General features: G+C 35.8%; 1 protein-coding gene across 4 annotated transcripts; it reads left to right on the top strand.

Moving 5' to 3' along the window:
- Nucleotides 1-1,703: 1,703 nt before the first annotated feature.
- Nucleotides 1,704-57,879, top strand: hace1 (HECT domain and ankyrin repeat containing E3 ubiquitin protein ligase 1). 4 transcript variants are annotated; one of them, XM_006625958.3, is made up of 24 exons: nucleotides 1,704-1,967; nucleotides 11,069-11,123; nucleotides 11,357-11,446; nucleotides 11,923-12,027; nucleotides 13,097-13,172; nucleotides 14,020-14,151; nucleotides 15,954-16,036; nucleotides 17,779-17,875; nucleotides 18,142-18,243; nucleotides 18,333-18,439; nucleotides 19,461-19,611; nucleotides 20,767-21,107; nucleotides 23,320-23,388; nucleotides 23,485-23,572; nucleotides 25,362-25,473; nucleotides 33,567-33,664; nucleotides 35,322-35,409; nucleotides 41,504-41,653; nucleotides 45,408-45,604; nucleotides 47,787-47,918; nucleotides 50,973-51,071; nucleotides 53,625-53,695; nucleotides 55,916-56,029; nucleotides 56,947-57,879. In XM_006625958.3, exons 1-24 carry the CDS (start codon nucleotides 1,877-1,879, stop codon nucleotides 57,047-57,049), a joined length of 2,751 nt encoding a protein of 916 aa, XP_006626021.1. In that variant the 5' UTR covers nucleotides 1,704-1,876; the 3' UTR covers nucleotides 57,050-57,879. The 4 variants fall into 4 exon arrangements, with proteins under 4 accessions (XP_006626021.1, XP_015206541.1, XP_015206549.1 ...); XM_015351055.2 differs by having other exon boundaries at nucleotides 19,461-19,713; XM_015351063.2 differs by lacking the exon at nucleotides 47,787-47,918 and having other exon boundaries at nucleotides 19,461-19,713.
- Nucleotides 57,880-104,318: the final 46,439 nt, after the last annotated feature.

Here is a 104,318-nt window from a genome sequence, read left to right as displayed (position 1 = left end):
TTATTGCTATAAGACTGCTCTTATCACAATTTCAGTGGTTAAATAAGGAAGGAAGAATATACTAATATGACAATGAATGTAGTTCAGGTGGGTAGCTGCGTCAGCATGCGTAGGCTGCAAAGGAACAAGTAATGGGTTTATTCCATGCTGGAAAAAAAAAACACAGAAGGCTCCACAGTTGAAACACTCACCTGAATAACACCTGAAGAAGGCTCCACAGCCCAAACTTTCTCTTTTTTACTTGTTCCAGAATAAATGAATGCCTTGTTGATAATTGTCTATTCACACTAATTCTCGATTACCTGTCAGGTCTGTTCTTCATCACTGTCAGTAAACCCTTTATCAAATTCATCACTTCAAATTGTATTAGCTTTGTCTCCTTTTTCCATGAAGTGTACTTGTGTAATGGTCTCAGTGCTGGAGTATAAGACAGCATGTAATTATTACAGGTGTAATGCAATGTGTTACACCTGCATCAATTAATATATCCTTGAATGTGATCTTTGTTGAAATTTATAGTAAAAAAATTGTTATGAGAAATAAAATATAGATTTTTTACATTTTATTCAGTTTGCATTAGACAAGTCTCAGAAAACCATTTGAGGAAGCATTATCTGTAACTCCCCTAGAAAATTCAGATTAAGAAAAGATCGCAAGTGTAAAGCCTAAAAACTGATAGAAGAATTATCTTTTTATTTTATAATTATTAAAATCAGAAAGATTTCTAAACGACCTGCCCCTCAAGCTGCATCTTCTTTTTATTATCATTATGAGCAATGTTTAATGTTGACAGGTATTATAATGGATTATGATGCAAACTCTGTACAAGATTCAGAATGTATAAAACATGATTTTTCAGCACAAACCTGTTTGTAAAACAAATACTTGTTTAAATGCAAATATATGTTATTTTATAAATGTTTTTGAGGATTGAAGTAGTTGTACAAAATCATACCCATTCACACAATGCATATCCTCAAACCACGTACTGTAGAACTATAATATTACAAAGTAACGTTTCTGGAGAGGATCTTTGTAGAAAGCTTTATGAAATTAATGTTTACAGTGGCAGTTATTGTGGTTACTATTGAGAATTGTTCTTAAATATAACATAAAAGGGCAAAATTAGGACACATTTCTAAATTTAAGGAATATATATAAAAGAAATGTAACTAATGAAAAGAGCTCAATTAAACACTTTAGCTAAATTTGTTCCTAGCAGCCAAATGAAACACCCTAAGAAACCTAATAATCATTTTGCAAGGCACTGTAAATCAGGTCCCCTCCTAGTCTTGTCAGTTCAAGTTTAAAAATAGTCCGTTCTCTTTGTCCTGGAAAGTACCTAGTCATTCTATTCTGGACTTCTATCTTGGATCAATTAGTTCTTAACCACCAAGCAGGCTAGATAATCGAACGGTCCCTTCTTCATGCTTTTAATTTCTAAAATGTTTCTACATTTTTTCTTATGGAAAGTAGCACAGCTAGGTTACATTTAGTTAGCGTAATACAGAATAAAAATGTTAAAAAAGTGCAGTTATTTCAGATAATTCTCTTCATCTATTCATTTGAATCCGTTTTATCCAATACAGGATAGCGGAGGAGTCGGAATCTATCCCGTCAAGCTTCAATAATTCCTCGTCTAAAAATCCCCATAAAACTACAAGACCCAGGTATCTTTGCGGTTCAAAGCAAACAGGAAGAAAGGAAAACAAATAGAAGGAAATAATGTGCAATGAATCACAGATGGGTGTCTCTGCAATTTGAATAGTTCTGGTTGTTTTTTTGTAATTTAGAATGATTGAATATGTCTAGTGATGTTACTTTGAAATAATAAGCTTATAAAGTGCTTATTTTTCACAACTCACATTTCATACCTATGATGGAACGAGCGATGGAGCAGTTAAATGTACAGCTGAATAGGTTGACACGATCACTGAGACGAGCCAGGACTGTGGAACTCCCTGAAGGTAACAGAATTGAAAAAAAAAGAGAGAAAAACATGAAAATCAAATTAAAGTTAGCATGTGTAAATGTGTAAAGAGAATATTGTAATACACTAATTGTCGTGTTTATAATAAATCGTGGCTGTGTGGTCTTTGATAGTTGTGCCATACCTAAGTTAGGCTACACGATGAGTAACGAATAAGGCTCTCTTTTTGATCCATTCTTTTTGACAACAGAGTAAATACTAATGGAAAAAATACTATCGTCGTAATATATACAACGTATCCCGATACTGATTAATTTTATAATACTCACTTGTTTTTGGCCTTGTGAGGTTTGTAATATGTTCACACTGATTACAAATCAACACATCCAACTACTGGTCTTGTAGAAGAATTGTTTCCATAGTAAACCTGCAGTAAGTATTGGCAATGATTTTGTTCGGTTTTTGTTCGGTCGATTCACACGCATCTCTCCTACTTGCCAGGGTGAATCAGTGTCCGATGGACAGGATACGGATTAATTTATGTTTTTAAATAAATGCGAAAGTGACATTAGTATTGTAAAACAATTGTAATTTAATAAGACAGATTTATCAGAGTAAATTAATAAATAAAACCGTTTCAATTAAAAAAGTGCGAATACAGTAATGAGTTGGGATTTGGTACTGCTCCTTTAATGATCTGCCACCTTTATATTGATATAATGTATTGTTACAATTGTTTTTATTCTGCTTCAGTGAACATTAAATCGGAAACGTAAAACACAATGGATAATTTTAAATACAACCCAAAGTAATAAAATACATCTCTAATAGTGTTGTACACTAAAAGATAAAAAAAAACTAAACCGGTGAAGGGTGCTCTCTGAAAATCAGCCTAAAATTTCCTTGAATAAAGTGTTTTTGCACTGTATGGTGCTGTACAGTGCTGTTTGAAGTTAATATCAATTTAAAGACTTGTATTGCCATTATTAAAGATATTAAATTTGTTGAGATTTGATTTATATCAAGCACATCACAACTTTAAAATAGAGTGCAGTAGCTCTGTGGCTAAGGATCTGCGCTTGTGGCCGGTTCGTATCCTACAGCCAGCAGAGGAATCCTACTCTGTTGGGCCCCTGAGCAAAGCCCTTAACCCCAGCTGCTCCATGGGTGCCAGGCTGACCCTGTGCTCTGACCCAAAGCTTCTCTCCTTGTCTGTGTTCATGGAGAGCAAGTTGGGGTGAAAGACAAATTCCTAATACAAGAAAATTGTATATGTATATTCATTCTTTCCTCAGTTTAAGTTTTGTTGATCCTCTAAGGACCAGTATTTTCTGATCTTTTAATTGACTTGAGCTTCCTGGTAATATTCTGTTACAGTGAAGAATACTCTACAGTATGGAATATTACAGAGTGTTTGTGATTAGGGAACTGTTCAAATAGCTAGGACAAAGCGATGGATATGAAAGCTAATGTACCGCAATGACAGTGTCTCATCCCCCTTTTTCATTGTGGTTGAAACTTACTATTCAGAGTTGTGAGCATCAGCTTAGACCTGACAGGTAGCACAAAGTCATGCCAGCTTTAAATTAATAATAATTCTAATTTTACTTTAAATTGTGGTTATTTATAACTTGTGTGTGTGACAGTCATGCTATGGGCTGATAAAGGAGATGTATATATTTCTAATTAGCTTTATGTACCCAATTTGATATCTGAGATCATTGCTTTTAAGCAGTATCCTTCAGCAAGGCAGTCAAGTAGACCTGTGTAGCAGGATAGACAAACTTTTTGAAGTTCAAGTAGGTAGCTGCATCGGCACACATAGGCTCCAAAGGAACAAGTTTAAGTTTATTACATGCTGAAAAGAAACACAGAAGGCTCCACAGCCGAAACACTCGCCTGAATAACACCTGAGGAAGGCTCCACAGCCCAGACTTTCTCTTTTTTCAGGATGGAATAAACCTTTACTTCTTCCTTTGTAGACAAAGTTATAACAGGTATTTATATAACAGTACCTGTTATTCAGCCACAGCTGTGTACACAAGTGTTCTTCAAACCAGATTGAAACACTTCTCTTTGTGGAATGCAGCTAATGCAGTTTATACACCTATATATGAGTGATGTTCTGCTGCTTATTTTGAATCTTTGTGCAACAGTAGTTTTTGTATCCAAACAAAACAAGTAGAAGAGGTTCTGGCTATGAAGCTGAAATAAATAATTAGGAAAAAAACAGCAAAATGTCTAGCATCTGGGTTGAAAGAAAGTGAAGGATTTAACTCGTGGATCAGCTGTCAGGACTGTAAATAGCATGGTTTTGTAAATGTGATTAGAACCCCCCCCCCCTTATCTAAAGTTGGGATAAGGGCATCCCAGAGATGTTTAATCAACAATTGGAATCAAGTCTTAGTAAGGAATCTTAAGGTGTGAGGTATAACATTGTCACATTCATATCTTTCATGAAAGCTGTTTTTACAGGAGAAGTATGATGATGTTCATTAAAAAAAACAGTTATCCATGACAGCTTTTTTGAAGGCACTGTGGAATTACTTCAGCATAAGTGTTTAATTCCCGCTTCCAAATTTGTCTATGTACAGTAGTTCTGGCTCTTGATATATCAGACATTTATACTATGGTAGTGACATTTCTGGCATGAATTTTCGTTGCATTTTAAAAGTGAACTTGGTCAAGAAGTACTGTAATACCTTTTATTGTACCCTCAGAATATACCATTCTGCTGGAATGCATAAAACTATGTATTTTTTTGCAAACATGGCATTTACCATCATTGTTTCATTTGTCTCTGTTAAATGCCTGAAATACAGAACCACATTTTATATGTCATGTCTTAGTATTTTTGTTATGTTGGCAACATGGAATAGTACCGTTGAAACAAGTGAAGTGACAAAAATACAGGATAAAGGACAAGGATATATCTTTTTCATGTTTTCAAACAAGCTAAATAAAAGTCAAATGTGTTCTTAACATGCACAATAGTAATTTATTTCTCATGTGGTATCAGTGTTTTCTAGTTTCCTGTGTGCATTACTTTTATGTTCAATTTTTCTTTTTTAATAACAATAATAATTCTTTGCATTTATATAATGCTTTATATATAGGCAGCCATTATGCTGCAGTATCCCTACTATGTAGGAAATTAGGTAAATAAGTGAGCAAAAAAAAAGAGAGGGTGAAGTTTAGATAGGCCAGACTGTGTAAACCCAGACTGAAATTTGGTCATCATACTGGTGACATAAGTTTGGAAATTTTGGTCAAAGAGGAAACTGGTATACCATCAAAATACAGCAGCTGCTAGGCTTGCTATCATAATACTGAACTGGCCCTGACCATCTGATACCTATGAAAGCCCGTTTCTCCCGGGGAGTAAAAACGTGCTATGGTATCTCGCAATTGTGACTTTGTATCTCAGAATTGCGATTTTATTTCTCGCAATTGCGACTTCATATTTCACAATTGCGACTTTTTATCTCACATTTTGAACTTCAAAATAGCCCACATTTCATTGTCTATTCTTTTGCTATTGTAACGGATTTGGGTTCTAGGGCTTCTGCCCTTGCCACTACCACCTTAGTTCATGGCTCACTGCATGGGTTCGAACTCAGGTCTTGCCAGCTGAGCTAAAGAAGACTTTCTTTTTAAGTAAAAAAAGGAATTGTACCAAAATTGTTTTGGATAGGTTTCCAAAATGTTATTGTTTAACATTTAAAGGTAAATGTTAAATTTAAAGATTTTGATATTTTATATTATTAATTTGTTAATTATGTTGGCGAAATACTTCACCCATAAAAGTAAATGGTCTCATACTGCTCCCTTTTTACTCTTAAAGTACAATTTTACTTAAATTCTATTAGACATTTAAAGAATCAAACGGCAAGACATACAATGGAAATATGTAAAAAGGACAAGTTTCAGCTTTTATAATAGGAATTCCTATGGATGTGAAGTGTCTATTTCTGTATATTTTTTCACGTTCTGTCTCCATTTTTGTATTTCTGGTGTTTAAATAAAACCTTTTAAAAAAGACCACTGTCCACTATTCCATCCGGTTGCTATGGAAGACTCACTGGTGGAAATGGGATTCCATAAAAGTTAGTGTTATTAATTTGATTTTTATCAGGGCACTGTACAAGACAAGGCTTCAGGCCTATAGATCCTATGATCCTGTACGATTTATGAGTATAGTGTGACGGAATGGCCGACATTCAGGTTGTACGATCTTGTTGCAGTGTGGTGACAGCACCATTCTCCCCTGTGCATAACAGGGATGCTGGCCACCAGTCTTCTTTAGCTCAGCTGTTAAGACCTGGGTTTGAGCCAATGCAGTGAGGCATGAAGTAGGGTGGCACAAGCCCTAGAACCCGAATCCATTACAATTACAAAAGGACAGAAAATGAAATGGGCATTTCGAAGTCGCAAATGAGAGATATAAAGTCATAATTCTGAGGTTTTAAGTTGCAATTCTGAGATATTGAGTTGCTATTGCGAGATACCATAGCGTGTTTTTTTTTTTTTACTCCCTGGTGGAAACGGGCTTCCATAGATTAGGCTACAAAGTCATTTACTACTGCAGACGCATGCCTATCCAGAAAATATACATCCATGTATTTTCTACCTGCTTCTTACAATTTAGGGTTGTGGGAGAGCTGAGGCCTATCCAGACAAGCAATGGACACAATGGTACACTCTCGACAGGGTGCCAGTCCATCTCGGGGCAAGAGACTCAGACACACTTAGGGTCAATTTTCCCAGAACCAGTTATGTTTTTGAACTGTGGGAAGAAACCAGAGTACCCAGACATGAAGGGGAGAATTGTGAAACTCCAGATAGAACCCCAGCTCGGGAATTGAATTCAAGGTCCCAGTGGTTTGAGGCAACAATGACAACCATTGTGCCACCATGCCACCCTAGAAAGCATACATGTAAATTGAAAACAGACGATGTTGTTGTAACATTCCTATTATTAATTTCTAATCTGGTTTAGTGAGACAAACAACTTATTTTACTGTCACATGTGAACAACTGTCACATACTCTGTTCCCTGTAAACTGCACAGGAGCACGGCCAAGCACAAAACATTCTAGGCCGCTCAGACCTTAGAAAATGAAAGGTTAATTTAACCAAAGATCATGCTGGTAAATTGTGTTGTGCAGTTTGCCAATGATTTGTTCTTTTTTAGAGAATTATTTCAACATTGATTCATAAGTCTATGGATGATTCATTCACTAAGTGTTTTGCAACAGAGAGACAAATTGCACTCTAGTAAGTCAGCCCAGGAAGTGGTTTCAAAACTCAAATTGTTAACAAAAAGTTTAAAGTTCAAAGAACCAAGGAATAAACTTGGAAACTCAAGTCAAAAATTATACAGTAAATATTAAGAAATTGAATATAAGAAACTCAATAAAATACCCATATTACAGACAGCTCTCACATTAATGAAGTTCATGGGTTTGAGGGCTGTGCATGAAGAATGTATTGTGCTATTTCAGCTGGCTGTATTGATTCAGCTTTCCAAACACTCACAAATCACATCAAGACTATCCATCCATTCCTTAACCACGTTATCCAGTACGAAGTCTCAGGCATGCTTTAGCCTAACCTGACAAACAGCTGGGGAAAAGCAGGAAGTGACCTTTATTGCCAAGTGTTGTTTTCCAAAAACAAGTCTGACCAGTCAACACCATTCTTCTAGTTCACTCACATTTTTAAGGCCTGGAATCCCATGGAGCTGTTTCCTGTTTTCTATTATTTTATTTCTATTCCAAACTATTTTAAAACCTCTAAATCTCACATATGTGCAAAGTATTTGGACAACAGTTAGTTAACTTGATGTGATTTACTTGCTTGTCACTGAGTGGCACACATTCAGTTTATTACTGAGGATAATGTATTGTATGAAGTGATCTTCGTGACCTATGAATGTATAGATGTATCTGCACATGTTCAGTGTTGTAATTGATTTTTCTTTTTATCTGTGAATTAAGAGTTTTAGACCAGTGCATTTGGGCCTTTTATATTGCAGAGTTCAAAATCAATACATTTTCCTGTTGTAGTTTCATTTCTGCAACTGCCACTGGCTCTTTATCTTACACTTTATCAAATGGAAGTTATTTTTAAACGGCACATGCTGATTTTTCAAAGGTCATCCAGCCTTGTTTTTCATCTTTTATTTGTTGTGTTCATTGTTGCAAGGGAGATAAGAAAAAACCTTGAGAGGGTCTCACAAAGAATCAGTTTGAAAGCTGCAATAAAGCAAAAACAAAATGGTGAAAAGCAAATAGAATTTACATATCATTTGTTAAGAGTAGATGGAGTGCAAACTGCAGTCATCTTAGTAACCTTGATATGTGGAAGAAAACTGTATTATTTGGATTGGTAGATAGTTTCTGATTTGTGCATTTAAAGAATTATTTTGTCCTTCAAGCCATTAGTTGCACAGCTAGAAGAGACCCTTGGATCAAATAGCTGTTAAAAATGAATGAGGTACATGAGCTGAAAGACTTCTTTAGTTTGTAACTGTTATTTTATTCTGTTTTTATTATTGTAAGGATTTTTAGGCTTTCAAGTAGTGGAAGCTTATATTTATTCAAAAACTATCCTCCCCTGTTCAGGGTTATTGTCTTTCATGAACCTGAAGGCACCTGACATGACAAATACAAGAACCACATGCTCTGGCAAACTGAGCACTCTATTGAATGTGGAGGTATCTCATCATGTATTGTGCAATCTGGTCATGTGAACTCTTTTTAATGCTCTTGCTCTGACGCCTTTGGGTCTCAGCTTGCTGGGGGTCCTTTCTAGATATTCTTCTTCAGCTAAGTCGATTAAATGTCATTGTCGATATTCTTGCAGGAGGTGATATAAATATTACTTTTAGGTATATTTGAAACACTTCTCTGTCTTCCCCTGGTATAATTGCTTTGGCAAATTTGGCGAAAGAACAGAACCTTTTTTGGGAGCCTGGAGACTGACATCAGGATGACGTGACCAACAACTGGATCTGATGGTGGATGTTTATAGCTCCCGTGCTTGTCGTCCCACTTGATGCGTAAAACCATGATTGGTGATACGACTCCAGTCCTTAAAAGCATCTGCTGTGTGTTTTCCATGTTTCAACCCTGTATGATAAGGTAGAACAGACGATTTCAGTGTCACAATCCTCAAACCACTGCAAGGCTAAAGGCTGCACATCTAATATTAAGGCACATACTGCAGCATCATCAGCATGCTAGAGTCAGGGTGGTTTCACTTATATTACGAAGTCTATAGTGATAGATAGGATGAATAACTATACAAGTACAATAAATTAAAATACAGTTCAATCCAGTAAAACAGTGAATGCATGCATAATTACATATTTTCCACTATTTTGTCTGGTCTTTTTGAACTTTGTAGTTAAATATTTTGTGACAATGCAATGTCAATATTGTGATGGACTTCCTCTGTAAACAAAGATAGCGTCTTACTGCCTTCATCTTGAGTACTGTTGCACTGAATAAAAACTGCACTAGACCTTGCTTCGGACTTTTACCTCATGCACTTTAGTAATATCTTTTATGTCCACAGTGGATCATCAACTGCTTGGTGAAACAGCTTATAATGCAAACTTGTATGACGGGTTCTGACACAAATTTTTTACACATTGGGTTTTTGCTCCAATGCATCAGAGTCTTGCTTAGAGGCTTGTAAAAGTGCAGTTTTCTAGGTTTTAATTATGCTGCATGATAAAGCACAAAGCTAGCTAGATAGCAGTCATGTGGTTGTTGGTTAAAATGTTGACAACTGAAATGGGAGCAAGAATGAAAATCCAGCAGGATAAATTGGTAATGACCTTCACTAGCCTGCAGCTATATTCAGTGGAAAATGTAGCGGGCATTTTCTGTTATTCACTGCTGTGTCAAATCAGTGAAGACATACTGTCACAGCAGACAAGGTTGTCCATAAGCTCAATCACCAGGTATCCCTGTCAATCACAAGTACAGTTTATTCGTGTAAAAATGAGTGGTAACATATCCACTGTTTCTTTGATGCATTGCATTGCTAATTTGAAAAGCAGGTTATGAATCAAAAAGTGGTTTAATCTCTATCAGAAGACGGAGAAAAGACAGGAGGTGAAGAGGCCTTGGGAGATTTCAGACGATACAAGCACACTGTTTACCGATTGAGACTGATTTAATTCTATGAACAGGGTGGAAGCCAGACTGATTTTGTTTATGTGTTCGTAATTGCCCAGAATTACCTAGCAAGTTTGGAATTGCTGGTTGTTAATCTTACAAGTTGGTAACCTATGGATTCACTCCTCTGACATGTCTGCATTTCAAAGCCATTGAAAGCCATTAGTCGTTGGATACCTTGTGAACTCTATACAGTGTCTTAGAGGAGAGTTGTCACTGATCAGTGGAGTGTTTCACATTTTGATTTAAGTTTGCAAATGTCCAACAGGTCCCAGGACACATTGTTTAATGGCAAGCCATGCAAAATCTGTTCCACTCAAGATAACTTAACTGTGGTGGCACTTTGCAAACTGTGCTCTGCTCCTTGGGGGATCCACAATCTTAGTTAATGACATAACCAAGGCTTGTACAAATTATGTCTGGGTTATAGGGCTCTGCCTGTGCTGCAGTCAAAGACCTTTCCTTGGTGGACTCTAACTGATTTATTTTTCATATGGTAGAATGTTTATTTTTCAACAGGTATCACTCCTTGTTTTTTAAACTGATAATGAGGTAGGGGGATTTAGCAATTAAGAAGCTGGTTTTATCAAAATAGAAGGGCCCGATAGTTGATAAACCCTGAACTAATCCATAACAATTATCATTCACATCTGATTGTTTGCCAAGTATTCCTCTTTATTAACATAATGTGTTCCTTTCTTCTCATTCTCAAAGCTACAGTTGTACTTTTTAGACTACAAAATTCAAATCTTAATAATAACCGTTATCTTAAAATAAAGGCGAAATGTTCAGTAGAAGATCACCAAAATATTGTGTTTCTGCATGAAGTTTGAAAAGTCTTGGGAAATAAGTAGATCCATTCAGACTATGTGACATTTTTTTCATAGCAGTGTGTACATGTAATATTAATTATTCAGTTATTTATTTGTAATATCTTTTCTCTGAACAGACAATGAAACAGCAGTGTACACTTTAATGCCAATGGTAATGGCAGACCAGCATAGGTGAGTATAGATTTATTATTGGTATTAGTAGGTGAAAAGACAGGTGGTTAATTACCCTCATCATGTCAAAATAATTTAAAAACACTAATATACTTAAGAAGCCTCAAGGTATAAAAGTTAAATTATACACTCATTTCAGGTTAGAATCCCTTTTCGGATATGTATGAAAGGGCTGAAATACATGTCTTTTGTGGAAAAGGTATTTCATAATTGCTCTTTTCTTTGTTTCCTAGGTCTGTTGCAGAACTACTTTTAAACTCCAAGTTTGATGTCAATTATGCTTTTGGACGTGTAAAGAGAAGCTTGCTACATATTGCAGCAAAGTAAGAAGTGATATTATTCACTACAGGAAAAAATAAGACTGCTTCACTTTTCAACATAATCCCAAAACCTATAGGTCTGACATAGTTACAGGACGTAAATTCAAATGTACAAATTTAAATTCAAATTTATAGATGTTTGACACAAAGGACTGCCTGTTCACATCTTGAGTAGCACATGGCTGTATTTGCACGTTTCAGTGAAATAGGGATGTGCGAATAGAATTAAATGTATTATAGGTCAATTTTCATGATGACAGTTTTGCATTAAAAAAATAGGTTGTGTTCTTCTTCTTTAAAATTATGGATCCATGCAATAAAATACAGGAAACATTTTAAGTCTTTATGTTGTTAGTGTGTGTTGTTTTCTATCGTTTCATACCATTTGTAATGAGAAGGGATTTTTTGAAGAGCATATTGAGCTGCACAAAGCTTATTCTTCTGTTTTAAATAAAACTATTTTATTTATCCCTTAATAGTTGTGGCTCCGTGGAATGCCTTATTTTACTCTTGAAGAAAGGAGCCAATCCCAACTACCAAGACATTTCAGGCTGTACACCACTTCATTTGGCAGCTAGAAATGGGTATGAACTGTAAAACCAGTTTTTTTCAAATTCTTCTGAAAATACTCAGATTTGTTCATTCAGCCTTAAGGTGCTTTGGGTCTTCCATTTGTTGTGTCCATTGTTTGTGTTGCCAAATTATTACTTCGAGAAAATATAATAAATCCACTCAGATGCTTCAAAATGGATTTTAAAAAGCAAAGTGCATTGTATAAAAAAAAATTAACGGCATCTTAAAGCAGTATGCTTGTGATCTCATATGGGAATTAGATGTGCTTGGGCTCAGTTTGGAGTTTCATAGCAAAGGCATTGCATACTTATAAAATCAAGACATTTCAGTGTTTTCTTTCAAATTACATGTAAATATTTCCAGAACATTTGTTCCACTTAAATGTAATCAAATGATTAGTTTAGGTCAGTGACAAAATATCCCATACGTATGGGATGTATTTCTAATTGAATTTGCAACATAACTGAAAAAATCCAAGTGTGTGAGTATACTCTATACTGAAGGTACTATATGTGGTTTCAAATAGCAGATGTCTGGAAGGCTATATTACTAATTTGATATTTCCCTGTGATGATAGCTGCTTTAGTATCAAGAAGGTAATGCTGTCTTAGCCATTTCTAGTCTGTTAGCGGGATATAAAGAGGAAACCTTTTTGAAAAATAAATAATAGGTGGGGAGAGAGTAAAAAAATAGGAACAGTACTTGATTTGATAGGAACCTGTAGTCAGAAGAGGGTCAGGTGTGTGCGATTTGTAACAAATCATTGAAATGTACATAAATATGAATAATACCGACACTGTATCTTTTATCTAAGGTACTGACAATGTATCTTAGAAAGCATAAGCCTTTTTTGTAGCAGAGTTTCTGGGCTGAGGGATCTTGCGAGTCTGTGGCATTGTTTTCCTTTTCCAATGGTGCTACAATTACATAAGTATTTTTAATGTTTACATTATTGATATTCTTCAATTAGTATATTACATGCTGCACTTGCATTGGAACTCATATAGTGATCAGCTAGTACGTTTGTGATGAATTAGTGCAACAAAGTCATTGCTTTGATTTTTTTGTCATTTTTTACAGGCAAAAGAAGTGCATGGGAAAGTTATTGGAATATAATGCAGATGTTAACATTTGCAATAATGAAGGATTAACTGCAGTAAGTTTATTTTTAACATTCAGTAAGAGAAGTTATGCCTACTGTATGTTTATGAGGTTGTTCGTTATTTTTTTAAAAGTACAAATATAAAGAGCTTATCATTTATACAAAGCAGTGTATACAGTTAATAAAATGCATCAGAACAAGCTGAGCACAAGAAAAGCTGGAGCAGCTGGAGCTGGTGCTGATCAGGCTGGCATTAGGAAATGGTGTTGTTCCTCTCCATACGTATGAACAGGAAAGAATGGATCCAGATATAAATTAAGGGTACATCCGTCTGAATGCATTCCTGTAGGATTGCTTGTCAGCTGTTGATAACTTATTGTATCTTGAAAAACCTTGTGATTGGAGAAAATCAAGCTGGGACAGGTCACAAAGTCATAGTTGTCATGGGTTTTGAGGAACATCAGTGATAATTGTACCTGGCAGAACATTTATTGAATGTTTCTAGATATATTTGGCTATTACACATTACACATTCCCAGAACATGTGGAAATATGTGCTAGTTGGTCCCAGAGAGCATCAGTGGTAAAGAGGATCATGTAAAATCATTACATCTTAAATGAAAAGAATACAAAAGAAATGAGACATTTCTGTGAGATAAGAAACACATTTTACAGTATTTGGGGTATTCTGTGTTCCCCAAAACTGGACCTATAAATGCCTATAATAATAATAATAAATGTTACGTTGTAATAGGAAGGTGTTAAATCTCTGTTTTCTATTTCAGATTTTGTTTTAAGCCTTGCAGTGACTGGGCTCTGTAATTTAAAATTTCTTATTGTCACAGATGTTGGAGGTGATTGTGTGTTCACAGTTTTGTGTCCTTATTCTGTCATTCTCCAGATCCATTGGTTGGCTGTCAATGGACGAACTGAACTTCTTCATGATCTGGTGCAGCATGTTTCTAATGTAGATGTGGAGGATGCAATGGGACAAACTGCGCTGCACGTGGCCTGTCAAAATGGGCATAAAACAGTACAGTTTCTGTTTTTTTATGACTGTAGAGCGTTTGCCCTAATTTTGCCTCTGTTCCTGAGAATTATTTAAATTCTTCAAAAGTACGGTTATTAAATTATGTATTATACAGTTTTATATGGGCCAGCAGCCATATCACCCTGCAGTTCTCAACTGGCAGCCCACTGAAGCTAAGCAGGGTTGAGCCTGGTCAGTACCTGGATTAGAGACCTCCTGGGAAGCTATGGTTGCTTCTGGAAGAGGTGTTAGTGGGACCAGCAGAGGACGCCCACCCTGTGGTCTTTGTGGGTCCTAAGGCCCTGGTCTAGTGGCGGGGACACTATACTGTAGTGGGCGCCATCTTTCGGATAAGACTTAAACTGAGGTCCTGACTCTCAGAAGTCAATAAAGATCCCCAGGCATTTCTCACTTTGAGTAGGGAGTTATCCCAGTGTCCAGGCCAAATTTCCCCCCCCAGCCTTTACTGTGGCCTCCAAATTGTCCCCATGTTTGATTGGCTTGCACTTGCCCTGCGATGGACTAACTCCCCGTCCAGGGTGTACTCTGCCTTGCACTTGTTGCTTGTCGGGTAGGCTCCGGCTTCCCACGACACCGTATGGTATAATGCAGTTTGGCAAATGACATGACATGATGACAATTTTATATATAATATAAAAAAACTATTAAAAATCATTATTCCAAAATAAAATCTGATTGTGATTAATATGTATTAGAATCATGAGTAGATGGGGAAGTTTATTCTTGGGCTGCATTCCACATTTTATATATCACTTTCATCTGCACATTTAAAGAATGGAACAAATTTCTATTGATATATGTATTTAAATAGTCTGAAGGCGTTTTGAGTGCAATATGTAGACAATGTTTCTATGTCTCTGTGATATTATGAAGTGACACAAAAGCACAATGCTGCATCATCTCCCTGTGTTGGGGTAGGTCAGCTTCTCAAGCTTAAATAAGTGTAGTTGTAACTTTAATTATGGCTATCAGTTTTTCTTTGTTTTGTTTTAAAACTGTTTAAAGACCTGCCTGGTTGTTAAAAAAAAAATCACATTTTTCAGGGTGTCTGCCTGAAAATGATCTCCTGAGTTAAATAGAAGTAATGAAAATAAAAATAAACACCCAGTGAATTCACAAATCATATTGGCAGAATTTCATAATTAAAATGCATTATTACCAAATGGAAATACCAAAACAAGCAATGATTTGTTAATTACCACTGGCTTTATCATTTTAAAAACCTTCCCAACTTTTCCTAGAGTCCTTGTTGAGAGTATTTTTAAAATAAAATACAATTAGTGCATCTTGTCTTTGATCAAAATTGTGGAGTCACTAATCATGTTTTCCTATAGAGTGTCAAGTAAATTCCTGTTCTTTCTTGGTTTCTGCACCAATGTTTTGGCTAGCTCCTTTAACAAGTTCTTTTAACAAGGTTTTGCAGACTGTTAGATGTAGCTGGTTTTAGATGCATGAAAACCAATTAGCAGTAATGAAATCAGTAGTGACTGTTTTTCATGGATAATGAGAAAAGTTTAAGGTAAGATTATTTCAGATGCTAGATTTACCACAAAATTTATTGAATGCTGTTGGATTTAGTTTCCTCTAATGAAACGATAGCTTGCAAAAAGATAGGAAGAATTCACCCATGGATCATTAGAGGCACCTCTTTAATCTTTCTGGACTAACCATATGCTTATCTTCTGTTTAGTTTTTCCTCAAGGAAGAATTAATTTGCATTTGTTAAAAGGAGAAAACAGGAATCTGTATTTGATTATTTTTTTGTCTTTTTGTTGTTGTTGCAGACAGTGCTTTGTCTATTGGACAGTGGTGCAGATATCAACAGACCCAATGTTTCAGGAGCCACCCCTCTGTACTTTGCATGCAGGTATAAAATAAAAAGATCCTGAATTTTAATATGTACGTGAGTAGATCCATGAACATATACAACATTGAATTTTGATTGCTAATTAGCACGGAAATCACTGACACAACTTGCACTCCTCTGACATGGAGTTTGTCGCTTTTTTAAGGGAAGGAAGTACGTGAAGTTATCTTTCCATGTACCATAATTTCCAGAATTTTTAATTTCCATTTCCAGAAATGCTTTATTTGCAATTTAATAACACTAGACCCTAAAATACATCTTCAATGAAGTTGGGAATTATTTCAAATGAGTCATGTTGTATCTTAAGATCAGACAATTGGCACTGGTCAGTTCATTATTATTGGATGTGGGAGAGTATTGGGCACTGTTATAATTTGACTTTAGTTGGCAACACCACTTCAGAAGTGGAAGAGGTTCAGTATTCATAATCGTTTTTCAGCTTTTACATTTTCTGTTACAGTGTGTTTTCTTTTAGCCAAATGGATGCTAGATGTTAGTACATTTAAACACTAGAGCTATTGTAGACTGCTCAGAATCATTATATTTCTGTTGAGTGCTTTAAAAAGATATACTGTACTAAATAACTTATTTTTTAAACTTATTTACTGTTGAAAATAAATAGTTCTGATCTTCTCAAAATCACTCAAATTAGTAACAGAACATTAAGTGTGCTTTTGGTTCCCCTGTAAAGTAGCTTAAAACATGTTGAATTGGCTTCCGTGTTTCATGGTAAGGGTTCAGATTTGACACTGTCTCTATGGAGTGTGCGTGCTCTAATTTGTTAAAAGGGGTTTGTCTGAGTTTTCTTTCATTGTTTCAAAAGGTCTCATTATTACGCCCCCATGCATGTGGGACTGATATATGTGGGTTCCGGGTGTCTCATCGAGGATATAGTCTTGCTTTGCATCTTGTGCCTGATGGGCATGCCAAAGTAGATCAGTTTTGAAATGGTTTCCGTCAGCTGAGTATAATTTTGCACCTATTAGCACAGGGGAAGTTGTTTTTATTTTAAAGACCCCTTTCATTACTTGTCAGGAATGTAGCCTCCCAGGTTGAAACGCAGATTCCAGGACAAACAAATTGGTGCTGTTGTTCACAGTGTCACTAGTCAAATCTGCCCGTCTTTACACTGCCATAGCCCTTGACAGATGGCATTGTTCTTTCAAGTATGATTCTGGTTTTTGGCCACAAATAACAATGCCATTATGCAAATCGTCTTTATTGTCTCTCAGGACTTACCCCTAAATCATAGGTACAGATGGATCATTTCATCAAAGTGGTGGCACTGAAATGCATTGCCACAGGGAGGCCTATTGTTTTTATTGTTTATACCAGCATAATTTCAGGTTTAAACAGTCCCTCTGGGAAGGTGGCACATGTTAGGTTGCCAGGGAAGAATATTTGTTTTCTGATTCCAGGACGAATTCTTTTAATGAAAGACTATGGATTCTGTGAACCACCTGATCAAAAAGCGAAGCTGAGAGGATGGGATACACTTCATTTGGGATTTTGAGATTATTACTTTTGTTTCATTCAAACTCGTAGACTCAGACTCCTCAATCCGTGGTAAAAAAAATTGTTGTCGAGATGCCACTGGTGTGACACTTGGGAATTTGTCAGTGGTGTTGAGTTAAGCAGACTTTTGGCTACGGAGACACAAGTTTACACTGTTCCACCATAGCATAGTAAAGTGAGCAAATATGAAGCTTTGTTTTCCTAAGGTTGCTTTCTGTTTTGTGCAGCCATGGCCAGAGAGACACGGCTCAGATTCTGCTGTCAAGGGGAGCCAAGTACCTGCCAGATAAAAATGGGATCACTCCACTGGACCTCTGTGTGCAGGTTTGAACGGGCTGCAGAGTTCAGAGTGTCTTTTTTGCTTCAGGATTCTGTACTGTTCAATAAATTTATTTAGTGTTGAAGACTCCAGTGAATGGCCTTTTCAAGGAAGGACAGTTATTCTTATTTAGTCTGAGTGTGCCAGTATTATTGATGTATATATGTAGAGTTAAACCTAAACAAGAGAATATTAATTTGCTGCAGGTTTGCATGCATGTGTTTACAGTGTATGTACAGTATGTTTTTGAGTGTTTTTGTGTTGTTTACAGGGTGGTTATGGGGAAACCTGTGAAATCTTAATACAGCATCATGGAAGATTATTCCAGACCCTCATCCAGATGACACAAAATGATGATATAAAGGAGAACATGGTATAGTGCTTTTATTGATGAATTCTGTTTATTTCCATCAGACAAATATTGAGCTTACTGTATACAGGGTATCTGTATTTTATTTCCAGCTTCGTCAAGTCCTAGAGCATGTTTCTCAACAGAGTGAAAGCCATTATCAGAAGATTCTCACAGGCCTCGCTGAAGTTGCCACAACAAATGGACATAAACTTTTAAGGTACAAAAACCCAGTAGTCACACCCTGGATGCATGAGAATTTATCTGTTGTAATTTTGATTTTGGTATTGAATATTAAAATCAAATGTGTCCTGCCATAGCAAAAGTAGCCCTCATCTAGAACAAATTCTTAGTTCTAGACGAGTTCGTCAGAAAGATCTTGACAAGTCATGATGCATAATAAATGTTTACTGATATTTATGTAGTGTCTTGTTAAAGTATTCACACCTTTCCTGTGGTGTCCCATTTTGTGAAATTATAAAATGATGCATACAATTTTTTAGCTTAATAGGTTTTTAAAAGCCTGGATACTCAAACTGAAGACTAAGAGTAAGATAACATGCAGTAAATGTCAGCAACAGCTAAAAAGAAAATCCTGAAATATAACTTTTTTCATATTTACAACTTTTCCATTTTTCTTTCAATTAAATTAGCTTTTTACTTTTTTTTTTGCTTTGAATGTGACTAGTAAGTTGTGTATATAATATTAATTACTACTTTAAAATTCAATGACTGCAAACTTTAAAGCAACAAAATGCGAAAACTGTGTGAGGATATGAATAATTTTGCAAGACACTGTACTTGCAATTGTAGCTTTATGAAGATTTTAGCTATTGGCACTACATAGATAGGTTTTTGGCCATTGCCTGTATCTCCTGATTATTTGTTATGGTTTTTATTGGTTTATTGATAATTCTTCAAAAAATCCAACAACCACTAGAAAGAAAGGCCTAATGACCCTTATGTATGTGTGGTCTGGAGGTTTGGTTATTAACATGAATTTAGATTCCATTTATTGCTAAACAACAGCACTTGAGAAATGAATTCATAGACTTTAAACAAACTTGTCACAATAAACTCAAGATAATGACTGCGTTCCACATTACATGCCCTGTACTTCTTTTCTAAATATAAAAGAACATTCTGTATGTCCTCTAGGAATTAATATTTTTTGTAAATGTCAGTAAGAAAAAGTACCAGTTATACTTTTCATTTGCTTTCTCATGTTGTCCTTTCTGTAGCTTATCAAGTAATTATGAAGCTCAGATGAAGAGTCTGTTGAGAATTGTGCGGATATTCTGCCACGTCTTCCGTCTTGGCCCTTCCTCGCCTAGTAATGGAAATGACATGGGTTACAATGGCAATAAAACACCACGAAGTCAAGTGTTCAAGGTCAGAAAAGTATATGACGTTAGGAAGAATGACGTTATTGGAGTTAAAGAGACGGGTTTCAAAGAGCATGCAAACATATATCAGACTTCTCCTGAACAGGAAGTAAGTTTTGGACCACGTCCCCATGACTATCTTAGTAATTGGCAATCATTTCAACTGGCGATCTTTAATCATTAGTTTTCCCTTCTGTCTTTCATATTTTCAAATTGCCTTTTCTGATTTTCTTAAATTTTAATATACTATGTTTGAAACACATGTAGTACTCCAGTTACTTGATTTATTTATCAGCTAGAATGCTGGAACTCATAGTGGATATTTAGTTGCAATTCCTAACATTTCTATATTGCCTTCTTGTAACATTTCTTCCAGTTCTGTATCATATAAATACTTATATACATGTTTAATTGTGATATTACAACTTTTATTTAATTGACTGTTGTTATTTCAGCCTTCCCCCTACTATTTTGTAGAATATTGCATAATCTATCATCTGTAAAAATAGTTTTCCTCAGCATATATGATTTTGTCTCCTAATTTAGAGGACATAAATGTGTGTGTGTGTGTAACACATTTCAAAGCTTGAAATATGCAAGGAATGAAATGATTACTGAATCACATATCCTGAATAGTTTTCATCCTATGATTTAGAACAGTAAAGATAATCTGAATTTTTAGAACTAGAAACCAACAGATCTTCAACTGTTTTTTTATAGTTTTCTGTTCCTGTTTTTTTCATTTATTTTCTAGACCATAGACCTAGTTTAAACGATTCTGTATTAAGTGCAGTGAGACATATCTTCCTGAAGAGGGCACCAATTCCTAAGCTTTAATTTTTCTATTCTGCAGGTCCTGTGCTTTTCATCTGATACTTCCCCTGTGTTATTCCTTGTGTATGAAAACCATGAAATTTTCATTTTTCACAATTAAAGTCTTAAAAGGATATTTTGAAATGCAAATGGGAGGCAAATACCCTAGTGTACAGCTAAACCTTATCTGTATAAATGGGCATTAAAGATTGAAAGCATACTCCCGTGTTTTTGTTTTGGGAATAGAAGAGCATATGTGGCAGTCAGATCAAAATTGTCTCAAAAAGCAAATTTTCTTATTATCTAGTTTTAAGGGGTTTGTGACATGTCTTTTCTTTTTCCCTTAAAGCCTTTGGAGTTACTCTGGCACTCCCTTGATGAGTGGCTGGTTTTAATTGCTACAGAGCTGGAGAAAAACAAAAGGGATCCAGCTTCAGGTGCCAACAACATCACTTCCATTTTACTAAAGCAAAGAGAAGTTGATTCTTCTGCTGCGTCAGTGGTGGGTGACAATACCGCACGTCCTCAAGCCATCACACCTGCAAGCCAGGCCCAGCTGGATGCAGAGGTGATCATTGAGGCTCCGGAGGCCTATGCTGACGGCGAGGATGTCATATCCATGACAGCCAATCGACTTAGTGCTGTCATCCAAGCCTTCTACTTGTGCTGCTCTTGTCAGATGCCTCAGGGGTAAGAGCCTTCGTGAACTGTGGAGGGAATCCACTTGCCTGTTGAATGTTCTTTGTTCCCTCTAGTACTTGTAGCAAAAAATCTTGCTGTTGTGGTGTCCGGACTTTGTGTCATATAACACTTCAGCCACAAGCTAGGATACAAAAACAAGTGTCCGACACCAAACCAAAAGCAAAATGCAGCAGAAAGTTTGGAATCTGGTGCGTCATGCAGGGACTGACACTGACGCTGGTGCAAAAAAAAAAATCAAGATATTTTAAAGATGTTGTAAAAGTGGATAGTTTCTCTGTTTTGGGGTTTTCATTTCAGCATGACAGGGCTTTGCAAGTGTGCATTCGTAGAAATTATAACACTAAAACCTGTGATGTTACAAATCTCTTAAAGTTTCAAACCCTCTGTCAAATGCATTGAAAAGTAGTAGAAACTTAGAAAACAGTGCCTGAAGGAGAGTCAAATATAATCGGACTTATATTCATTTACAATACAAGGAAAGCTCTTTCTGGGGATTAGTCCTTAAGATCTATCCCCTAGTTCCATGGAGCTCAAGCCGCTACACCATTCTTTCTTTAGGAAATCTCCCAGCCATCTGGTCAATAAGACAAGTAACTCCATACAAACCTGTCAATATCTTTCACTTACACCCTACGACACCATAGCATTTTAGAAACTGTGTCAAAAGAAATTCATTAAGGACTGTAGTTGAAATAAGGCAAGGTCGTAGTGTGCTTAGAGTAGCTATATAAATATATAAATATGCTTTTATAACAGACTCCACAATATTGTATTAGTTGTTTTGGTTTCACAAACCTGAACGTACAAGTTTGAAAAACAGTTAATTAAAATTTTATATAATAAACTTTTTTAGAAACATATTTTGTTCTTGCATTTAAAAAGAAGATTGTGCTAAAGTCTTTGCTGTTAACTTGAAACTTAAGATAACTGCCATATGGACTGTTTGACTGCCAGGTAATTAAGACTGAGATTCTGGCACCACATTTAGTACACAAGTGAATTCTCTAGTTCTCTAAGTTAAATTTGTATGTTTATTCACATTAAAATTCAAAATATTTGGTCCAACTGTTTGATAAACAATCTAAAGCTACATTGACAATACAGGGCATCTTGGAGGTGATTGAATGTAGACCAGACTTTTTTAATACACTTTCTTCAAAAAGGACTACCATTTTTTAATAGTCAAACATAAATTTTGAGATTTGTAAAAGCAATCTTCACATGCATATAAAAGATTACAAACAACAGGAAGCCGTTTGGCACCCGAGTTTTTCTCAATACCTAGCAGCATGCTGATTGAAGAATCCAATCAAGCCATTACCTGATGCATCCCAGAGAATGATCTTTAACAGCATGGTTGTACAGTTTTGCTCCATTCAATCTTGATTATCTGTGTAAAAAAGTATCTCACATTTATGATCTTAAATACATCTACTATCTCTGGTCTTTGGTCTTTGTTTCAATGATGAGTTTCAATAAGTAGTTGCAGGACTTTGAAATCTCTAAACTAATCTATTCATAATTTTACAGGTAAAAGACACAACATTTAATTTTATCCACTGTTATTTTTTTAACAAATTGAAATATCCTGTCTTATCCTATTGTTTGTTGGGTTCTGCTCGATCTTATATTGGACTTAGTGGTTATTGAATAATGTTTTTTTAATGCATCTTTCAGTGATTACACTGAATACTTTACATCTCTGAAAACAAGTTCTATTGTATTTGAATTCCAGGTGTGTAGTTGTACAATACTTTATTTCCAATCGGTCTCAATGCAATAAATAAAGTATTTAAGTGTGCTGAAATATATTTTGTAGAATGTGTTGCGAAGAGAATCAGACTTTGATGTATCAGGAAAATAATTTATTTAACCTTCTAAATGGTAGTATATTTCTTTTATTTTATAATATGAGCAAAAATTAATAGAATTTATTTTGCTTAATATTCAGGTATTGAAAACAATATTGCTGGTAATCAGGATGCTTTTTTATTTTGATATATTAAGAGTTACAGCATACAACTTTTCTTTAAGCATACTGCATCCTTCCTGAGCTTTGCATGGGTTGCATTTGTGAAAGCTCTAGATTTTTGCATACATGCATTATTGCTAAATTGCTTTTAGCATGATTTAGCACTGATTTTTTCCATGTAAGTGCAGTTTTTCCATGTTATTTCCATGTTTTTGCTTCCTTATACAGAATGACATCGCCCCGGTTCATAGAGTTTGTCTGCAAGCATGATGAAGTGCTGAAATGCTTTGTTACCAGGTGGGTGTGCAATGCCTCTCCAGCTAACAGTGTAGAAAAATAAAAAAATGTAACCGTTTCAGAAGTCACAAACATAATATGTGTTTTGTTTTTCAGAAACCCCAAAATAATTTTCAACCATTTTCACTTCCTCCTCGAGTGCCCTGAATTGATGTCGAGGTTCATGCATATCATAAAAGCCCAGGTAAAGCACCCTTATTTGAATTCAGTATCTGTTGTGCTGAATAAGTCATTTTTTCTCCAAGATTAAACTCCTGTAATCTAAAACATTCAATGCTTATCCTTTGAGGGTCAAAAGACAAATCTATAGACAATGTTTATCAAATTTAAAGCTTAATGTCGGCTTTTTTCCTGCAACTCAGCTCTATTTAAAGTCAGTTATAATTGGAAAAAAAAAATGTTTTATGGGCCAGCTAATGCTGAACAAACAGATCCCACTTTTCGCTGTAACACCTCACAGACTTGCAGGTGTAAAGTTATTAAGCTGTCATCTTGCCACAAAAAGGCTATCTATTTAAATCTCAAAAGGGCAGCTAATGCAGTTCACTTTCTGCAGGTGCTGCTGAGTTTCGCCACACATTATTCAGCCCTTTTACAAAGCTAGAGATAAAAGCAGATGTTTTAACAGTAGTGTGTGGGCTACCCCAGTTATTTCAATTACAGAAAAAAGGGGAGTTGTTTAATGATTTAGAAAGGCGAATGATATGAGATTATATAGTTGCAGCCAAAATGTCAGGTACTAACACTGTGTATGAGTTCATGATTGGCTCCCATGCCAGATTGTTTCAGTTTGTGCTACTGAAAAGGTAGCACATACCCTCTACAAAGTTATGAGGCTTTTCTCATAGAATTTAAACTGGAGTTATAGTATTTAAAAATGATATTGCCACATCCATAGACTTTGATTTAAAGATATAGGTGCTATATATTTTTTGTAGATGTCATGTCATCTTGACTGAGTAAATGTGTCTCATTCCAAACAAATTTAAGTGAACACAGCCTTAATAATAATAATTGCTTACACTTATTTAGTGCTTTTCTGGTCATACCGCTCAAAGCGCTTTACAGGTAATGGGGACCCCTCCACCACCACCAATGTGGAGCATCCACCTGGATGACATGACGGCAGCCATAGTGTGCCAGAATGCTCCCCACACATCAGCTATCAGTGGGGAGGAGAAACAGAGTGATTAACCCAATTCATAGATGGGTTGTATTAGGAGGCCATGATTGGTAAAGGTCAATGGGAAATTTAGCCAGGACACCAGGGTAACACCCCTACTCTTTTCGAGAAACACACTGGGATTTTTAATGACCACAGAGAGTCAGGACCTCGGTTTTATGTCTCATCCGAAGAACAGTGCCTATTTTCAGTATAGTGTCCCCATCACTATACTGGGGGATTAGGACCCACGCAGATCGCATCCTACTGGCCCTCCTAACCACGACTTCCAGCAGCAACCTTAGTTTGTCCCAGAAGGTCTCCCATCCTGGTAATGACCAGGCTCACACCTGCTTCAGTGGGCTGCCAGGGTGATATGGCTGCTGGCAAAATTCAGATCCTTTAAATAACAAATCTTAACCTGGTGTTGCAAATTTTTGCCTCTGGTTAAAATTATTTTGATTTTCCTAGAAGGAATGATAATCTTGTAACTGTATGTTTTTCGTTGTATTCTACTGAAGGGTAATATTTTCCCAATTTTCTTGTTCTCTCTAACCAAGTTAAAGAAATACCTTTGAAGAAACATTTTGAAGAATCACTCAACATGCAAGTTTTGTTTTGCATTATTATTCTGTACTTTTTAAATGTATTAATTACCACATTGAGTATCTCCAGAGCTCATTATTTAAAAGTGCCAGAACGGAGGCTAATTATTTGAAATTGAAATGGTTTGCTCCCTTCGTCGAAGTTGCGGATGGGTAATTAACATTTGCTAATGAGCTGTCATTTTTCATGTCCTTGTTTCCTACAGCCATTCAAAGACAGATGCGAGTGGTTCTATGAGCATCTCCACGCCGGTCAGCCTGACTCTGATATGGTGCACAGACCCGTCAATGAGAATGACATTCTCCTTGTTCACAGAGGTACTTTAATGATATGCATCTTTATTAGCATTTTTATTGTGCTGAACCCAGGATTCATCACAACTAGGATTTCAAATCCTGTGCAGGATCATTTAAGACATGGTTCATTAGCTTATTAATCAGGGTTCATTAGCTTTTAATTTTTGTCCCCTAAAATCTTCTTTGTCTTATTTAATTATAGAACACATATGTGTCTTGCAGATGCCCCCTTTAGCATGATGATATGCAATGCAAATGATTACAAGCATTTAAATATATATTTACATGAGGCATAAATGTGTTGCACACAATGTGTTCTGCAACTTCTTAATTTCAATACAGAAACTTTTCTTGTCACAATTCTAATGTCATTTTTTTCTTTAAAATTGCAAAACTCAAATTTTAAAAAATATTCCTATATTATTGAGCATTAATTATTTTTTTTAAAAGTTAATCATTTCATTTGAAGGAAGGCGTGTTTAATAATAGATTTTAATGTTTTGATATATTTGGTGTTTTTGTGGCCAAAACACCTTTTCCCAGCACTGGTTTCATAAGAATGTTCTGAGAGCCCCTGTTGAAGTGAACCAAATGCCAGTTATACCAGAAAACTGTCCTTTCATCGACGTACTGAACTGCCCTGAAAGCGCAGTAAAAGTGTTTTGTTTATTGCAGTCACATTTTTATTCCTTGATCACATGCCCCATCTATGTTTTGAACCAATTGCTTGAATTTTAATGAAATATAAAGGAGAGGACAAATTGTTTTGTTCTCTTATAGAAGAGACAACAGCACAATAAAAAAGAAACAATTCTAACAAGGATCTCAAAATTTACTCTGTATACATTGAATGCATAATGAAGATATTAAGTCTCCAAAATTTTTCAAGTAACAACAAGAATGAACTAGGGGGTGGGTGGTATAACTGGTATAGATGGTTTACTGGTAGAAATATGTACTACGATATGGACTTGGCTATACCATTTATACCGGTAGAGAATTGATTTTGATTTTTACTTAGATTGCTCTGCCAGCATCGTTGCAAAATGGGGTTCGGAAATTTTTGCTATTGACCTGTCATAGTTTTAAATTCTGCCATATTTTAGCTCCAATTATATCATTCTGGAAATGTTCATCTTGCTGATATTTGGAAATCTGATAGATTCAGAATTATTGATCTTCAGTGGTTCTGACGTCCGGTTTATGATGGATCTGAGGTCATTGCGGCCAATAAAAACACACGGTGTCCTCTTCCCTTTTCCGTGAAAACAAATGCACTTATTCGGTGTGCCCGTCTGCAAACACAAATACGCGGAGAAATGGAGAAAGGCAGCGTTAGCGTGATGGGAACAAGTGACAAAATTGTTGAAAAGAAGGGTGCTTCTTCGGTTGATTGGAAATAGTTCAGAATTTAAAAGTTGGACCACAATCAGAAAAAGAAGAGTCTGAGCAGCTGCTTCTCAAAATTAAATGTCCCAGTGTCAGTTCTGCAAAATAAAAATGTTCTTAAAATGTTCGACTTCTACTTCAGTTCAATGTGAAATTTAAATTTTAAAATTTTAAAAATTAAAGAAACAACACAGTAGCTAACCAAGAGTTAATAATAGCCTAATAGTTAACTCCAGGCAATAAAAATGTATTCTCCAAGTCTTGTACTATCGTTACTGTCCAAAATTAAAATTATACTGTGATAAAAATTTTAGGCCATATCGCCTAGCCCTAGAATGAACTATATGAGAAACTGTAGGAAGCTTTTAAAACTGTAGCAGGATAAATTTTCAATTAGCAGTTATACATAACTCCTTGTATATGAAACAGTTTTTATGCTCAAAATTGATTGAAGATATGTAGAATACCTATTTTAGCAAACATTCATTCAGTTGTTACTCTTTGACACTTGATTGATAAACCAACTGTTGTGTGATAACTTTACAGATCAGTAATTAAGTACTGGCTCGTAATTGCCTTGGATCCTTTATGTCATATGATACCATTTTGAATGTATTTTAAATGAAAGCATTTTATTTATTTTTTGCTTTATTAGAATTTGGTTCAAGGTATACATTTGGTATTCCAAGGTATTCAATGGCAGTAAATGTAGCTTAGTAGTGATGGTTCCAATACAGCTAGTCTCGTTTGTTGGGGAGAATTTCAGGAAGAGCTTTGTAATATTTTCCCTCTGCTTTCAGACCATTTACCAAATAGATAGCATTAGATTGGTAAAATAAATATAAGTTGTAGGTGAACACAATAGGCATCTTTCTTGCCTTATTTTGTGTATGCCTTTTAACATAGTTTAGAGTTCCAACGTCTGCTCCCTTACCTTGTGTGAAACCTGGACAATAAGTAACATAGACTGCGAGGTAGTGGTAGGGCTGTGGGGTCATAACTAGAAGGTTGGAGATTTACCTTTCAGGTGTAGCAGTGCTGTTGTACCCTTGAGCAAGATACTCCATTCACTTTGCTTCGGTAAATTGTCCAGTCTAAATGGTCACAATTCTTAGTGGCTTTGAACAATATCATCACCAATTAAATAATACAGCATAGTAAGCAAGTGTACCTCTGGTAACCCAGTACACAATGGTATAACAGGGAATAGAAGATATACCATCAGAAATATCTGAACAACAGTCCTGGCAGATTAAGACTGAAGCTGAATGAGACATCCTTGGTTTTCTTGCCATTGGATTGAGTCTGTACTCTGACAAGAAATGTCTTGGAAGCTGATATACAAAATATTGTCATATATCTTTTCTCAATATATTCACCAAGTGCTGTAGCAGCCATAAAATGGTGATGGGTGATGGGTAAGGGTAGTGAAGCTCCTAGTCATGAACTGGCACGGAGGCACACTTAGGTTGAAGAAGAAGTGCATATCAGCAGTTGTAACTGCGACTGGGATCTGCCCGGCTCACCCTTTTTGGGGAGGGGGATAGGAAACATTCCCTAAACATAGTCTCCCTCATCACTCCCTATTGGGTAGCCTTGTGGATATCACCTTTCTGCAAGATATGGTAAGAGAAAACATGAAGAAAGGCAACATAAGTATAATCTCCTGGAAAATTATGGTTCTTAATTGAACTAGATGCAGAAGAATATCTGGGATGGAGCCCAGCACTTTTAGACACCAAAATATCAACAGGTGGAAGTACAGTGAGAATGATACTGTTATGAAAGGCTCACCATGGCTATATTGTGCAGTACGTGACCAGATATCTTCCAAGACAACACCTCAGACACTACAGATAACATGCATAGGGTGCTGTGCCTATGATCAGGATATTCCCCCAACACAGTGATGGAGTTCTGAGGGGTTCCAAAGCTTCATGTCCTACTACTGTAGGTCCTTCCAGGGGTTTGCAGTCTGACTGCTGTCTGGCTGTCAGTCTGATGCACCACCTGATGGATAAGTGGGGTCAGTTTGCCTTGATAGAAGACTACAAGGAAGTTTTCTGTGCTCTCAAGGAGGTTCTCTCCCTGCCCCTAGTTCTGGCTGACCAACACCCTGACCAGACCCTGCTTGTGATGAGCCCCTACTTCTAGACACCAGTTTCAGTGTTTTGGGCACTGGGGCAGTGCTTGGTGCAAGGGCAGTCTGATGGACAACAGGTGATAGTCTACTTCAACCAGAGTACAAACTATCCCGAATGGAACTACTCCATCTCGCACCCAGGAAACTAGATGTATCTCCAACAACCTAAGGGTGCTGCTGTAGGCAGTGAGTGGAGGTTTCACAACAGAATTCCTCTGGACTAAATAATTCAAACCTGCACTTGGGCTCTCGTTTGTTGGGCTTAGTCCCCAATGCAAATAGTTAAGATCATTAAGTTGTGGTTGCCCATGTTTGTGGTTATGGTTGATCAATTCACTCTACAATACTTTTTGTTTGTCCTGCAGTGCCATGTGCTTGCCTATTGATGATGTCATGGCAAAGAAAAATGTTTTGATAGGATGCATACTCCCAGCAGAAAAAAACACAATATTTAGATTTATTAGTACAGATTGAGATGTTGTTTTAAAAAATACTTTATGATAGTCTTCCTCACAAGTATTAGAAAACACTAAAGAATCTAAAGAATATCAGTTTTGCACAAATATATATATTTTGAACTGCCATAGGGGACATTGTTCAAGTATTTTAATTGTGATTTAAGAAAATAATATCAAAGTCATTGCCATTCCAAATACAAATGGCCTTGGAGATCGTTTCGCAGAAGCATTATTCAGAATTTCCTAAATTCTTTTCAGCTGTGCTTGACTAACTGGATTATGGAAATGAAATATGTTTAATTGGCAACAGGAGGTTCTCTCAGTGATTCTTAGGGCATGACACACGCACTCTGTAGAACTATTTTATCTTTGTGGTTCACTAAGCTAAATTACCATAATGTCAGGTTGCCCTCTGTACCATAAACACACCTAGACAAGACATAAAGCCCCTTGGAAGTAAACAAGAATGTCCTTTTCTAGGTGAGTTATTGATACATATGCTTGTGAAGTGAGTCATTCTTTACTTACCTAAGGCACTCAATAATCTTAAAACATCACACTTACATTGTAAACCCCATGGTTGCTGTGCATGGCTGGTGCCATGGTTTTGTTTACATAGGCCTGAAGCCAAATTAGCAGAGTCGATAAACTTTTCTTAAACAATATTTCAAACCAAATCTTATATCTGACAGGGACTGAATTGGAGACAACAGCAATGTGCTGGTTAGGGCAAGGCTCTTAATTTTATCCAGCACTTTTCAAAAGAGTAAAATCAAACATTTTTCCCTAAATGTTTTTTTCTAACAAAATGCCTGCACCCCACAAACAGGCCCCCCAAAATTCTCAGACTTACACATTCTTACACCAGTACTTATAGGGGCATATCTAAATTCTTCCTGATACTTTATGATTTTCAGTGGGACAAGATCAGGGCTTGTGTTACAGGTACCAGCAATACAAGCATGGGATCACCATAACTATAAATATGGAGTATTGAGAGGGCATTAGCTTCAGTGTTTTCATTGTAACTCATTTATTCTAAACTAACAAAGTGATGTACGCAACAAAGAATAGTTATCAGCTCCACTGCTACGTAAAGACAAACTTTGCATATATTCAGGGATGACAAACTCGAACATCACATGTAACATATAAATATATTGTAACGCTTTGGGGTTCACGTGGGCACCCTCGCCGCTGCTGCATCACGTGGGCCCCCCACCGTCGGGGACTTGAACCCAGGCCTCCGGCGTCACTCAACAGGGACCCCGCCTCTTGAGCCAAAGTGAAATCTCCTGTCGGCCCAGCGGCTGTGGCAACTGCTATTCACAGGGGAGGGCATTGACGTCACGGCTCTGGTAAGCCAGCTCAGCTCTCGCAAGCAATGGAGGCCGTATGCGTTACAATATTATTACTAACCTGTGAATAAGAAGTATTGAGAGGAGACAGTTAGCTTCGGTGTTGTCGTCGCCCCTCATTTATTTAAACTAAGAACATGACTTAGTAACCCTTCCTATGTCTGCTCTTCTAAAGGAACGTTTCCAGTCTCAAGATGCACTATAGTGAATTGAAGGAAGGACTGAAGACATCCAGTATTACCATACCATGAATCAAATCTTATCTACCCCTTTCACTTGCATGCAATCTCTTGTTATATGTTCAAGCATAACTTTTGTTATCTGCTTCTTAGAAATGTTCTTTGTTCTGAATGTTTCAGTTCCTGCAGTTGGTACCCTCTATTTTACAGTCTGCCGCTGTGGATTTGCTTTGCAGCTCATTTTTTCTTTCACAAAATTGTAATGAGTGCATGCTGTTCTTGCAAGCTTTGAAAAGTCCAGTGTCACCAAAGTTTCAGTGCCACCAGAGAGAACAAACTGATATGAATTTGGTGTATATTAGCAGCTTTCAGTAGCATATATGAACCACAGTTGTTGCAAATTAAGTATGAATAGCAGATTGTTTCAGACACTTCTCAAGCAGTACTATATGTTATTAAGAGGATGTTTCTCAAAATTGAATGTCAAGTTGAGAATATGTTTTAATTGACTTGCTTCAGGCTGCTATTGCAGTACTAAATCCACTCTTCTTACTGCTTTCAGATTGTTGTTTTTCTTTAAAACATAATCACTGCACATGCAGCAGTCGGTGAAGTGGTCTCTCATCCACTTTGTTTCTTTCTGTGCTATGGCTAATTGCTGGCAAATTCATGGTTTTCTAAAGGGAGATATACGATTTCATGCTGACACTGTATGCATATTAAAAATAGAAAATTCATAATCTCTAATCTCTTCAATATAATATATTTTCTTCACATTTAATAATGTATGAAAATTATTGGAATACCTATTTTCTTCTGTGGTTTGGGATTTGAACGATACTATTTAATAAAATATTAGAGTTTTCCACAATGTGTTCTGATTGTACAATATTACTTGTGACTGTAATATGCAAACAATTTCAAATATCATAAGAAATTGTCTCACTGTAAACTGGGTGAGAATTTTTTGTTTGTTTTTGGTAGCTCTTTGCATGATTTATGGAGTTATGATTCATTTGTAAATATTTCAAAATTGTTATTGTGCTATTTAACATAGAAAGATGCTATCTTGGCAGATAATTCATATTCCAAGAAGGCAATCCAAAGACTAAAAACATTTCCAAGAACTGTTGAAATGTGGTTACATTTGACTTCAATTCATATACTGTGTATTTAGTTAAAACGGTAAATGCAGTGGGTTAATATATTTTGCATGGAAAGCTTCATAAATGACAAGTGGTTGTGTTCTAATATGTCTGAATATTGCCATAAGCAATACTGTGGTCCTGGCATATGTTATTACGGATGACTGAAATGTTATGGATGAGGGTAGGCGTGCAAAGTATTTACATACTGTTTAGCAGCAAAATTTGCTGTCTATGTTTCTGACCCTCAAGCTGAGATATAGAACCCTTGGTACTCAAGCAAGAAAAACCAGCAGACACAAATGCACAAAGAATAAAACAGAAAAAAATCTATTCATCCATTTTCTAGCAACTTCATCCAGTACAGGATCCCGGTTTTTGCCGGAGCCTATCCTGGCAAACAATAGTTGCAAGGCAGGATATACCTGGGTGAGACACCATTCCATCACAGGACATGCACAGACACAAACAGACACACACACTCACACCAGGTAAGTTTTCCCAGAAGCTTATTAACCTACCAGTATGTCTTTGGACTGCGGAAGGAAACCGGAGTACCCAGAGGAAATCCACACAGATCTCCACGCAGATAGTGCCCTAAGAATTGAACCCAGAACCCAAGTGCTGCGAGTTTGCAATGCTAACCACTTTGCCACCCCAAAGGGTTCTTTAATAAATTAGTACCTTATTTAAAGAATTGAAGATGAAATTATTGACTACATTTATTACATTATTACATTGTTCTTTAAGTGGATTTCTTCCTGGACAGACCTTTATAGAAAAGATTGAGATTTTTTTATTTAAAAGCACTGAATTTTGCTGGGCTAATTGCTTAGCAAAAAATGAAAAGTTCCTTTTTGTATTACTGCTGGAAATATTTTAGGACTTCTCTTGTGTGGGAGATGCATATTTGACTTCCAGGGTTTAGATCAAATATAATAGATTGTTAAAATATTTAAGTAAAGTAAACTTCCATGGTTACTACAACCACTTTTTATTTAATACTTTAAGAACATTGTGCTTGATTCCCAAATCAGATATTTGCATGAGTTTTTTTTTCTTAAATATCCTTCTGAAAAACAGTGTTACAGCAAAACCTAACATTTTAAGCATTCAACTAAATGTATCCCCAGGTGGTCCGGCAGCATGTAGAAAGACCCCTAATTGGGATGATTAAAATTAAACTTTAACAGGAGCAATTATTTTTTATTGACAGTGCACTGGGAATAGAGAAGCCTGTATTGTTTCATTTTATCTTCAAAGTGTATCAATGAACATTTCATATGTAAAAGATTAGCTTCTTATTGCTACATTGTTATAAACATTACAGCAATGTACTTAAATGGTATTGTTTCATTTGAATAGGTTTCGTTTTGATCACCAGAGAACCCTCATTTAAATAAAAACAAAGCAAAAAATCAGTTAGCTGTTTTATTTTGCAGAATCTATTTTCCGGAGCAGCTGTGAAGTTGTGTCTAAATCAAGTAATGAGAAGTTGAAGCAAGGGATTGCAGTGCGTTTCCATGGAGAAGAAGGGATGGTGGGTAAACACACAGAAAATATTCTGAGATAAAGGACAATTAAATGAGATGACATGCAGGGAGTTTGCAAGGCTGAGTCAAGCCGGCAGAAGCAAATTTAGGAAATGACAAAAAAAAATTCAAACAAATTAGCCCATTTTCTCTGCCCTATGATTCTATTTTTTTCCTGTCACAACACCTCAAGGTTTGTTTGGAAATAAAGGCACAACAGCTAAACCTTGACTTTTTAACACTTTAATCTCTAGTTTCAGGAACAATTGGCCATATTGCAGGTATTACAGGTGAGGCTCATATGTGACTTAAGCAAATGATATCCTATGCTGAGGGCCATCTATAAAAATATTGTTTGCATATGGAGAGTTTAATGAAATCTGGGGGGCATTTGGCATTTATTGACCAATACAGCTTAACAAAACACATACTGCAGGATTGTGATATCTGTACAAGGCACAAGGCGAAACAGGCAAGCAGCTGCAAATTAAGTAACTGCAATTTCAACATGGGGCTCAAGCAGCCAGTTTAATCAAAAACAGTCTGCTGAGAACACCATAGAGTGGGATACCTTAGTGGGGCTCATTTTCTGGAACAATGCCGGAGACTGCTATTTCCAGCTCCAACAGCCAGGTGTGTGTTTATTGACTTTTCAGTAAACAGAAGAATGCTGCTGCATCCCTTCTACTGAATTCCAGATGCTGGTAGCCTCTAATCCACAATGCATACAGGTTGTAGTGGATGTACATGGTGGCCCATCACCCTAATCATTGAGTTTACTTTGCTGATTCCATTTTGTGTCCACTGCCTGAATATGTGTGCATGTAAATTATGGATTTGTACAAAAATGTTAATGTAGTACAAAGCTGGTGAGCATAGGAACAGAAACTACATCAGAAAGTGCAAGTGACATACAGTTCACATTTAAATTTTAATGTTTGAATTCTTAGCTTTTGATGAATTTATTCAAATATGTAAAGATTCACAATGGCCTTCACCCAATTTACTTCAATTTAAATCATCAAAGCCCAAATTCAGAGAATCCTTCAACTTTGTAGTGTGTTATATTGTTGTTGAGATAAGTAATCTAGGTCACAAGCTAACTTGGAGGTCATCAAATGAAAGTACTTTCAAATCCATAATTGCAAAGCTAGTTCCTTTCATGACATAGCATTAATGGAGGTAATGTGGCCAATGTATGTAATAACTCACTAGTGTAGAAATAAGGAATGCTATGTACTGTGCAGAATCCAATCCCGAATGTAGGAGAATTACTTATAGAGGGGCTAAAAAACCCAGCTGGCTCAGGGATCCCAGATAATACCTTATGTTATCATGTAACTTTTCAGAAGGGTGTAGCCAAAAGAAGCAAAACACTTTCAACTGCAAAGCTCAACAGAAAAATACAAAGCAATCCAAACCCCCTCTGAAGTACATGGGATATGTAAGATTTCCTAAGCAGCAGTCGGCTGGAATGGATAACAAAGGAGAGTCTTTTTTCCTTATTGCTTTGGGGCTCTGTCTTCAGGATCCACATGCCTTTCAGATGTCTCTTACTTTCTGAGGGTCTGCAGGGGGTATGAATGGTGAATGATGGACACACTGTTTGCGCCCTGTCTTTGATGGTCTTTGTTCTTATAACATTTTGATATCCTCTGTTGCCAGGGCCAGGGTGTTGTACGTGAATGGTTTGATATCCTGTCCAATGAGATCATTAACCCAGATTATGCCTTGTTTACACAGTCTGCTGATGGTGAGTTTGACTAAACTGCTAAAGTTTTATTTTTAAAATATGTTTTTTTTACAAATACCACTGTAGCTGCTCAGGAACCATATTTTTTATTCAGTGCCTGGACTAATATCTGACCTTGAATTTGGTAGGTCTAATGCTAGGCTTCTGTTTATAATATAGTAACTTTAACATGTAACTTTTAGTGAGTACTGTCTCTTTGGGTGACTGCAGTAAAACATTAGAAATTCTTTCCCATCTCATTCGTTAATATGGAGGGAAAATGGCTGACAATGATTGAACACCACAGATGTTTGTATCCTGAACCATAATCTTTGGCAGAGAAATATGAAATGGTTCCCTGGTGGGATGTGTCAGTTTATGGTTATCTACCAAAGGATGTTACATAGTGCCCTTAGCAGTCTTTTATTCTTGTTTGAATAGAAATATAATTAAGACTTGTCTGCCATTTAGAAATTTACATCTAGAACTTCTTCCAATCTTTCACAGTGCCAGGATTGTTCTCTGTATTTTTCTCTAATTTTGGGTTTATGTGAGAGATTCCAGCAACATATACATAAGGTTTTACTAATTCAGTTTTTGTTCATTTTGTTTAAAATGTGCTAAATATAATTATTTATGGTAAGATATAAAAATCTTAATATAATATGAGATGCACATCTGCATCGTAACTAAGTGTCACAATTTCATCTCGGTATTCTTACATTGCTGCCTATCTTTAATTTTAGTCAACTTAGTTGACTAAAATTATCTTATTCTTAGTTATCTTATTTCTTTCCTTTCATGTAGTTTGTGTGTTTTCACTTTCTATTTAATATTTGTATGAATTGTGCTCAGTGATGTAATTTTCTCCCGAATATGAAAGTATTTTTCATTTGTATTTGAAATTAAAATGTTCTAAAATGCCTTAGGCATTGAAAAGTACAAAAATTAAGAAACATATATTAGAAATACAAGCTACTGCATGAGCATGAAATTATTTAATGGAAGTGCTTGAAACTTGGCTAAATGAAAATGATAGAAATGGTATTCTGTTAAATCAATAGGTGCTTGTATATTTAGAAAGATAGTCTCAACAGAAGAGGTAGCAGGAAAGTATTAAATGTCTGAAATATTCTGAAAGCATTGTAATGTAATGTAAAAGAAAGAAATGCCTAATTTATTTTTATGAGAATCATTAACATAAAACAAAAAAAAACTTTATTATACTGTACAATGAACCCCAAAATACATGTACATAGGGGAACACTAAATAATGAGGTATATCCCCTATCCTAAATAGTTTGGGAAAGCCTGCTAAATATACAAAAGGTTGGATTTAAAAGACAAGTGTAGTTAAATTATCAGGTATCGTCATTTTTGTTGTAGCCAATAACATGCTGTCATTTTGCTGCATAGAAATTGTGATGTGTAAACAGTGAGACAAGTGTGTACAGTATGTGCTGTAGCGTGCAGCTTCTGATTAATATCTACTGTACGTATCAATATCTTAACAAAAGAGTGGAGTTTATAATTACGGTGTCTGATAATGATAAAACTGCAAACAATACTGAGGATGAAAAAGCAAAAGAAGACAATTCTATGGCAATGCTACTGATATTTTATAATAATAATAATAATAATAAACTTTATTTTATATAGCGCCTTTAAAGGTGGCTTCTCAAAGCGCTTTACAGGATGACAATAATAAATAAGAAGACTACAACAATAAATAACCATTTTAAAGATATTAATCCATATATCTGTATTTTGCAGCACAAGCAGTAGGAATAAAATGTCATTTAAGTGAATTAGATTTTAATTAGTGATTGACATGGCTTAGCTACTACAGCTGTTCATATTGGCTGCTAACATCTAGTTTACTTTGAATTGCTGTGATCAGGTTTTTTTGAAGAGTTTAATAAATTAGAATAAAATATTCCCAAATAACAAGCTTGATACTAATAAAGAGTCCAAGTTGTTATAGTAGTAAAAATTAATAATGGAGGTTTTGAAATTGTTGGTGCTTATAACATTTATAAACGCTCTACAAAGTTTGCACAGCAATGCACTCCAATTATGCAGTGTGGAGGTAACACTGGTGACTATTTCAGTACAACAATTTTGATCAACATAATCATGGTACATTACTTATGACTCATGGTTTTCTAAAGATGTGAATGTCAAACACATGTCAAAGCAGTTATCTTTGCTTTAAACACTACAACATTCAGAGGACTTTCTTTGTGAAGACCCTGGGGAAATACAAATGAGCATGTATTATTTTAATGAAAATGAGAACTATTACTTAAATGAACCGCCACACTTTCTTTTTTAGGTTCTTTCTTGACTTGATGTGGAATGTTTGCCTGTGTAATTTGTATTTAGTTTTGAAGCTAGCTGAAAACCTATTCATAAATAGCAAAATTATTAGGCTAAGGTTAGAAAAAGAACTTACATTTTAAAAAGTAGACTATGCTGGTTTATGGTTAAGGTAGTTATAATGTTTGCATGTACAGTATATAGTGTCAGTTATCAGTTAGTAAGATGTGCCTCCTCACATTTGAGACTGTTCTTGCTAGTTGTATTGTTTCAATATTTTGAAATCAAATCCCTGTTTAGGAATTTAATGCACAGTTGCCAGAACAGAAAAACTATTGCTACTTTTGTATGCTATAGACTTTATTATTACAGGTATTTGCTTAGCATGTGGCTAGCATAAACTGAGACAACAATGCAAGTGTTATGCAAAAAAATTTGTAATAACTGTAATTGTGTAAAGGTAGTATAGATACAGAACATTAAAGGAAAACCACTGATTTGTCTTCCATATTTACTTTCTCACTGCCCTGCTCTTGCCACCACTTACCATGTCCTAGGGATAAAATGTGTTGTGCGTTTTTTGTGGAAAAACCATTCCACTCCAGCTTCCCCACACATCTTGAAGGAATGCAAACATGGTGACCAAGGATGTCTCATTGTGTTGCAGTCTTCATCTGCCAGAACAGCTGTTGAGATACTTCTTATGGTTAATCATTTTTGTTATTTTCTGCCGTTGAGCACTTGGTTACCGGAGCGCTGTTTGCTATGTATGTAGGATGCAGGAATCCTTGACAGTAACCAAAAAAGCCCCAGGGTTTCATCATATCAATAATAACTAACTGTGATTCTGTTAAATAACTTTGCCAGGGATTGCCAAAGATAAAGGGTTGGGCTTAGGATTCCTGTGTAGAATAGCCAGTAAGGAACGTTGCTCAAGAAGTAGCAACATGATAAAGAAGAGATGTATTGGTTGTAGGAGACACAGGAGTCTAGAGTGACATTGAGGTTGTTGATAGAGGAGGGTGATAGGGTGGCGATGGAAACTGCTGGACACAGTTTGTGAAGTTGAGTTTAAGATAATGATAGTGCTTCCAGGATGAGCTGCCTGCGAAACAGGCAGAAATACAGGACGATACATGATTAACAGTGGGTGGAAAAGAGAACAATTTGAGCATCACCAGATTAAAAATGCTATGAAAAGAGTGTGGGAGGAGATGATAGGACCTAGAGAGTTGTTGCAAAGAAAATGCAATTAATTTAAAATGCCGAGAGGAAAGGAGCTAATGGTAAAATATGTTTAAGCTTGTTGAGATTTTCTTTGGTAATCTTCACAAAACAGGTTAAATAATAGATCATTATGAGTACTATAATATTAGATTCCTTCAGATTGCTGCATCTGGGAGGAAGACGATTAAGCAGAGGTTAATATTCTAAGAAGATAACCCCAAATCACTCTTCTGGCTTGTTTGTTTTTGAGCTCTTTTGTGTGAGATTTTTAAAATAATAGATGGTAAAGTTAGTTATACTGAAAATCGAGTTATATCCCAGAAATAAAGGAATACAGAAAAATAGCTATGGCCTCACTACAAACTGGAGATTAATAAGAAAGAAATGGGCCTTGAAAACAGTTACATAGATGTGTACACTTTTGTTGGTATAACCCAGCAGCAAATTTGTTTAGACATTAGATATTCTGCTGCTGACTGTAAACAGGGTGATCATGAAGTTCAATAGGAGTGAATAGGCAAGTATTTATGTGTCCTAGACACCCAAATCCAGAAGACAAGACACTTTGTGCTGTGAAAAGGAGTGTGGAAAACAAAAATTGACAATTAACTGCTAAAGTGGTAGAACATATGCAAGGCAGTCTCCAGACATTAGTTCCACAGCATGAGGTAAAATGGGAGAGCAGCAAGACATAAACTATACTTCATGTCAACTATTTACTGTGGTTTGCAAAAAAGATGGCACATTCTTCCATGACTTTTTTGAAATCTTACATCTAGGTATATATAGCGCTCAAATAGCCTTTGTGTATTTGAGTAATACAATCATATAAACATATTTGAGCTGAACCATCTGCAAACAAAAAGTGGAATTAGTAAAACTGTTTTATAATTTGAGCTACTGGATGATCTTATAGATGGCAATAGTATTTTTGAAGAAGTGATACTGTCCAACCAATATATCAGTTCTCCAGAAGGGACTTATGAACATTCATTCCCCTAAATCACATTATTTTTTAATTCAGTCCAAAATCACATTATTTTAAGGAAGCCATTTACACTGCTTTTAGATTACTAAACTGGTAAGGAAGCCTGTGCATCGGAGTTCTGCCCTGACCTGGCCATTCACGAGATGTGATGAGTAAATCCACTCCCTGGTCTTCATGATAGTGAAAGTATTTCAGGAATTGACTACAGCCCTGCAGATCAGGTTTGTTAAGCTCATTCATATACGTGATGCATAACTGAGTAAGACATTGGAAGGCACCATGAAGTATTGATCACATTTGTACTTTTCAGTGCTATGAATGGTTCTTTTTTGAATCGTTCAACTGGTTTTTAATTATAAATTTGCATGCATATACAGTATACTGTATATTAAGCTAGCTTTAAAGGATCTTTAGGTTTTCTTTGGCCTTATAATACATTTTATAAACAGAGATTTTGTACCATTTATACCAAAAAAAATATTTGCACAGTCCCAAACCATTTTTCAAGCAACTGAATGAACATTGTTAATGATTTATCTATTAATTAACAGCTGTTCCCTTTTCTCTGTGCCTATACGCCATCCTACAGATAGTCACAGGGCATTCTAAAATCCACCTTCACATATGTGATGGCAATCTCCTTCTGTTTTCTCTGTTAAGACTATTTCTGTTTTTCCGATTCCCTGTATCAGCACAAATTCACTAACACCTCAAGTTACTTCACACTCTCCTAAATCGTGTTTCCCTCTTTATTACATGGTATGTTGCTCCTGTGTGAGGAAAAAGTGGTCTCGTATAACCAAGCACTTTTTTAAAAACAAAAAGCTACTAGCTGCTGGTGTTTTTCTTTTGCAAAAATTAATTAGTTTTTTTGAATGTACGGGTGACTGGCTTCTCTCTAGTAATCAAATTGTGTACTGGATATACACAGTTGTTAGCATGAATGCGAAATAACTTACATTACAGCAGTTTTTCTCTACACATCTGATTCCATCAGTTGTCAGTGTTACTCAATGTGGTGATGACATTGGCAGGGTATCAGGAATTTGATTTTTGTGACAATTTTGTAGGTTTAATCAATTTTTAATATCTTTATCTCCTAGCATTTATATTCAGAATTACTGGTTTGTTTTCATACCTATATTATTTATAAAACCAGGAAGAGTGGTGTATTATTCTTCAATATTATACTTATATGTTATGAGGCAGATGTTAGTGAATTATTTCAAATATGATAGATGCTAAGCAATGATTGTTGTTTAGATCAAAGCCTTACCTCCTAAACGTGATACAATTGATTTTAAATTGTTAACAAATGAAAAAAGGGTTATAACAAAGTGAAAATTCCAACCCTATCCACACATTGAATTTACTTTTCTGTTCATTCAGTACAAATGATCAGTGATTTACTTTTTTTTTAAATTGAGGATGATTGATTTGGCATTTAATCTCTGTAATTGTGATAGACTGCAGGATGCAGACCCAGAGCTGGAATATAATTGGTTTGTTTTTTATGTGTACAGAAAATGGAACTTAGGAGACAGATCAGTATTGATTTTTTTGCCTTTTTTTGCATTTCAGGAACTACATTTCAGCCAAACAGTAATTCATCTGTCAATCCTGACCACCTAAACTACTTCCGCTTTGCTGGACAGATTCTGGGATTAGCTTTGTACCACCGACAGCTGGTCAATATTTATTTCACCCGATCATTCTACAAACATATCCTTGGTAAGATATTTTTATATGATCTGTTAAACTGTGCTGGAGTGTCATATTATTGTTTAAAATGTATCTTAAAGGAATCAACTGTGGCAAAAGAAATTGCACCCTGCATATATGTACTGGTCTACTCTTCATTATAGAGGAATATTGTGACAACTGATAACTGTCAAAGAATCTCTGTCAGATTATAATACTGTGATTTGTATAGAAAAAAGAAGTACTGAAGCTGAGTGGAGAGAATTAAAAAAATGCATTAATATGGTGATTTAATTTTTGTTCTCTATTCAAAATAGAAGCAGTAATATAAAAAAAAACAAATAGAAGATATCAAACTGAAAAAGACCAAACAGACAGTGAAGTTCAAACACACTTCTAAATTGGATTTGTACACATTTTTTTCCCCTTTTATGTTTATATAGACTGCTATACATAGCACACTTAAATGGATAATACCAGAGTGACATTAAAAATTAGATAAGAGTAATGCAAGTGCATACTTTCAGTCATTTACTGATGCACTGCCAGCAGCTTGAGATAACATTACAAAATCCTTATCCAGTATCACCGGATTACCTTCAAAGACACCAAAATACTTTCTGATATTTCCCATCAGGTATTTTTAAGATTTTAAAAATTATTATTAATCATTTTAAAAAAGACACTATTAGAAGCAATATATACAAATTAAGATGTAATTCAATACGTAAAACTATGTACAGTGGAATATCCAGTAAAAAGCAATCAAATAAAGCAGTACACATTTGTTATGTACTTATATGTCATATTCTAATATGTTACCAAATGACAGATGTAAAGTAAATTAGGAAGCAATTTCCAGTTTCTTTAGAAAAACGATAATAAAAATATGGTCTGAATTTAATGTTGATTAAGTTCAGCACATAAGATGCATTATATATATCCGTAAATGAAGTAGAGTGTGAATGTGCACCGTAAGTGAACAGGAGAAATCTATTTATTTTGGTGATAAAGGGCTCACTAATTGAACCTTGGAAACAAACAGCAGTTTCAAGGGTATCTTAAGGCACCACAGCAGAAGCAATCATGATATGAGAAATGTGTTAAATCTGCATTCATGGCAGCCGTGTCCAAACCACACTCAGAGCACCACATTTAGGTGAGAGAAATGAAAATGTGTTTCATAGGTGTTGTTTGGGCCACTCAGTTTTCTTCACAGTATTGTTTGCAAAATGAACGGCCTTTCATACAGTAACTTAAGTATGTATGTTCTGTGTTTCCAGCAGAGGTCTCTCTTCCCTTTACTATAAAATACAATACTTGATTTAAGTCTCTTGGGGTGTGTACTTTATTAAAGTACAGATTTATTACATGTACCAGTGATACTGTATAATTCACTGTAAAATTAAATTATGACAATATTGATTGATACACAGCTCAATTGAACATATTCATATTATTATTGTCATTGTTTTCAGTCTTGTGTCCCACACGTCTAGTTGCATTGTCTTTTTGATTCACAGGCTTGCAGTAATATACAGACTGCTAGAGAAAGAATGGGAAAATATGCAGTAACATCACTAAGAATAGAAAGAACTGTTGCAAATTATTTGACAGAACAATCATTATCTTCAACTGCAATAATTGGTAGTGTGTTCCAGACACCACAAACCTCTGGGAAGAAGTACCTATATTTTCAGTTCTGAAAGCACCTGAACTTAATTTCTGCTTATGGCCTTTGGTTTCATTGTCAATATTTAATTTTTCCTTTAGATTGTCTTTGTCAGTATCTTTCAGTTGTCTTCTCTGTTAAAGCAGGACTTATCCCGGTCAGTACTTTCAATTTTGAGTCCATGGGATCTTTAGATCTCTAGAAATAGTCAGGATCTTGGTGTAATGCAATATCTAAAAGATGATCTCAAATCCTATTTCACTGAAGCATTTAATTCAGGTCCAGAGACACGTATATTGTGTTCTGATCCACTAATGACACCTCCATCAACAGAATAGGTTTCCTTAGATGTCTTCCTCCTAAATTGTCGTTTGGAGAGCCGTGATTAACATCTGAGAACAGACAAACATATTTTGCCTTATGTTAAACTTGGAAGACACATCCTGATGACAATATTGTATTGCATGAAAGCAAAGATTGAAATTGCATTTTAAAGTATTTCTGAGCATTGTATGAGTAGAAAGTGTACTTTAACTTGTATCCAAATTTTATTAAATTAGTTCCTCCAAAATGCATGTCATTCTGCTTATCTTTTTAATATACTGTGAAGCAGTTCCATGTGAATATATGAGCACATTCCATTATTCCTTCTAGTCAGCATGCTAAACAATGTTCACTGAATGCTGAATTCACTGCTGTTATTAGGAAGCAGATACCATTTTATTTTAGAAGGAAGATACTGTATGATGGATTGGGCTGTTCTCAGCATGCAAATAGAGGCAGTAGCATACTGAGAAAGAGCATGTTAACGGCAAAAGCAGATAACTACATTTTTCACTCCACTCAATTCATTTTTACATTACTGCATTTTCCATCCTCTATTTTATTTTTACATGGCTGTGTGTTGTAGTGCTCCATTTTCTTAGTACTGTTTTATTCATTATAGCAGTCCAACCCTGGATAGTTTATTTTTGCACCTTAATACCATTATTAGGTTTGCCCAATCTACACCCTTCTGCAACATTCTGTTCATCTTCTCTAAAGCTACATTTCCCATTGTCAGCCTGTTCATTTCTAGAGTTTCATATGTGAGAGCCAGTCTGTTCATTTGTTTGGTGTTGGAATGCCTTCAGCTGTCATGCTTTAAGACTTAACAGTTTTAATCAACCAGATGGCATGATCTTTTGTATCGACAGAAAGCCATCGCCATTTTCTGTAAAAGTATAGATGAGGTACAGTAAAGTAACACATTTCTCTTGACTGTATCTTAATGATTTTTAGTTTTATGCTAGCTATTCAAATGTGGATTTATGATATTCCGATTTTAATATCGTGATGAAGAGCAAATTAATGCTACTTTCTGAAATTTTTCATTTAATAACAAGGACTCATTAATTTTTTTGGATGGGGTATCTTGTATTGGTATTGCTAACGTATGTCACTTCACAGCCAGATAAATCACATTATTTCTCTTATAGTACAATAAAACAAAAGCACTACATAGCGAGTAATTGCATAGTGAAAATCTAGTAGTTACTGTGCTGTGCAGTAATACAGTACTGTTTAATACAAATACAGAAATATGAATACTTTTTGGTCTTGATTTTAGTCAAATGAAACTTTAATATTGTACAATAAGCTTCTTATATGTTTGTTGTAATCTGTATAAAAGATCGTTTTTTAACTTTAAAATCAAGATTTTACTAGCCTACGTTGTTAGGAGTTTTCTGTTTCTTATTTCTTGAAGTGAATATGAACAACGAATTCCAGTTTGCCATTCACATGGAGGAAAAATAGTAACTTATCAGGAGAAGATGACACCAAGAAGAATAAATCTAAACTGAATCTAAATTGATTCTGACTTCAAATATTATCGTTGAATTTCCAGAGTTTTGAGCAGATAATGTAGATTGCCAAGTGGGTGATCCCAGCCTTGCAGTCTTTTTACTATGGTGGCTTACATGCTATATGTCACATTTGAAAATATGGCACAAATGACAGTTAATGCAATAAATGGTAATAATGTATACGATTTAATAATGGAAAAGTAAAAGTAAAACATTCAAGGGAAAGGTAGTGTGATGTTTTCATTATTTTTGGCTGTGTACTTAGGAATTCCTGTGAACTACCAGGATGTGGCCTCCATTGACCCTGAATATGCTAAAAACCTGCAGTGGATTCTGGATAATGACATCAGTGATTTGGGCCTGGAGCTAACATTTTCAGTGGAAACCGATGTGTTTGGTGCCATGGAAGAAGTACCATTGAAGCCAGGTGGTGTCAGTATCCTGGTTACCCAGGACAATAAGGTGATCGTTTCAGTGGTTCTGTGATTTCTATATGTATTTAATCTGTCATGTCATTACAAAATATTTGAATCTGCAGTTTTTAAAGTTGTAACTTTACATTTACCCTGTGACTTATAAATATTTAATCTGGTTGCAGTATGCAGTTGTCTGATTCATTTTTTTTACTGTATTTTGTTTTGTTATTTTCTTCTTTTAGATAATTGATTTGTGGTATTTTTGTGGTGGGTACGTGGACAGAAATGCTCACAGTGCTCCTTTTCAAGAGATTCGGGTTTTGTTTCACACCTTAAGTGAGATAATCATAGAGATATAAAACCCTTTAAATAGTAAAGGAACAAGTAATAGGTTTATTCCATGCTGGAAAAAAAAGAAGAAAGAAAACACATTTAGGCCGTGGAGCCTTCTTCAGGTATGAGGTGTCAGCCCTCACACTTGAAGAAGGCTCCACGGACATAACTTTGTTTTCTTTCTTCTTTTTTTTTCAGCATGGAATAAACCTATTACTTGTTCCTTTGCAGCCTACGCATGCTGATGCAGCTTCCCACCTTTAAAAAGTATGTAGATTGCACTTATTTGCACTGTCTTTCAATTCTGCAATAACAAAACACTGTCCTGGCCCTCTTCTATATAAAACAACATTGACCAAACATCTGTTCTATATATGAAATGTTGAAAAAGGCCTGTAGAGGTCAGTGTTTGATAAGCAAGGGAGTACAGGTTTTTTTTAAATGTGTGTGTGTGTGATGATGATGGTTAGTTTGAGTGTTCCTGACTGTCTGACAGAGCTGGTAAAACTTTCCTAAATGATGTAAATATACATTCTGCATTCAACGGAATGCCTAAGTATGAAGCAACTCACATGTGAACCAAAAGGTCGCAGATCCAAAATCTGTCTGAAATCTCATACATTTAGCTCTTTCTCTTTCATCAGTGTTGCACAGAATGTATAAAGTGAGTTGTAAGGGGATAGACTTGGCTTCATCTATGACAAAGCTGCTAGTATTTTACCATGTGCCAAGGCCACTTTTGCTAGAAGACACATGTGTTCCCTCAAAAGAGTAGGGAGTACGTTTTTCAGATTGGTTCAGAAGTCTCTTGGTGTTCTGAACTTGTTACAAGTCAGGAAACCAAAAAGTTATCATTGTATCTCATAGAACAGGTGAGTTTGTAATGCCCTGACTACATGATTTTTATCTTTGTACATTGCACTATAAAGGGAAGCAGTGCCATCTAAGTACTGAGAAATATTTTGTTAGTTACCTTTTAAAATATAATTTGATCTATATTTTGTATGATTCATTATTTTTATATGATTGTTTTTACAGATTCATATAACTAACATATATACATTTACTGTACACCCAATGTGATTGTAATATACTGTAATTGAGATTATTTAAATGAGAATAGAAGAACCTTAAATTGGCTAGAACTATATGCAACAGGCATGTTTGAATGCTTTGAAATGTATCTTTATGTATTATATTGTCTGGTCTCCATGTATCCAAAGTCTTGGTTTAATATATGGCTGCAAAACATCCAGCTGGTAAACACAATTAAATCCATGACTTCCATTTACAAGTATTTATCATAATTGCCAAAACCAACCACACACACACAAAATTGAATACCTGATGTGTTTCTGAAGCCTTTCTTATGTTTGTCTCCCTTTTAAGCAAATAGGTGCTTTAATGTACCTCTACATTTTATTGTTCAGGGGAAAAATACATAAGGATAGGATCCATGTACAAGGAAGATTGTATTTTGTGAGTTCTATAATGATTTCACATACATGTGCAATTTATTATATTCAGCCTTTATACGGGGTAATACTCAAGGATGAAACCTATTCATCTGGTAGGATTTTGTATGCAGTTGTATTACTGCTGTTCAGATTTTTCTCTTGTAAAGGTATGCTTTTCACACTGTGGTAGAAATATTGAATTTCCATTGTGCTGCAGCACAGAGACTTGAGGCATGCATCGTGCAATTTCAATTCAGCCAAGGGGAGGCGGGGGCTGTGTGATTGCTGACTTGGTAGACTCGCTCCATGAAGCATATCTGCTCTCAGAAATGGGAAAAGGCTCTGTAATGTGAAGAATGTACAAAAAAAGCAGTTTCTTTTGATTTTTCTTAAAGAAACGCTTTCATTTGGTAAACTTTGCATGTTTCCTTTTATCAGGCCGAGTATGTCCAGCTTGTGACTGAACTGCGTATGACCCGAGCCATTCAGCCGCAGATTAATGCGTTTCTACAAGGCTTTCATACATTCATCCCCCCTTCTCTGATACAGCTGTTCGATGAATATGAATTGGTAAGTCAACGAGACATGCTGCAACAGCTCTCTCTGTTCTCTTTACAGCAATCCATTCAGCACAGTCCTGGGCAGTCCAGTACAAGATCTGGTATTAATGACTTTTAAAGGAATAAGTCCAGAATTCCTTAATATTGCTGGAAATGCTGTTGAAATTATGGACCCACATATGGGGTGGCACAGAACTCAATCTGAAGTTATAGCATAATGAAACTTCAAACCTTTCCCTCAGCAGGGGGTTTGAATTGTATGACAAGACTGTAGCAACTTATGGATTTTGATTGCGTTCACTAGGGGGTTGTATTCCTCCGTGATAGACGAGCTCACTTAGCTAGAACCTGTGATGTATCCACAGTTAGCTAGCGCAGCCTCCTGGTCCAGTCTTTGACAGGCATTGTAGGTCACCTTGTTTTCACTTCTAATTCAGACACCCCCTGTTCTGCACTGACAGGCAATATTAAGGCATCTGTCCTTAAGTAAGGAATCAATTATTTTGGAGCTGATGTTGAGCGTATGAAGAAGATATATATATAAAGATATGCTACATCATTTGCAAGTCATGTAACAGTACGTGTGAAGGTAGAGAATCGCATTACATCACATTACATTTGAAGGACTGATAATGCCATTAAAAATAAAAACTCACCATGAGACACTCGCATGAGAACAGAGTGAGTGTGTCTTTCACATAGTAACTCTAACATACAAGCATTATTACAGGAATGTTTTTTTCTTCACAGGAATAATTATAAATAGGTAAATAAGTTAAAAAAAATCAATGCCCTTTTCTGTATTTTTAGCACAGTACTGTTACCCTAACCCTTGTAAAGTGCATTCCATAGAACATCCAAGTAGAAATAAAGAAATATAGTATTGTATTAAAATGTATGTATGCAGTGTATGAATATGCAGCTAGGTTTGTGAATTCTGCCTGGTTTCAGCATTTTTCTTTTGGCTGCTGGTAGCTTCCTTATCTGTTCAAAGCTTTTGTACTATGTTTGATAAAACAGATTTTACACACACACATATATATATACATTCTATTGTTATGTACATGTATTGTTATCTGCAAAGGACCATCAAAATGATGTGGACATCTCAAAATATTTTTGACATGCACCTGAGAAAGGAATGATCAAACTATTGATTTATGTGAAAACATATGGACACAAAATGCAGCAGGTCATGTTTGATCATTTTAGTCTTTGAAGAAACTCCTTCCTGTTATTCTGCTAATATACTCTTTCCTCTTGGAGCTAAAAAAGTTAAACATTTTTCAGTACTTCTCTCCATTTGCAAGTGTGTCCAGTCTTTACAGATTTATGCCCATTACAGGTGTTTGTTGCGATTTCCTTATACAAATAAAGTTTTTCAGGATGCATCTCTCACCATCCAACTCTTGTCAGAAATGTCTGTTAATTGTTTAATTTGATGATGATACTGAAATAATCATGAGAGAACTGGCAATGAAGAATTGAACCATAGTCATTCAAGCAATCTCAATCTGTCATTTATCTCTTGTAGTTATTTTAGTCTTTGTGTCCTGGGATAGTTATATTTGCCACCAGTTATCAGTTACTGCCTCAGCTCCATTCTGCTTGATTATGATTTCTTGAAGTCTTCACTTTTGGAATAATAATGGAAATAACAGATCAATTGAATTTTATCTCCTTTCCTGGGGCCATGGTTGCTCATTTACCTTACATACATACTTAGAAAGGCTTAATGTTTGAAATAAATTGACAGTTTCTGAGGTTTTCATATGCTATTCTTTGTGTTAGTTTCTAAAAACTGCCTGCAGCCTACTGATTAAAAGAGGAATGTGCTCTCTCTTACAAGGGTAAAATGTCGATGGAAATAACTGAGGTCAAATAACAGCAAAACGTGTTCACTTAGCAGTTTATTTTCCTATACTTACCTTTAGTATTATATGAGAATATACTGTATGTATGCAGGCCTCCTCATAATGTTGCATACTTTGAATTTCATTTTACCTTTAAATTAGATGGCAGTGTTTTAGGGGAAGGAAGGTCATGTTGCTGTTTTGAATGTCACAAGTCGAAACGAGTTCTGTTTCAAGCTAGTTTTTGTACCATTTGTGAAATTGATTTTTTTACAGCTATTTTGGAAATTGAACAGGTTATTCATGTATTCATGTAAAGCTAGGATGAGATTGTTTTTCTTGGGGGGGGGAGTCATGCTTCACTTTTTGAAACATTTTTAACTCTATTAGCAATCTTTTTTTTTTCAATTTGAATTGAGTCTAATACCCTACTCTTCTTGACCTCCCTTTTACCTAATCTCTCAGCACACCTCTTCTCTGGTACACTTTGTTGTGTTTTACTAAATTTCTCCAGAATCTCCTTCTCACTCAAAAAACCTCCAGTGTGCTCCTGGTTCAAACCCTAGTTCTATGTACACTGGGTTAGCATGAAGTCATGTTTGTCTTTCTTTTGCCTACCTCACACTCTCATTCAACGATATTGCTTTCTATTGTCTGCTATTTTCCCATTCCTGTCTGTCTGTCCCTCACATTCCTTGTCCTTGCTTACCTACAACTCTTTTCATTTTCTGTTTTGGTACCTCACATTTCCTATCTTTCCCTATAATCCTTCTATTCTACTGTGAGTTTAGTCAACCCACACAACCCCCATTTTCAGTATACATTTCCATATCCTGTATCGTATCTTATCTTCATCCTTGGCTGTCCAGTGCCAGCTCCTGCCTTTTGGAATTCTTCAAAACTTACCAGTTCAAGCTGCACTTATAAATCCTACAACCTGCTGCTGTCTTGCACTAATTGACTGTTGTACTGCCCTGCTGTTCCCCAATATGTTCCACATATACATTTGTTGTTTTATTTTGCACTTCATTTACTGTATTTGAGTATTGTTTCTTCGAACCACTACCCTGTGATTAAATAAATTTTGTTTTTTAAATTGTTTTAAACAGGAAATGTGCTGTATATCACATATTGTGAAGCATGTAAGTTGCCTTGGCTACAAGCATCAGCTAAAAGAAGAAAATAATGGTCAGGCTCTCATTTTGCTACAGGAATTGCTGCTTTCAGGAATGCCAGAGATTGACGTAAATGACTGGAAGAAGAACACAGAGTACACAAGTGGATATGATTTGGAAGAGCCAGTTATTAAGGTATATTAATTGATTGTCCATTTACAAGAGAAAGCATTTTAAAATGACGGTGAATAATGTTTCCGTTTTGCAAATGGCAAAGTTCATTGCTTCAACCAGCAATGAAAATTCTCTGCTTTCTTCTGGTCTGTAAAATTAATGCTCTAGTATACATTTATTAAATTAACATTTTAGATTTAAAAAATGTTGGTATAGTACTACTTGAAATCACTTTCTGAAGTCTTTTAATTGGCTAGAATGAACTGCTATGACAAAACCCATTATTAAGAATTAGTTTGGAGCATGACTGTTAAATTGATATCTTATATGCACATTCAAAACAGTAAAATAAAGAAATAAATTATGCACCACAGAACATGGTCACTGGCATCCTTTAATCCTTCAAAGTTTTGCAAATGATCTTTCAGGTGTATAAGAGGAGAATGGGATTCTTAAAGTTGTTCTTATCAGGCTCTCCCACTAAGCAGTCATGGTTGCAAACATTTACTGTCCTAAGAGCTTAGCAGATTTACTATACTCCCATAATGTTGATGAATTGAAACCACTTTCTTTTGCTGCGTCAGTCAGTGCATCACAGTCTAATTTTAGTCAATCTGTATCAAAGTCTGGTTCTAGAATTCTGCAGAGGATTTGCTGCCTCAGCTTCCAGTAGCAAACATTTTAATGCTTTTCATGTGCTCCCAAACAGTTGAACTGAATTGTTGCTCATAACCATTGTGAAAGAGTCTTCAACGTTGTGGTAATTGTGCTGGTAGAGTTATTCAGGAGACATAATGAATTTGATACAGCACCTTCTCCCAACTGTTGTATCCTTTCTTGGTTGTGGAGGGGTTGGGCAATCCAAATGTAACTATTCTGCATCTTGGTTTTCTTTTAAACTTGATTGAAACTTGCTCTAGTAATATGATTAGCTGAATCAGTAGATATGATTTTCCTTGCTAAAGCTGCATGGTACTGCTCTTTTGCTCCATATTTGCCATTTTCAGAAACATACAGAACTAACTGGACGGTAATGATATAGCAAATCCACCCGCTTTAACTCCACCATCATTAGTCATTAACTGAAAGATTATTGGAGATAAGTGACTATTCTTGGTCAGAAAGCGCATTGTGTACCAAGCAATCCAAGCAAGTCACTTTGGTAAATTCTTCACAAAGCTCATCATTTTACAAGTAACTGCAATCAAATTCCTTATAGTACCTCCTGCTCCACTAGATTAAGACTATGTGAATATATAAGGTCACTTAATGCTATCCTTTTTTTAGTAGAAAATTGAAATGGGGTAGCATATCTTGGAGCATAATAAACAGAGCCTCAGTCAGATAAGATCTAAATAAAAATGCTTCCAAATCATGATTTTCCTTAATTATTATAAAGCAAAATGACACATGCTCTTTGACCAAAATGTCTGCCATGTCACCTACAATCACAGCCAAAATTCAGCTTTATTTACATTTGTTGTTAATTCTTTGCAACATGGAAAATCTGCATGTAATCAGATTGCCTAACCACGTTTTTGATGCAAGGCTCAAATAATTTAAATATTAAATCACATTTAACTGTCTGTTTTGTCTCATGTCCTCTGGCATGCTGGGTACCTTACAGAAAACAGTTTTCATTATAGTGTGTCTGGCTACTGTCATTTGCTTTAGGTTACCTTGAGAGCATGCAACTGTTACATTAACCCCTACTTTAATGGCTAAAATGGCACAGATTCTATTTAGTGCAGTTGGGATTGCTTGTGACTTGCAAACCTTTTTAAATCCTTTTTTTGATTGTTAATCACTATTTCTGGAAGTGGGATGGACCTGGAACTAGTTTAGTTGCTGAGCAGCAAAAATAAAATGGTCAGCTCTGGACTCTGGAGGTTCACCTCCAACCTGCCGGATAAGATATTTTGCTTTTATTTTTAATGGTGATGTAGAAAAGCTTGTGTTCAAGTCATTTGTGCTTGTGCCCGATTTGATCCTAGCTGTCCTCAGCTCAACATTGTCTGCCTTGCTATGTTTTTTCGCTGATGACACTGTGCTGTTGTTGTTTCAGCAGTGGCTTGACAAATTTCTTAATGACCTTGATTGAAAATGTTAATGATTGACATTAGGAAATGGTGTATTCAGTTGTGTCTTCTCACAGTATTTCATTGTGCAGTTTTCTAAACCCAAAGCATTTTGTTACGTGACATGATTTAACCAATAGGTTCATTAATCTAAATTATACAAAGGCATACTTGTTTTTGCTGGATTTCAGATAATATAGTTTCTGAATATGAGGGGATGTTGGTGATTGCCTCCTCTAGGTTTGCTACTGGAATTGTATTTACATAAGACATTGTATTTTACTGGCATTTATAATGTCAACACCCATGGTTCAGAATTCAGAACACAAGCATGATTATCTTATGCTGCTTTAAAACTCATGAAAGAATTAGAACATTTAGTGTTGGCATTTTCTACTTACACTGGCATAATTTAATAAAAGTTACATATTCACAAACAGAATGAAAGTAGCAGCTGTTTATCCAGATGATAAAACACTCTTTTCTTGTCTTTCAGTGGTTTTGGGAGGTTGTTGAGAGCCTCACCCAGGAGGAGCGAGTGCTGCTGTTGCAGTTTGTCACAGGCAGGTGAGCAGCCCATACACAGTAACCTGGCACTCTTAAAAAGAAGCTGCAACCCAGGAATGATTGTACATGCTGTATTTATGTAAACAGCTTGTAATATTTCTGTTTGCTTAAAATACAAACACCAAGTGCTAGATAGCTATGAAACCTGAATGTGCACAGGAGTAGAAACATCTTAACATTTCTAGATGTGCTCTAATAACATCTTTATTGAAGAAACTGGTGATCTGGGAATGTAAATTTTGCACTGTTAAAGGTGGTTGCAATTGTACTGATGTCAAGCAAGAAAGATTTTGATGTTTGCATTTCTCAGACATTTATAACAAAAATTGCATCTATCTTAATAATACTTACGTACATACAGTATGTAATGTAGAAGGGAATAGCGATGTAAGCTGTTTTATTCATCTTTTTAAAACAATGTACCAGAGAATGATTTTCTTTAAGATTCCTGAATTTAAAAATTATATTAATTTTACACTTACCCCCTCCAGCCACAGCCCTTAAAAAGGTTTTGGAATGTATTGCATACCTGTTGTTACCATTCAGTCCTTATCCTCTCCCAAAACATATTTATTCTAGTTGAAATATTTTTTGGTTTCTCAGAGCTCGTTCTATATTTCAGTGGGTTTACAATCAGGTGACTGGCATGACTTGTGAATCATTTTCAAAATCTGTTGTTTCTTCACTTAATTTAGACTTATTATATGTATAGGCTATTTATTGTGTCTCAAAAATATTGCTTAACTCTTGGTTATATTCCTTTGGAAACTGCATAAAGTTGAACAACAGAATGATATTGTTCATTTTTCTCCTCAGCACTTTGCTGTATTCACCACTGGCAGGCACTCAAAAGATTATTATTACTTCTACTGCTACTCTTAGTACTCTTGGAGTAATATCGTTTGTTATATACAGTACTGTTTACTTTTAGAGGTGACAAGTCAAATATTTTGATAACATCTCTATAACTGTCATTTTAATCCTATATTGAGCACTCCTAATCTGGAAGGAAAATCAGCAGCAAGATGACTGGCTTTTTAACCAGTCTTTGTTTCTAACTTATGTCTTATTTTTTCCTCAGCTACTTGTTTGCTAGCTACCATGTCGTTGTGTCTTGCCTGAGAATGAAAAATGTGTGCTCTGTTAGTGTGTATGGTACAGCTTGATTTAGAGATTTAACCTTGTGTAATGCTGAGCATACCAAGACAATACGGAATAAAAATTACATCCAGCATTAATAGGAGACAATTAGGACTGGACAGATGCACAAGATGTTCAAACAATGCTACACTTTTTGGAACAGAATTTCTGAGAGTGTAATAGATAAGAAGAGTGTCTCATCAATTGTGTTTTCTTTAGAAAAGTGTCTTTTGTAATATTGTTTTTGTTTTTATAAAAGGCAAATGGCATCTAATTGAAAATCTAAAAGTGCTACAACTATTTATTTTTAGTCTACTTTCACCCCCATGTTGAGTTTCATTTCAGCAGAGCTGAGAATGGTAAAAAGAAAGAGTCAGTGGGACTTGACAGGTCATCACAAGTGTAGAAATATAAATGTCAGTGGGCATGTACCTACATTTGTGTGTTTTATCCTGTTCATTTATTAAAGGAAACAAAAGAATGCAGTGGCAATGCATTAAACATTAGGTTGTTAAGGTTTTGCCTCATTTCTTTTAAATGGGAACAAACAAGATAATGATTGTCCCTCTTTTAGCCTCAGAGCTGATGTTGTAGAGAAAGAATTTGAAAGCAACGAGGAGTATGCTCTTTTTCATCTGGCAAATACTGAAAATGTAAATGGTGATGATATTTCCTGGTGTGTTTTAGGCTGCTTTCAAACTGAGCTAATATGAACCTGTGTGCTATGATATATTATTATTGGAAAATAATAAAAAATGTCAGCGTAAAATTGCCTCAGGGCTTTTATAAGATACTGTAAGTTAATTGGCGTGACAGTGAATTTTAACTTCTAATTTAAATTCTGCTTTTAATCCCAACCCACAGGCAAATGACCCAGTATTAGCATATTTGCAATTTCTAATTTTGTTTCCACACAATGTGTTTTACAAAAGCAAAAGAAATATCCAATAATCTCATGTGTTTAAGTGACAAGTTGTGAGGTATTTTTGAAAAGCATTTCTTTTTCATCCAACACTTGAAGCTGACCCTGTTTGTTCTTTACAACATGGATTGTTTGACTGCCAGTATTTTTATTTTCAGTTCAAGGGTACCTCATGGAGGCTTTGCATATCTCATGGGAGGCAGTGGATTGCAAAAGTTTACAATAGCTGCAGTGCCATACACTTCAAACCTTCTCCCAACATCCAGCACATGGTATGTTCATTTTGAAAGATCAGACACCTCAGAAGAGGGCACTATGGTATAATCAAAATGCTGACCATGTAAGGAGTGGAGTGGCTTTAACTACAGTACTTGCCATAGCAACAAGAAAGAAAAAAATAATATGAAAGAGCAACAATGCTGTTACAAGGAAGTGCAGTTTAAAGTCTGTGAATTAGTACTTTAACAGATGGACTAAAAACATGATTAATTTCAGTCATTTGACTGATGGATAGTATCTGTTATTACAGTGTATTAATGTTAGGCTGTATAAAATTTCAGATGGAGCTTGAGTTATTGTGATAATAAATGATTTTTAAGGATCAATTTTTTAATTGCATGAAAGGGATTATGCTTTTCATTTGGAATAAGAAGTGCCCTATTTAAGAAAACTTAAACACAGTAAGATGATGTATCTGTTTAGCATCCAGGAACCATTGTGGTAACTGACACATGTATTTTTAAAAAATAAAGATTAGTGTGGTAATTAAATAGAGCTATGACCCATCTTTCAATCATGTTTTGAAGGAGTATGGTATAACATTTTTTCCTATTAATCATTTTAATATGTATTCTCTTCATTTTGATTTATCAAACCAGTGTGTAACTGTTTTGGTTCATCAATCTATGTAGAATAAATGTAGACAAAGCTCCCCACAATATGCTGACATTTTCAAAAGAACATCTCATTTTTCATTTACATGAATCTATTCCTTTTCCCATCCCAAGCAACAGACGTCAGAACCCAAAGTGTCTAAAAAGATACACAATTTTAAGAAGAATCAGTCTGCTTCTTAAGAAAACAAATTTTCTTCAGATGACTTTGAGTGTAATCAACAACTTCTGGGTCTTTGTATCCATGTAGACATTTTTATCTGAAATAAAATCCCATTTGTGTTTTTTCTCCTTAGCATCAACATGCTGAAGCTACCAGAATACCCAAAACAAGAGATCCTCAGAGACAGGCTTCTAGTGGCACTGCATTGTGGGAGTTATGGTTACACCATGGCTTAAGTAATTTACCTACATTTGCCATACAGTACTTTCAGCCATACTATATTTTTCATTGATATGTTGATATATGAGGACAGGGATAACATTTTATATATAGATGGCACTGATTTTCCTTTACTCTCAGAACAAGATTAATCTAACAATAAGGTTTGACTGTTGAACTAAAAAAGTTATTTTCTTAAATTGTCTAAGAACTATTGGTATTTCAGAATTAGATGGTTTTACACTAATGCATGAACAGTGGAAGTTCCAGTACAGTTGTTCATCCTGTTTTGTTTTAGTGGAGCGATCCTTTAGTGGTGTGGCCAACACTGTATTGAACTAATGTAGTATTTAACTGTAAGTACATTTGACATTGTAGATTTTGAGCCCTGTCATTTATGTTATTACTGTATTTGTGTTAGTTCTGTTCATTCTTTTTTTTAATAATGAACATATCAAAAAATAAAAAAGAAGGGCAATGGCATATATGACAATGATATTTTGGTAGACTGCCAAAAATAAACAATATATTGTAATAACCCCATTTTTATTTTTGAGAATATTTTATTTTTTTCTGAAAAAGAAATTATTGTGGTACAGTCTGCAAAAAACAGTTGCCAGAGAGAGAGAGAGAAACACATACATTGAAGACAATTAAGTCTGCGTAAAACATTTATGTTTTAATATTATGTACATATCAATATTTGCTGAAATTTAGAATCTACCTTTATTGTTCTAAATGTATATTTGTTTTGCATTTGTACATTGCTGGTAATGTTTCTTGTATAACTTTATAGATCTTTCTGTATATGAGATTAAAATACATTAAATTGTATTTTACCATAAAATATTTGGACTGGTTTTGTGTGTACGAATTTTATAAGAAATGCTTTTCTAAATGATTAATGAATGAAAGAGAATACACAGCATCTTTGTTGCTCTTAAAAAGATCCCCTTTTGTGATCCATGAATGTGTGTGGTCATTCAACTGTTGCTCAGATTATGTTATTAATTATCTTTTTTTTTTAGATAGAAGCTAAAATGTGTTGTGCTGACAGTGTTGCTTAACAGACCACTGTCACAGCTGTCAGTTTTCATATTCTGCCTGTCAACTGTTTTAATGGAAGAGTAAGTTGTATTACCATGACATTTCTAAACTTTTTGTAGGTTTTTATTCTTTAATTCCCTGTTGCAAAAAGTATTTGCTAAAACAGTAATGCTTCAACTCTTGTCATTGTGCTTTGCATCTATTCCGCAATGTGGAATGTCTTTTCCATTTGGAAGCCGTTAATGATGTTATTACAGAATCAACTAAAAACAATATAGAATGGAATAATTTATTCTATGGAGAATATCATATAGTTAAAATAGTACCAATTTATTTTTTAAATATAGTTAGACATTTTTTTCACAGAACACTAAAACACTAGGCTTTCTTAATTGTATTACTCTTAACTGTTGTCTTTCTGAATTCAAGTAGTAACATATTGTAACGCATACGGCCACCATTGCAGGTTGTTCAAGCCGGCTTACCAGCGCAGTGACGTCACCGCCCTTCCCTGTGGATAGCAGGGACCGCAGCCGTCAGGCTGACGGGAGATTTCCCTTTAGTTCCAGTGGCTGGGTCCCTGTTGAGTGACGCCAGAGGCACGGGTTTGAGTCCCTGGCGGTGGGGGGGCTGACCTGAGGCGGCAGAGGCGAGGGCACATACCCACCTGAACCCAAGAGTGCTACAATAAGCACAAATATAGACTATTCAGGCCATTGTAGCCAGCTAGTGAGTGTTTTTGGGTTTAGGAGATTCCTCTAAATTTATCTCAAATGGTTGAAAATTTAGATTTTGAAATGTGTACGTAGTATTTCTGAACTGCTTGGGATCTCGATTCATTTTCTTTCTTAACCTTTTTATTTTGGTCTTATCAAAATTTTTCTTGTGTGCAACAGCTTTCCTTTAGTGCAGTGGAGCTAAATTGATCCAACATATACATTGCAAGGTTTATGTACAGTAGGCATAAAACCTCAAAGCACAAGCAACAGATTTGCCAGAATGATATGGATGCTATGAATACAGCTGTGACCTCCTCTGTTTTAGTGACTTGTTTGTGTCTGGCTTCTGGGCCTCCATTTAAGAAAGAACACAGAACAAACATATGTGCTCACAATATGAGCCTGACCAGCTTTTTGGCCCAGAGCTAATTGTACCATGGTACTAAATGACACTAAACAAGCAGTATCTCGGCCAGTACACAAACTGTTCACTGCGGTTGGTGCTCAGAGCTCTGAGGCACATTTGTTCTTCACATATGGTAGAGTAGCACAGAATGTTGGGATGCAAATGCAAGAGATCCAAAAAAAAAAAAGGATTTCCAAGGACCTTTTCAAGTTCTGTTTGGTTCCAGTTATGCTTTTTAGAAACACTGTTTTACACTAAATTAGAAACAGGTAAGAATACATACACAAATGAATGTATGCATAGGCTATGATCATTTTATGAAAGTGTATTGGATATCCTTAAGGTTATTCAATAATATAACATTCTCTTGTAGAATTGGTTTTAGTTCTTATACTATCAAAAAAGAACTATGAAAAAAGCTATCTTAGAGCTCTTTTAGGCAGCTCTATCAATTTTTAATTGTGGAATACTGCTACATGCTGATATATGCTATTACGTTACATCTGTACAGTAACTGGCTGGACTTCCTTAGTGTATGTATTTATAGATGATTGTATTTAAATGTGCAATCCTTATAAAACATTTAAGATAAAAAGACCTCTTATTACAGGAGATCTGCTAAAGCAGGAAAAAAAGAAAAGAACTGCAGATTCATGTTCTTGTTTTAATATTTATATGATCAATACAAGAGCTTTTTAAAGGTTGCCCAGAAATGTTTAAAGTACACCTTCTTGCACTTAAACCTTGTCATTAGAGCTTTCACTAGTCTGTTAAGAAGAGGAAAAACATCAGACTGTTTACTATTGCTCCAGCAAAATTAGAAAATATTGTCCTGTAAATTTGAATGGTGAGATGCCACTAGCCTGAACACCTATGCATTTGCTTTCCACCTTCAAGTGTAGTCATAACTGCTTGCAGCTGAGACAGTCCTTCAAAAAATGAGCAGCACAGAGACTGCACACTTGATCATGGCCTAATGGCTTTTGTTGGGTTAAGTATCGTTCCAAGAGACCAATTTTCAAGAACAGGGGACTTTGATTGTGTTCTGATGATTACATTAAAAGCCTTTTCCTGCTGCACCCTGCTATAGATCCCATTTTTGTTATTTAAGTCTTCTTTTCAGATGCATTAAGAATGATGAAATATCTGAGATGATATGAAGGGGTTATTACAAGCTTTTATTAAGCATTCCCCTGAAGGAACAGCAATATAGATTTATTTTACTTCTGTATCCAGTACTGGAAATATGTCTACCATTGCTGAGTGTTTGTACTACCTGTAAATACTGCAAATAAAATACACACCCTTGGGAGCTTAGTTCAGTGACCTTCATCTCAACTTTCTGTCTTATGCAGTGAATCTTTGTTATTGGTTGGTACTGCATCACAAAAGATTTTTATTCTGTGTTTAATTAGTTACTACTCATCAAGGATGGGACAGTGAGTTGATTTTAGTGAAACATTTTTAAAATTGTTCTTCATCTTTAAAGAAAATATGTTTTTCTTGAAATGGCTGTTTTTTGTTAATTCCCACTGCTATGTTTAACATCCATGTGAAATCATACTTATGCATTTAAATTAGCTTCCCAACTCTCAGAGAATCTCAGGGTTCAGTTTTCAGTAATGTTCTTGGGTCATGTCTTTATAGCCTTCCTGTTCTTTTTGAGTAGAGTTGTGCATGGATTATGGTTTTTGACTTGCTTGATTTGGTGTTGATAGTGTAATCTGATTGCTGAGTGTTTCTTAGGGTCTTATTAAAATGTCTCTTTTAAAGACTATTTGAATCCAATGCCACAATTTGTAGAACCTGAATGGATGGGACAGTGAAGATTTTGGATCTAAGCATCAGTGTCTGGTCAGGGACTAGACATGAAGGAAACAGGAATTAGGAAACACCTCAAATATGGTGCAACTATTCAGTAAAACAAAACAGAAAAGGCCACCTCAAAGAAGATTAATAATTCTTTGTATTTTTAATTTAGTAATAAAACCAACCCCATGGTTGGCTGATATCTGACTTTTTTGTTGTTACTGGTTACATTTAAAATGCCTAGTTAGGCATAAAAGAACTTTACAGTTTGATCAATACACAGAATACTGTATCATGGGCCAGTCAGTCAGTATCAACATGGAACTGAGGCTATTAGTGAACATCATCTAATCAATATCAAAATAAGAATGTCTTCAGAAATTAAAGAAAGAGCTCAAGATATGCATGCATTACTCCTGTAATATCCTGTTTTATCCTCACTTAATACATTTGACTCCCTGTTCTGAAACAGCCATCTGATAATATAGTATATGCCAAATATACTGTTTTTAAACTGCTGTTTTTCCACACATCATCAAAGTGTACTGAACATCAAGTTAGTAAATATGTAATAGTGAACCAACTTTTAAGAGACAGGCTAGCAAAACCTTTATCTACAGAGATGGATATTGTAACTCATAACTACACAGTGTGGCAGGAAAGGAGAAACCAAGGTTATTTCAAACAAAACATAGTTTTATTTTAATAGACAGTCAGCATGATTCTGAAAGATCTGAGTTCTTTTAGAAAAGGCAAAAAATAAAATTGGTTTGCAGGCTTACTTTTATAGAATATTGACATCACTTACACAGAGTCAGAAAGTTATTGCAGGTAATAAAAAATTATCTTAAAACCATAGGCTTACCTATTTAGACTTTTTTCTACAAATCTTGCCAACCAAAGTCATCTTTGTCAGGAAACTGGTACCAGTAGCTTGATTCACAGAAGACAGAAGATAGACTTCCTTAAATCATAAGTGTGTATATGTTGAAAGCTGAAATAAGTCAGTGCGCATTTGCTCATCATGTACAGCATCTTGCCAAGATCTATGGGAGGGCTTAAGTGTTATGATATGGGAAGGAGCATCTTATCACATAAAGACACTTGTAGTGATTATAGTATGGAACTACATCGATGAAGTGCTCAGAGTTCTCTCGCTTTCCTTTGTGTGAGCTCATCTTGACATGACAACATTCCAGAAGGACTATGCACATCATGCTTCTTGTGTGACAGTGGCTTTCTTGCACAGTAAGAATGTGACAGTTATGCCTTGGATGACCTACTTGCGAGAATTCAACCCAATTGCGAGCCCAATTGAACATTTGTAAGGACGAACCGGGATAATATGTGATATCTAGGTTTCAGAGTCTAATGAACAGACATGCTTGTTCTCTTTCTTCAAAAGGAAGGGGACGGGATCCCACAGCACGTACACATAGCTGCTTTTGCAGCAGATCCCCTGCTGATGACAAATATTCAACAGCATAAATTTATGTCAAGTCTTTTGAATAAAACATCACTGTACCTGTTACATAAAAGATTGTAATTTTTCCTGTAATAACTTTGTCAACTTGTTACAGTTAGAAGTAATAAGCTTGTCCTGATGCTTAGTACACAATCAAAATATTTAAATAAAATTTAACTTTATTAGCTTTCTCATTGTAGGTTAATTCACATTTGCTGTATTTATCAATCAAGCAATCAAAGTTTATTTATCAAATACACAACAATACAGCATGCAGCAGTAATTGCTGGCAATGAAATGTCTTTGCTATGAGCTCACCGGGAGGGATAAAAATCACAAAATAAAGTTACAAAATAAGGTTACATAATAATAATGCAATAGAAATATAATAAGATAAACTCAGACAGAGCTCAATATAAATAGAGCTGTGATGTGTCCAGGGTGTATGCAATACATTATGTCCAAGTAGTGCAGTATATATACAATGAAAACTGTATGTCCATTTAGTCATTATGGTGATTTGCTGAAGGAACCACAGCTTGCCTTTTTAGCAGTCTTATTGCCTGGATGTAGAAACTGTTACGTAATCTGTTGGACTTTGACTGAATGCTTTGGTAAAAGAGAAAACAGTTTATGACTGGAATAACTGGGGTCCTTGAGGATGGACCTGGCCTTTCTAAGACGTCTAGCTGAGTAGATATCCTGGATGTTTGGTACATTACAGCTGGTAATGAGCTGCGCTGACTTCACCACCCTCTGAAGTACTTTGCGATTCTGGGCAGAGCAGTTCCCATACCAGGCAATGATGCAACCAGTCAGGATGCCCTTATTAGTGCATCTGTAGAAGATATGTGATGGCATGCCAAACGTCTTTAGCTTGCGGAGAATGAATAGGCGCTGCCGTGCTGTTTTGACCACGGTGTTGGTGTGGTGGGTCCAGGTTAAGTCCTCTGTGATGTTAACTCCCAGGAACTTAAAACTGCTGACCCTCTCTTCTGCTGTCCCATTGATATAAATAGGTATGTGATCTCCTCCCTGGTGTTTCCTATAATCAGCGATCATCTCCTTAGTCTCGCTAATGTTCAGAGAGAGGTTGTACCGCTGGCACCATGCTGCCAGGGTTTCAACCACCTCCCAGTACGCAGACTTTTCATCATCTGTGATCAGGCCGATGACTGTTGTATTGTCCGCAAACTTAATGATGGAGTTTGAGTTATGCCTGGTGAGACAATCATGGGTAAATAAGGAGTAGAGGACAGGGCTAAGCACACAGCCTTGGGTGGCTCCAGTGTTTAGAGTCAGAGTAGAGGATATGTTGGTGCCCACCCTCACCACCTGCGGACGTTCCGTCAAGACGTCCAGGATCCAATTACAAAGGGAGTGTGCACTCCCAGGTCCTGGAGCTTGATGACAGGCTTTGAACGCACTATGGTATTGAATGCTGAGCTGTAATCAACAAACAGCATTTCTCAAACATGTTCCTTTCTTATCCAGGTTTGAGAGGGCTGTATGGAGGGCAGTGACAATAGCATCTTCTGTTGACCTGTTCTGGCAGTGGGTCTAGGGTGTCAGGCAGTGAGGAGGTGATGTATGCTTTGACCAACTGCTCAAAGCACTTCATGATAACTGACGTGAGTGCAACGGGACGGTAGTCATTCAGGCAGCTGAGTTTGGGTTTCTTAGGAACAGGGACAATGGTGGTTTTCTTATAGCAGGAAGGAACTATAGACTGACCTAGAGAAAGACTGAATATGTCCGAGAAGACATCTGTCAGCTGGTCTGCACATGCCTTCAGAACACGGCCATTTCTGGGATCCTCCTGGCTGGACCTGTGTTACTGACCTCAAAGTCAACATGGTGCACAATTATAAAGAAAACTCCTATCAGGCATAAGTATTTAGGAGAAAAAAACAATCAATTTTTTACTTCATTGGATATTTATTGCTCCAAATAGATATCAACGGTATCAGCAGAGTTGTTTATCTTTTTACAGCTGCATCTTTTGTATATGGTATATGTATATTGAATACCTTGTCTGATTTTATCATTGTCAGAGCCGTCCAACAGTTTAAGTTTCACTTTGTGGAATGTGCAGGGCCTCACAGTGCCTGCAGAATCATTCCATTTGCTTGGTGAAGTGATGCTGCTCTTGCTGACAACTTTGTCACAGAGGTTGGTTACTGATTGTTACCTGCCTAAATCTGTTGGTAGCTGCCCAGTTAAGTGTCTCTGCTTGTGAGAAATCTCCCTTTTAATGACAGAGGCTAAATGTCTAGACTATAGGCTTCAACTTGCATTCTGAATGAGCAACTTTTCTCTGGTTAAAAGCTGTCATCTATATCCTTGATGCTGCCAGTTGAGAATGCTTATAAGTGCAAAAAAAGCAATATTTAATAATTTCCCATACATCAAAACAATGATTAGAAATCATGCAAAATCTCTTTTATTATTTTTATTTGATATTTCTGACTGCACCTTATTTGTTATTCAATCTTGTAGATACAATAAAAATGAAAACGTTCTTTATATCCATCCATGTTTGTGGGATATGAAAGCCTGGATCTTCTTTATTTTGTTTTCTCAGGATAATATGTTTTTGCATGTAGGTAAGGAATGGAGGGAGGGGGGAGTTGTTCGATATACTTTGGCATACTCAGCACCTCCTCGTTTTGATGGCCAGTTACATTTGCCATTATAGGACAGCATATTTCATTTGCACAGGCTGCAGAATTCACAATATGTTATTCTGTGTCTATGCCATCACTAATGTGCTGTGGCACCCTCATTATAAGCACAGTCCCTGAAGTCTTTGAGAAGTGGTTGCTAATTCACTCAGTAGGCCTTCTCCGGGGGAGTCAACAGATTGTATTGTCTCTACCTACATTAAAAATTCAATAATTCCCAGGTTACTTTGATTGCTTTTGACACTACTTATGGATAATCAGTGTATACATTTTCTCAGCTTCTTTTTTTGCTATCCCATTTTCTGCTCTTTTCCAGTGCAGATTTCTTTTCAGTTATTGAATATGTTAGAGAATGGGACAGTACGTCTTTTTGAAGTCGTTTTCAGTAATCCTACTGATTATTTTCATTTATGTGAAATTTCTGTCTAGATAAATTTGTAGAAATCTTATCTTTATATATCATTTTTGATTTTTGAATATTTAATTTCTATGTAACTGTGTTTCACTTTGACATTTAATCTCTTATTACAGTCTTGGTAATTAAAAGCTTATGGTATTATGATATCAAAGTTACTACTTTCTGGAAGTCTGTACATTTTTCTAGTTTAAATTGTGTTTAAAATTACTAATGAATGTGGGATTAATAAGCGAGCAAAACCAAAGTATGTACACAAAGCAAGTATGGTCTAGAACTATTTATCCTATACGTATATACCCCCTATTTAAACACCCATGACCTCAAGGAATAGCTTTGGTCAATAAGAAAATTTAAGAAGCCTCATTGAGGAGTTATGGATAACAAGCATTGTCTTAACATGTAGTTCAGGCGGGTAGCTGCGTCAGCATGCGTAGGCTGCAAAGGAACAAGTAATAGGTTTATTCCATGCTGAAAAAAAGAAGAAAGAGAACACAACGTTTCAACCGTGGAGCCTTCTTCAGGTGTGAGGGCTGACACCTCATACTTGAAGAAGGCTCCATGGCCTAAACGTGTTTTCTTTCTTCTTTTTTTTCAGCATGGAATAAACCTATTACATTGTCTTAACATGCTTGACTAAGGGCAAGAAAGTAAGAATCCCCCAAAAGTGCAAAGTGGGACCCAAGACCACCATTGCAGAATTAAGGATTAAAATGTAAGAAAAAAATGAAATAGTACAGACATTGCTTAAAAAATTGTTAGGTGTTATTCTGGAAATGAGAGTGAATGTGTAAAGTGGGTAAATGTGAGCAGCATGAATTAAGATTTGGTTGCAAACCTAGATGAGGAGTCTAAAAAGATTTCTAGTGTATGGGTATTTGGAGTGTATGTATTTATGATGTGAAAGAGGAGAGCTGTTGAGGACTTTAAGTGAAAAAGAGTGACTTTGAGTGTAACTCTCAGAAAACAATGATGATAATGTGGTGAAGTTCATATATTCAGTGGAGGAGTCTGAAAGTGAGAATCTATGTGCCCACAGGTGTTTTTCACTGTAGGACCCAAACCTATAGACCAGGGGTCTCAAACTCAAACGAATATGGGGGCTGCATTAGATAAAATGTGCTAATCGGTGGGCCGCATTCATACTTATTAGAACTGTTGGGAGAATTAGGTGGCATTGACCTCTTGTTAAGATGTGACTTTGATATAAACAAGCTCCCATTAAGACCTTCCACTTTACATCAACAAGTACTGTTATATTGGAAACTAGTATATAACCATAACTTCACCCCTCATAATTCTATGATATGGAACAAGAGATACCGTACATCCTGCAAAAAAGAAAGAGCATATTTTATGATTCCTGATAAAGGTATTTGGTCAATTGTGCATCTTTTAGAAGCTAATGGAGAACTATTGTGATTTTGTTAAGAAATACGACATCGAGTGAAACCCAAAGCAATTTAAAGCAATTCCACCTGCTCTACTGGCTTTGGTAAAAAAATCCATAATCCAGAGTAATATACAGTACTTCCCCTCAAAATTGGTCCTTACAATATTTTACATAAGAAGTGCAATAATAAATACATCCATACAATTATGGCTGAGAGATTCTTCCCAGCCATCAAGGAGAAAATAATTTTAATGATGTAGACGAGGATTCTCTCATCTCTGCTAGAACAGAATATATCACTCTTCCCATGCCAACAAAAACCAAAGACGTTCATTTAAAAATACTACATAACATATACCCCTCCAAAGTATTTCTGAGCAAAAAGTTCAACTGTGATTGTAACACCTGTACCTTCTGCAAATCAGATATTACAACAATGGAATACATTTTCTTCTCATCATTATTCAACAGCCTTCTGGAATAATAGTAATATTCGTGTACATGTAACTTTCAAGGATATTGTTCTGGGTGTTCCTAATCCAGACAAAGACATGTGTATAATGGTAAATGTCATTCTAATGTTAGCAAAAGTTTACAAACATTCATGTAGAATTAAAAAAAACTACTATGTGCTTTAAAACATTCTCGAACTCACGTAACCTCTGTACTGTAGACAAAGTTTTTTTGGGGGTTTCTTTCATTCACTTGATGTTACCTTTGTTCTATCATGTTGTGACATTTGTATATTTGTATGTACCCCTGTTTGTTGTGTAACGGCTATGCCCCTGCGCATAGTAGGGATCTTGGATCTGTGGGGCTGAGACTACCTTATATGAAAAAATGCCTAAATTGATGCCTAAGAGGAGTCTGTGAGTAGGAGGACCAAAAATTAAAAAAAATAGAGAAAAATCCAGAGTGAATAATGCAACAGGGAAAAAATCCCTGCTTGTTCGGGGCTTTGGCACCGAAGGCATGAAAAATGGGAGAAAACTCCCATGAGCAGGAAAAAAAGTCCGTGGTCATTCAGGGCTCAGGGACAAAAAGCTTGAGGTGTAGTTGCCTGTAGCTGTGTAGGACTCTTCAATCACTCAGTGTCAGAGCAGGGAGGTGAGGAGAGAGAAAGCCTTAAACAGTCTGCTTCTGAAGCATTTAACTGAATTATTGCCTGACCGATTGAAGAAAGGACTCCTGTCTGGAAACACATTGGGTTCTGACTGGGATTGAGACCTTGTACAAATGTGCTGGTTGTCAGTGGCACCACCAAGACCCAAGCCACAAAAATAGCCTCTTGTAGCTCAGTTTTCTATTTTGCATAGTTTTTGATTATTTTCTACATGCTTGCACACCCTGCACTTGTCTAAATTAAACATCATCTGCCAGGTGCTTGAATTGTATTTAAATCTTGAAATTCATTTGTGCCTCTACAGTGTTAGCTAGCAATCCTAGTTTGGCATCATCTGCAAATTTGATTAATTTACTAACGTACTGGAGTCTTGATCAGTGATACAAAAAATTAAGAGAAATGGTCCTAGTATAGATCTCCACGCTGCTCCACTAATTACATCATCTCAATATGTCTTTTTCTATTGAATTACCAATTCTCAGTCCAAATACTTGTGTTTTCTTGAATGCCAACTTCCTGCAATGTGAAAATTAATCATTTGTGAAAGCTTTTATCAAAAGCCTTCTGAAAATGTAAATACACCATATTTATATGCCCTGTGTGTAACCACTGCTGTTGCTTTTCAAATGACTCTTATCAAGATGGTTAGGTAAGACATACTTTTTCTAAATCTATGTTGACACTTTATTAGGATTTTATTTCTTATAGGTGATTATTATTCTTATTCCTTTGGTTCTTATAATTGTTTACATAACCTTACATGTCATGGGATTTCTGTCATTCCGATAACATCATAATTGCTTGCTGGCTAATCACTTACACTAATTACCTTATTAATTATTACCTTGTTCTTTATTTCCCATATAACTTACTCTTTGATCTTCTTGATTTTTTCCACTATCCATTATAGTTTAAATGTTTCTGAATTTCTTTTCTTTCCTCAGGATGACTGGTCCCCTCTCACCTCTGTTCAAATTTCCTTTGCAATGAAAAGGTTTCCAATGCCCCAGAAAACTGAAGCCTTCTTCTACACACAATATTTTCATGGATGGATGTATTACCAATTACACATTTGTAATTGTTCCTTTTTGCCCAGTACTGGGAATAATGACTCATTTAGTCATTTTCTACTGTTTCCTTCCAAACTGTTTAAATTTGTTCTAGATATGGTGTTAGTCCAATGGCATGTGTGTTCTCTTGGACAACAACTGGGTCGTTGCCTGCCCTAGCCAGGAGCCTGGATTCTATGTATACTCTATGGATGATTTCATTCACCATGCCTCTAGAGAAACAGCCATCTGTGTTGTGTCTTGGCCTCTGGGGCAATTCTCAGTTGTGATGTTCTGGAGAATGGAACAACTACTATTCCAATCCAGTCCAATCCAAAGCGAATCCAATGAACACCACTTCTCTTTTTGGATACCCTCTCTTGAGACCACTTGAGTTTTCCTCTGGCCATGATGTCCCACATTTGATCCTGGAATTGATCAATTTGATTGGTGATGTGATGCTAGGAGATTATTTTGGAAACACAGTACTGGAAAAACTGAATGTAAGGGTAGAAAATCACTGAAACAAAGTATCATTAATTCTACTTTTTGCAAGACAACAGGGATGTTCACTTTCAAAGAGATACTGGATTGCCAAACGTAGTTCACAATGGTTGAGCAATGACAATATATCAGAGGTCCTATTGAACTGGTGTGTTCAGCAAAGACAAGGAGTCATTAAAATGGTTTGCTAAATGTTTTCAATGTTATGCCAGTATTTTATCTACTGAAGAACACAGTGAAGATGTTGAATTGCATTTAACAATGCTGTGTCTCAGATTTTTCATTTAGTTTAATTTTCTTTAAACTGATTTTTATCGAAATTGTGATTACAAGAAGAAGATAGTGTTTATATTAGCACAAAATACTGATTCTAATGTTAATGTTAATCACCGTAACATTAAACAAGCACATGATGCATTAGTTGGTGGTCCTTGTCCTTGCTCCTTTCTATAAGCCCATGAAATTAAAATGCCTACAATTTCAGTAGAAGATCACCATGAACTACTTTTGCATAAAGGAAAAAGAACAATTCAAAATGTCAGACATTTGCACAAAAGTGTGCATTAATGTTTTAAGCACTCAAAACACTTGACTCTAAAAAAAACTTGATGATGTCTCTTTAGAGAAATGCTGCACACCATACACTTAGTTACAGCCATTGAATTATTAATATTTCTTCAAAAAGGAAGTTTACAAAAGTTTTTATTAACTTTGACATTTCATTCTGTATTTCTGCTACCTTTATGTAATTCTCAAGCACTTTCCATTCTACTGTAACACATTATTTATGTATTGCCTTGAAGAAAACTTCCACTGTGTGCAAGACAAAAAAGGCTTTTAAACTAATAAAGGGCTACTTTTTAGTGTAACACCCTTGAGAATAACACTATATACACCAATATATATGTAGGCTTAATCCAAAGAATAAACAATGATTGCACCGAACTAAATAAAACAATGTGGAAATAGTATTTTGGTAATACACTCTAGAATAGTAGGTAAGGTAATGACCTGTAAAGAAATTTTATGCTTGGAAATCCGCTGTAAAGAATGGATATGAATTGGTAGGTCACCATGATTTACAATCAGAGTCAGCAACAGTTAAAGTTTTATTTTCTAACTCCTCTGTTCTGTTAAGAGCTGCCCTTATCCAGGTGAGGTGTGTATGATAAAACTAACTTAAAGTGTTAGCAAAGATCAATTCAAACCTCCTGCAAGGAATGCAAATGTACTGCATAAATAAATAAAAATACTTTTTAAATGTAAAAAACAATGTTCTCACTGAACTAGGTGACATTAAAACTACAGTGCCTTGCGAAAGTATTCGGCCCCCTTGAACTTTTCAACCTTTTGCCACATTTCAGGCTTCAAACATAAAGATATAAATTTTTTATTTTATGTGAAGAATCACCAACAAGGGGGACACAATTGTGAAGTGGAACGAAATCTATTGGATTTTTGAAACTTTTTTAACTAATAAAAAAATGAAAAGTGGGGCGTGCAAAATTATTCGGCCCCCTTGCGTTAATACTTTGTAGAGCCACCTTTTGCTGCGATTACAGCTGCAAGTCGCTTGGGGTATGTCTCTATCAGTTTTGCACATCGAGAGACTGAAATTCTTGCCCATTCTTCCTTGCAAAACAGCTCGAGCTCAGTGAGGTTGGATGGAGAGCGTTTGTGAACAGCAGTTTTCAGCTCTTTCCACAGATTCTCGATTGGATTCAGGTCTGGACTTTGACTTGGCCATTCAAACACCTGGATACGTTTATTTGTGAACCATTCCTTTGTAGATTTTGCTGTATGTTTGGGATCATTGTCTTGTTGGAAGATAAATCTCCGTCCCAGTTTCAGGTCTTTTGCAGACTCCAACAGGTTTTCATCCAGAATGGTCCTGTATTTGGCTGCATCCATCTTCCCCTCAATTTTAACCATCTTCCCTGTCCCTGCTGAAGAAAAGCAGGCCCAAACCATGATGCTGCCACCACCATGTTTGACAGTGGGGATGGTGTGTTGAGGGTGATGAGCTGTGTTGCTTTTACGCCAAACATATCGTTTTGCATTGTGGGCAAAAAGTTCGATTTTGGTTTCATCTGACCAGAGCACCTTCTTCCACATGTTTGGGGTGTCTCCCAGGTGGCTTGTGGCAAACTTTAGACGAGACTTTTTATGGATATCTTTGAGAAATGGCTTTCTTCTTGCCACTCTTCCATAAAGGCCAGATTTGTGCAGTGTGAGACTGATTGTTGTCCTATGGACAGACTCTCCCACCTCAGCTGTAGTTCTCTGCAGTTCATCCAGAGTGATCATGGGCCTCTTGGCTGCATCTCTGATCAGTCTTCTCCTTGTCTGAGCTGAAAGTTTAGAGGGACGGCCAGGTCTTGGTAGATTTGCAGTGGTCTGATACTCCTTCCATTTCAAGATGATCGCTTGCACAGTGCTCCTTGGGATGTTTGAAGCTTGGGAAATCTTTTTGTATCCAAATCCGGCTTTAAACTTCTCCACAACAGTATTACGGACCTGCCTGGTGTGTTCCTTGGTCTTCATGATGCTCTCTGCGCTTTCAACAGAACCTTGAGACTATCACAGAGCAGGTGCATTTATACAGAGACTTGATTACACACAGGTGGATTCTATTTATCACCATCAGTCATTTAGGACAACATTGGATCATTCAGAGATCCTCGCTGAACTTCTGGAGTGAGTTTGCTGCACTGAAAGTAAAGGGGCCGAATAATTTTGCACGCCCCACTTTTCATTTTTTTATTAGTTAAAAAAGTTTCAAAAATCCAATAGATTTCGTTCCACTTCACAATTGTGTCCCACTTGTTGGTGATTCTTCACATAAAATAAAAAATTTATATCTTTATGTTTGAAGCCTGAAATGTGGCAAAAGGTTGAAAAGTTCAAGGGGGCCGAATACTTTCGCAAGGCACTGTAGTTCACAAACTGAACTGGGTTTAATGTCAGTTTCTTTTTTTTCATTTTCACAATAGCACCTCTATAAATGCATCCATCTATGACTCTGAAATGGGGTGGTATGGAGAGGACAGTAAATAGCATCTTCTCAGAGTGTTTATTTAAATTTAATTTGTGGTATCGGTTCATAATCTTTCACCTTCCTGCTTGTAAACTATATGAACCTCTAGATAAGCATTTTTGATAAGCAAGGGAACAGAAAAGCAATTATTTAAACAAACAAAACACAGTGGTTCTCATTATGTTCTGGAAAAGAAATGTTTTCAGTGTAGCCTATTTTCACCCAAAGAGTACATACTCTTTAATACTAATTTAAAATATTGAGTCCCAGAGTGTGAAAAATTAATACATTTGGCTTATTCCAGCAATAGGGTCATTTTTTGTGGAATACAGTGGATACTGTAAAAATAGTATCTATGTTTTACAATGAGTTGATCATGCAAAAGTAGAAAATAATACTATATACTGTAGTTTATTATTATTATTATTATTACGTTCCACATTTAAATCCACATCCATGTATATGTGTCAATAGTTAACAGAACTAGATTTAATTTTATCTCTCCATTTTTAATAAGATTTTAAAATTTTGAAAGTAAAAAAATTAAACAAACATTTTAATCAAGATGGCCATCTTGAGCATTTCATACATCGCATGGTTTCCGTGATGATTAAAGTCTTAAATAGTCAAGGCTCCTTCAGATTCATACCAGTGATCTAGATACTGATATAATTAGCAAACTTGTCATATCAGTGAATAGCACAAGTGTGGGGTAGGACAACAGGCAGACAACTAGTATAGAGGCAGTAAATGAATTATAAATATATGTTTAAGACAATCTATGGAGAAATTAATTGAAAAATGAAAAGTGCATTCAGGTTGCAAGAATCAGAACAATTGTTAAAAAGATGGCAGGCACTAATCTTGAAGAAGCAACCAAAAGGATGTAGGCGTCCCCATAGGCAATTCAAAGAAGTAATAATAAGGCCTCATAAATTGGCTAGATATTGAGTCTAATTTCATTAAAATTAGTCTTTAATCGAAAAATTAATTTATGTTGAGATTATTCAGTGCATTAGTTAGATCATAATTGCACTTTATATACAATTTTGATTACCATGTGATAAAAAAGCACATTGGTGCTCTGGAATTAGTGTTGAAAATATTTTTTTAAATCCTGGGTTGTACTGGCAACATCAGCTTCAAGTACATAAGAAAAAGTAGGAAAATAAGGTTTTATGGTAAGGTGCAACTCAAAATAATGCAAATTTAAAAATAAGAAAATAAGAGCTATTTGTTTATGAAAAGTGGCTCAGATGTCTGGACAACAAATCCAGTCATGCTGTTGAAGCCATGGGATCTTTCAAGTACAACCTAGATGAGACTGTAGAACAAGAAAACAGTTAACAAGAAAATGAGATTGGCTGAATGACCAGTTATTATTTATACAGTATTTTATTTTATGTCCTCAAGATCCTGAAATGTTTAAAGGGCCTATTTCCAGAGTAACCTATGAAATTCATATTGAAATAACGAATTTCAATTCAAACATGTTACTGTTTTATTGTTTCTAAATTATTTTCTCCAGAATTGTTTCTCCTAATGTCATTTTCTGTCTTAATGTCTCTAGACATAGACAGTTAAATTAAAGTTTCTTGTATTTCTTCCAAAATGTTTCAACACTGACAACAAAGAGCATTCAAAGACTACAGCAAGGTGTGGAAAAACTACAAAGGAAAACTTAGTTTGACACAATGATACACAGTGTGCGTAAGAACATCTCCTTTTACAAATATTAATATTTTCACCATTCATTTGCACCTGTTATCATCTTTGCTGTAAATCAATCTTTTCCCACTGCAAAGCTGTTATTTCAGTATTCGTAATTTTTCATTTTACAAAAAACTGCACTTTATTATTCAAAAAATTGTTTTCATGATACATACAGTACATTAAAGAGCCTCACTACTAGGAATGTATTAAATGTGACTTGCTACAAGTGTTTTTTAATTTCTAAATGGTAAATATCTGTTCACGTAAAATGTCTAGCTTTCATACCAATTTTGATTGGAGATTATTACCACACACAATATTTATAACCTACACGTTGGCTGGGAAGATAAAAACATGTTGTTACAGTACAGTGGCTTTGATTTTCAAATATTGAATTTTATGTCTATGTGATTACTTTTATTTAAGCTTAAGATTAACAACACCAAACATACTAATTGTAATCATATTGAATTAGAAGATGTGAAGATCTTAATCTATACGAAATGCTAATAAGCTAATGCTAATAAAATAACACTTATTTCCTACATTGGACAAAATAGCAATATTTATTTCTTAGTTCTCTAAACATACATAATACACATATTTCTACTATCTTTATTTTGTATGGCAAAAAAATTAAGATTTTATATATGGGATCCTGAGGAGGACCAGTTTTCTTTCAACTTTCAACAAGTTAATTGGTGTCAATTCGTAAAGCGTTACGGTTGGCATTTGTAGGTATGTGTATGAGGATGTAAATGACTTTCTTTTCCCAATGTACACATGAAATCTCAATTATTTTGCCACGTCTACATTTTTACAATGTAGAGTTTCATAGAGGTAAATACAGTTCCAGTGTACTTGAACCTATCTTTAAAGAATTCTATTATCTTAGTATTTTGCAATAAGTAATCAATAGGTTCATTATAAGTGGTATTCTAAATGGAAGAGTACTGCCAAATTCCACTCTGTGTGTTTTTAAATGGAAAATGGTCAAATACAGCATTTTAGTAAAATAAAATATTTACTTTATTTTTTTTTTGGTTAAATGTTTGAAGAGATAAAATATCTTCTTGGTTCTAGAACTTAAACTTAAGTATTGCATCACACAAGTACTTGTTTTTCATCTTATTTTAATTATATTATGCTCAGTGATGCAAAAGCCCCTTATTCTCAAGTAATCAGTAAAGATGACAGACATTCAATATGTTCCTGCACATTATGTATGAAAAACAGTTTTCTATTACTTTTATTTTTGTTCATTAGTTTTATTGATTTTTAAAGTGTTTTTTTAAAGAAATACATCTTTGAAGGATCTTGATTTTGATTAAAGAGCTGTGTATTTTAAGTGCTTTTATTTTTAAAAGCAAAAATCAGCAGACAAAAGAATATGATAAAGGATAGTATCTGTTTACGAGTCTTAAACCTGTGGCTGCTGAGTCAGAGTGTATGCTAAACAAGCACAATGGCACTTTTAAGAAATGTTTTGCACAAGTAAATTATCCTATTATTTCCTATTAAAAGAGGGGCACCCACTTCTAGACCTTGGTGGCTGGAATATGTCTATTTGTTATAGCTGAACTATTATTTACTCCACTGAATTATTTGCTTAATTAGATAAGTTAAAGCCCTTTTTTGCTTTTAAGCATCTAGAAAGATAAGAAAAGCAGGGCTGTGGCACTCAAAGACTGGACTGGGGTTGAACACCCATGCATTTATGACCTTAGTGATTATTCCAGAGTTTGTATGGATAAGGTTTCTCAGATACTGAAATTAAATGTTCTAAAGCTGGTAACATTTTTTAAAGAACTTTGGAAAGCATATCTGTTAGTGGGAATATGCAAAGCTTTAGGAGGCAATATGGGAAAAATAATATTCCTTAAACTTGGATTTTGTAACTGTAGCAAGAAATGCAGACAATGTATTCAGAATAGAAATAGTTAACTGTTGGAAAGGAAAGAAATATAAAATATTGATACGAGAACGATATATATACTGTATGAATATCAAATAAGGAACTGGTATTGGATCATCTAAAAAATGACCTGATACCTCTTACATATGCTGTCCTGGAGGTGGTGAAGCTGTTGTTCTTTCTTCATGTTCTTCTTTTCAGATGACTAGTAGTAGTTACTGACATCTCTCAGTTTGCATTTTCTTATGCATTTAAGAGGTGTGCTTAATGCTTTGTTGAGATGAAATTAGATTAGGTTTTTTTCTAAAAGCAGATCTGACCTATAAGTCCTGAATAGAACTTTATTGTTTTCCTAAAGAACTAGTAACAATAGATTGAACACAAGTACACTAAAATTCAATTTAATTCAGACCATTTGTTTAGACATAGGAAATACAACTCTTTTGTGAAGGAACGGGTACATGTAATATTTGAATCACACAAATAATTACGAATGTTGCAGTCATGTATCCTAAGTCAATTCATATCTTTATTTTTATTAAAAGCAGCAATATCATTTCACTAGTATAGGGAAGTGAAATATGGAATTCCCAACACCAGTTTACATTTTCTTGTGTTTCCTTACCCTGCCAGTGTTAGGGCAAGGTCCTGTTGAGAAAAGTTGCTCCAAACTACTTTTGTTTCTGCTCTATAATACACAGGTTGCAGTGAAGTTGTAGGTTATACATGTCATGGCTCAACACAAGTTATGTACCAATATGTATTAAGAAAGTTATCTCAAAGCTCATGCAATGCTTCACTTGCAAAAGTGTTGCAACAGATATTTTAATTACAATATTATGTCTTTTCTCTTTAAAATATTTTTTTCTGTGTCACACAGTTATAGTATATGCAATATTATAGTATAACCTAATTATCAATGCTCATTGATTTGGCTTATTCCAAATTTACACCTAGGCCATCAAGAGCATAATAATTTTTGTGGGAGACTAAAGCCCTGCAGCACTTCTGCATTATCTGATGATTAACACGGGTTGAACCTGGATTAAATGAAGAACACTGGTTAATTTGCAATAAAAGCGTCCAACAGCTCATTACAGCGGTAATGTACAAAAAGTAACAAAACTTAAAAGTTCAGGTGTATATGAAATATAGAAATATAGTGCAGGTGGGTAGCAGCGTCAGCATGCGTAGTCTGCAAAGGAACAAGTAATAGGTTTATTCCATGCTGAAGAGAGAAGAGAGAAAACACAACTTTTCAGCTGTGAACCCTTCAGGTGTCAAGGAGGTGTTCGGGTGCTTGTTCCTATAAAGAAATATATATCAGTATCTCTGAAGTCAATAATAAATTCTGCAAATCTAATCATGTTGTTTCAGTCCAGGTTCCCCAAATATTTATTTTACTTCACTATTCTGCATGTTGTCTGTTTAGTTACTAACTGTATATCTCAAAAAGAAATACGGCAAAATACAACAAACAGTACATACAGTATAAGTATTACCCCAATAGACAAACCCATTGGCCAAAACAAATAGCCTCTGAAGTCTTCATTAAAGTTGTTGTGCTAATGTTTTAGGATTCTTTATCATGACATTCTTTATAAATCACAAGTAAATCTCAGTACAAATATATTTTTATAACGCTGAACAAAAGAAGATCACCTGGAAATTTAACTGCATTGCTTTCTCAAAAAGAAAAACTATATGTAAACAGCTGCCTATGTCTGATTTTGTAATATGCAGACTAGGTACTACATAGCTCACAGTTAAGTAGAGGTGTACTGATTTATGTATCATTACACATACTGTATGGGAAGTACAGAGTCAATTATTTATTATTATTATTAAACATAGAACTGAATTACTGGAGTTTCCAGGTTTAGCACTTTTTATCTGTACAGTTTATTGAACAGCAAAACACAGTGTACATCAACAACACTTTTTTGTCTGAGCTACATACAGTACATATGTATGTAAACATATGTAAGGGACATACAGGTTTACATGTTTATAGACAAAGCTAGCCAGAACGTTAACCTTGTGGGTATGAGTAGATACTCCTTAGGACTCCAATAATACACTTGTTTGGCTTAGATACATTAACAAAGATGGACAATGCCCTTTAACCTTTAAACATGTGATGTCTTTAAGCCAACATAAATGAAGACTTAACTGCGAATATACATCTAACTTACAAAAAAAGACCACATGATGGCAGTGCAAAACAGAACACGCAAAAAAAGGTGAAGGCAGAACAAGTTTTTTTTTAATAAGATTTGCCTGTATTTTGCTACATCCATTTTTCCCTCAATCCTGGCACACTTCCTGGTCTCTGCAGGTGAGAACATCACTCATATCATGATGCTGCCACCACCATGCTTGACAGTTGTGATTGTACTGAATGGGTGATGTGTTGGGTTTGAACTAGACTTATCACTTTGAGCTTAGACCAGAATGTTTGTCTTGTCTGAACATAAAAGCTTCTGCTACATGTCTACCATATATCACATACAATTTAAGATGAGTCTTTTCTAGTAAGCTTAGATGTATTTCAGCTAGCAAAGTTGAAACACTTGAATTACACATCATGACAATTACACAAATTGTGTTTTTTCAAGACATTCTTTTGAATCCTGAACTGATTTTGGTTTACACTACAAAAGAGTTTGTATACTTATGCAATTATGATTCTTCTAATTTTCTTTAAAAATATACTGAACTGACTATCAGTATTTTGTGGCTTTGTTATTTTGGAGTATATTGTGTAGATTCTAACTATAAAGTCCTATTTGAAAATGTCACCATTGCAATCTCAGATTGGAAACTTTGCTTCAGGGTTGGGGCCCTATATATATTTATTATATAATGTAGGGAGAGGGTGACATAGATTAGAAATGTTTACTTCAACACAAATTGTATTGGAATGCATTTAGAAAGATGCTCAATTTGTAAAAAAAATCAACAAGCTCTCCATAATTGTGATTTTTTACATGCATTTACATTTTTTAATATCAGTTATTAATGAGGATGTGAGTTTACAACAATAGGTTTGCAGAAAAAATACTTCAGAATCACTGCAATTTTGCATAGAAAGAGTCACAGGATGTTTGTTTTTCAAGGATTGCACTTATTTTTATGGCTTTGAACGTGATTTGTAGATTTGTGTAAAAATGTCTAAAAAGTTGTTTCCTTGTTTTTGGGGTTTTTAACACCATGCTAACGACATTCAATAGTCTCATGGCTTTCAGGAGCTCACTTGGCAACAACACAGAATTGCAAACTGTCTGCTTCCTTTCATCTTCCTCTGTATAGGTTCATATCAACTCATTGAACTCTGATTCTGCTGTAACATTTCCTACTCTCTCCTTTATTGTCATTTCCTTTTTATTCCTTTGGTCTTCCCAGTGAACCTGTCCAAACATGGATGTGGCAATACACCATGATTCCCCTTGTGCTCATAACATTCCTGTACAGTGCTTTGTAAACTTTCTTGAAAGGGGGAAAAGAAAATGGATCAATATTGCTCTACCTCTATGTGTGTCAGGTTCAGCAGGAGAGCTGTCGGTGGTCAGGTGTGCGTGATCTAGCGTAAGTACTCTTGGTGTGTATTCCTTTCAGAATTACATAATACTTTTGCAAGGTATTCATTTTTAATCATTTGTTCTGTTGGCGAATGTGGCACTAAGCTGTGTCTTTGAAAGCTCAGGAGGAGTATAAACACTCAAGTATTAGTGCGCACTGTATCAACGTAGCTAAGTACGTAGGCTGCATATTTGACACATCATTTTATTAAAATAGAAAATATGAAAACCCATCATGAGCTTTCTGAAACCGATTAAGTAAATTACAGATGAAAAATCGACAATTTTTAATTATTCAATTTTGAATTGCCTATTTTTAAGTGCTCACAACAAATTTCTGGGGTCATCTTGCGTACAACCTGGGGGCATACCACAGTTTGAGAACCACTGTTCTAAGGCATTTTGTAAGGCTTTGCCAGGGTATGATTTTTTATTTAAATGATTTAAAGTATTATTGCTAGATTTCTAGTAAGTAGAATCTTATCCTTTAAAAATTCACAGGCCATCCTGTGTTCACAAAGTCTTTGTAGAATTCAAAAAAGGAAATATTTACCTTTAGAAAAGAAATAAGTGTATTTAATAAGTACCCCAAGAGGATCTGTTATACAACTTCTTTATTTACAAAACAACACAATTGTACATATACTGTACATCTGTTAACATACAGTAAGTTCATAATAATTTCTCACTCACCATTATTAAGAAGTAATGTCAGCAGCTGCGGGTGTGCCAAAGGCAAGGTCTAGCAACTCAGAGTGCAAGAGATGTCTGTCTCTGTCTCAACCACAACACATTATGCAAGAAAGTACTGTATACTGTACATAAAACAGGGTGCTCAACAGGTGAAATGTTTATGTGTAAGAAAGCAATAGTGCAATATTATAGTTTGACCGCCTCCAGAACTTCTGTTTAACAACACCTTAAAAGGATGGATTGAATTATTTTCTGTTTTATGGTCTTAGCTTTACATGATATGATAGGTTGTCAATGCAATTATATGAAATGACTTGTCTAAGATTCAGTAAAAATATTTTCTTCTTTCTCCACGAAAGTGCATCCTCATAGATGTAAAAAACCCAGAAAAGGGGGAATAGTCTCTGAAGTAACTTTGAATGCTAGTAGTGTACCAGCGTTGTCTCCTTTTGAAAAGATTTACATTCTGTAGGATTTGATTTGTGTACTGTGTTCTTACAGAGGAAGACAGACAGACAGATCTGTTTTGGGGAATGTTTACAGAGAGTAAGTGACATTTCAGAGCAACTGGAAGGCAGGAATAACAATTGTCAAAAATACTATTGTGTTATGTATGGCAATCTTTGTGTTTTAAATACATATGTAAGAATCTCTCTCTCCTAAACTTTATGGCAGCACAAGAGAGAGTGGCTGTGCTCAGTTAATAATAAACCCTTCAAGAAAGACTGCAGAGTGTAAAAGGAGAAAAGAGTACTTTTACAAGTTCTTGTTTTCTGAAAATGATCTTTTTGTTACAGATTAATACTCCTTTTAAGCCTTCACTGAACTGCACTGTGACTTCTTGCAAGCCTAAACGTCTGAAGTAAGTCACCTGTATTATAAATAGTTGTCTACATTTATGTTGAATTACTTCTGAATAAATTAATCAGATTTGGAAGTAGAAGGCATCATGAAAATCTTTATGTCTAGATCTTTTGCATTTGAAAAGACAGCATTTGAAAGTGTATACCTTTTGTAATGAATGGGTATTGTGAAGTTCAGTTTCTTCATTGCACCTTTTAATGTTTTATTTAAAGTAAAACTAAATGTAACAGAGTTTGTTATGATTACGTTCAATTTCTTTTTTGGGGGGAATTGCTCCCAGAAATGAAACTAAAGTGATAGATTTTCTAGGGTGTAATGTGCCCTTCATTTGTACAATCTGCTGTGTAATGCCGGACAGTGTGAAGTTACCAATGATAAAACAGTCAGGTCACTTCCCTTTCTCTGCCTCAGATGAATCGATGATATTAATCATTATAATTAAAGTGGTTTGTGGAGACAACTTGCACAGTGTGGATTTTTTATGTTGTATTTATTTAATTTACTCTTCATACAAACAGATGAAACTAATTGGAAAAAATGCTGAAAGAGAAGGTGTTTCTTAAAATTATTTTTGATTCTCATAGATAGAAGACATGTCTCCCAGGAGTTGGTAGGAATCTGGAATAAAAAAGATAAGGACTGCATCTTTTTTGCATTTAATGAAATGCTGTAGTTGTGGTAAATAAACCACTATATAGCCCTCTGTAATGTTAGGCATATCTGTGATATAACTGTGATATAACATAAATAACTTTTTAACTTAAATTTATAACCTTAAATTGTGTTGTTAATCAATAATAAAAACCAAACACTCTTTTTATCCGAACAACTAAATGGTACAGTATACATTTTGACAAGTATAATGTTAGATATGAAAGCAGAGACCTTTGACATACTGTAACCTTTTACTCTCCCACAGTAATGTAGCATATAAAAAAGACTACATGTACTTTGAAGATGTCTTATTTAACACAAAGAGCTCTCTTTTGGAATAGAAAAATATATTAATGAATGAATTGATTTTCAAAACTTATTTTTTGTATTATACAACCTTCTTTCACTATTTCATTTTATCATCTTATAATTTAAATTTACTGAAATGTACTGCTTAAGTCATTCACTACTTCATAAAGATAAAAAATGACTACTCACTTTCCAGCTAATGCATTTGAAGACTAGAAGAGCAGAGTAGATCATCCCAGAATAAAAGAATAGAATCCTTTGTATGGGATGTATTGAAGCAAAGCATGCTTCCCTCTGGCTTTGTATCCCCAGTTCCCAGGAAAATAGTATTAGTGAATGAGATGCAACGAAAGATCTTTTTTAGTTTCCTTTTGATGTTGTGTGAAATACATTAAAGCAGGCTGTACTTTAGAAGTGCAAAGCCAGAATAAGAATTACTCTGCAAAATGTATTCTGACCTTGAACTATTTATAACATTTTTATCATTAAAAAAATGCAATACCATTGTAGTATAAACGCCACCCCTCATCTCCCTGCTTCCTAAACTCATTTTGCTCTCATTTATGTATTTTATTCTAGACAGTCGCACATTAGGGCAAACTAGCAGTCTCAGTGATATAATCTCATTGTTAGAATAGGCTGATGGAAATGAATTAACATATCAAAAGAAACAAATTGAACCATGCTGTACAGTGAGAAATAATAGGGGGAATCCGTGCTACTTGTTTCTAAACAATGTAGATTTTTTTTTCTTTTGGAGAAAAATGTGCTTACTCTCAGTAACTACAAGAGACACATTGTGTCATCACATGAACTCTGGTGTTATATGGAACAAACTGATTCATCTAGAGTATTAAGTATCATCATCTTGTAAAGTGATTCTTTGGCAGTAATGTTTATTTAGATTAAAATGTCATGGTTATGTCTTGTTAGATTTAAAAAGATACATGGAAGGAATGAGTCCTTATTTTACTTTGTATTTCAAATGCAAAATTATTTTGTCTGTGTTCATTTTAACTACTATTAAAGTTAGGTACACAATTGTTTTCATTAACATTACAACCTGGGTCTTTTTTCGAATTAACCTCTCTATGTTTTCTAGCACATGAAAGGAGTTTTTGTCTAATCTTTCATTTTTATGTGCATTATGTGCATGAAACTATAATTTGCATGAATGCATAAAAATATAATAAACAAAAGAAAAAGAAAAACACATAAAAAATAACAAAAATAGAAAATGTTGACAATACTAGAATGAAACAAGGCTTTTAATACTGTAATATTTTTTCTTGCATTTTTTAATTGGGCAAGATATTTAGATTTGTTTTAAATGTGATAATTTTCTTTCCTTAACAAGTGCATAGTAAACAGCAACATAGATAACCTTGACAACATAGTCAGCAGAAGCTAATGAATTTCAGTCATGGATGCACCACAAACAAGTTTTTTATGTTGGCATGACCTTAGCATTCTGTGTGGTTTCAAGGTGAGATGCATCATTAATAAGTGAGCAATCTGAGATTACAGGTTTGTCTCAGGGAGCAATGACTTGGCCAGGCTATCTGAACAACCCAATTTGGTGGGGTGAGCCAGGAAGCTACTGGCACTATTGGAATGAGGGAAGGGATACAAGAGGCTAAATGCTGGAAAGGAGTGATCATTACATGAGTTTGTGTTTAACTGGGTGTGGTGGAAAACTAGCATTGTGTTCTTGAAAATTCAGCTAGAAACCGTAATAGAGAAATAAAGAATAGAATACCATATAGCTATTTTTCATATTGTTCTAGTTACCTGAAGAGGTAATATGAAAATGCAGGTCTATGTTTTTCTTTTATTCACAATAGTATAAAGCTAAAATAATAGTTTTTAATTAAATTTTAGAATAGTTTTTAAAGCTCAGTACTACATACCTTTAAATATGTATTAAATATGCATTTTTATTATGTATTAAAATGTCTTTAGTCTCTATTTTATTTTCAAATAGTCAATTTGTATTTAATGTTAGATAGTTAAGGATGAAAATATAAAGATGAAATACATTGAGAAAAATATATTGCAGAGTTCCATGCACAGAATTTAATTATGTTTCTCAAAATGTTGAATTAAAACATATTTTTATACAGTTTTGTATACAAACATATTAAATATTAAAGATTGTTTTTTTTCACATCATCAGTGTTATGTTCCAAATATTTAAATGTAAATGAGACCTTTAATCCTACTATAAATTTAAATAAACAAAAAAGTAATAAAAACACATTATCACATTTTTAGCACATGTTCCCAAACACAAAAGAATGGAAACTGGTTATTAGGTTTACTTTAGGGCATACTTCAAAGACCTCTTAAAACCAAACCCAGGGAAGTTTAAAATCACCTTCTGGTTCCATGTTAATAAAGATGATCAACAGACTCAATTTATTGGTTCATTCAGTTAAAAAAAAAGAAATTCACTTTGTCCTCAGAACACCTTACTTACAGTCAATCAGACTCAATGACAATACCAGGTGACTGCAGAGGGCTGCTTAAGGACTGTAACATCGCTTTTCAAAATTCTAACACAGCAGTGGATGAGACATGGGAAAGTCGATTGCTAGAAAGTCATCTTGCAAATGTAATAGAAAGAGCAATTTACATGGTAATTGTTTAAAGGAGACCAACACAGAGCTTCTGTGTCAAATACAGTTGGGCTTCATCTTCATTCCATTCTAATGCAGATTTATTTTTTCTATGTGACCTTATCCAATGGGCTGAAACAGCTATACATTGGGTAAACACATTGTGTTGTTTCAGAGAACTGACCTTCATCAAGTACAGTTTTGATGCAGTCGATGACTGAAAGTGACATAAACCTTTTAGTCTGAGTTTTCATTTTCAGATAAAACTAGACCACCCAGGTAAGAAACACTTCAAGCAATTAATTCTTGAACCTTTAATCTCCATTAAACTGCATAATACATTCCTTCAGTAGTGATTTAATTTGATATGCTTAATGACTCACTGCACTTGCACTCTGATTATGTCCCTTATGTCATGAAATGACACGTTTTATGCTTTCACAAAAAACAGGAATAAGGATTAAGTCTGAAATCTAATGTTTTATCAGTTTTTGAATAGTGTCCTGAAGTAAAATAAAATCTCTCAACGAATCCTATTTTTCCTTTTATATAGTGTGAGTCTCTGCAACAATAATTATATCTGCAGAAATAACATCTGTTTCCTTGTTCTATCAAGAAACAGAGAGCATCATGATAGCTGTAACACCTAACCATTTTATTCTGAAAAAATGTACAGTATCAGTGATATCACATGTATGTCATTGAAACATTTTTTAAAAGCAAAACATAACACTTTAGCACTACTAAGCACCAACAAAACTCCTTGGAACAGCCAGACATTGAAAATAGATGTATGCACTTTATTAGGCATGTTAACTGCACACATATCAAAAACAAGCTAAACACAGCACACAGCAAACTGTATGGAGAAAAAAGCAAACAGCACATTACTGAGTATGAGTAACAGGGTCTGTGTGGCAAACATGATACAGCAAAAATACATCACTGCTATAATGTACAATAGTTCACAGACTGGGTTTCCATCATCCACCAAAAACTCATACCCAGTGTCCTTAACAACCGGACAGTCAGTTGCTTCCAGGAAATTGTACTGGCAGATACTTTGTCCACAGCCTCAGCAGTAAGTCATAAGATCTGTAGGATGAAAAAAAGTGGAGTGCACAAAAAATTACTGTTCAGGTTCCCAGTCAAAACATAATTAACCCTATATCTGTAAGCTCCATTTAGTTTTAAATGTTACCTATTACCCTAAATTGAATATGTTTAACATTGAATGCACTTCAAAGATAAAAAACATGAAGATTACATTGATTTAAAAAAATTCAAAATTATAACCACTAGAAAAACTAAAGATTTAAACAATGTAATGGCGTCCCAATGTCTTTAAGGGGTGGAGCCCTTGTTGAGAGAGGTATGCATTACCTACTGTAGGTAACCACAGCTGAGCTGAGTCAGACTAATAATGAGATGCTGCTGTCAGAGTGCTTCAAGAGAAGGTGGAGTACTTCCCTCAGGAGAGATCAAGCTAGGGCGTCTGTCGTGTTATAGCTGTGGTAGAGAGAAGACCTACGTTCAGTTCTTCCGTATACTGAGGCTTAATTACGAAAGTGCTGGGCTGAAGCAAAGTTAACAGCAGGTGTGAGGTGTTGCTGGTATCAGAAACAGTGAAGAGAAAAAACAGACTAAGCAGCTGAAGCTAAACCCTGATAAGGAGGTGAATGGATAGCTACAGTTTCTGAGGGGGTTGTGTATAGTTGTGGAGAAAGGCAGCTATTGAGTCCCGAGAGGGACTGTCTTGGAGGTGATAGTACACTTGAAGCCTTCAAATACTGTGTGCAACAGTGACCTGAGAGTTAAAGGGACAGTATCCTGTTACGGTGCAAGAGCAAGGCTGTTCAAAGAGTCCGCTGTATGTACGTTTAGTTGAAGTCAAGTGAGGTAGAGTGTGTGTGTGCAAGAGCATCAGGTGATGTAGAGGGACCCTTTCCCAGATTTTACAGGTAGAGGGGGAAAGAGAGAATAGTCTATCTAGCTGCTGACCTCTACAGAGTGTTGCGAGAGAGGAAAGCTCTGTGGGGTGAGCTGGCGTAAGTAGCGGTTGCTGGGCACAGAGAGAGCACTCTGGCAGCTGTGTGAATGTGAAAAAGCAGTGGTGGTTGTTCATGAGTGAAACTGTGCCAGCACATATGATAAAGCAGTGGAGGCCGGGAACAGGAGTAGGTGCACTACGGTAGCTGTGGAAGTATGCACAGGTTGGGGGCGCAAGAGTGAGGTGCCAGAGAGGTTTTGTGAGTATTTTATATGGAAAATTTGTTGAGTCTTGGCAGGAGAGGGAATGCTAAAAGAGACGCGGGTTGTTAGTGTGAGAAGACTTGGCACAAGAGAGGTGCTGGAGACCCAGCCTGGTGGCATCAGTGGGCTTGAGACAGGCCTTGTTAGCCTGAGGGCTGACTGGGCAGATTGGAAGCCTGTTGCGCTGGTGAAGCATGTAACAGCAGGAGGCTCCTGGTGAAGAAGGGAGTAGAAGGCTCCCTGAGTGGTGTCTAGGAACTAGGAACAGGGAGGCTCCTAGCAAGATAATGTCTCTTTTAGACAGATGACGTAGGAGAGGGTATTTGAGAGTTAAAGCTTGTCGTGCCTGGAAACACACGAGTGAAGGGCTTGGTGATAAGAGTGACCTAAAATGATCTAAGAGAAGATCATATAGGACAGCAGTGTAAGTGAGTTAGAGACTCGGAGCCTGAGAGTCGTGAGCTGAGGGCCCAGAGGTCTTTGATGTGTACCACATGTCCTGGTGCCCTGATGAGGAGATCACGGTCAACTCCATTCGTGGAGATGAATGTGTGTAAGAACTAAAGTGAGAGCAAAAAAGTTCCCCAGCAGGCTGAAAGTGGCATGTCCAGAGCGATGGACACACATGTTTGTGTCCTTGTGGTAGCCACTACCCCTGTAGCGTCACAGCATATTCTGTATATTCAGTATGGGTGAATACTTTGTGTCTGTATTTGATTTAACACAAAGTTGTTGTTTTTTTTAATCAACAAAGTCTTCCTCTCTTATAAATAAAATACTATATTAAATGTTATTTAATGCACATATATAGAATTCAAAAAATATATTTTTCATCTCATGTTAAAGATGTTTATGACAGAATTTACAATTGTTAGCACATAATTGAAGGCTCTGAAGAAATTGCTATTCCACTGAGCCCAATTATAATACATTTTATACTATCCCTAGAATTTAGGGGAGGTTAGTTGAGCTAAAGGTTTGTACTTCCCAGCTTGATTATTCTATTCTGTAGATTCATTGCAATTAATTTTACCTGGTACTAACTGAGTAACAGTTAACTCAGATTAAACTAAATCATTGTTACGTAATACAGCAAAATGGTAAGAACCGGACAGAGGGGAAAAAAGAAGACAAAACTAATGCATCATCCATTCTCATTTTTGAGGGAGTGCTGGGTAACTTTTCTCTTAAAATGAGTTTGTGTAATGCGGTCATGTCTCTTAGTTTCTGATAAAACTCTAGCAGTATAATTTTGTATGTACTTTTACTGAGATATAATGGGAGTTTATAATAAATATTTGGGATGGATGACAATGGCCAAGTTCTATTAGCCTCAGGTGTCAGTAATTTGTAATCAATCCTGATGCCATTTCCTCAGTAAAACAATATAAATACTAAACGTAATCCTCTTCTCTCCCTTGCATACTGTACATCATTTGCGTTCCACACCACCTCCTAGCCTTGGTCACTCCTTACTCTGCATGGGAGTTCTGGTCTCTTCATCCTACAGTGTATATGCCTAATTCATGGCTGTTCCTAGTAAAACATGATTTGGGGAAAAAAATGGCATCAACATGATCAAAAGGATATGGTATGGGGTTAATGGTGGTGAATGGGGTGGAGGAGTGTGTTAGCATAATGAATATTAGAATAGATTGAACTAGAGGCCTGAATACCTTACATCCGGCTGGAGCAGTGGCTCTGTGGATAAGGATCTGTGCCTGTGGCGGGGAGGTTGCCAGTTCAAATCCTGTGGTTGGCAAAGGAATCCTACTCTGTTGGGCTCCTGAGCAGGGCCCTTAACCCCAGCTGCTTCAGGGTGTTGTTACGTCCCTGTGTGTGGCTGACAATGCGCTCTGACCCCAGGCTTCTCTCTCACTGTATTTGTGTGTCATGAAGAGCAAGCTTGGGTATGTGAAAAAGACAAATTCCTATTCCTTTAGTTATGTGCAAGAAATTGTATAGGGCTAATAAAGTGATCTTATCTTGGATTGGCGGGAATGTATGGGAAAAAGACAAACTCCCATTCATTTTAAGCTTCAATAAGTTGTAAGTCAAAATAACAAAAAAAGTATAGTGTTAAATAGTATGCTCTATTGTTTGCAATACATTAAAACATTAATGTATTTAACTTTTCACATTCATTGCTTGATCCACTTCAGAATCAAATAAGTTCTTAAAAAGAACTTGCATGACGGATGAAGCAACCTGAATCACACTGTGTTTTATGTATGAGTACTGTATGAGCTCTCTATTCACATTGAATTAGGCAAATGAAAAGGCAATGAAAATGTACTATGAGATTTTGGATCATTTGTTTTGCAATATACATAAATATGAAGCAGACACTGTGCAATCTAGAAAAACAATAGCGAAATAAATAACAATGAAAAAAACCACAAAGAAAAACACATTAACATCTTAAATCATAATAAAATGTCAATTTTTAAGGGTTTATTCTAGTTGACTCCCTATATTCTGAACACTCCTCTTCCTAATCTTTCTGTATCATTAGGCATTTAATACCATGACATGAAGTTGCATTTCTCACTCTTCCAAATGAATACTGTGTTTATTCAATAATAATTTAAACCTTCAAGAAATTCTGTTGACAATATCACCTGGGTCATTACTAATACCAAAGAGCTCAAGCTTCATCATAAAGATGAATAATTGTAGCTTGAATTTTCTTGAAATCTATCCAGTCTTTAGTTATTATAAACATATGTATGTTTCTTCTTTGCATTAGTACATTTACTGTATATTGTCAAAGCAGCAAGGGTTGCATTACCAAAAGGTGCACAGTTCTTCATTTATCTGTTCTAAATCAAAAAGTTCAAGTAATATTATATAATTTCACTTAAGAAGAATTTACTACCAATGGTATGGACCTCAAATCACAAATCTTTCACACCTTCAAAATGAATGAGCTGCCTTAATATTCATTCATTTAGTTCAATACATTGATGTACAGTATAAAGGAGTTACAATGTTGAAAAGCTTGTCCTTTACTAAGACACAAAGAACCTTATTTGCTTTCAGGAGATGGCAACCATGATTTATAAAGATACAATATCCAAGGAGGAAAATAGCATGCTCTTTTCTAACTTAGATTCTTGTTCTGATGAGGAATACATTTGGGTGTTTGACACTTTTTGACCTCTGAACAAAACGTAATGCACTGTTTATAAGGACAGAGGTGCTTTGTGATTAATCATACCATTGTGGTATGATCTTTAAAAGGGAAAGCATTCACAGTTCAAATTATTTCAAAAGATAGAAAGTGAGAATTTATATTAAAATGAGACAACTTTGGTATTTAAAATTGCGCTGGGATTGGAAATGGCATTTATGTAAACTGTAAGGTCTGGTCAAGTTTTAAAGGGGTTTTAATCACACAACAGAAATGGCATAAAGAAATGGCAACCCATATAATTCATGCTGTAGCAGCAATGCTTATTAATAAGACAGAAGTAAGTGTCGCTGTGCTTTCCTAAATGAGGCCCCCATCTCTCTTCCTCATCTCTGTGGCTAGACCACAGAGAAGCTATTCATGTAGTTTCTTATTTAAAGTGTTTTTTTTTAATTAAAAGGAACCATCCTAGGATGGGGATGCGCCCAGCCATGCCAATTACTAATGATAAATGTGTAATCTTGGTCCCTCTGTCTGGTAAACTTTAAGTTCAACTGGGTTATGCTCCTAGGGTTAGAGGTCATGAAACCTCCTAGGGCTCATCCCTCACCTTGGCCAACCAATCAGGAACCTGCAGGGTGTGGTAACCCCACATGGGTCTCAAATGCCCGCCAAACTCTCAACCAATCATTGCCAATCTTTGTTCTAGTTAAAAGACACGGCAGAGCTCAGAACTTTGCTTCTCTGGCCATTCTCGCGCACCCTTAGAGACAATCACATGACGGTCAGTGTTGTCTGTATAGGGACTGGAATCACATTTCAGCAAAGCATCAGCCAGGGGAAAGCCCAGAAGTACAGAATTCTAGTTTGCAGCAGACCTCATGAATCGCTAGCAGCCAACGCTTCACTTGGAGAGCAAGATGGGGTATGTGAAAAGACAAATTCCTATTACAAGAAATTGTATTAAATAAAGTGATCCTATCTTATCTTATCTTATTATCTTATCTTATTCCTTCCTGTCTGGCAAAAGTCTGACATTTGCTACAGTAGCAAATAATTTGCTACTGTACCTCTACACAATGAAGATTCTTCCTTGCAGTTTATGCCCCGCTTTTCACTTTAACAATATAAACATGCTTTTTTATCCTCAGAACCTGTAAGTTTTATTATAAATGACAATGACAATCAGATATCTTATTAAATTAAATGAAATCCTGGTAAATTGTAATCAATTACTCAAACCATTTATCATTTTGACTCCAATGGTGATTTGGTTTATTTTTCTTTTAGTTATTACTACATTTATTATATTGTGCCAGCAGCCATGTCACCCTGCAACAATTGGCAACCCACTGAACCTAAGCAGGTGTGAGCCTGGTCAGTACCTGGATGGGAGACCTCCTGTGAAAAACTAAGGTTGCTGCTGGAAGAGGTGTTAGTGAGGCCAGCAGGGGGCACTCACCCTGTGGTCCATGTGGGTCCTAATGCCCCAGTATAGTGATGGGGACATTATACTGTAAACAAGCACCGTCTTTTGGATGAGATGTAAAACCGAGGTCCTGACTCTCTGTGGTCATTAAAAATCCCAGGGTGTTTCTTGAAAAGAGTAGGGGTGTAACCCTGGTGTCCTGGCCAAATTTCCCATGCCTCCTAATAATCCCCCTCTATGAATTGGCTACATTACTTTGTTCTCCTTCCCCCCAATCCGACGGCAGGCAGAGCGACGCGCCGGTTGGAGTATTCTCGGTCACATTTAATGCCAATGTCAGCTCAAAGATTTGGTTCAAACCACCAAATGGAGATGGGCGTGCTGACAAGCAGACCCTGCTGATACGGGATTAACGCTAGGATGAGAGAGATTACTACATTTATTATATTAATTTAATATTTAACATTGTATAATTTAAAATTAATAGAAATGTCAATATAGCTGACATCTTATTAATGATATATATTTTACTATTATCTCCAAGGGAAAATTTATTAAACAAAGTACAGATTACGAATGGCTGGAAATCAAATCTGGACCTCTAGCAAGGGGGGTTGAGAATTCTAACACTGAATTAGCGATGTGTCACTCATGAATGACTTAATGTGTGGGACAATGGAAAATGTAGTTTCTTATTTAATGTATTTAGCACAATGCGCCAAGTGTTGCGTAGTGCTGGGTTTATTTGATCGGAAGTTTAATTTTCTATTACACTGCAAATAAACATTGCAGAGATACAGGGTTCCTGAAGCAGTGATCAAAGCAGTTCTAAAGTTGATGGTTGATGGGTGATGGTTAAGTGTCAATCAACAGTCCAGGATCAGAGCATAAAATGGGTAGCTTTAGAAGAACTCTAGGAGGTACAGAGACAGAAAAGATTAAGAATGTTAGAAATAAGAGAAAGAAGTGAGGCGAAGAATAAAGAATTTGAGCGTTCCTTGTCCAGATCATCCATAGAGACCAGATTCAAGCTAAGTACTTGAGCCTTGTTAAGAGAGATTGTGATCCTGTTGTTCCCAGGAATCTCTGATTTCCTGTATAGAGAATCCCTCAGTTAAAAACAACATCTCTTTGTTAGTGGATGCATTTTGTAAAATATGGATAAAGGTTTCCTATTCACACTGTAGCATCCATATTTACTGTATACTGTATATAGAGAGATTTAACTCTAGGTTGTATTCTGTTGATTTAGAAGGGAGGTTTATTTCCTGTGTTGGATTTAAATACTTGGTAGCAGTCTAAGGTTTTTCTGAGTGGTCAGGACACAGGCCTCTGGGACAGAGGCCTCTTGTTAGTAAGTTTGTACGTAGTGTAATTTGTGTGTTTATGTTGTGTATTGTTTAATATGCTGTTGTCATGTTATATTAATAAATGTTTGTTTAACCCATTGTGCTTTACGTATTACTTTTTCCTCCAAAGCTGTGCCAGAGAATAAAGAACTCGGATGCCTCTAATTATGCCAACTGCTCAGGTAAATTTTCTTGGCAAAATTGTTTTCAGTTTGAGGGGTTATGATTATTTAAGTATTGACTAATCTGCTCAGTCATATCTGGTAATTCTCTCTTTTTCTAACCTCCTATTTGTAAAGATATCACACATAAAAAAAATAATTAAAATTTGTTAGAATTGATTGCTGAGGTAGTGAAACCAGAAGTGTTTAAAAAACAAAATGATATAATAAATATTGAATAAAAATATGAATGAAAACTTACATAAAATTACTGGGATGTACACCAAGAATAGTATATTATAAATATAAATAGTATATTATAAATATATATATATATTATATAAAGTATATTATAATAGTATATTATAAATATTTATAAACAATATAAATATTTTGGCATTGTGGCAAAAGTGCAATTTATGCACCTGAAAGAGAATCTTTGGTGCTCATTAAATTTTTACGGGACTGGGTAAAAAAGGGAATGACAGAACACAAAAATGAACTGAACAGACTTTAGTATTTTCTTAATTTGGTTTATTTTATACATTTTTCTGCATTTCTGTACTGTTTACTTAAAAAATATTAGCAATCAACACATTGTTCACTATACTGGAGCATTTCCCTGTTCAGAAGTGGTAGCTGCAGCTAACTGACCTGTTGCCCACTGACTAAATTTGTTGACTTACATATTATAAAGATACCTGTTATGCAATTTAATGGCTTTCTGCAGGCAACATTGTGGATTGGGGGTTGAGAAATGAATGCCAGTCTCTCCTTCAAACATTCCCATTTTTATTTTATATTTATGTAAGTCATACTACAGTATTTGATATTAGGGTCTGTGCTCATTCTTTGCTAACAAATAAGCCTGAATAATGTGGTATTTGTATTCCTTGTGGTGCCACAAAGGCCTGAAAAACTGTGAATCTCTCTCTCAAGGAGAGATAAGAGTTGCAAAAACGTGGCCACAAAACTAGTTGGCCATAAACATGGTAGGCCTGGTGATTCTCAAGTCAAGAGAAGAGCCCCCTACTGCAAAGACAAGGTCATAAATTTGGGGTCATTGAGAAAACTACATCTTCCAGTAATCAAAATTTGTGCGGTTTAGGAGTTCTACAGGTCCCGTCCAGCCTTTGTGGTTTATAAGAACTTATATAACTAATGTTTGTACAAGGATATGTTGTTTATTGTTTATAAATTGAATCTTGTAATTTATCAAGGGAAATTTAGTTAAAATGAGCAGCCTAAATCTTTCAAAAAATAATGACAAAAATTGTTCATGGAAAAGTTGCTTAATGACTTAATGGGTTGCCCTCCACAAGCTAAGCACAAAGGTTGGAGCTCTGGACAAGCCAAAGGGTAAAGAGTCCACAAGTGAAAGGCTAGGAATGTTGCAGTGTAGAAATCCGTTAATGAGAGGCACTGTATATAGTCTGGTTCTTCAGCAGGTAACTGGGGCATACAGCCCGGGTATCTCAGAAGGTAGCTGAAAGGACTCTCTGCTGAGGATAACTATTGTTACGATCAGTTCACTTTCATTGTTTACAAGTTCCCATTGACTAAGATACATACAGTACTGTGTCTTGATTTAAAAGAGATTTACTAAAATTTAACTCAAGTGATCATCATGATTCCTGTGAACTTTGCAAATAAAATACAGCACCTAACAGTCTGTTTATCACTAATGGAACACCTAATATTGACCTCAAACTAATCAATGGAAAATTGCTGGAAAACAACACTGTGAATATCTTAGAGAATAAGATTTGAAAAATAAGAAAATGATAGAATTTGTATTACAGCTGTTGACAAATGTAGTAATTTAATATTTTTAGCTATCAGTGTATTTGGTCAAATATATTTGTTTTTTTGTAATCACTGTATTATTACGTTGCTTTATTTAATTTTTATTTATCCCTTCTATCCATTTTCAATAACTCTACCCCCTCCAACTACTGCTGTTACATTAGCAAAGTCTAGAGCATAACCCCTACCAGCCATGGTACAGTATTAAATATACACAGACAATTTATATCTATAAAAGTATTCAATAATATCGAGAGAGAGAGAGATTCAATATATATACAACAGGAAGAATAAAAACAACAGAAAAGGGTGTGGTTTGATCAACAAATAAGTAAACAGCCTTTGACTGACACTACAGCCTCACTGACACGGTGAGACTGTCAAAGCGCAATACCCCAGTCTTCACGAGCACACAGCTTGACCCCGGCGATCGGCAGTGGCTGATCAGATGAATCCAAGTCACGGCACCAATGTGACCGTCACGGTTCCGCACGGTCTCGTGCCCTCCACCACTGCACCCCGCCAGTTCATCCCGCAGCGCCTGGGGCACGAACCCAGGTCTCTGGCGTAACGCAACAGGGAACCAGCCACATGAGAAGGAGACCTCCCTCAGCCAAGGCAGCTGAGGTCCCTGCTACGTGCAGGGAGGGGAATGATGTCACCGTGTCCAAACTAGCTCCACTACAGCTATGAGATACCGAAATTAATAAAGGTGCAATATATTACTTTGATAAGTCACAGAAATCACTGAATGGCCTCAGCCTTCGTGCAATAATAAGTTTATCAAATAAATACACCTGTTCCTCTAAGGTCCTACAGTTAGGTAGTAAATGCCAAGCAAAGATTCAATCATAAACACCAAGGAGCATTCAAAGTAACTTAGGGATAAAGTTGTAGTGTTTGTTTGGATTACACAGGGGTAAATTCCAATCAACTTTGTTTACATGACAATAAAGTATTGAATCTTTAGTCTGTTTGTGGGCCATCTCTTGGGCTGGGCCAAGAATATTGTTAAGGTTGGGTTGAAAAGTAGCTCCACGTCTGGTGGCCTTACCCACCCAGAAATGGTTTATGTTATACTGAGGAGGTCTCCTTTTAGCTCATGCGGGTGGTTACCTGTTGCGTTACACCGGAGACCCGGGTTTGTGCCCCAGGTGCTGCTGGACAAATTGGCGGGGTGCAGCGGCGAGGGCACGAGCGGAGCCGCAATGGTCACATAGCAAAGGGGTTGAATGGCCTTTTTTATTTTTCTTTGCAGTTTTTTTTTTACAATGACCCTTTTCACCTATAAACGTGTTGAATTTGGGCATATAGATTCTTATTAAAAATATTCACTAAAAAATGTGTACAGTATATTTAATTTGTAATTCAAAACTGGTTATCACTGGGAGTGGCATGGTGGTGCAGTTGTTACCACATTGCTGCCTTTCAGCACTGGGAACCTGGGTGTAATTCCAGACCTGGGGTGTTATCTGCATGGAGAAACAAACAGTGTTTGTTTCTTCTGGGTGTTTTAGTTTCTTCACAGAGTTCAAAGACATACTGGTAGGTTAATTGTCTTTTGGGAAAATTGGCCCAGTGTGAGTATTTGGATGTCTGTGTTTGGATGTGCCCTGCAATTATCTGGTATTCTGCCAAGTGCCCGTTGCTTGCCAAGGTACAGTTGGCTCTGGTTTCCACGTGACACTGACTTGGATGAAGCAGTTAGAAAATGGATGGATGGCATATCATTTGAAGGGGGTAAATACTTTTTTAAGGTGTCTAATAAGTACCACACAGAAAACAATTATGTAAAACTATTAAAATGTGTAAATTTTACATATGGGCATAATGATTTGTGACTGCAATAATATTATAAATAAGGGCTTAAGATGCTGAAGCTGTCATTTCAATACTACATAATTTTATTACATATTATTTGGCTTATTATAAAATGCAGATACATGAAACATCTTGTTAACATGGTTTGTTTCATAAATGAGAACAGAACTTTACAATGCTTGGCTTGTAAAAACTTTACATTACTACAGTATATTGCTAAAACGACGTTACAGCAATTTATATGCAGAAAGTAAATTATCATAACTCATTTAATGTGTTTAGCAATAGCACAAGTAATTTTTTTTTGTTTTTGGTCATGGTGAGTGAATGCTAATGGATTACATCTAATTATTATTCATTGTTCAGTTTTAAGTGGAACTTTTGTTAAGTTGTCCAGACAGATTGCAGATAGAGAACCTGGTCTGCATTTTGCTGAGCTTTCACCTAAAGTGAGGCAAAGCCAGAAGATTAATATAATAAAAACAAAGATTTTTGGAAATTAAATGACAAGATGTAATTTTCTGCCTCATTGGGCTGGCACCAATAATATTCAAGGAAAGGCAGCCTAGTGCTAGTAAGCCTGTTGTTTGAATGCAAGACAATTACTCTCTTTGTCCTGGGAGGCTATTTTCTTGAGTCATACAACCATTGACTCTTGCTATTACCAGAACTATGATGCACAGAATGTTATTTGAATCCATTTCCTTGTTACAGGTTTCCATGTTATTATTATGGGCTACATGAATGTTATTCATTTCTGGCAGTACTGAATAATGTTTGCAGCTTTAAAGCTGTGCTCTCTTTCTTGCAGCCATTATATCTGAATATTAGCAAAGGGAAATGGAAGAACAAGTTGATTTAATAAAAATACTGTGACAGTGTGAGAATGTGAATAAATCAATACATTCTTTTACATCAAATTTTACTTGATTCTTTATCAAGTCGCACACAATGGATCATTTTATCATCCAGGGCAAGAGATGCCAACTGGCCAGTATCAATCTGAATCTGCCATAGAGAAATTTAGTAGTCCCGTTGAGCCCGCACCTGGATAGAGCAATACTAAAGTCGATGATGAATAGAGATATGGTACCTCCTGTGAACAGCCTACAGAAATCTTGTCAAAGGTAATACTAGAAGTACTTTTGAAGTATGGTTTCCACGACACATCAAGAAGTAAATCTCATGTGTGCTATACGAGGGAAGACACTTGTGAAAAAGTACACTCAAAACAAAATAGGAGCACACACATTTACTTTTCCACATAGACATGCATTGCTTTTCAAAAGATTGGAAACTGTCCGAAATATGCTTCTGATATGCACATTTCATTTTAATTCTGTAACTAGAGTGAGATCATGAAGTCTAAACAGGCTCACTTGTCACATTAAATAAGCAAAATATTTTCTTATGGCATGCTTGTTATTTTGGTTGTGTGGGGAAGCTACTTCACCTGGTGAGTTGACTAAAAAACTGCTATAAACTATACAACCTAATATTATGTTGGCTGCTATAGTTTTAACCCATTGTCTAGAGAAAGGAAATCACAATAAAGAAAAATGTATTTTTATTTTTAGCTTCTTCAAGCTCACTGTGAACGGAATCCTCACATGTCCTGCAAATAAGTAAAAAAAAAAGAAAATAATATACTCAGCTGTTTCCAAAATCTTAGAAGTCACCAAGAAAGAAACAATAATATATATTTTTTTAATTTTAACGTTTATACAGTCATGGCAAAAGCTATAGCACAGGAAGCTGTAACTGGCCAGCTGTCAGTCTGTTTTTATAGCCCTCTCCTGTATACTGTAAGGTTGCTAAGCAGCAATGTTGTACATTCCATGAAGAGATGAACAATGGAACTCTTCAAAACTTTGTCAACATTTTTAAATTTTATCTCCATTAACTGTGTCCATTTAGTTAATGTCCATTAACTAAATTATACGGTGCTCTTGATTAGAATATTGGATGAAATCTGGAAAGCCAGTTAACTGAGCTATTTTTCAGAGATTTAATTAGTTAATTGAGAACTTTTGTTGCAATTCCACCAACACATAATAGCATACTTTAGAAAAGATTTGAAGATTCCTTGGGACATAATTTTTCAAGAAGCAGAATTTTACTGATTTTTTGCTTTAAAATGCTGTATATAATTTGATGCAGAGTAGGGATGTACCTCATTAGGTGTATCTTTCCCTCTGTCTTTCAGATCACAGGTGCTTTGACAGGCCTAGCAATGAACAAAGCAGGACCAGCTGCATATCCTGTTCTAGGCGGTGTTAATAGAGTGCCGAGCAGTAAAGAAGGTGGTGTTTTCAAGGAGCTGATTTCAAGAAGGAATGTTGTCAGATCACCCTGTCTTTAACCAGTGCAGACCTAACCTGTCCCTCCTCAGAAGGTGTTTTAAGAAGGGTTATTTTCCCCAAGCTTTGGTAAGAAGAGCAGCTGAGTATTATTTTTCCCCCTGGTGTGGGCTCTTATTTGTATTTTTCCCTTTAAGTCTTGTGGGTGTGGGGTGTGTCTGTGCTAGGGGCCCAGCTAGAACCTGTTCTCCTAATTTGGTCCACTCCACATGACATCACTTTATTATTTTAAATGTTTTTGCATTAAATTACCACTTAAATACTACAAAAAGTAGCAACTCAGACTTGGACCAATGCTTGTGATGTTGTGTACTTTTAAAAATGAGAAGAGAAAATTACTTCATTGAATGTGTCAGTGTTCTGTTTTGGATTTTAAATGCATGTTATATTGATCTTCATAACAGAAACAAATAACATCTGACATTTGTTGGACAGCAAAATACAGTTTTAAAGACTCATCCATTGTTACACATGGTTATGATAGTTTAATTGCTGTAAAACACCAAATTAGTATGCAAATTATCCTTAGACATTCACGCACTATTTCAAACATGTTTAGTTCTGCAATCATTCTGTCAAATTAACTTCAGAAAGGCCATAAATGAGGGTCAAGCCATGCAACAGATCAAGTTCTATTTCTGTCATCCCACAGCCAATACTGGTTGTACTGAAAAAAAATTCCAAGTATGAAATCTTGGACCCCCTACCACTACTGGAAATGGATAATTTATTAAGCTGATTTAAACTAACCTGCATGTCTTTGGGAGAAGTACCTGGTGAAAACCCATGCAAACAACATGGTGATTCTCTGTAGCCATTTTACACAAGGCTAGAGTCAAACTCTGAACCCTGGAGTTAAACATTAGCACTAAACACAATACCACTGTGCAAGCTGAAATAAAATGCTAAGTGCATCAGGTGAAATAAAATATGTGTCTTGTTCATTTGCCACCTCTAAATTCCCAGTAGTGTGTCCCAGCCTGGAATACCCCTTCCTCAGGTTTCACCATTTCTTCTGATGAGAAATGACAGTTTAGTACATTTCTATTACTAGAAGATAAATAGGAACCTTGACAAAATTGTGACTACAAAAAATAAAGCGACAGACAAAACATTGTTAACTTTTTAAATGACTCTTTGTAGTCAGAACAATGCTGCGCAAGTCATCTTCTGGTAATTACTGAATAAATAGAGAATATTACAAAAAATAAGGTATAGATAGATACTGTAGATAATACTTTATTAATCCCGTAGGGAAATTGATGTGTTACAGCAGTCCAGCCCAAGACAAGCAAAACAGACATCAGAATAGTTATAAAACAAAAGACAAACAAAATAAATAAAAATAAATAAATACATAGGTGTGTGCAAAATGTGCTGATCATAGTCACTGTAAAAACAATAAAATATGTGCAAAATGTGCATAGGTTTATGCAGACTGATTGTCCAAAAAGTATAACGGAGTAAACATGCTGTCCATAGAGGAGCAAATGAAGGGCTAACAGTCCTAGCCTAGGGCAGCGTTATACACCCTGACAGCCGCCGGGAGGAAAGATATGATATATGATGATGCACCACAGTATTGACATCAATGTTAGCTTCATGTTAACCACTGTTCACTTCTTCCATATAATTAAAGCAGAATTGTTTGCTCAAGAATTAATGTGATGTAAGTGGTGAAATGGAGACCTCCTTCATGGTAGCAAGGTGTGATAAATTTACTGCAGCACAACCGTGATGCAAACCTTGTGCTGTGGTAAAGGTTGTGTACAACTGTCAGACAGCTTTAAAGCATAAAACTTTGATATACTACTCCCTATGTTTTGTGTTTTATGTCTTACAAGTACAGTTATTATACTGTATGAAATGGGACTTATATTCAGGCTTTCATATAAAAACATTATTTGCATTAGAATCATCTTTAGGGATTATCAACCTTAAGATGATCTGTAAATATTCAATAATTCCAACTTCTGTTTTCCTCACACCCCTGTTCCTTTGATAGAAATAAAATAAATTGTGTGAAAGTCATAAGCATTGCTGAGAGCAGGAGAAGACTAATAAAATGCTGTAAAAGGCATATTCTAAAGAAGCAAACAATGACACTTAATTAGGAGCTAAAATTTTAATTAAGACGATGCTGTACTAATTATCATTCTTGGCAGTATCCCACTGGATTTTAACGAAGGAGATTGATTGGATATATCATCAGGCGTACTGCTAAACTGTTTTGGCCTACCGTTGCTGTAGAGGTGAAGATAATGTAATTAGCTGCCCTTTAATAGAAATCGTATTTACAAAAAATCATACTCATTTCCATAGTTATATTTTATTATTTCTTAATGCCAGTCAGGGCTTGAAGACAAAAGCTTGTACTAGAAATGGTGTACCAGGTCACAGACCAATGTTGGACATTTTTGGGGTAAAAGTAGCAGTGCCAATGAAAGTGTTTATTTTTCTTTCTTTAGTGTTTATTGTAAATAATGTTGAAACAACAGTTGAAACCGTTGACACAATTGTAACATATCAAATATATCAAATGATTTAATCTGTACATTAATATGCATACTGTATATACTTAAACATAATGCTGACAAGTATTTTGTGCTGCACTAGTTCAAGTAGGTAGCTGTGACAGCATGGAATAAACCTTTACTTGTTCGTTTTGTGCTGCACCATTTGTATTTTAATTTTTTTGGCACAACATGGCTAAAGCATAATAAAAGCTGTGTTTGTTACATTTTTACTGTCTACTGTTTTTAATTGTATTCCTTCTTTACTGGTGTACATAAAAGAAATAGTTACTGTTTCTTTACATGGAAGCATTTTACGTAATGGTTATATATTTTTCTACATCTAAAAAAATGTAAGAAAAGTATAGAACAGTTTTTAGAAGTTTTCCTTGTGTCCTTGAAATTGGTGAGCATTTAACTTGATTATTTTTGCTGCCTTGCAGTGCTGGGGCCCTGGGTTCAAATTCCTGGGCAGCTGTCTGCATGGATCTTGTATGGTCTCCCCATGTTTGTGTGTGTTCATTCTGGGTGCCCTGGTTTCCTCCCACAGTCCAAAGACGTTCTGGTAGATTGGTTTCTGTGAAAACTGGCCCTGGTGTGAGGATGTATGTGTCTGTGTGGATGGATGCTGTAGATGGATTAACATTTAGTTGAACAGACGTGACATAAGTAAATTCATTATCCTGATTACCGTTGGTCCTGGAGAGGGGTTCTGCAGTGAAAGCAGATAGTTATGCAGTGTGTGGGGTTACCACTGGAAGCAATGCAAGCTGTACATTTATGATGCATACTTTGCACCAGGTTGTAGTTCATGGAACTCCTCTCACAGATCCTGGACAAGCATGTGCCTGTTCAATGGTTTCTGAGTGCTGGATGTCACATGTTGTTAGAGTTTATGCAACATACTATTTATTTAGTGGAGCTCAATTTGGTCAGACAGGGCATCCACTGTATAACAGTCACATTCTTATCTTAAAACAAGCCTTGGTATACAAGCAACATGAGGACATTCTTCATCCTGCTAGAATGTTGTCATGTTAGAATGAAATGAAAGCAAATGCAGCATTGGCTTCATTAATGTAGTGCCATGTAGTCATGTTATAGTCTATCACTACAAGTTGAATTCTGTGACTAAATACTCCTTCCCACAACAGCTTACCTGGCTCTCCTGTCAAGGGTGACGTTTAAGAGTATCAGGTTGGACCCTATGCGGCACTGAAACTGTAGGCAGCTAGTTTGGTGTCCAAATCCCAAGGGCGAAAGGCAGAAGTCGTAGTTGAGGTAGGGAAGCTAGGTGCAGTATCAGAAGAGCCAGGTCGAGAGTATCCAAAACCAAAACGCAAGACGAAGCCGAAGCCAGAGCAAAAACAAGGTTGGGTAGCCAGAAATCGGGTCGATAATAGAAAACGCTCACAAGAGAAAGCCAAACGTTATTCTCAATAGTGAACAGGGACTGAGTGGAGTGAGAGGCTTTAAATAGGGAAGAGCGTGAGGAGTGACAATTGATTAATTAGTGCGCAGGTGTTGACCGTGAGAGGTGCACGTAGGAATGCAGTTCTTGACATCTCCCCATCAACTGGTCTATTGTACACATTAATTTTCATAGAAATATGTCACATTTGCTAATAACCATTAGGCATGTCTACACCAAGCCTTGATTAATTAAAATAAAGGACATAGCATTGCTGGTGGACCAATCTGATGTGTGGTCACACTAACTCATTCTGCTGAAAGTTGGCAAACACTTGGTGTCTCTTGTTTTGCCTGTAAACTGGCCTGCTACATTTTATTAAATGTTTTATTTCTAATGTGGTGGTTGTTTGCAACTTGATGTGCCTGATGCAGCTGTTAGTACAAAATATATCACAAAGATGGAGCACAATGACATGTCAATCTTGATGAGGTACCATGACTCATGGTCCTTCAGATTATGGACTAACATTAACAGACTATATTTAGCTGTAACGTCTTGACAGGTTACAAATTATTGTCTGTGAACAGTCCAGACAGAAAGAAACAAAGCACAGACTTAACCCCTTAGTGTACCCCCTACATCCAGAGACAATTTTCAACTGGAATTCTCTCCCCTTAAATATTTTGTTATATCTCTGCATCAAAACATAGCAGAAGCCTTGTTCAGGTCTTAAATTGAAGCTAACCCCTTGGCGTTCAGTGCGAACACTCAGCAGACAAAGATATGCAAAATATCACAGAAGGCAAACATTTTTTTTTTGGTCACCAGAGGTCAAATTTGTCAATTTCTAGACCTGTTAGGGTTCTTCAAAAAGCATGTTTGTCTTGTCTGAGGTGTCTACAAGCTTGTATAAAACTTTTTTGAAGACTGGACCTGGAATGAAATTTTTCACCACCCCAAAAATGTATAATAGTTACTGGAAAGTGAAGAAAATGTGGAAAACCTACAAGTGCTATAAAAGGCCTCTAGGTACTGCTAGAGAGCCTTTT

Source organism: Lepisosteus oculatus, chromosome 2, assembly GCF_040954835.1.
Source record: "Lepisosteus oculatus isolate fLepOcu1 chromosome 2, fLepOcu1.hap2, whole genome shotgun sequence".
NCBI classification, from domain to species: Eukaryota; Metazoa; Chordata; class Actinopteri; order Semionotiformes; family Lepisosteidae; genus Lepisosteus; species Lepisosteus oculatus.
Note: the sequence above shows the minus strand (reverse complement) of the source record. Positions and strands in the feature narration are given on the sequence as shown.

Excerpts from the sequence above, each read along its gene's own strand:
- hace1 (XM_015351055.2), top strand. The coding sequence starts at position 1,877 with ATGATGGAACGAGCGATGGAGCAGTTAAATGTACAGCTGAATAGGTTG. Across the intron at positions 11,447-11,922 it reads TTGCTACATATTGCAGCAAA|TTGTGGCTCCGTGGAATGCC; the intron begins GTAAGAAGTGAT and ends ATCCCTTAATAG. Across the intron at positions 19,714-20,766 it reads AGACTTCTCCTGAACAGGAA|CCTTTGGAGTTACTCTGGCA; the intron begins GTAAGTTTTGGA and ends TTTCCCTTAAAG.